The 136039-nt window shown below is 38.8% G+C and overlaps 10 protein-coding genes, 2 long non-coding RNA genes and 1 pseudogene across 12 annotated transcripts; 7 read left to right on the forward strand and 6 right to left on the reverse strand.

Annotated features, from left to right (window-relative positions):
- Window positions 1-323: 323 nt before the first annotated feature.
- On the reverse strand, window positions 324-1535 carry LOC121796968 (protein DOS2-like). The gene has a single exon (XM_042195720.1). It carries the CDS (start codon window positions 1533-1535, stop codon window positions 324-326), a length of 1212 nt encoding a protein of 403 aa, XP_042051654.1.
- A 20719-nt stretch (window positions 1536-22254) lies between these two features.
- Window positions 22255-27459, forward strand: LOC121795893 (squamosa promoter-binding-like protein 7). The gene is made up of 10 exons (XM_042194549.1): window positions 22255-22988; window positions 23540-23712; window positions 23990-24204; window positions 24296-24370; window positions 24478-24585; window positions 24988-25105; window positions 25571-25706; window positions 25890-26046; window positions 26204-26737; window positions 26956-27459. The coding sequence occupies exons 1-10, from the start codon at window positions 22468-22470 to the stop codon at window positions 27241-27243; spliced, it is 2325 nt and encodes a 774-aa protein (XP_042050483.1). The 5' UTR covers window positions 22255-22467; the 3' UTR covers window positions 27244-27459.
- Window positions 27460-33936: 6477 nt separating this feature from the next.
- LOC121796439 lies at window positions 33937-34341 on the reverse strand. The gene is made up of 3 exons (XR_006049762.1): window positions 34217-34341; window positions 34032-34100; window positions 33937-33955 (listed from the first exon to the last, which is right to left on the reverse strand). It is a non-coding gene; the product is annotated as an uncharacterized LOC121796439 (long non-coding RNA).
- An 831-nt stretch (window positions 34342-35172) lies between these two features.
- Window positions 35173-37473, forward strand: LOC121796969. The gene is made up of 2 exons (XM_042195721.1): window positions 35173-35222; window positions 36823-37473. The coding sequence occupies exon 2, from the start codon at window positions 36823-36825 to the stop codon at window positions 37471-37473; it is 651 nt and encodes a 216-aa protein (XP_042051655.1). The 5' UTR covers window positions 35173-35222.
- Window positions 37474-43290: 5817 nt separating this feature from the next.
- Window positions 43291-43695, reverse strand: LOC121796438. The gene is made up of 3 exons (XR_006049761.1): window positions 43571-43695; window positions 43386-43454; window positions 43291-43309 (listed from the first exon to the last, which is right to left on the reverse strand). It is a non-coding gene; the product is annotated as an uncharacterized LOC121796438 (long non-coding RNA).
- A 10499-nt stretch (window positions 43696-54194) lies between these two features.
- LOC121797430 (7-dehydrocholesterol reductase) lies at window positions 54195-57975 on the forward strand. Its single transcript, XM_042196186.1, has 13 exons — window positions 54195-54356; window positions 54608-54830; window positions 54925-54980; window positions 55246-55348; window positions 55441-55506; window positions 55676-55789; window positions 55911-56037; window positions 56138-56238; window positions 56548-56673; window positions 56763-56827; window positions 57074-57155; window positions 57233-57315; window positions 57810-57975. The coding sequence occupies exons 1-13, from the start codon at window positions 54262-54264 to the stop codon at window positions 57874-57876; spliced, it is 1308 nt and encodes a 435-aa protein (XP_042052120.1). The 5' UTR covers window positions 54195-54261; the 3' UTR covers window positions 57877-57975.
- Window positions 57976-71267: 13292 nt separating this feature from the next.
- On the forward strand, window positions 71268-74359 carry LOC121797431 (sugar transporter ERD6-like 16). Its single transcript, XM_042196187.1, has 17 exons — window positions 71268-71473; window positions 71595-71657; window positions 71747-71836; window positions 71924-71983; window positions 72088-72153; window positions 72235-72300; window positions 72383-72458; window positions 72556-72620; window positions 72700-72792; window positions 72882-72962; window positions 73046-73177; window positions 73257-73319; window positions 73394-73453; window positions 73552-73605; window positions 73690-73749; window positions 73825-73939; window positions 74016-74359. The coding sequence occupies exons 1-17, from the start codon at window positions 71315-71317 to the stop codon at window positions 74129-74131; spliced, it is 1419 nt and encodes a 472-aa protein (XP_042052121.1). The 5' UTR covers window positions 71268-71314; the 3' UTR covers window positions 74132-74359.
- Window positions 74360-80011: 5652 nt separating this feature from the next.
- Window positions 80012-89456, forward strand: LOC121796970 (annotated as a pseudogene).
- Window positions 89457-103490: 14034 nt separating this feature from the next.
- Window positions 103491-107820, forward strand: LOC121795894. Its single transcript, XM_042194551.1, has 12 exons — window positions 103491-103687; window positions 103827-104021; window positions 104565-104744; window positions 104828-104938; window positions 105012-105347; window positions 105423-105599; window positions 105682-105966; window positions 106055-106177; window positions 106255-106452; window positions 106534-106992; window positions 107078-107383; window positions 107467-107820. Exons 2-12 carry the CDS (start codon window positions 103836-103838, stop codon window positions 107755-107757), a joined length of 2652 nt encoding a protein of 883 aa, XP_042050485.1. The 5' UTR covers window positions 103491-103687; window positions 103827-103835; the 3' UTR covers window positions 107758-107820.
- A 1094-nt stretch (window positions 107821-108914) lies between these two features.
- Window positions 108915-110376, reverse strand: LOC121795895 (histidine-containing phosphotransfer protein 1-like). Its single transcript, XM_042194552.1, has 6 exons — window positions 110160-110376; window positions 109937-110067; window positions 109761-109829; window positions 109427-109498; window positions 109283-109355; window positions 108915-109194 (listed from the first exon to the last, which is right to left on the reverse strand). The coding sequence occupies exons 1-6, from the start codon at window positions 110214-110216 to the stop codon at window positions 109135-109137; spliced, it is 462 nt and encodes a 153-aa protein (XP_042050486.1). The 5' UTR covers window positions 110217-110376; the 3' UTR covers window positions 108915-109134.
- Window positions 110377-114432: 4056 nt separating this feature from the next.
- Window positions 114433-117754, reverse strand: LOC121795897 (probable prolyl 4-hydroxylase 4). The gene is made up of 7 exons (XM_042194554.1): window positions 117463-117754; window positions 117300-117357; window positions 117119-117223; window positions 116534-116591; window positions 115750-115925; window positions 115036-115105; window positions 114433-114940 (listed from the first exon to the last, which is right to left on the reverse strand). Exons 1-7 carry the CDS (start codon window positions 117582-117584, stop codon window positions 114651-114653), a joined length of 879 nt encoding a protein of 292 aa, XP_042050488.1. The 5' UTR covers window positions 117585-117754; the 3' UTR covers window positions 114433-114650.
- Window positions 117755-118162: 408 nt separating this feature from the next.
- On the reverse strand, window positions 118163-121208 carry LOC121795896 (receptor-like cytosolic serine/threonine-protein kinase RBK2). The gene is made up of 9 exons (XM_042194553.1): window positions 121027-121208; window positions 120624-120733; window positions 120164-120547; window positions 119808-120059; window positions 119572-119726; window positions 119334-119413; window positions 119097-119232; window positions 118872-119021; window positions 118163-118621 (listed from the first exon to the last, which is right to left on the reverse strand). Exons 1-9 carry the CDS (start codon window positions 121062-121064, stop codon window positions 118433-118435), a joined length of 1494 nt encoding a protein of 497 aa, XP_042050487.1. The 5' UTR covers window positions 121065-121208; the 3' UTR covers window positions 118163-118432.
- Window positions 121209-125497: 4289 nt separating this feature from the next.
- On the forward strand, window positions 125498-134437 carry LOC121796971 (glutamate receptor 2.8-like). The gene is made up of 7 exons (XM_042195723.1): window positions 125498-126191; window positions 126291-126334; window positions 126418-126730; window positions 126806-127183; window positions 132277-132514; window positions 133145-133949; window positions 134243-134437. The coding sequence occupies exons 1-7, from the start codon at window positions 125498-125500 to the stop codon at window positions 134435-134437; spliced, it is 2667 nt and encodes an 888-aa protein (XP_042051657.1).
- The last annotated feature ends 1602 nt before the right edge of the window (window positions 134438-136039 follow it).

A 136039-nucleotide genomic window follows, 5' to 3' on the forward strand; every position in this document is an offset into this window, starting at 1 on the left:
TAGATAAAGGAAACTCCCTTTTCACGCATGAAATTGCACATTAATATGTCAATAAACAGTAAAGAAGTCACATTCAGTGCATCATCATTCGTCTGTATACTAGCAACAAAAACATACTCCTACTAGGTTGAAAGATTTAACATGATATATAATCAAGAAATGAGTCACGGTTCGAATCCTGACACAATACAATTGTTCCAAAATGGGATATACACAATGTTAAGAATAATAGAATGGAAGTATTAAAAGGTGCATAAAGAGCTAGACTGCATAGTGTTATCAACATTTGGCAGAATACATTACTATATCATTCACATAACAGGTTAAACATGGTGGTCATCATCATCTTCAATATCCCAAGTGAGCTCTTCATCATCTTCCTCCGCAGCAACCAACTTCTTCCCAACATCAACATTGCTCTCATCACCACTCCTAATATCTTCAATCTCGTCCCATCCAAGATCGTCCGCGTGTGATGACCGTTGGCTTGAGATGATCGAGATATCACTCCCTAGCTTCCCATCAGATGAAGCCTCCTTCTCATTGCACACTGATCTCCCCCCCAAACTCTCATTTTCATCCTTTACACCCGACACACCACCACCTTCGCCATCCCTTCCTCCTTCCTTTTCTTCATCTCCATCCCCCAAACCTTCCACATCTTTTCCCTTCTCCTCCTCCTCCTCACCCTCCTTCATCTCATCTCTAAACCTACATTCACCATTATCATCCTCCTCCCCATCATCGTCATCGACATCCCAACTCAATTCCTCCTCTTCCTCCCCGGAAATGGCCCTCTTCACCATCCTCAATCTGGCCTCCTCCGCTCTCACAACCCTATCAACCCGATAAAAGTACCTGCACCAAAACGTCTCCTCATCAACCTTAACCGGCACAACCTCGCTGTAAATCTCAGCGACCGCGCCCTCCTCTCCGAGCAGCCCCTCAATCTCCCCCCTCCTCTCCTCCAACACAAATCCCAACCTCCAATCGGCAAAGCCACTCTCCTCCACTTCATCAATATAAGTACGGATATCACATTGCACGGCGCGAACCATGGCATCAATCCTACTATATGGCTTAACACTAGCACTAAAACCCAATTCCGCATCACGGCTAGCACTAATTCCTACGCTATTGTCATCATCGCTTTGATCCAAATGACTATCATTTGAGGAAAAGTTCAAATCCTTACCGATTATGTCGGAGACTGTGGAGCCCACGTTGTCAATCGCCTGACCCACGGCCTCGAGCGACTCCTGGGCGATGGCGGCGCCGGACTCGAGGCTGGTGGGAAGGTCTTGGACGGCGCGGGTGGCGGCTTGGCGGATGACGGAGGTCTCCTTCTTGATACCGGAGCTGAATTCCTGGAGATCTTTGTAGTAGTTGTCGATTAAGGATTCGGATTTTGAGGCTATGGTTTTGAGGAGGGAGGATCCGATTCCCCAAGATGGGGCGGGAGAAGTGGGAGTGGTTGGGGGGGAAGGGTTAGGGGAGGGGGTGGGCTCCGAGAACACTGATTTGAAGAAGTCCATCGGAGTAGAAAGGGGACAAATTGGTTTATTGGGAAGAAGGTGATAGGTACGGATTGTCGATGAGTATATATATACACACAATCGTGTGATGTGTATTTTACTCCTACAATTTTTGTTTTTTGCAATTGAATATATATTGGCGATCCACTAATGTAATTCAATAGCGAAACATATATTTTGCGTCAAATTTATTCAATGTGGAATAGTAGTATATTTTTATATAAATGTACTTCCTCCATTATTTCATAGTTAAGTCATTTTTCTATTTCGAGAAGTTCCTTCATAGTTGAGTCATTTTCATATACAGTAACTTTTTTCTCTTTCTTACTTTATTCCATCTTACGTTTATTCTCTCTACTTTATTCACTTTTTACTTTATTCTCTATACCTTTTCCTTTCTCTTACTTTTTTATCTATTTATTTAACATACCAAACATTCATTTCTAAAACTCTGTACTGAAATGTTTCGCATCAACTATGAAGAAACGGAGGGAGTAAGTTTTGAGTGAAACGTTTTTAAAAAAAGTGCAGTAGATGTCAGTTACACTAACACGGCAATGTTAATTAGATTTTGAGTTGTTCCAATGATATGCTACTGATCTTTTAATTTTAAAAATAAGCCTCCAATGCTAGAAATGTGAGTTCTCTAGTGAAATCGAAAGTTCAATGATTTGTTTCTTTTGTTAGTTGCTACTCATAGTGCTTAGAATGGAAAAAATAAGAGCAAAGATTAGACACTAAAAATGAAGGATACAAAGTAAATGGAGATTCCAGAAGAAATGCCGACAGGAGCCGAAGTTTGCTAAACATAAAATGCAAATGCAAAACAAGATATTGCAAAAAAGAAGGCAGGTCAACCTATGAAAGAACTGACCTTCAAATAATTCCTTCTGCTCACATAGTTAGCTGATGTCAATAACTTTTTATATAGCCAAAGAACAGAAAATATAAAATCATTTATTAAGAGAAATTAGCCGTTGGGGAATGGAAATCAGAGTACATATATACAATTTCCACGTTCTCAATGGAGGGGTAATTACAATGTTTCATACAAAATATTTTACATTTGTTTCAATTAAGTATAAAAAGTATTAAGTTCACATATTTCATACAAAAAGTTTACTTAGTTTTACAAAATAATACACTACATTAAGTCCTACTAACACTGTTACTTCCAATTACATCATACATACAAAAAGTTTCATCAATGTTTCAAATTTGTACAAAAAGTTTAAAATTTAAACTTTCCATTCATTATTTCGAATACAGTTATTTTTATTACTAACAAAAATGAAAACACATAGAAAAAAAATCACCACTCTTCACCATTAAATTAGCGAATTGCTTTTTATTGTCGAAGCTTTCTCATGTAACAATGGAGAATACAACTAAAAAGATATTGAATCTTTTTTGAAAATATTAAATATTGACTTATTGACTGTTTGAAGCTCAAATTAGCCATTTTATATTGATGAAATATGGACTTATTTTATATTGTGTTCTATAAAGAATACAATAAAAATAGAGTATATTGAGAGACAGATTTTTTTTAAACCTCGATCAATTGCTGGAAGAATTGATATTGGTTGTTATTTTTTTGAGTGATAAATTGTATTAAATCTCTAATTATTCTTTTATTATGATGATAAGTTGGACAAATTATAAACTAACTAACGGTGTTTAAACTATTTGATGGAATGTATTAATTTAAAACACTTATGTAACTTTTTGTAAGAAATATGTAAACATAATAATTTTTGTACTAAATTGAAACAAAGATAAAACATTTTGTATGAAATATGTAATTACCCCCAAGCGATGTTAGGTTTCACTTCAGTCTCAGCTTTTAGTTTGTACAATTTCTAATGTCAAAAAGTTTAGATAAATGATTTTAATTTGAAAATTACACATTTCCTTTTTATTATTATTTCTAAAAAATAATTTCAGGCTTTTAAAATTAGAATATGTTTGGTTGTGTAATCCAACGAAGAGGACATTTACATATGCTCATACCAAACAACAAGAAAGTCAAGCAACTCATGATGTTTCACCATGTATTGCTCACAGCATTTAATTACAGCTTTAGCAAAATAGACCAACAGTACACTAAATTTTATCCTAGCCTACATGGGCATTTATATACTCCTAGTACTAGCTGTGGAATGAACATAAATCACTTATTCCCTCCGGTCCCATTAAATGTCTCATATTTGACTGGTACGAATTTTAAGAAATTGTTTGATTTTATGAAGGAAAATGGGGAAAAAAGTTAGTAGAATGTAAACCCATACTATATTAGTTTTATAATAGTCGTGAGTAGAATGAGTTAGTGGAAAGTATGATCTATTTACTAAAAGTAGTAAAAGTGAAATGAAAAATTTATTAAAGAATATATAAGGAAATATGGAACATTTAATGGAGACCGAAGACAGTACTTCCAAAAAAAAAATAGCACCATCTTCATTACAGATTTGAAGAGCCAACTTAGTAATTTGATCAGCACTTGGTTCTACTCTCCATCCCCAGATAACATATATATATACTATAATCTTCTCAACTTCTTCCAACGTCTTTATAATCTTCTCAACTTCTTCCATACCTATGAGTGTGACGTACCAGATACTAATAATATGACGTAATTGTTGAATAGACTCAAGAAACACAAACGAATAACAAGACTTGGTTTGAGAAGTAAACATATTGTATTGCTATCTTGAATTGCAATCTCAATTACACTCTCTATGTTGAAGATGAAAACCGAAAACAGAAGCTATCAAAACTGAAAACTAACTCAGCTAACTAACACTATATACAAGATTTAAATCCAACGGCTAAGATTCACTCTCAGTTTAGGCGCCTCATCTAACGACTCCTGAAGCATTGGAGCTGTCGACTGATTTCTTCATCTTCCTTGAACAAATCCTTCAGCAACTTAAGCATACAAAACTCACAATTCTCCACCTTGGATGCTACTTGCTGAACAATCAATTTTTCTGCACATTCCAACCAACCTCAAGCATTACTCAAAACTTCTCTTTTGGCAAAACCTTAATTAGCATATCTGCCGGGTTGTCCAAGGTGCTTATCTTGAACACCTTCACCCTTCCCTTCTCTATTTCTTCTCTGATGAAATGCAGACGCATGTCTATGTGCTTGCTCCTTTCATGAAACACATTATTCTTGGCTAATGCTAATGCACTGCTATTGTCACAACCAATAGCCACTGCAGATTGAGTCACTCCAAAATCTGCTGCTATTCCTTTGATCCAAAACGACTCCTTCACTGCAGATGTTAAGGCTATATACTCTGCCTCAGTTGTGGACAAGGCAACCACACTTTGTAGGCTCGATTTCCAGCTTATGGCTCCTCCATACAAAGTGAAGATATAACCTGACTGTGACTTTCTGCTGTCAATATTCCCAGCATAATCACTATCACAGTACCCCACCAATGCATCTCCCTTCACTTCATCACCCCCTTTGAAAAGGATCCCAACATCCCCAGCTCCATTCAGGTATTTGATAATCCACTTCAGAGCCAACCAGTGATCCTTCCCATGATCTTTCATAAATCTGCTAGTAACACTGATTGCTTGAGCCACATCCGGTCTTGAACCTATCACTGCATACATGATGCTGCCCACAACATTAGCATAAGGGATTCTCTGCATCTCAAGTCTCTCTTGGTCAGTTTTCGGCCTTTGCTCCACAGATAGCCTAAAATGCTGAGCCAATGGTGTTGATGTTGCTTTTGACTCATTCATCTTGAACTTTCTTACTAGCCTCGATATGTAATCAGATTGGTTCAACCATATCTCTTTCTTGGCTCTGTTCCTGACTATATTCATGCCCAAGATTTTCTTTGCATTTCCCAAATCCTTCATGTCAAAAGCACTTCTCATATCATCTTTGATTTCTTGAATGACTTCTTTGCAATCTCCAGCCACTAGCATGTCATCAACATACAAGAGTAAGTAAGCCACAGCCTGACCTCCTTTCTTCTTGATGTACACACATTCATCATATTCTGATCTAATGAACCCATTCCTCAACACATGGTCATCAAATTTGAGGTGCCATTGCCTACTAGCCTGTTACAACCCATAGATGCTTTTCTTTAGCAAACACACATTGCTTTCCTCTCCAGCCTCCTCAAATTCCTCTGGTTGTTGCATGTAAATGGTCTCCACCAAATCCCCATGCAAAAAAGCTGTCTTCACATCGAGCTGCTCCAGCTCCCAATCCATTTTTGCAACCACAGCCAGCAGGGTTCTAATGGAAGTGTGCTTCACAACAGGTGAGAAAACCTCACTGTAATCAACCCCTTGTTCCTGTGTGAAGCCCCTAGCCACAAGTCTAGCCTTGAATCTGATCTTCTTGTTGTCAGCAGACTCTAGCTTCTTTTTAAAAATCCACTTGCAGCTTACAATTTTCCTCCCCTCAACTCTGTCAACCAGTGTCCATGTTCCATTCTTTAGCAAAGAGTCAATTTCTTCAATCATGGCTTTCATCCGCTAACTCCTTTCTTTGCTAACCATAACAGCCTTGTAATTGGCTGGCTCTGCAAACTCTACCTCCTCAGCCACACACAAGGCAAAATACAACATTTCTGAGTCTGCAAATCTGGCAGGCAGCTTGATGTTTCTTCTTCTGGTCCTATCTCGAGCTAGCTGGTAATGGCTGAGATCCTTAGTGTCTTCACCTGACTTATCTTGTGGAATCTCATCATTACTATCACCAGCTCCACTCTGAGATACTCCATCAGGCTCCACCTCAGACCAGGCAGTCTGCTCCCCAGACACAACAACCTTCTCCACATCATGCTTTTCTTTAAGTGGCATCAATGATTCAGTGAAAACAACATCTCTGCTCACTATAACTTTGTGGTTCCCCGGATCAATACACCAAAGCCTGAACCCCTTTAAACCACTTTGATATCCCAGAAACACACACCTCAATGCCCTAGCATCTAGTTTGCCTTGCTTGATATGAGCATAAGCTTGGCAGCTAAAGATCTTAAGATTTACATAATCACCATGCCTTCCATACCACTTGAAGTCTGGAGTATCACCATGTATTGCAGAAGAAGGACACTTGTTTATCAGTTTGACAGCAGTAGCAGCAGCCTAGGCCCAGAATCTCTTCTCCATTCCTGAGCTAAGGAGCATGCATCTGACTCTTTCCAATATGGTCCGGTTTACCCTCTCTGCAACCCCATTTTGTTGAGGGTTCAGAGGGGTTGTTCTGTGCCTCTTAATTCCTCTCTGATGGCAGAAGCTATCAAATTACTTAGATAAGAATTCCATCCCATTATCTGTCCTTAAATAACCTAGAGACTTGCCCTTCTCTTTCTCCACCAAGATACACCAATCTCTAAATCATGCAAAAGCCTCAGATTTTTCTTTCAAAATGTACAACCACATTTTTCTTGAATAGAATTCACAGGGGCAGGCCCCCATAGGTCACTGTGAGCATAATCTAAGGGGGCTTGTGAAGAATGTTTACCTTTTGGATATGGTAACTTCTTGGATTTGCCAAGAATGCACTCCTCACATGGATTACTGCCTTTTGCATTAACATCTTGGATTACTCCTTTCTTGATCAGCTCCCTTATACTGCCATCTGCAGGGTGTCCCAACCTCATGTGCCAGACCCTCAAAGACTGGTACAGCATGATTGATCTGATTCTTTTCAGTTCTCACGGCACTACCACACAGATAGTACAGACTCCCTTTCATTTCACCAAGCATAATCACCATAGAGTTCTTCTTGATCTTCATGACTCCACCTGAAGATTCAAAGGTGCATCCCTTTTTCTCCAGCATCCCTAAAGATATCAGGTTCCTCTTCACGGTTGGGATCAGCCTGACATCACTTAGGATTTTTTCAGATCCATCGTCCATTCTGAGTTTAACATTACCCATTCCTTCAACATGACAAACCTGATTATTTCCAAGCACCACTGTGCTAGTGGATTCTTTTAGATCAGTAAAGAACTCCCCACACGGGCATATATGGAAGCTACAACCCGAATCAAGGATCCAAGAACCACCATCCTCATATGCCATCACATTTAAGATCTCAGGGGAGTCTGCATTTTCTTCCACAAAATCTGTAGTGTTCTTGCCCTGTGCAGCCTCGTTTGCTTGCTTTTTCTTCCACACAAAGCAATCCTTTTTTAGGTGACCTGACTTTTTACACCAAAAGCAAGATCGTGACTCCTTTTGATCGCTTGTGGACGGCTTTGAGCCTTCAAGCTTCTTGAAATTCTTCTTAGTCTTGAACCTTTTAATGTTCAAGCTCTCAGGGACAGCCTCTGTCACTTTGCTCCCCTTTCGCTGCAATTCCTTGGCTCTAAGGGCATTTTGAACTTCAAGCAATGTCACTGTGCCTTCCCTTCCAAAGAGTATGGCATCACGCAATTGATCATAGGACTTTGGTAGAGCGTTGAGTAACATAATTGCTTTATCCTCGTCACCGATTGAAACATCAATGTTCTCTAAATCGTCGACTGCCTTATCAAAATCCCCCAATTGCTCAATTATGTTTCTCTCCTCTGAGAAACGGTACGAGTATAGCCTCTGCTTCATAAAGAGCCTATTTGCAAGAGATTTCGTCATGTACAAATCTTCTAATTTCTCAAGAATTCCAGCCGCGGTCGTCTCCTTTGCAACCTCTCGCAACACCTTGTCGCCTAAACACAACACCATTGTGCTGTGCGCCTTTGCAAAGACCTCTGCACGCTTTATCTTGGCCTTTTCATCGAGCACTTGGCCTTCACCTTCCTTGCTCGCCGGCGTCAGAGCCTCTGACAGACCTTGCTGGATTAACATAGCTTTCATCTTCATCCTCCACAGGCTGAAGTCATTCTTGCCAGTGAATTTCTCAGCTTCGAATCTTGAAGCCATTCTCTCCTTCGTCTCGATCTTCCTCCGTTTGATACTCTAGCCGTGCCTTCCCACAGACGGCGCCACTTGTTGAATAGACTCAAGAAACACAAACGAATAACAAGACTTGGTTTGAGAAGTAAACAGATTGTATTGCTATCTTGAATTGCAATCTCAATTACACTCTCTGTGTTGAAGATGAAAACCGAAAGCAGAAGCTATCAAAACTGAAAACTAACTCAGCTAACTAACACTATATACAAGATTTAAATCCAACGGCTAAGATTCACTCTCAGTTTAGGCGCCTCATCTAACGGCTCCTGAAGCATTGGAGCTGTCGACTGATTTCTTCATCTTCCTTTAACAAATCATTCAGCAACTTAAGCATACAAAACTCACAGTAATGTCATGAAAACCACTCCGGGTCTACACGCACCTAGGGCATCGACGGTTTGAAAACTCACGGCGAAACAACCTAATCCCACAACTGTCTCTGTTGAGAGAGATGAGTTTAGGGTTCAGATCGCTGGCGCCACAACCCATGCTTACACCATCCCATTTCACTCCTTTTACACCCTTTCAATTATTCTTTCAACCCGACACTACTACCATATTCAATTAAATATAAACTATTTATGCATGATCCATAGTCCATCTCCTAAAAATTCTGCCAATATTCTATAGGAATAAATGTAGTAATTAGTTGTTAGATTAAGTGCTAAACATTTATTCATGATCCATAGTCCATCTCCTAAAAATCCATCGAAAACCAAAGTTTAATTTCTCAATAAAGATATTACGATCCCAAACACATAAACTTTAAATTTGAATCATTAAAATCTAAGGAAAAATTTTAGTCACAACTAATTAGAAGAATGGTGTTTCTTATTTACACATCAAAAATTATGTTGAAGTCATTAAAATTTTATTAAAATTCAGCCTAAATTTATGGGTAAATCAATAAAATAAAAATAAATAATATTTTTACAAACGATTATGATAAAATCACTATCGGGGAGTAATCTAATTTCATTATTTCAGTATTTTCGATTATATTTTTTGTGAAAAAACCATATCTGTACATTGTAACTGAAAGCTACTCTCATCGTTTCCTCATAGTTGAGTCATTTCCATATATAGTAACTTTTTTTTATCTTTCTTACTTTACTCTGTCTTACTTTATTCTTTCTGTTACTTTTTTTATCTATTTATTTAACACATTTAATATCATTTTCGTAAACTTCGTGCCGAAAAGTTTCACCTCAACTATGAAGGAACGAATGGAGTACAAAATTAAAGCTAGATATGAGTTTACCAGGTTAGAAAAAACTTAAGAAAAAGCTAAAAAGTTAGAAGTCCATATGGTACGGAATTGGGGTCCCCGATGATCGGAACGGTGACCGGAATTCAACCAACACAGAATGAACTACTCGGTGAAGATGAGAGATGAGGGGAAAGAGGATTTTGCATTAATTCATAACAATGAGATTACAACTAAGGGAAAATAACAACTCTTATAGCGTAAAGCATGCGTGTGATCTAACAAACTTCCTCTCCTCTAACTACCTTTCATTCCTAGTGTGCGTTGCGTGTGTGATTTCATCCCATAAGATCCACGTCTACATGCACCCATGCACCGTTTATTTATCTATTCACCTCACGCGCTTATTTCATATACCAAATCTCCCCCCTCGAAATAAACCTTGCCCTCAAGGTTTGAAATGCGGAAACCGCTCCATCAACTCATGCAAATACTCCCACGTAGCATCCTCTGGAAAGGAGTTTGCCCAATGAACCAAAGCTTAGGTAGCCGGTCGATTTCCCCTCTTGACCAACCTACGCTCCAGAATTTTGACCGGCTCCAAGAATGTGGAGTTCCCAACCGAGGAAGAGTTCCATGCAGCTTGTCAAGTGAGCCCACCTTCTTTTTAAGTTGTGAGACATGAAAAACAGGGTGAATTTTGCACTCAACCGGCAGCTGTAGTTTATATGCCACGGGGCCAAACTTATTGATCACCTTAAATGGCCCGAAATAGGGAGGACTAAGCTTTTGGAACTGACGATCACAGAGAGTGTTTTGGCGATAAGGTTGAAGCTTCAAATAGACCCAATCACCCACCTTAAACTGTCTATCCGAGCGGTGGCGATCATGTTGTTGTTTCATGCATTTCTGGGCACGCCCCAGGTGATGGTTCAGCACCTCAATCATGGTCTCTCGAGCAACGAGGCTTTCATTCACATCATGAACCGAAGAATCCCCTCTGAAGTAAATAATATGGACCGGCGGCGGATAGCCATAGAGAGCTTCGAAGGGAGTAGTTTGAATGGCCGAGTGAAACGGCGTATTGAACCAAAATTCAACTAGGCTCAGCCACTTACTCCAAGCCGTCGGTTGATCCCCACACTGATAAGGCTCATTTCATGCATCGGTTTAGGGGTAAAATGTACGCTACTTGATCGGTTTATCGCGCAAAGCATGTGTTAATGTGCGGGAATGCCGCTTGATCAAAGCAACAAGGCCAAACTGATCAAGCAAATACAATAGGCGAAAAGAGGTCAGAAATCAGGGGAGTTGATCAAGGGGAGTAACCAAGCAGGCAAGGAGGGGACCACAGGCTTCCAGAAGAAGGACACGCGAGGCAATGAGCTGGATGGTGCGCATAATTCTGTTAGCAAGGACAACGTTCTAGAAGGGGACACATGCTGATATATGAGACGCAAGGACGGAGCTGAGTCATGAATCTGTTACTGAAAAGCGTCGTCATTCTAGAAGGAGAGCACGTAGCAATCGATGAATCGCTCAAACTCAGCGTGAGCGAATATTCCCTGCCAAGATCGTTCTCTAGCTGGAGGTCGTGCCTATAAATAGAGGACGTGCCACCACATTAAAGGAATCCGATCATTTACTTTCCGTCTTTAGTTTAGTTTAGCTTAGCTCTCTAGTTTAGTTCAGTTCTCTAGATAGCTTAGATAAAGTAATGCTTAGTTAGAAAGGGCGATCGAATGAGTGCTGCAGAATACTTGATATCTGTCGGCGTATTCTTAAGTTTCCCACTGAGGATCTCCTCGGTTTTACTTGCTTTCGTATTTTCCGAAGTGTTAGCTTAGTTTAAATTTCACGCTGTACTCTTCTGAGTTTAGTTTTAATCAAAGTTGCTTTCGTTTTCATCATCGTGTTTACTGTTCTAAGTAGTTAATTTTCATTCCTATCAGAAATGCACTTGACCCAGTAGTTAAAATTTTCTTGATCAAGTTAGTAAGTTAAATTCTGTCTAGAGTAAAATCAGTAGTTAAAAACTCCCAAGTTAAAGCGTGGCAGCAGCCAACCCTCTGTTCACTACTCACACACTTGATACACTAGCTTCTCTGTGGGCTCGACCCCGAACTTTCCGCTTTACTGTTAAAGTAGTGCAAAATTGGGAGTTTATAAATTACTTTGGTAGGAAACGAGTGAGAGCGAGATTGCATTGATCAAGTGGCAACGACATTTGCTAACTGATCCAACCGGTTCGGTTATCTTCCATATAACTTGATCCATACTCTATTCGTGCCCATTCTCGAGGCCCGCCACACACGTACACCTCAAATACGTCTCCAAACACCGATTAACGATCTCCGTTTTACCGTCGGTCTGAGGATGATAGGCCGTGGACATATTTAACTCCACGCCTTCCAATTTAAAAAAAAATGACCAAAAAGCACTCAGAAAGACCCTGTCTCGGTCACTTATAATAACTGAAGGCAAGCTATGTAGCTTGAAAACATAGTCCAAGAAGGACTGAGCCACCGTCAGAGCCGTGAAAGGATGGACGAGGCTCATAAAATGAGCGTACTTGGTGAGACGATCAGCCACCACCAAGATTGTTGATTTACCTGCAGAGACCGGAAGGCCCTCAATAAAGTCTATACTAATGTGGGACCAAGCATCTTCGGGTAAGGGAAGGGGCTGTAGAAGCCCATTTGAAGCGCTATGATCATATTTGAAGCGCTGACACACGTCACACTCCCTTATGTATTGACGGATTTGCTTCCCCATATTAGGCAAATAGAATAAGGAAGAAAGGTGTTTATAGGTAGCTAATATACCCGAGTGCCCTCCCGTACTGGAGTCGTGGAACAGACTCACTATTCTCAGCCTTAAGGCTGTGTCGTCACCAACCACCAACCTCCCTTTACGACGCAACTGATCACCAATCCAAAAAAACTTGGAGTTCTTCGTCGGATCCTGATTCAGCTCTAAAATCAGAGAGCGGAGAGCCAGATCAGAGGACCATGTGGCTGCGATCAATGGGTAAAGATCCGTAGAAACGGTGGTGATAGCCATGCAAAAGATCTCGGAAGAATGTACCCGAGACAAGGAGTCAGCCACCAAATTCTCGGTTCCCTTCTTGTAGGTAATTTCAAAGTCATAAGCCATCAACTTAGAAAGCCAATTTAACTGTCCAGGTGTGGTAAGCTTTCTGCTTCATTAAATGTGCTAAAGTTTTGTGATCCGTACGAACCTCAAAAGGCTGATGGCTCACATAGTGACTCCAATGAGTGACCGCAAACACAATAGTCAACAACTCCTTATCATACACCGAGAGGAGTTGTGTTTAGTAGATTGATGAACGCAAAGGGGTGTCCATTTTGCATCAATACCTCCCCAATACCATAACTAGAATCATCGGTCTCGATAATGAAAGGAAGAGAGAAATTCGGTAAGGCTAGCACCGGATGTATCAACATGGCCTTCTTAAGGCAACAGAAGGCTCTCTCGGCCTCATCATCCCAAAGGAAAGCGTCCTTCCGTAAGAGGTCAGTTAAGGGCTTACAAATAACACCATAGTTTCGAATAAACCTTCTATAATATCCTGTGAGGCCTAAGAACCCCCTTAACTTCGACACATCCGATGGAGAAGGCCATTCTTGCATAGCCTTCAGCTTTGCCGGATCCGTTACTACACCAGCCGCGGATATAATGTCACCCAAATACTCAATGCGACTCTTACCAAACTCACACTTAGAACGTTAAGCGAACAAAGAATGCTCCCTCAACAACCCAAACACCTGTTCTAAGTGCGAAAGATGAGATGTAAAGTCATGGCTATACACAAGTATGTCGTCAAAGAAGACCAAGACAAAGCGCCGTAGAAAGGGTCTGAAAACATCATTCAGAAGGCCTTGAAAGGTGGCCGGAGCATTGGTGAGGCCAAAGGGCATCACGGTGAACTCGTAGTGGCCATCGTGAGTTTTAATCAATCTTAGAAAAAACCGAGGCACCATGGAGCTCCTCAAGTAATTCCTCAATTAAGGGAATTGGGTACTTGTCCTTCACCGTGAGGTTATTAAGGCGCCTATAGGTGACGCACATTCGCCATGTGGCGTCCTTTTTCTTGACAAAAACAACCGGGGAAGAAAATGGGTTGGAACTCGGTCTGATGAAACCCTGTTGCAACAACTCCTTTACTTGTTTTTCAATAATATTTTTCTGAAAAGTTGTGTGACGGTAAGGCCGAGAGTTTACCGGGGCAGCACAGTGAGTAAGGACAATCTGATGATTATGAGAACGAAGTGAAGGAAGGAAAATAGGATCGGCAAACACCTCATTTTGATCCTCCAAAAAAAGAGTGGATGAAGGCAGGGACACTCTGCTCCTCCTGAACAGAGTTCTCCAAAGAAAGCAGCTCCGAACATCCTTTGTCATTGATTTGGATGCAACAAAGTTGAATGCCATCTCCATGAGTAAGTAACTTATTCATCTCCCTATCAGAAACAGTCGAAACCTGAGGAGTATTCTGGCCCCCCCTCAAAACATAACCCTTGCCATCCAATTTAAAATTCATAGTGAGTTGTTTGAAATCCCACTGAATCACTCCAAGAGTTTCCAACCATTGTACACCCAAAACTATATCACAATTGCCCAAAGGAAGGAGCAAAACCTCAGTAGTAAGAGTAGTTCCCCGCAGAGGCCAACGTAAATCCTTACACATCGAAGCACATTCAAGCTGATTCTCATCCGCCGCATTAACGAATACTGACTTAATAGAAGTAAGACGAAGACCCAGCTTCTTAGCCAAATTTAAATCTAGAAAATTATGAGTACTTTCAGAATCAACAAGGATATGAATAGGACGCTTACCTACTCGTCCAGTTATACGCATAGTTTGAAAGCCACGAGAAGTCGCTCCACTTATCGCATGGATGGAGATGAGAGGATTATCCCCCTCCCCTACTTCGACGCACTCCGCTGTCTCCTCTACGGGTTCCTCATCCCGAAACCCATCATCTATCTCCAGAATATACTATTTCCGAACACACCTGTGATTCCTATCGAACTTCTCATCGCAACCATAGCAAATGCCCCTAGCCCGACGATCAGCCATCTCTTCTGGAGTCAGCACCCGCTTATTTTTAAAAGCAGGCATAGTGGGAGTGGGCAACAAGGACGGTGAAGGCGAGTTGCGAGAATCACCAGATCCGGGAGAGTTGAATCTCTTAGGAACCGAGGAGAAAGCCTCCTTAGTTGGAGCAGAAAGATCCTGAAGTCGCGCTAACGCATAAGTGTGAACTAGCGTTTGCGGCATGAAGAGCCGAACAACTTTTTGGACGTAAGGACGGAGACCGTTGACAAAGTGACTGATAGCGTAAGCTTCCGAAATAGAAACACGACCTAGCAGCAATTCAAAACGATCGTGATACTCAGCAAACGTACCCGTTTGTTTCAGCGAGAGGAGCTCCGACATTGGATCACCAAGGAGGTGATCGCCAAATTGTCCCTCTAAGGCTTGAAGAAACAAAGTCCAAGGAGTAGCAGTAGGCACCTCCTGATACTTCGCCCAATTATGAAACCATTGCAGGGCACGGCCCTCAAAATTGATAATCGCTAGCCTGACCTTCGAATCCTCCGGTGTAAGATCCACCGCGAAGAAATGGTCACAATGTAAGATCCACCCAGTCAGATCATCGGCAGAAAAGATCGGAAAACCCACTTTCGACTGTCGTATCGCAAAGTATTGTTGAGGCCTCGCCAGAAAACCACCTCCTCCCGGCTGCACCGCACCACCGCCTCCCGTAGCCATAAAGCGGCTCATCATCTCGTTTTGTTGAACCTGAAGAGCCAGAAACTCTTCTCTCAGCTCGCGCAATGTCAGATCGCGTGCTGACTCAGATTGATCGCGGATTTTGTCAAGCTCCTCACGCCGACGATCGGCGTCGGACATCTTGGCAGTCAGCATCTCCTTGAGACGGCGGTTGTCGCCGGAGCGTGTTTCCACCATAGGATCGGTGAGGCTGATACCACTTGGTACGGAATTGGGGTCCCCGATGATCGGAACGGTGACCGGAATTCGACCAACACAGAATGAACTACTCGGTGAAGATGAGAGATGAGGGGAAAGAGGATTTTGCATTAATTCATAACAATGAGATTACAACTAAGGGAAAATAACAACTCTTATAGAGTAAAGCATGTGTGTGATCTAACAAACTTCCTCTCCTCTAACTACTTTTCATTCCTAGCGTGCGCTGCGTGTGTGATTTCATCCCATAAGATCCACGTCTACGTGCACCCATGCACCGTTTATTTATCTATTCACCTCTCGCGCTTATTTCATGTACCACCGTATTTTGAAACGTAGTGTGTCACAAATTTGATGGCAACCAGCAATGAAAATTCACTAAGTGCTACTCATTAATCACACATTCACACACCAATTGTGGATGGGTAAGTCAAAATTGTTAGTGGTGATGTCAAACCCAAAACATATTGTCGATTAGACTGATAATTATCGAGTGTAAATAAAGATTAAAATTTCCGCTAATCGTAGCTTTCAAATACTAACATTGAGCCCACTAATTCCTTAGGGCCAATATGTACAGTATATATAGTGACGCAGGGTGTTAGTTATAATTAGGCTCCACATTCCATATTTTTTTTGTAGTTTATAGTTTTTTTATTTATTACAAATGCTACTCATAGAAACATAAGATTACTTGAGTTGAAGCATTGTACATTCAAAGTGAAAAGTTAGCTAGATTTCAAGTGTTAAGATTCTTAACTGTTTCTAAAAATAATTATATTATAGTTACTAGATTTTAATGAAATTCTATCTGTAAACTAATTCAATTCTCTTTGGGGATCAAAATGAAACTTTAGATTTATCTACAAGCAATTTGATTATTACAGAGTCACGCTAGAAGAAAATGAAGGATGATGACTCAGCTTTCATTTGTTATAAAGATTATTCATGTTCTTGACTATGAACATAGAAACAACCAAATCATAAGATCCAAGCCAACAACTTTGGTTGGTAGGGCCATCATCAACACTGATATTAGTAGAAGTTAGGCCAAATCACAATGCAAGAATTGACTAGAAATTTCACATGAATAAAACAAATGGGATTGAAAGGCCTAAGCATCTAGAACCGATGGTGGACATGGGTATCAATTAAACCGTAATGGCTTTTGCATTTTGGCTATCCTCTTATTAACTTGCAATCAAAGCTATTTTCACATGTAAGGGAAATAACAGTTTGGGTAGATGAATGGGAAGGCATAGCTTTCAAATTTGACTCGTGAGCATGAACATGAGAAAAATATGAACAAAGAAACAAAGCATGATAATGGCAATACTGAGGTTTTAACTTCTGACTTCTAAGTATAGTTTAACACAACTGTTTTTCGAGCAAGTTTCTTCGTTGATCAGGCAACTTCTCCTAAAGCAACTAGGAACCAACTAGTGTGTTGAGTAGACTAAAATATTTACAGCCGATAGTAACAATGAGATTAGGAAGCAGCATTCAAACCCAGCAAAATCATTAAAACCACTACCAAAGCCAGCGGATGCCACATTAGATTCCAACCCTAATCAACGTATCACGTTATAATTTAAACTTCATACGGTATTATAGGAAACACGATTCCAAGACTTTCTCTCCGAACAAATAGCATTATCAATCCAACATTATTCTATTCAAAACTAACAGCATTATCGGTTCACAGCAAAAAGGCAAGCAGAAACGCACATGGTGCCTGCAAATAGCAGTTCATACTCACTTCATCTTCGCCTCCGTGAACAAAACATGGCGATTGACACGGGGATCATACTTTCGGAACTCCAGCTTGATATTGTTGCTATGGAGCCTCTTCGTCTTCTTCACGACATAGAAGAATCCAGTTCCAGCAGCCGACACAAGGCGAACCAACATAGCACCTGCCTTCTTCTTCTCTCCCATTTTTACGCCTCAAAATCAGACTGGTCAGATTTGACAGCAGCCAGAAATTAGGAAATTCACTTCAGCAGCCAAAATTTGCAGCATCTCAAAATGACATGAGCATAACACAGATACACTAAAGATTACACTTTTATCACGGAATTCTTGTATCCTTCCATACATATTTGCCTTTAGTTTCTCTATAGTCTCTAATACTTCGCAAATAGGAGCCTATATTGATCAGATATATACTTTATCGAATTTTTCGTTTGCATTTCATAAGAAAAAAATACTACCATAATAAAAAAACAATAAATATTCATACAATTAAGTAAAATGGCCGACCAAAATCATTGAAAGCATATGAATTATTCTTTGCAATCTCATTAGAAAATTTGAATGGGGTTAGCCTAAACCAAAAATAAATCTATAGTGAACACGCATTATGATCATTTAACTGATTTGAATGCAAAGCTCTACCTGATTTGGTGTAGCTCTAGCCGACACCGATCGGGTTATTCAGTTACTCAATTGACAGGCTCGGCTAATTGGATAGGTCAATCACATAATCGAAATTAAAATTAAAATAATTAAAAATATATACACTGTCGAACATGTTGTGTGCAGTGAACTTCATATATATGAATTCTCATATAACCAGAGCATAAAACAGCCAACAACCTCACCAATCAATTTCAGCATCACTCACACCGTCACAATCACGCAAACAAAAACAAAACAGAAAGAAATTCGAGCCCTACATTACACAAAAAAAAATTGAGCTCTAATCCCCAAATTTGAGTCAAACAACCAACCTCAAGCAGGGTCAGAGGCGGCGGCTGACGGGATGAGGCGGAGACCGGAGGTGGTGGTGGGTAGTGGAGGAGGCGCGTCAACTCGATTGCAGCAGAGCCGGAGGTGACGACTCAGTTGAAACAAGTATTTTCAGCCCAATGTTCACTTAATAACTAAACAAGCCCATTTTTTAATTAAATTTCATGGCCCATAAGTTTGAGCCCAATTTCAGAGATGAAAACAAAATTTTTAAGAATAATGAAAAGTTGAGTGGAATCTAATGATATTCTAGAATTTCAAAGCTTGTTTTGACTTTGAAGACAACATTTTAAAAATGGTCGACCAAAATTATTGAAGGCATAGAAATTAGTAGTAATATTTATAACAATTATTTAATTTTGATTAGGGAAAACGAAACCAAAAATAAATAATAGTAGTACTATATGATTGATCACTTAAGTTGTACGCAATATGATCATTTGAGTGCAACGACTCTCCTAATAATTTGGTACAACTGTCCAACGACCTTCAATATACACTTATAAATTTTAACATTAATTAATAAAATTAATGGTTAAATCTGCAATAAGATAATGGTTTTGGTGGGTTTTGACCCTTTTGGCCTTGCTTAAGTTTGACGTGAAGAGATGGATGTGGTTGATATGTCAATATATATTTCAAAAGTTTGATTTTTTATTTGTTTAATGATAAATTGTGACTTTGATAAGTACGAGTATAACTTAAAATGCAACAACTTGTAGACAACTAAAATTGAGCACTAAATAAGTATTTTTTATTTTGATTTATTCCAATCATAATTTATTTATCATAATTAAAATGTTACTATCATAGATGCTCCTTGAATATGGACGTAATTTTTATTCAGTTTGTTATAGAGAACTCCTTAAGATAAACAATATATTACCTTAATAAAGATTAACATAAAAGAATCATTAATATATATACGAACAATAAGTTAAATAACTTACCAGGTCGACCTTCACTTCACATAGCTTGATAAAACAGACACACTAGCCGTGAGACTTTTAACTTAAAAGCTCATCAACATTACAGAGAATATAACAAAAGTAAGGGAATCATTCAATTAAATTAATGTGTTTGATTTACTCCAAAAGTCGAACATGTGGAAATAATGATTATGAAAATATATATATATATATATATATATAGGGTTGCGTTAAAGATAGAACCATTCTTAAGTGTAGAACCTAGAACTCTACATATTTTATTCATTGGATGAGGAAAAAATGACGGTCAAGATTAAAAATCATACATATTAGACTATGTTTTCACGACATTCCGGACTCAACATGTGAAAAAACTCATATGTTGATGGAAGAATGAATGAAACGAAGAAGAGTCCATGCATGCTTTATTTTTTCACTTATCTGCATTCACCCATTAATAATAGTTTTGGTTGTAATGGGAAGTTGTTGTGCAAATCAACATCATTGGATTAAAAGATCTAACGACCTCCGTTTGACATTTGTTCTACGTTTAAGAATAATTCTACGTTTAAGAATGGTTCTATCTTGATCACAATCCTATATATATATATATATATATATATCCGCTCCTTTCCGTGAAGCAGAAAATTGAAATATCTTTATGAGTCATATGACTATAGGACTTAGGATCCCCTTTAATTAATGAAAGAGTGCACTCATGCGTCTCTCTAAGTTCACTTCTTTGGCAAATAGTGCTCCATATTTTTGGTTTAATTATCTAAAAGAGATTAATTGTTGACTATTAGTTCGTTATCTCATAATTTAATATATATATATATATATATATATATATATATATATATATATATATATATATATATATATATATATATGGTTTTGATCTATGCAAAATCATTCTTAATACAAAAATGCAGAACCAAGCATACAAAAGTCATTATTAGGTCATTGTAAGCTTATTTTTACGTCATTATAGTAAGGATGACATGAAATGATCTTAACATGACCTCAAACCTAAAGTTTATAATATGACTTAAAACTGCTTTACAATGACCCTCCGTGTTTTTGTTTAATTATTGACCATTGGATTGTCAAATCTCATGGTCAGGATTTGGTCTGGATTTGGTATTGAGATCAAGTTTTGTATTGATCATTTTCATATATATATATATATATATATATATATATATATATATATATATGTGTGTGTGTGTGTGTGTGTGTGTGTGTGTGGAGGCAACTTTCTTAGGCATAGCGTACGTGGCGGCGCGTGAGTGGCGCTTGGCGTGTATGGGCATGTCGGATCCCTGCTTGGGCAGCGACGGCATATATAAATATATAGTCATAGTCATGACATTGAATCTCAGGAGTTGATAATCATATAATAAAGAGTCTTAGTCACTTTCTCTATTTAAAATTATTATGTTTGGTTCATGAGATTGAATTTCAAGACTTGATAATCATATAATAATGAGTCATGGTCATCTCATCCATTTAAAATTATCTCACAGCTTAATTTTAAAATAAAATAATAATTATGTGATAATTAATTGTAGCAACCAAACAACACTTATTTATTTTATTCACGTTACGTTCGTCAATAGTAGTATAAATTTTACTCCCTCCACCCCTCATTAATTGACAATTTTACTTTTACTATTTTTGGTAATGGACCTCATATTTCACTAACTCATCATACTCATATTTTATTATAAAACTAATATATAAAAGTATAATTTACATTCTACTAACTTTTTTCACCAATTTTTACAATATTTTTTAAAATTTAGACTAAGTCAATGGGTTTCAATTAATAGGGGATGAAGGAGTATGAAACCTTCATCGCGATAAAGACACGTGATTCTTAAGTCCTCATGGGTCATAGCTATGATTGAAAAGTTTGAGGATAATAATTAATCTGTATTTAAAATACTAAGGGGATGTTCAGTTGTCAAGATTGTATTTGAGATTAAATTTGTATAGTGTTTGGTTCATGAGATTCAACCCTTATATCAATTCTAGATGGATAGTCATGAGATAATTAGTCATAGCTAACCTCTTATGACTAAAATAATCTCACAACTCAATCCTACATTGTATTTTGATATTATTTTATCTTTGATGAAATCAAACACAGTCAGAGAAAAATATCGTCCAAGAATAGCGGCAAATTGCTGGACATTATGCAAGCTTGTATATGCATTTGTTTATATATCACTGTCAACAGTCTAATCAAGATTCCACATTTACTAGCTGCCTTTGGAGTTAATCATTGTAGTAGGTAAAGTTGATAAAAGTAAAGTTTTTATATGAGGTCGATATTTGTGGTTTCATAATAGCAAAACCTAAAAAGCTTTGAATGTGAGAAGATTGTTCTCCAATCACTCACCATCCGAGTTATTTTAGCTCAAATTATTAAGTTGTAACTTGTAATATGCAAACATTCATATTGGGGATATCGTACACATATAAGGAAAGAAAAAGCCCTATAAAGTTAAAGTAACCCATATCTCTAATTAAATTTCATTAAAAGTTACTTTATAGTACTGTAAGTAGAATATTAGAATCATAAAAGAAAAATTATTGTATATAGAAAGAATTATTAAAACCATTATTTCGTGTGAACTCATCTACTCGTAGAGAAAAAGTTGCTGCATCCTATATTCAACACTATTTAACACAAAGATAGATTTATATCCCAATCATTAACAAAAGTGTAAGAGCCATTCATTGATGGAGCTAAAGACAAATATACATCGCCATTATTTGATTTATTTATATTTTACATAAATACAAATACAATAATACAACAGAAAATATGCTATAAAAATGTGAAGTAATTAGAGATGATAGAGAGATTGAATTTGCAATGGCATCATTAGTCATCACTATTTGAGATTTCTCTGACAATAAAGGTCTTCGGTTAACCAGCAACACACCTACCGCCATCACCTGCAACCAAGTCCACCTTTGCTTTAAATCATTGATAAATCATCAAGATCAAGTTTTTTTCGTAATCCCTCCTCTCCCACTCCGCCAAATTCCCGCATTCCGCCGCAGTCAAGAAATGGAGCACAACTCTCCGCCGCCAATCCCTAGCCCAGTCTATCTCCCATCCACGGCCGCCGACCCCACCGAATCAGCCCTCTTCGACTGGTCCGATTTCCTGGATTTCGACATCGACGAAGCCATCAACACCCCTTTCGCCATTTCCGAGCCCGGGTCAGGGCTAGAGCAGGAGCCCGGATCCGACCAAAGCCAGCAGTCGGAGAGCCTGGGCAGGGTCAGGAAACGGGACCCGAGATTGCTGTGCCCCAATTTCGTGGCGGGCGTGGTCCCGTGCGCGTGCCCCGAATTGGACAAGAAATTGGAGGAGGAAGAGGAATCCGCTCTCCCGGGGAAGAAGCGGACCCGTGCGGTCCGGCCCCCCGCCGCCGGCCCGCTCCTTTGCCAGGTGCCGGGCTGCGAGGCCGACATCAGTGAGCTCAAAGGCTATCACAAGCGCCACCGCGTCTGCCTCCAGTGCGCTCACGCTGCCGTCGTGGTGCTCGATGGGGAGAGCAAGAGATACTGCCAGCAATGTGGAAAGTAAGTTTTTTCCTATTGATTTTGATTCTGTGATGATTGATTTCATCAGTTGTGAAGTGAGAAAATGGATTGGGGTGGAAGTGGTTTTCTTCATCGAGTTTCATGATGGTTATTGGAAGTTGGTTACTTGGTTCCCTTTTTTATCCAGTGCATTTAATAACAGAACATTGGGTGTGTATTGCTTATGTTGATTGTCAATTGGATCTTTCTTCCATCTTACTTGGGATATTAGGTTTTCAAATTACAAGATATTGGTATTTCATTTTCTGCACTGAACTAAATGATTGTCATTCATGGTAATGCTCCTTCGGATGGGGATGCAGAGCAGTATAGTTTTATGTAAGTTCGATATGCGAGTTGAATCGTGGCTATATGCCTGAGTAAGAGTAGTGAGGGACTGATGAGGAAATGAATCACTTGTTTCATTGAAGCAAATCATAATCCAACTCAAGTGTAATAGAGTTAGCAGAAGTTCTTTTTATCTTTCTTGCTGAAGTAAACTCACCCTATGCAATTTTTTCTTATATGTCAATATGTCATGATGCTGGCAGGTTTCATCTCTTGTCCAATTTTGATGAGGGTAAACGAAGTTGCCGGAGAAAATTAGAAAAACACAATGACAGACGTCGAAGAAAATCTAATGAGACCAGAGGAGGCACAGATAAGGAACCTCAACAGGTTGTATTGGTTGATGATGTCAAGGAAGATGATGATGGAGGAAAAGGTATGACAGTAGTATATGGGTGTAGATGATAATTTTTCAATTTTACCAGCTTTGAACCACCTCATTTCCCACAGTCCTTACAATTTGGGGTATGCTTCTAAGTGTTTAGATACTTAAATCTTAGAAGGAACCTAAGATCACATGTTTCTAGAGATTGAACAATTATGAGGAAATATTGCTCCACCATATGATTTGGTTTTTTCTTAAACGATTGTTGGGGCATTAGCTAGCATTTTGTATGTTCTTGACCATCCTAAATGAATTGTTGATGCTCCAGATGGCGCGAGTCCGAGCAGTCAGATTGAAGAAAAGGAAATATTGTTGAAATCGGATGGACATGTCTCGGCAGTATCTTCTGATCCAGATTCCCAGGGTTTTCTGGGCGAGAGGGTTGCACCGTTTCCTGTACCCGGTGAAATTCATATTAATGGGCATAAGCACAGTCCAAACTCTAAACGCGCCGCATCTTACAGTGACAATTTTTCCTCCGTGGTAACCACTTATCTTAATTCTTATGCATCTGTCTTTTATTTATTTTTCACTCTATCTGAGTTTATCCCTTTTGCTTCTAAACTCCTCTCAGTGTCCAACTGGTCGAATATCCTTTAAGCTGTATGACTGGAACCCTGCTGAGTTTCCTCGACGGCTGAGACTGCAAGTATTCAACAGATTCTTATTGCAGTTTAGTATATAAGGGAGATAAATCAATATTATCTCTATCAGTGATGTGATGGGTTTAACATTTTTCTTACTATCTTTTGGTAGATATTTGAATGGTTGGCTAGCATGCCTGTTGAGTTGGAGGGGTATATCCGTCCAGGTTGTACAATTTTGACAGCTTTCATAGCAATGCCAAAGCCAATGTGGCTTAAGGTAATCCCGGATCTATATTCTTCATATCTTTGGTGCAAATATGGATACTCGTAAAGTTTTAGTCCTCATCCATACAGCACAAGTCGAGATTATGATAAACGATATAGTGATATATATAGGGAGGCAGCACTCTAAATGTACTGTCAGAGAAAAGAACAATGATAGTTAAATACTTTTTGTTGTTGCTTACAGTTATGTTGATTACATCGATTGGATATAACTCCTCTAAATAATCAGGATTCATACACGTCTTCTTGCATGATATGGTAGTTCAAAAATAGTTATGATCCATGCACGCCCTTCCTGAATAATGTATCTAGTCATGGTACGGACATTTTATTGTTAAGTACAAGCCTTACAGATATCTTATTCTTAGCTATTCTGTATTCTTGCCTCGAGCAGTTATTGGATAAACCTGCTTCATGCATAAAAGATCTCATTGGCTCGCCTGGGAGCATGCTATCTGGAAAAGGGACAATGCTTGTTTATGTCAATGATATGATATTCCGTGTCACAAAAGGTTGGTTTGAGTTCTACTGTATGATTAATGGTCTTGGTTTGTTGACATCTGTGATCACCCTTCAATTTATTTGTTCATTTTGTCAGTTGCAAAAGATTTAGTTGTATAAACTACCTCCAAAGTTTGTTGTAGCTTAGTTCTATCGATTCATGAACGTTACCTTCACAGATTTTGTAAACTGCTAAGGAATAGATTTTGTAAACTTTTGATATCCTTAAATTGTGTTTGCATTTTCAGTCAATAATGCATGCGACCATTTTCAATAAACAATGCATGCCAATGACTAAGAGTTAAGATTCTTTAAGAATATATGTCAACATTTTAGCACAAGATTATGATATTTTGAGTGGATGGGAATAAGTGGAACAATTTTTTCCCCGGAGTTATGGACTATTTGACTGATGCGCTGGGAAGAAAAATTTATCTCTAACCTTCCAATATCTTGCTGGATTCTTGTGAAAACAGATGCACATTCAGTAGTACCAGTCAGCATAAAGGATAAATCTCCTAAGCTTCATTATATCTACCCGACTTGCTTTGAGGCCGGCAGGCAGATGGAGTTTGTAGCTTGTGGAAGTGACCTGCTCCAAGCTAAGTTTCGGTATATATGGATTCTACTCCTGATAAGATATTGCTTGACTTTATTTCTTAAGGTTTCTTCTTTTTCGAGAATACCTGTGTTTCATATGGCTTTACTTTTTCTGATCTTCATATAATATTTCGATTTTGTATTAATATGGATTTGTTCAAGGTGACCCATAATTTCTTTGATTGCCTTTGACAGATTTCTAGTTTCTTGTGATGGACGGTACTTGGCGTACAAAATTTGTGTCTCGTCTCTGTGCTGTAAGAAAGGAGAGACCAACTATTTTAATCATCAACTGGTTAAAATATCTGTTCCTGAAACCGACATGAATCTCTCTGGGCCGGCATTCATTGAGGTGAGAACTGTGGTTGACTCACCTTTGCTCTTTTGTGTTCTCGTGTAAACTAATTATGTGGTCGTTTCCCATTACGCATAAAAAAGAATACGAATTGGAATGATAAAACACTGGCATGGTTGTATTTCCTTATTCCTTGATTGAGCTGCTTGTACAGGTCGAGAACCAGTCTGGTCTATCAAACTTCATTCCGATCTTTTTTGGCGATAAAGAAACTTGCGAAGAAATGGAGATCTTGCAACGAACCTTTGATACCTCAACATCCTCCCAAGAACAACCTGCGTCACTTTCAAGGCCTGAATGCGGAGTCCTAGTGTCAAGACAAACACGTTTCTCGGGGTTTCTTTTAGATTTAGGATGGTCGTTGAAGAAACCAGTGTCAGGGAAATCGTTGACATCTTCAGACGCACAAAGATTCAACTATTTATTAGACTTTCTGATAGAGAAAGGGCCCTCTATAATTTTGGAAAGAGTATTTCGCTCGTTGGAATCTTCACTAGATAAAACTGATGTTGCTGAAGTATCTGATTCTGATATGAGGTCATTACAGACAAAAATGGGGATTGTACGGCTTATGCTTGATCACAGAACACAGGATAGAAGTTCTGCAACGACATCTGCATCGGATGGAAATGTTCAACATCAAAGCAAAGATGGTCGTTTCGTTGTGCAAGCTAGTGCTACTAAAACGGTATGGTCACCAAATTTCCTAGGTTTGTTGCATATTCAGTTTATCAATAATAGATATTTACCTAAAGTAAAACATATTCATCAGAAGTTCATGTACATGAAATTCAAAAAATACCCAAATCTGAAGAAGAGTCAATTGAGCAATTCTTGGTATCACTTATAGCAGAAAAGCTAATGCAACTAGCATTTGATGTTGCGGTGCCATTTTAAACTTTGCAGGAAAAGCTAGACGACATTCCCTCGGCCAGAGAGGCTTCATCACTAGATGCCGTTGCTGCAACAGCTCCTCTCATCAACAAAGAGGTAGTCATGAATGTCAACATTCATTATCGGCCACAAAAATCACCCAGTCTCATGTCATCACGCACATTTCTAACTTTGCGGCCCCTCATGACGGCTGTTGCTGCCGTTTGCATCTGTTTGGGAGTCTGTGTTGCCCTCTTACACCCTCAAAAGGTCGACCAGATCGCCACTACTATCAGGAGGTGCTTGTTCGACAACCCCTAAATAGGTATGGCCGTCTGTCTTGGCTACTCTGTAGTCGAATGTACAGCACGTTGCACGTGGATCTTGACTGTGCATCTTGCCATAGCCTTGAAGATAGTTGTAATCTTAGGGTTATTTGTAACTCAGTTGGTCATGATAATGGTGTACCTTGTGAACTTTCTTCTTGTAAGGTTTTTGCCAAGCTAATTCAGTATTCCTTTGCTGTGCGATTTCTCATTTGATAGATCCTTAAGGATAAGGTTTTTACCAAAACAAATTTTTTTGGGCTACTATAAGTGCATAATGTCATAGCTGCCCTCATCTAAAATCTCGTAAATTCAGAAGAATCTGTTGGGAAATAAATACAGATAATCACATATGTAAAATAAATGAATAGGAGTACAAGAATAATTTACCTAGTTTGATAGGTAAATATTTACGCCCGTGAGTGATACCAAACTAGACGTTTCAGTAATAATAATTTTCAAATGCAATTTAATCAGGGAGCTCTAATTCTAGTCACACTACTACTAGAAAGTCTTACTTCTTCCCTCTTGCTGCAAGTGAGCAACTTCTTTTCCCTATGGGATTCACTTCCTCCGTCCATAAAAATATTCTCATTTATGGACTACACGAGTTTTAATGCGAAATTGGTAAAATAATAGAGAGAGGATAAAAAAATAGGTAAAGTAAGAAGATATGAAGAAAAAATAGGTAAAATATGGTAGAGTGGAGAAAAAATGAGTAGAGTATAAGAGAGAAACTTTCTATTTTTAGAAAAGAGACTATTTTTATGGATATCCTAAAATGACAAAATGAGACTATTTTTCGTGGATGGAGGGAGTATATATAGGAATATGATTAAATGCAAACTCTAAATATTGTACAAACTCCAAACTATGATCTGCACCGTTAGAAAATATCAACAGATGATAAAATAATAGCAATAAAAAATGTCAACACAATATCAATGGTTGATGTTGTATTGAAATTGTGTTGACATCAAAATCTTGAAAGTTTTAACTGTGTTGACATTGTGTTGAAAAGTTTAGAGTTTGTACAATATATGAGTTTGCATTTTATCACTACCATATATTACTTCTACCCAAAGTAGATGACACATTTATCCTTTTAGTTTGTCTTTTAAAAGATGTCATAGTATTTTTTTTAAAAAAAGTTTTCTCTCACGTCAATATATAAAAATACTCTCTCCGTCCCACTCAAGATGTCCACATTCTTGAGTGGCAAGAAATTTTAGGAGTTTTTAGGTGGAGGGTAGAGAGAAATAAAATGTTTAAATGTTTTAATGAGGAGAGAGTGATTTATTTTCAAATATAGAAAGTAGACATCTTGAGTGAGACAAACTACAAAGGAAAGTTGTACTTCTTGAGTGAGACGAAGGTAGCAGTATATTTTCTCTCTCTACCTAATAAAATAACATCTCCTAAAATCACGTATCATCCCAACTATGATATTTATTATAGAACGAAGGGAGTGCTTTTTATTTCTGCACTTTTAATTTTAGAGTAAACTGCACCAAATATCCATAATTTTTTACTTCTTACACTCATGACCCCTAACCAAAAAAAGTAGCACTAGAGGATCCTAGCAAAATATATAATCACGAACGAGGGTTTTTCGGACTAATACGCACGAATGAGGTTTTTTCGGACCAATACGCCCTCAGGCCCTAAAAGGGCGTTTTTGTCAAATCCCCCACGAGGATGATGCCGTTGGCCTGCATGCTACCTGCTGTAATATCTGTTTCTGATACAACTACTAGGGATTTGACATAAAGCTAGAGAATTTAGACTTTGTATGAATATGGTGTCCTATGAATTTCATCCAATGTTTTAAAAACCGGACCGGCCGGTTCGACCGGTTCAACCGCGAACCGGTAGGCAGTCCGGTCCGGTTCACCCCTAAAAACCACGAGCACATTGAACCGCCGCGAACCGGTGGAATCGGCCGGTCGGACCGGTCCACCTGTGAACCGGAAACCGGTTTTTTAATTTTTCAAAATATTTTTTTTTAAATTTGTTGTTGCTAGGACTTGAACACATGACCTCATTTCTAAATATCAACTTCTTTACCACTCCACCACATGATCATTTTGAAATATTATGACCATTAATTATCCTTATACATTAAATCTGAAATTCTTTTTCCACCAAAACTAATAATTCATATTAGTTTTGTATTCTTTTAAGATAATTCAATTTAATTTTATATTCTTTTAAGATAATTCATTTTAATTTTATATTCTTTTAAGAAATTATTAATTATAATATATTTCTTATATTTTAATTATATTTTTACAATCACTATATTTTACAATATATGAGTTTATAATTATACCTAGACTTTAATACTACTTTTTAATATTGTTTATTATAGTTTATTATTGTATTTAAACTTAACGTCATTAAACATTCTAATATACTAGTATAAGACTTGTTTTCTATAATAATACAATTAAATGTATAATATTATAATATTTATTAATAAAATATTTAATTAAATTTTATTATTTATAACTAAATAAATAAATATATATGTATAAATAGTATTACGGTTCAACCAATGGTTCGACCGGTGAACCGGTTGAACCAGTGAACCAGTAACGATGCCGGTTCGCTTGCCGGTCCGGTTTTTAAAACATTGATTTCATCTGTTATTTATTGTGCCAGTATTGTGTCCCTTAATTATCGTGTCGCTAATCGTGTGAAGGTGGTGTTAGTGTTTGAATGAAGTGGGTCGTGTTCGTATCGGAAATTTCCTTAACTAATCATGTTTGGATTGAAGCTTATCGTATTATATATGTTGTTATTGTATGGACATGATGACCAACACCCCATGATTTGCTAGGCCTATATATAGTTTAATATGAAAAATATTATGCTATTTTTATCTATGTGGCTATATCCTAAATAATATACCCTCTCTAATATAAACATACGTAGCTAGGTATCTAACATTTTTCACCATTAACTTGCAAGTATATATCCTTTTTGTTCTTTTTCCTTAATTTTTCTTTGGTTAAGTTCTAAAGCATTAAATATAATACTCCCTCCGTCCCGGGCTACTCGCTCCTTTCCTTTTCGGCACGGAGATTAAGGAATGAGTGTATAGGAAAGTCAAAAATGACGGCTGTAGGTGAAAATTTTTACTAAAAATGGAAAGAGTGCAAGTAACTTGGGACGCCCAAAAAGGAAATAAGTGCGAGTAGCTTGGGACGGAGGGAGTATAATTTTTTGAGATATTTACTTTATATTTGAATTTAGTATGGATAAATTACTTTTTGATGTTACATTTATTCAAAATAGGTTTGGAATTGCTTAGATATATCTATGAATATGCTCATTGGCATTTTAGCCTAAAAAGTTAGAAGACAAAAAAAAGGTTCCATTTGGGGGAATCTTTTTCCCAAACTTCCCCTAAAATTAAATTTTGTCAATACTTATATTAATTGCAAATTCTTTGCTTAATCAAATTTTAACAAAAGAATAAGGTGATAGAATAAAATAAGCAGTTTCTTCGTATACGATTTATTATAACTATAATTTCTTATCAAAGATGGAGCAAGGTGTACGAAGATCAATAATATACAAATTATAGATAATGACATAAAATAATAGAGAACTTCAAAGCATTATGAGATATCTAAGCTAAAATGGAAATTAAATGATCATATTCATGAACACACATAATGATCCTTTGTCAAAATTAAAAATCACAACCTTGATATGGAAATCATTGCAGATAGCAAACATCAAAATTAAAACACAACCATAAACTGGTGCCACAACCTCAATTACATCCTCATCCTTCAACCCAGCCTTTATATATAATACAAGTCAAACAAATTAATTATTAGTACTACTATTTTCTAAAAAAAAGTTAGAGCAAGACACAAAGATTTGAGTATCCATCCAGAATTTCTAATCGAAATTCAAAAATCCATCTTCAAAAATCCATCCCATAATGGTATATAGCAAATTCAAAATTCATCCATCCATATTCAAAATCAAATTCAGATTCAGATTCAAAATTCATCTAAAATTCAAAATTCATCATTCAAATTTAGGGTTTGCATTCAAATCCATCAAATTTCTTGAATACACAAACAATTGTTACAATAACAACAAACCATAGACAATATGACACAACATTCACCAATCTCTCAATTTTTTGCTTGGTTGGTGACAATCCGAAGCGATGCTTCCTTCTTGCAATTGTAAAAAACTTAGCTAAATCGAAAGTCTTGAGCGCCGCTGCCATCTTTAGAACCCTTGCTTCACCTCGAGTCGGCCATATCCGATGGGTCGGTCGGATGGTGTAAGGTGGTGTTGCAGAGAAATATGAAACTAGGGTTCTTGGAGAAGAAAGAGAGAGATAAATGAAAGTTTTAAAGTGAATCCCATATATTTTGCATTTTAATATCAGAAACTTGTTTTAAATTTTGTATTTTTCATTTTACATTTTTTATTTTGCATTTTCAAATTTTGCATTTTCAATTTTTTCAAAAAAAATGTATATATATGCTACAGTAATCAAAATTGCCTAATCGGGTCAACATTTCGCTAATCGACAGTTGACCGTCAAAAATTGACGGAACTGTCAAAAATGGACCTAATCGACACGGATTTCATTTGTTTTGGACTCGTTTTTTAAAAAGTGAATGTTTTGGACCAAATTCGTATTCCGGCCATAAGTTTAGGACCAAATTTGACATTTACTCTACATTTAATAAAGATAATAGTTATAATTGAAAAACAAATAAAAAAGAGAAACATCATCCGTCAAGTTTCAAGATTCAAGTCGCTTTAATTATTTGTTGTACTCCAAATTAAAATTCTCAAATATGAAATGATAAATGATATACGTGTTGAATGATCGAGGTAATGAAATGGATATATAAAGTTGTGAATACAAGTGGCATCTTAGCTAATTAGGGTTTCTTGGCCTACATTTTGGGTCTTTCTTGCTCCTATATAAGGATCATTTGATGTAAAACTTCACATAAATAAATAGTCCTTTTACCTCTAATATTCTATAAGTATCATTTCTCTCTTTTATTGTCTCCCTCTCTCTCTCTCTTTCTCAAACAAGTGAAGAAAGGACTCTAGGAAAGACTTCAATGGCTGATTCAAGAATTGTGATTTCCTTCAAGAATCAGGCATTCATTTATATAATTTCTTGTTCCATCTTATTTTTTATACCATTCTCTTTCGGCTCATTAACTTAAGATTTACTCCATGTTTTTTTGTTTCATCAAGATTTTGTTTCGTTTCCCATGTGAAGTTGGAATTTTTTATTTATAAATAAATTAGTAGTGATGGAAATTGCAGGCTGACAATGAAATGTATGTCAGAGTTAAGGTCAAGACAGAAATAAAGAAGTTGCTAAAAAGTTATTGTAACGAAAAACAAGTGGATTATATATGGAACTGTGGATTTCTACCTTGATGGTAATCGTGTTCCTCGTAGTGGAACTGTTGGTAAGGTTATTTAGGGGGGGGGGTTTCATTTTCCAGCATGTCTTATCTCCCTGCCTCCCTCAATTCCCCTCACCGTCAGCTCAAGACAGTTGAGTTTTAAGCCCAATCAAATAAAAAACTAGACCTAGACACTACGCAAACACTTAAACATAGATAACACATATGTACACATGTCATACTGGCCAGTGCATTCCCCCCCTCCCACTTCACAATGTCTGTCCTCAGATGGGGCTGTGAAGTGGAAAAAGGTCTACAATTAAAACTTCAAATCAAAAGATCGAACACTGAAACTGCAATTATGCTTACTGGTCAACATGCAGGGTGACAGAAATCACGTAAACTGAGTTTTCACACTTAACTAATTCAGATCTAAAATCTAACAACTATCTAGACTTGCAAACTCAGAGAGATTAACTACAGAAGTTAAAACATGCGATTCCACACTGGAAATTACCGTAACAGCTAGATTTAAGCTACATAGGCATAATGAAACAGATTCAACAGAAAACGATGCTCAAAGACAGCTTCATTGCATAAAAGGTGTTTGGATCTAAATGAAATTCTTCAAAAGCAAACGGGAATTGAAAGTGCAACAGGTCCAACGTAAGGAAACACGTAAAGATTAACTAAGAAAGCAATTAAAGATTGTTTGCCACTCCTGGCGATGAAACAGCTAAACTACGATCACGCTGGATGGAACGAGATAATTGGAACTCCGGTGAACTGATATCTTCAAGTGACCATGGCGGTGGCGAGGAACGAGAATTACGAAGGATAATGCTGAAGGAGTGATCTACCGAAGAGAGATTGTGTAACGCCCCACTTTTTGATCCCTAATTTTCGAACCCTAAAACGCTCTCTTTTATTTCATTTAATGCCACAAATTAAATGACGAGTGGATTTATTATGTGATTTCTTTGGTGACCTAATTTTGGTTCGGAGTTATGATTGTGGGTTGACCGAGTCAACTCCGTTGAATATGTGACGTGGTTATTTTTGAATAATTGATGTGGGATGAAATTATTTGTTTGTAAATAATTGATACAAGTCCAATCTAATAAAGAATAAATGGTGGGCTATACTATTTAAATAAAATTTTAAATGGGGTCTTGAGCCCAAATTAATACTCATTCAAATAATATCTCTGGCCCAATCTCATTTCCTTTTGAGCCCAATTCTCTAAAATCTTCCTTCCGACATCAGAACCCTTCTCCTCACGTTGAATCCTCCATTCTGCAAGGAAACATCCGTTTAAATTGTAAAATTCAGTCAAAGCAATTAATCCCAAATTGATTGAGCAATCAAATACCAAAATTTGCTCCCCTCCCACGTCGCAGCAATTACGTCTCCATCTCTTCACCCATTCTGGCATATCTTCCTAATTTTAGATGGCAATCAAGGTGAAATCAATCACCAAAATTTGCTCTCAGTACACGGATATATAAATCCTCCTACCCTAATCACTATCCCTCACACAAATTCGCAGCCACTCACCTCTTCACAAAAACGGCGGAGGGAGCAGTAGAAAGGGGGAAGCCAGAAACTGCAAGCTTTTGTTTCAAGCCAAGTTGTTCTTTTGAAGGTATAATCTTCTTCCCCAATTCAATTCATCAATCTATGAACTGCATAGCATGTTTCTCGCTCAATCAAATTGATAAATCCGAACAATCTAAACCAAAGATTCAAGCTGTAACTCACGAACTCAATTTAAGAACTTATCTGCGGGGTAAATCGGGATTCATCGGGGGATGAAAACGGATCTTCCGATCTGGACGGTGCGACCAACTTCAGCGGCGGCACCACGGAGAGCTGACGACAACCATCGCGAATCGGGTGTCATCCGGCTGAGCCCTGCGACGACGATGTCGCGGTGTTGGGTCTGCGGCGGCACCGATTCTGGTACCACGACGAATTGGAGAAAATGGTGTATCAAATTTAGTGAATTTTTTTCGGGTGAGTTCTGTTTTGGGGAGGAAAGAGATTTGAGGGAGAAAGAAAGAACGACGAGTTCTGGAAAGGGAGTTCTGCCCTTTTTATTTTAATATAGTTTTGATATATGTTTTAAAATGGAATTTGGGGAAGCATACGTGTATTTTGAAAAGAAAGGAGTATTTTGACTTTTATATGTTTTACCTCTTTAATTTTTGGTGATTAAGCTAAAAGTGGGAATGGGTGTGTGCGTATGGGCTGGAGTATTTAAAATTTCTTTCTTACTTCCTCTTCCTCTTCCTCTTGGCCACTTAATTTAGTTGGTTTAGACTTGTTTTAATATAATTTGTTGAGACGCGAGCGGGCGAAATTAATTGAAAAGATCAAGATTTAATTGGAAAGAATTCATAATCATACCGGTAGAATAATTGAAGCTTTAGGATGCATGCATCTTAGCTTTTGCTTGACCTCTCATGTTGATATATGTGCTATTTCCAATATTTAAAGGTGATATTGCGCGCGAAACTTGATTCCAAGGGAAAGGATATAGTTGAGACTTAAGCGCTTTGAGGTGGGCTTTCTTTTAAATAAGGACGATGTCCTAAATGTTTTTATCGATGAAAATGAAATCGTGTTTATCATGCCTTGTTTGATTTTAACGTGCCTATCTGATATGGCTTGAAGCCATTATTATATAAATCGAATTCGGGTCCTCGTAGGGCCGCAAACCCTACTTGGATTAGTGTACACCTATGGTAGATCGTGTGCTAGCGTACGGGCTGGCCGGTCTAGTGACCTGGTTTGCGGCCGCATTCCTTGTCATGTATTGGCAGATATGGCTAACGTCTATGGGAAAATGACTGCAGTCGACTTTTACAATGAGAAATGATTTTAGTGCCTCGGGCCTTTCTAAAAGCTAAAACCCGATGGTTACTCTCGTATGGCATGATAAATAAAACTCTTTATTGAAAATGTTTTCGGCATGAGCCCATTGAGTATTATTTTTAGTACTCAGCCCTGCATGTGTTTTCCTTATGTGCAGGTTGAGCGGCGACGAGCGGTTGGCGGTGTTGAGCAAATTAAATGAAGAATTAAATATTGATATATTTTGACTACGAGTGTCGTTGTGTCTTCATACATGACGTCACTTTTCTCTTGGATGCTTCCGCTGAAAACCGTTTTACTTATTGTTGAATTCTCTAAACTATTTTGATTTCGTTTAGAATCTAAAGACATGATATGTTTTGGAATACGTTGAACCCTCGTTATTTCGAAATAAATGGTGATAATTGTTTCCTCTATTTAGTCTATCTGTCAAGGCGTCGCTCTGCCCTTTGCTTTTGAATATTTGTCGTTAAATACCTTGGTCAAACCTCTTTTATAAAACCCTAGTTTTTTTTTCTTTGATTGTATTTAAGTCCGTTTAAGTCGCGATCGCCGCATTTATTATACCCTAGAAGGGCGGTCGTGACAGTTTGGTATCAGAGCCTCAGTTCTTTCCGCTCTGGACCCAAGAGTCTTGTTTGAGTCAAAATCTATGCATGTGTAATTTGATAAATTGATAAATATCGATAGCTCAATACCACAACTCGTCTCCGCCCAACCACAAAAAAAAAGGTAAAAATATTTTGTGAGTTTTGGATTTGATTAACCGAAGTTGAAATTTTCGATGGGAAACAAAGTTGATATGATTTTTTGAAATTTTTGCTTGGAATATGAATTGATGAAAATGCATGGATATGAAATTGATATTTGCGCTTATGCCCAAGATGATGAATGTTGTTATGCGATGAACTTGTATTTTACGGTTGTGATTATTCAATTGCTTTATGAGACAATATCTATGTGAAAGAACTTAAGCATGCTGCTATACATAGTTGTAAATCATGTATGAATGAAAATTTTGAGATAATGTCGAACGTGGAGGCACGAAAAGCCTAACGCAAGGCAAGCGACGCGTGGGAATATATCGTGATTTAACGAAATGCAAAAATGCACAAACCTTTTTGCCTCGGAAATGAAATTCCATTCATTCTTGATATGATACTACCCTCACACCTCCACCGTTGGAGATTTATATATACGCACCCATTCTCAGCATCATTTGAAACCTCATACACTGTTATTTCTTTCGATCCTTGTGCTGATGCTGAGTTTTTCTTTTTTTTTAGATGGCCCAACGGTATTATGCTCCGATGCGTAATCGCTACTCCAGCGAAAGGGACCACCCGGTTGAGCGCTACCGAGATTACGAGTGGGACGGGAAGCTCTTCCTCATGTCCTACGTCACCGAGTTTTACAGTAAATGGATGAACGCCTATGCATATGGGGGAGCTACCCATCACGAGGGGATCCAAAAGCTCATCCACACTTTACCGTCTCCTTGGGATGAGTGGACCGCTCAGGCATCTCGGTTTTTCATATGGTATAGCCCGCCCGATTACACCGCGCGAGGAGATTTGGTTGGCCTTATAAAGGTGCTGCTTCCGGCCATGACAGCGGCATTTGATGGACCGCCACGTGATCCACCTCCACATATCTATCCGCCGGGTACAGCCCGCATGCGGAAGTATCGATGCGACAAGGAGCCACACGTCTCCCGTGTTCCTAAGAGAAGGAGACTCGGGATGCGTGTCGCAGCCCCTCTAAGAATCGACAGAGAGGTCAATGGGAGGTTTGGGATGACCCCTCCACCCGCGGGTGTCGAGGAGGAAAGTGAGGAAGAGGATCCCGAGGAAGAGGACCCCGAAGAGGAGGAGGACCCAATTAGAGAGAGCGTTGGAGAGACCGAGGAGAAGGAGGATGAGGATGGAAATGATTAAACATAATAATTCTAGAATATTTTATTACGATTTCCCATGTTTTGATACTCTATTGTTTTGCTTGGCCTTGACATTTCTCTTTCCCGTTGTTTTACCTTCTGTTTTCGTTATGATGGAACTAAGACCTCTTCGAGGCAACATTTTGATATTTCTATGGGAAATTCTTGTCTTTTGCTATCCTATTGTGTAAATATTTGGTACCATCCTTTATTATCTTTTGTGCGATTATCTTTTGCTAGCCTATGACGCAATGACCTCTTGCTATACTATATTATAATTGTCATTTTCTATCATATTGCACAATTACCTTTGATGTACTATTGCGCAACTATCTTTTGCTACTCGATTGTACAATTGCTTTTTGCCATAATTTGAAATTATCCTTGCTATTCCATTATGCAATTGTATTTTGTTATACTATTGTGCAAATATCCTTTACTACCTTATTGTGCAATTATCTTTTGACTACTCCATTGTACAATTGCCTTTTGCCGTCTTATTATGCAATTATATTATTATGTTGTGCAACTGCCTTTTTCTATCCCATTTGTGCCCTTATGTTTTGCTATTCCATTGTACAATTGTCTTTTGTTACACTATTAAACAATTACCTTTTAATACCCTGTTGAGCAATCGCCTTTTGCTACAATCACCTTCTGCTATGCTATTTTGCAATTGCTCTCTTATTATCATTCTGTGCAATTGTATTTGATACCTTTGCAAAAGCTCTTTATGATGCAATTGTCCCTTGATCCCCACTTTTCAACTATGCCACATGACTATTCTTGGATTTTGAATAAATGCGATAATAACTCGTGTGATAATGAATCAGAATGCCGCCAAGACGCAACATAAGACGTAACAACCGTGAACCTACCCCTCAGACGATGGAAGAGAGTGTGACTCAACCCATCCCTCCGCCACCACCTCCTCCACCTCCGGTCGATCGTGAAACTGTGAAGCTTTTTCTAGAGCAAAAACCTCCCGTCTTTGATGGAATGGGAGAACCGGCCCAGGCTGAATCATGGATACGCGCATTGGAGCGCATTTTCGCAATCCTAGGGTGCAATGATATGGAACGGTTGAGTTGTGTGACCTACCAACTAACCGAGTCTGCTGACTTCTGGTGGGATACCAGGATGAAGACAATGCCCCGAGATCAAGCAGCGGGGATGACTTGGGAAGGCTTCAAGACAGAAATATATAATAAGTACGTGCCCAAGAGCTACCGGAAGGCAAAGGCATCTGAATTCTACAATTTGACCCAAGGGCGCATGACTGTGACCGAATATGACCGTGCGCTCAACAACATGACCCGGTACGCACCTGACCAAGTCGATACTGACGAGAAGCTGGCTGAAAAGTTCCGTGAGGGACTAAGGCATGAGATAAGGATGTCGTTGGCTAGTCGTGGAAGACTCCCCTACGCGGAAGCGTTAGCCCTTGCGCTAGATATTGAGGCAGCTATGCCCAAGGAGAGGATGAAGGAAAACACTACTTTGGCACTACCTCCACCACACCACTCTCGAGAGAAGAGGAAGTGGGAGGGGAATGGGACCCCGTATGACAACAAGAGGTACCAGCCCACCCAGAACCGACCACAGTATAGTGGAGGGCAAAACTCATCCAATCAGAGAGGGGACTTCCGACCCAAGCCACCCCAATGCAATGTGTGCTCCAAGTACCATTTTGGAGAGTGTAGAATTCAGAACACCACCAAGTGCTTTAACTGTGGGGGAAACGGCCACTTCTCTAGAGAGTGTCCGAGCAAGAATGTGGGAATGGGGTCGAGACAGAACACTCAAGGATCCCGCCAGCAGCCAAGGGCACTGCAAATTGAATCAAGGGGAAATCGCGATCAACCTCCGCGACAACAGCAACCTTATCGCCCAAGACTCCCTTCCCAGGCTAGAGCATATGCCTTGAGTCAGAAACAACCCAAGACTGAACATGGGAGTCACGAGAAGGGAAACCTGGCAGGTATGGGCAAAATCCTTGGCACTCCTATCGTTGTGTTGTTTGATACGGGCGCATCGCATTCATTCATATCTGACTTGTGTGTGGATACTTTGAGCTTGCCTGTTAACAAATCTGAACATAAGATGGTAGTGTCTTCACCAGTAGGTGGGGTAATAGAGGTTTCTCGAACATGCTCGAACGTAGAAATTTTTATGGGAGAACTTAAGTTAATCGCTCACAACCTACAAGTCATGGCAATGGGGGATATTGACATAATTTTGGGAATGGATTGGTTAGCTACGAATTTTGCTACTATTCGTTGCAAGGAGAGACAAATATCTCTGCAAGCCCCGGGGGAGGAACCCACCATATACTATGGAATCTCGATGAACCGGCGAACGTCTATCATCTCCGCTCTTCAAGCTAGTACGATGGTGAGAAAAGGGCGTCCTGCTTATCTTGTCTATCTACAAGGAGAGGAGAAAGGAGAAAGGAAAGTGGAAGATGTTGCCGTTGTACGAGAATTTCCAGACGTCTTCCCCGAAGCTTTGCCTGGACCACCGCCAGATCGACAATTGGAGTTCACAATCGACCTAGAGCCAGGGTCGGCGCCCGTGTCCAAGGCACCATACCGAATGGCGCCTAAAGAGTTAGAGGAACTCAAGATACAACTTCAAGAGCTTATGGACCTGGGTTTCATTAGACCCAGTGTCTCACCGTGGGGCGCTCCTGTGCTTTTTGTCAAGAAGAAGGATGGGTCGATGAGGATGTGTATCGACTATAGAGAGTTGAACAAAATGACCCTCAAAAACAAGTACCCACTTCCGAGGATAGATGACCTATTTGATCAACTCCGAGGAGCCGGTGTGTTCTCAAAGATGGACTTAAGGTCCGGATACCATCAGTTGAGAGTCCGAAGGGAAGACATACCAAAGACCGCTTTTCGCACAAGATATGGTCACTACGAGTTCGTTGTAATGCCGTTCGGATTGACAAATGCACCCGCAGTATTCATGGACTTGATGAACCGAGTATTCCACCCATACTTGGATAAATTCGTCTTGGTCTTCATAGATGACGTACTTGTCTATTCGAAGAATGAGAAAGAGCACGAGGAGCATCTGCGAATCACCTTGGAGACGTTGAGAACCGAGAAGCTATACGCCAAATTCAGCAAGTGTGAGTTTTGGCTGAAAGAAGTCAACTTTCTTGGTCACATCGTGTCGGCAGAAGGAATCCGAGTGGATCCCGCCAAGGTTGAGGCGGTACAACAATGGAAGGCACCTTCGACACCAAACGAGATTCGAAGTTTCCTGGGTTTGGCAGGATATTACCGAAGGTTCATAGAGGGATTCTCCAAGATAGCGAGACCAATGACCCAACAACTCAAGAAGGGGGTAAAAGTAAATTGGACCCCGGAGTGTGAGGCAAGTTTCCAACTTTTGAAGGAGAAACTGACCACTGCACCAATCTTAGCTGTGCCAGAGCCTGGAATGAGCTACGTGGTCTACACTGACGCCTCGAAAGTGGGACTTGGGTGTGTTTTGATGCAAAATAACAAAGTGATTGCCTACGCATCACGACAATTGAGGCCACACGAGTTGAACTATCCAACCCACGACTTGGAGCTAGCAGCGGTTGTACACGCCCTAAAGATTTGGAGGCATCATCTCTACGGGGTACGATGTGAAATTTTTACGGACCACAAAAGTCTGAAATACTTTTTCGAGCAAAAGGATTTAAACATGCGACAACGAAGATGGCTCGAATTGGTGAAGGACTATGATTGCGGCATCAGTTACCACCCCGGCAAGGCAAATGTAGTGGCAGATGCCTTGAGCCGGAAGGGCCATTCCCAACTGGCCACTTTCCTCACCAAAGAAGAAAGCTTGATACGCGAGTTTAGTAAGATGCGCTTGGAAGTGGTGAGAGCACCTGAAACCGTGGAAGCACGGATCGCCACTTTAGTTGTTGAACCTGATCTAAGGACGAGAATTATCAAAGCACAACGGATGGATGCGAAACTAGAGGAAATTCGTGTAGAAGTGCGAACCGGTGAATCCGGAAACTTTAGTGAAGAAGGTGACAACGCTCTCACCTTCGAAGGGAGACTCTGCATACCGAGTGACGAAGGACTCAAAAACGAAATCATGAGTGAAGCACATGAGACTCCTTACACCGCTCACCCGGGAAGTACGAAGATGTATCAAGACTTGAAGAAGTCCTTTTGGTGGAATGGTATGAAGAGGGATATAGCGGCATTTGTGGAGCGATGCTTAGCCTGCCAGCAGGTGAAGGCTCTACATCAACGACCGTATGGAAAGTTGCAACCACTAGAAATTCCCGAGTGGAAATGGGAGCACATCGCCATGGATTTTGTGACAGCATTGCCAAAGACGCAAAAGGGGAATACTGCTATCTGGGTAATTATAGACCGACTCACCAAGAGTGCACACTTCATACCGATTCCCATAACCTATGGATCAAATAAGCTAGCTCAAATTTATATAAGGGAAATAGTGCGACTGCATGGAGTCCCAGTGACGATCACGTCTGATCGTGACCCGAAGTTCACTTCAAGATTTTGGATCAGCCTACAACGGGAGCTAGGGACTCGTTTGAATTTTAGCACGGCGTTTCACCCGCAGACAGATGGGCAGTCCGAAAGAACGATCCAAACCCTCGAGGATATGTTGAGAGCTGTGGTGCTAGACCGAGGAGGAAGTTGGGAGTCTGCACTACCACTGATTGAGTTCGCCTACAACAACAGTTTCCAGGCAACCATAAACATGGCGCCATATGAAGCCTTGTATGGGAGAAAATGTAGATCCCCGCTTTACTGGGACGAAGTTGGTGAGAGAAGAATACTTGGACCCGATGCAGTTGAAGAGATGGTTGGAATTGTCCGACAAATTCGTGAAAGGATAAAAGAAGCTCAAGACAGACAGAAGTCATACGCGGATGCACGGCGAACCGACTTACAATTTCAAGCTGGCGACAAAGTTTTCCTCAAGGTATCCCCGTCGAAAGGAATAACGCGTTTTGGTGTCAAGGGAAAATTAAAACCGCGATTTATCGGGCCTTATGAAATCCTTGAAGGAGTGGGTCCTGTTGCATACCGTTTGGCGCTACCCCCAAGCCTTGGAAACGTGCACAACGTCTTTCATGTGTCGCAGTTACGGAAATACGTGTTCGACCCAAAGCACGTGATTCACTATAAAGAAGTCGCTTTGAACCCGGACTTGAGCTACGAAGAGAGACCCCAAATGATTTTGGACCGGAAGGTCCAGAAAGTGAGAAATAAACCGGTTGCTTACGTGAAAATACTCTGGAGAAATCATGGGCAAGAAGAAGCCACGTGGGAGAATGAGGAAAAGATGATAGAACGGTACCCTGAACTCTTTCCTTGAGGATGCCAAATTTCGGGACGAAATTTCTTTTAAGATTGGTAGGATGTAACGCCCCACTTTTTGATCCCTAATTTTCGAACCCTAAAACGCTCTCTTTTATTTCATTTAATGCCACAAATTAAATGACGAGTGGATTTATTATGTGATTTCTTTGGTGACCTAATTTTGGTTCGGAGTTATGATTGTGGGTTGACCGAGTCAACTCCGTTGAATATGTGACGTGGTTATTTTTGAATAATTGATGTGGGATGAAATTATTTGTTTGTAAATAATTGATACAAGTCCAATCTAATAAAGAATAAATGGTGGGCTATACTATTTAAATAAAATTTTAAATGGGGTCTTGAGCCCAAATTAATACTCATTCAAATAATATCTCTGGCCCAATCTCATTTCCTTTTGAGCCCAATTCTCTAAAATCTTCCTTCCGACATCAGAACCCTTCTCCTCACGTTGAATCCTCCATTCTGCAAGGAAACATCCGTTTAAATTGTAAAATTCAGTCAAAGCAATTAATCCCAAATTGATTGAGCAATCAAATACCAAAATTTGCTCCCCTCCCACGTCGCAGCAATTACGTCTCCATCTCTTCACCCATTCTGGCATATCTTCCTAATTTTAGATGGCAATCAAGGTGAAATCAATCACCAAAATTTGCTCTCAGTACACGGATATATAAATCCTCCTACCCTAATCACTATCCCTCACACAAATTCGCAGCCACTCACCTCTTCACAAAAACGGCGGAGGGAGCAGTAGAAAGGGGGAAGCCAGAAACTGCAAGCTTTTGTTTCAAGCCAAGTTGTTCTTTTGAAGGTATAATCTTCTTCCCCAATTCAATTCATCAATCTATGAACTGCATAGCATGTTTCTCGCTCAATCAAATTGATAAATCCGAACAATCTAAACCAAAGATTCAAGCTGTAACTCACGAACTCAATTTAAGAACTTATCTGCGGGGTAAATCGGGATTCATCGGGGGATGAAAACGGATCTTCCGATCTGGACGGTGCGACCAACTTCAGCGGCGGCACCACGGAGAGCTGACGACAACCATCGCGAATCGGGTGTCATCCGGCTGAGCCCTGCGACGACGATGTCGCGGTGTTGGGTCTGCGGCGGCACCGATTCTGGTACCACGACGAATTGGAGAAAATGGTGTATCAAATTTAGTGAATTTTTTTCGGGTGAGTTCTGTTTTGGGGAGGAAAGAGATTTGAGGGAGAAAGAAAGAACGACGAGTTCTGGAAAGGGAGTTCTGCCCTTTTTATTTTAATATAGTTTTGATATATGTTTTAAAATGGAATTTGGGGAAGCATACGTGTATTTTGAAAAGAAAGGAGTATTTTGACTTTTATATGTTTTACCTCTTTAATTTTTGGTGATTAAGCTAAAAGTGGGAATGGGTGTGTGCGTATGGGCTGGAGTATTTAAAATTTCTTTCTTACTTCCTCTTCCTCTTCCTCTTGGCCACTTAATTTAGTTGGTTTAGACTTGTTTTAATATAATTTGTTGAGACGCGAGCGGGCGAAATTAATTGAAAAGATCAAGATTTAATTGGAAAGAATTCATAATCATACCGGTAGAATAATTGAAGCTTTAGGATGCATGCATCTTAGCTTTTGCTTGACCTCTCATGTTGATATATGTGCTATTTCCAATATTTAAAGGTGATATTGCGCGCGAAACTTGATTCCAAGGGAAAGGATATAGTTGAGACTTAAGCGCTTTGAGGTGGGCTTTCTTTTAAATAAGGACGATGTCCTAAATGTTTTTATCGATGAAAATGAAATCGTGTTTATCATGCCTTGTTTGATTTTAACGTGCCTATCTGATATGGCTTGAAGCCATTATTATATAAATCGAATTCGGGTCCTCGTAGGGCCGCAAACCCTACTTGGATTAGTGTACACCTATGGTAGATCGTGTGCTAGCGTACGGGCTGGCCGGTCTAGTGACCTGGTTTGCGGCCGCATTCCTTGTCATGTATTGGCAGATATGGCTAACGTCTATGGGAAAATGACTGCAGTCGACTTTTACAATGAGAAATGATTTTAGTGCCTCGGGCCTTTCTAAAAGCTAAAACCCGATGGTTACTCTCGTATGGCATGATAAATAAAACTCTTTATTGAAAATGTTTTCGGCATGAGCCCATTGAGTATTATTTTTAGTACTCAGCCCTGCATGTGTTTTCCTTATGTGCAGGTTGAGCGGCGACGAGCGGTTGGCGGTGTTGAGCAAATTAAATGAAGAATTAAATATTGATATATTTTGACTACGAGTGTCGTTGTGTCTTCATACATGACGTCACTTTTCTCTTGGATGCTTCCGCTGAAAACCGTTTTACTTATTGTTGAATTCTCTAAACTATTTTGATTTCGTTTAGAATCTAAAGACATGATATGTTTTGGAATACGTTGAACCCTCGTTATTTCGAAATAAATGGTGATAATTGTTTCCTCTATTTAGTCTATCTGTCAAGGCGTCGCTCTGCCCTTTGCTTTTGAATATTTGTCGTTAAATACCTTGGTCAAACCTCTTTTATAAAACCCTAGTTTTTTTTTCTTTGATTGTATTTAAGTCCGTTTAAGTCGCGATCGCCGCATTTATTATACCCTAGAAGGGCGGTCGTGACAGATTGCTAACTAAGCGTAGGAGTTAACTAACTAATTGATGATCATTCTCTCTCCAAGTGGCTTCCTTTTATAGGGAGGCCTCCCTTGATTTTTAGGGTAGACTTCAAACATGAAATGACTCTTTTGCCCCCTTGCTTGCGGCTGATCTTCCTAGCTATTCTTCTTCTCCATCTCGAGCCTTTTTGGCATGCATACTGGTCAGTATTGCACCCTCCTGGCGCCCTTTTCGCCTGAAGTATCTGAAGCTTTGCCTACTGGCTAGAACACTCAACCTGCACACTTAAGCAACTGTTTTGCAGATATAATTCAATTATGCACATTATACTGACCAGTAACCAAGGCCTAGAATACGACTTATCACATGAGCTAGTGAATACAATAAGACAAGATTCCCTTAGTAAGAGCAATTGAAGATATGATGCATGTCAACTTTGAGGTCTTTTCCTGAATAAGTTGACATCGGTTTGAATGAAGTAAGAACGATAGAGGATGCCTTATATAACCTAGTTGTGAAGCCCCACTATAAAAGTGAGTTATAAGCCTATACACTTTGAGCTAACATGTATAATAAAAAGGGGGCCGCCACTGGATGTTTAGGGAGAAGAGTCTGAAGGAGAAAAAATTGGGAAAGGGTTCTGGAGGTATAAGTTGGACGAAGTCCAGGAAAATGAGGTATAAGCTGGACGAAGTCCAGGGGAGAAATAAAATAAATATTCGGAGGTATAAGCTGGACGAAGTCCAGGGGATATGAAAAAAAAATAATATATATATAAAAAGGGGAAGAGAAGGAAAAGAAATCCAAGGGCAGGAAGCAATAGTAACTTGACCCAGGAATAAAAAAATGGGACTTTATGTAGGAGGAACTCTCATAACCCGAACCATCAGTGGTGTGGCAGCAACTTAAGAGTGAATCGATCCTAACATCCCTGATGAGGAATGGGGGATCGAGTGAATCCAATAATTGGGAAGTCAATAGGTTATCTTGATGAACTGACAGACCGATTAGGTAGAAGAAGGAAATGGGAGGATTGGGAGACTGTAGATGATCGGATAGACCTTAAGCTTGTGGGGACGGCTGCCTAAAAGTTGAAACTAGTTCATGCCCTTGTGTTTTTCTTTATGTGTTTATTTTCTCTTTATAAGTCTGTTAGTGTGTCTAGGTCTAGGAGTTTGTGTCTTGTTTGTGTCTGTAGGGTCGGTCATAGGATATCGCTAAGCTGAAGGACATAACAGAGATTTCAAGTGAAGGCTTCTAGAAGATCACCTCCGCATCTATATAAGAGAGAGCATGCAATTTACGAAGGGACTTTTTTTTTTTTACTTTTGGGCTCTCAACTCACTCACACACACTTCTACACACTTGGGTTTTAGAAATTGAGGGGGATTCGGGTTTCACTTTAGGTTAAGCTGTTGCGTACCACCGTCCTTACGAAGGGCGAAGAAAAAATTTACTGCTTCCCTTTAGTTTTCTGCTAGAAATTCTACCGAGTCTTCGCGGATCGAAGCTCGGCTTTTGTTGACTGTTGAAGTATTGTTGAATCTTTTTATGCAATTTCTATTTTCCGTTATGATGATGTTGATTTTGAAGTATGGATGATGTTTGTTTCTGAGTTTATAGTTATTTACTTGAATGGCTGCTTTTCGCACTTGATCTGTTGATTTGGAGTAGAATCGTGGTTGGATTGTCGACTGATCGGAGTGGATTTGTTGAATCGAAGTTTATGGAGTTATTTTTTGTCGTAGTTTGGTTCGGATTGCTTGGATCCGGAGTGGATTAAGCGTTCGACGTGTAGATCTGAAGCTGAGTTGGTTGATCGGGTAGAATTTGATGTTTCATTTCTGTGTTCTGTTTACTTCGTCTAGTAGAAGTAGATCTGTTGGTTTCCGATTAATCGTCAGTTTCCGACGTCCGAATTTATATGTTTTGTTTGAATCTGGATTATTACTCAGTTTTCTCCATGTTCGCGTTTGAATCAGGTAACAGGATGGAGATTGTGGTTCGTTAAATGCAGATTTAGTTAGTTGCAACTTTTCGTTCGTACTTTACCGTTTCTGGAAAATGGTCCCCACTGCATGTTTACCTTCTGTCTAGCTAATTTAGGTAGTCGTTTACTAGGTCGAGGAAGTTTGTTTGAGGTATTGAAGTTAAGATGATGTTCTATGTTTACCTGCTGTTTTCTGTTTCCTAGGTCTAGTGTTAAAATTTATTCTTAAGTCAAGTAATAGCTTTTCTCAACCCAAAATTGTGTGGCAGCAGCCAACCTCTTTTGTTTTTTTCTCTTTTTTCCAGAATCTTTTAAATGCCTTCTTACGCATCCATCTTCGTGGGATCAATCCCTACTTCCCTGTACTAATTCATAGTATAGCGGGTTGAGGGTTTTGAACGCGGAATTTGTGTGTCCAACGACCGATACTTTCAGGATCCTCTGAGTTCCTAGACCTTGTGATCTAGCGAATTCTCTGAGTTTGCGAAGCTTGACCTAGCACAAAAGCACACAGTGATCCGACCGAACTTCATGCATAATGGTTGTTTAGATCTGTGTATGGAAGTTTTGGAATCTTAATTGTATGTACATTGTTGTAATAGTATTGCAGTGGAGTATATCATTTTAATTTTCAAGATAACAAACACGGTACTAGGAAGATGTAAGTGAATGTTTAAAAGTAGAAAGAAGTCATGGACAAAATTTTGTATGTTCTGATGGATGACAATTGATAAGAAAAAACAATTGAAGGGAGTGAAATTAACTTGCCACTGCCAGTAAAATTTGGAAGAAATTCGGAAGATCCGGTTTTTGGCACCAACCAACCCGGAAAGAGGTTTTAGGAGCTGGTCACCCAAAGCTATGTGCAGTGCAATGTAAGTATGCTAAGAAATCATTTCGCCCGAGCAAGCAGGAAATTCAAAATTTCAACAGGTGGTACATCAACGAGATGAGGACGAGCGGATGCGGAACGAGCGTAGCCGACGTTATGACTGCGACCATGTTGTTCTCCCAAGAGAACATGCACAGGCCCTTCAAGCATGTCAGTACGTGAGAGAAAGTTCGCCATCTAGATAAGTGGGCGGGTGGCACCCAATCCTCTTCGGACTTCACCTCCAATCGGTCGAGGTTGCAAGCCGACCAAGGCGAGGACGAGGTCGAATCCAGCTCGATGGAGCTCATTTGGATAGTTCCAATGCCGTTACGAGTAGGTCCGGAGCCGGTTCGCGTCGTCGTCCGCTTGAGTGAATCACATTTAACTTTTTATTATTGTGTTTTTAATCTGATTAATTCTCTCTACACTGTCTTTTTTCAAATGTAAATTCATTTTTTTAATTATAATACTAACCTAATCAAATTTTCATGTAGTTTCTAGAAAAATTTTTAATAAATCATTTTGTTCAACTGATAATTTTATATTCTTAATTTTTGAACATAGTCAAAACTCTGATTAAATAATAATCACATGTTCTTAACTCATCTATTTATATGTTAAAGTTATATAATACTTCCACTATTTTCTATTTTCTTTACAGAATATTAGAGCTTGTAGTTCAATTCACTAATACATAGTACAACATATTAAGTTTGATACAAGATATATGAATATTAATTGTCTTTACAGTTGTATTTGATGAATTTCATATATTGTGTTTAATTATTTATTTTCCAAAATTTTAACTCCCCTATTTAACATTTTAAAGATATGTTAGTAAGTAATATTTTTTCTTTTCTTTAAAAAATAGAGTTCTTAGCTCAATTCGTTATAATATGCAACAAACTAAACTTTGTTAATACTAATTGAATTTACAGTTTCGAATTTAAGAATTTCATAATTTAATATTTTATTCTATGCTTTCTAAAGTATTAATGTCTATAAATTCTTAATTTTTAGAATGTTAACTTACATGTAAACAAAAGATAATAATATTAACTTTAATTCGCAACATATAATACAAATCTTCCACGCGCTATCCGTCGCGTTGAAGATTGATTGTTAGTAGTAGTACAACTTTTTGTGCAGTCTTCATTTTGTTTTAATTTTGTTCCCACTGTTCTTTTGAACGTGGCTGTGCTCTCTCTCTCTCCTATCGGCATAGCATATGCGTAATGCGCATACCATCTCCAACAAGAAAAGTATATTGAAAAAGTATCTTTCTCATAAACCTTCTAAAAAAAAGTTATTATACTTTTTAAAAAAGTAAAGGACTATAAAAAAAAGAAGGTAACTCAAAATGTAAATAAAAATAATTAACTTTTTATCTTTTCTATAAAAAAGAGGTACAAATACCTTCGGAATATAATAAGTGTATGAAATTGAATAGAAAATAGCTCAAATACCATTTCCACTGGAGTATGAAATTTAATAGAAAATAGGTAAATATGGTGGTTATTCTTCTTTACCTTTTCATTTACCCGATCTAGCTCAACTCGCATCCCACTCACTCTCACTCTGTTATTCTCCGCATTCGCGCACCGATACCGGCCCGCCCTGGATCTAGATTAGAAGCCGAGTCAGTAGGACCTAGAATCAAATCTCAGATTCCTAATTCTTGCTCAGGTATGCTCGGCGGCTCCTATAATTCTTGCTTTGAAAAGCTGTGCAATAGATTTAATCTAAAATTAGGCTTCTTAGACCATCCACTACGCGTCTCGCCGGCGTCTCGCGTCCGGTCCCAGAGAGACGGGACCCCGGCGCGACGCGTTGCAGCTCGCCATCCCGTCCCGCGCCGTCCCGCGTCTCGTCCCGCGACGCGTCCCGTCGAGCCACGAGACGGGCTGTCTCGCCACGCGCCTAAGCGACGTGGCGCGACCCGGCGTCGTGCGTGACGCCCACTCGCCGGCCCGCGAGTGGGCGTCGTCACGTGCTGATGCAATAAATATTTTTTTTTAAAATTTGAATTTTAAAAAAAATAAAATAAAAAATAAAATAAAAAAAAATTGTAACAGTAATAATACCGTTTTTTTGTTTTTTTTGTTTTTTGTTTTAATTAATTTTTTTACTCTATAAATACTCCTAAACTCATCCTCATTTCACACACAACTACACATCTATTCTTCCTATCATCTAAATTTTCTCTCAAATTTTCTCTCAAATTTTCATATAACAACTCAAGATGTCCGGCGACGGCGACGACAACTACGGCGGTTCCGGCTCCGGCGGGTGGGATCTCAACGCGTTCGGCGATTGGGAGACCATGATCAACACATTGGGCGGTTTCGGTTCGTCAACACCGGGGACCCAGGGTTCGGCGACGCCAGGGGGGTACCAACCACCCAATTTTGACCTTGATGCATATGTCCGTCCCTCCGCCCCGCGGTATTAGCAGGGATTATCCCAGATCCGGGAGGATTTTCCCGTTGATCCCACGCCGGGAGTAGGCCGAGGCAGTGGAGGTGGCCGAGGCGGTGGAGGTGGCCGAGGCGGTGTACAACCCCAGGCGGGCGAGGGCGAGGAGGAAGAGGAAGAAGAGGAAGAGGATCTAGACTGGCATCCGTACAACAACCTCGAAACGCTGGCGGTGTACAACGCCTGGATCACCGTCTCGTACGATCCCATCGTCGGGAATCAACAATCTCGGAAGTGTTTCTGGGAAAAGGTCTGCGAGGTCTACCACCAGATAAAGCCGAAAGGCTCCCGCAAGCGCAAATTTAAAATGCTCCGCTCTCACTTTGACCGAGTCGACCGACAGGTCAAAATATTCTGCGGCATCTACTCGGTCGAAGAGGCGCGCTACCAAAGCGACGCAACGACAACCGACATTTTGACGTCCGCTTTGCGCGCCTACTACCAGGACGAACGTCATCAATTCAGATTTGTTGATGTTTGGCAGGCCGTCAAGGATGAGGAACGGTGGGCCGGCGGTTTTCGCTCCAGCTCGGGCTCAACCTCGAAGCGCACGAAGCATACGGCGAGTGGCCAATACTCGTCTGGTGGTGACACCGCTGAGGGCATCAGCCAACCTGAGGCTGAATCCCAGGAGTTTGCGGGTACGGTCGGCGATGCTGGAGGATCCGCGAGTGGGCGCCGTCGGCCTGGTCGAACGGAATTGTGTATATGGCAGCACAACTTGGCCTTCCGACTCCCCCTCAACCTCGACCGCCTCTGGAGGATGATTAGCCGGCGGAGTAGTTTTTTTATTTTTCTTTAAATTTGTATTTTAAATTATGTTGTATGTTTTTTATGTTGTGTGTTTTTTTATGTTGTGTGTTTTTTAATAAAGTGTGTTTGTTTTAATTGAATTGGGTTGAGAAAAAAAAATAAAAAATGAAATTGAATGAATAGTAATTAAGGGACGAAATAAGGGACGGTTAAGGGACGGAGCGTTGCAGGTTCCGTCCCGTAGTTAAGGGATGGAGGAAAAAAGGACAGTAGGGCCCTCAAATAGTGGTCAAATAGTATTTAAGGGACGGTATAGAGACAGCGTAGTGGATGGCCTTATCCTATTTCTTTTTCAAATAAATCGAAAACTAAGTGAATTCAGAGGTATATTATAATCCACAGACTTTCGACAAGCCGATTGATATCAACATACTTGTTTCCTTGTTCTGCCCCTTTAATTTCGATGAATTAGAGCATCCACAATGGCGGCGAGCGGACCGGCTAGTTGATTCCCGGCGCTGGCTGGTCCGTTCGTCGAACCATTGCAGCTGGACAGCGCCAAATCAGCGAAAAAATCGGCGAGCGCACGCCGATTCCCAAGCGCTGGCCGATGCGCTCGCCAATCGGCTGGCCGCCATTGCAGGCTCCCGATCGGCGAGCGATCGGCCAGCCGATTCTTTATTTTTTTTATTTAATTTTCGAAACACTATATATACGCGATTTGCACGTCATTTTCATTCGCACCACTTGTTTTAACGATTTTCTCTCTATCTTAATTTCTGTACAATAACAACAACGCGAAATGAGTAGCGCGGGTGGTAGTAGTGGTGGTAGTGATAGAGATGCTGAGGAGTACGAACGACAAATGAACGAAGAGTTGGAGGCCTATACGTCCCGTGAGATAAATCGGCTGATACAAAGGGCCTTACAGCCGGCGCTACCTCGACCTCGACCCGTTGTCCACCGCCGAGCAGTGATTGAGCGGGATCACGTAGCTGCACATTAGCGGCTATATGAAGACTATTTCACACTGGAGCCGCGGTTCAACGCCAACCTTTTCAGGCGGCGTTTTAGGATGAGCAGGGCCCTATTTAAGCGTATTGTTGACGCTTTGGAGCGTCGCTATATGTGTTTCCGCTTCAGGCACGATGCGACTGGCAGACCCGGCTACACACCCATTCAAAAGTGCACTGCTGCAATCAGGCAGTTGGCCTACGGAGGCGCGGCACACATGTGGGACGAGTACCTCCACATCGGTGAGACGACTGCCCTTGAATGTATGAAGTATTTCTGTCAGGGCGTGGTTGAAATATTCCGTGATCAGTACCTTCGAAGCCCTACCCCCGAAGACTGCCAGGAGCTGATGCAGATGCACGGTGAGAAGCATGGGTTCCCGGGTATGTCAGGCAGCATAGATTGTATGCATTGGGAGTGGAAGAACTGCCCCGCTGCCTGGAAAGGGTTCTACACGACCGGCTACAAGGGAAAGAATCCCACGATGATCCTCGAGGCCGTAGCTGATTACCGCCTGTGGATTTGGCATGTATATTTTGGGGTAGCCGGGTCAAACAACGACCTCAACGTCCTCAACTCGTCGCCCCTTTTCAACGAGCAGTGCCATGACGTCGGTTCGACCATCAGTTTTATCGCCAACGGGAACCAACATGATATGAGCTACTACTTGGCGGATGGGATATACCCTAGGTGGCCCGTCTTTGTGAAGACGATCAGGTGCACATCAAATGAGAGGAAGGGCTACTTTGCGGAACGACAGGATTCGGCGGGCAAGGACGTGGAGCGCGCATTTGGTGTGCTCCAGTCTCGATGGGCGCCAATTAGGGGTCCAATGCGTTTGTGGCATGTCGACTGCGTTGCTGATATAATGTACGTCTGTATTATCATGCACAACATGATTGTCGAAGATGAAGGTGTACAACTGACTAGTTGGGCCAACGACGATAATGAAGCCGGTCCAAGCCACAACGTGGCCGCCCCCAACGTATGAAGTGGGGTACCTCACGATGAAGTCGGCCGCCTCCAAGCACATGTCGACATGCGCCAAGTGGAAGCTCATATTCCACTCCAAAAGTAATTGAAGAGTTGTGGGCACGGAGGACTGTACGGCGTTAGTTTTTTTTTAATTATGTATTTTTTTTAATATACCTTTTTTTATTTAAATAAAATTATTGCATTTTCCCGTATCTGTATCGTAAGTTGAATTCCATATTTTGTGTGATTGTTATTTTTATAATTTTATTTATTGTAGCTAGCCTATGCCGAGGCTATTGTTTGTCCAGTTACTTGTCCTGATGATGTGACAGAAGGAGTTTTTAGTGCTAATGATATGACAGGAAGAGTTTGTGATTGAGCTATTGCCACCGTGGAACTATGGAGCCTTAGGGATGGTAGTAGATTTATGGATTTCGTGTTTGCTGCAATTATTGAAGTTATTTGTGTTTGCAGGGGAGAGAGAGATGGATGTGAGATCAGAAATGACTTTATATTTGAAAAATAGAGAATATGATAATGGGTAGGCACGTGTAAATGTCACGTGACCACCGAAATATCTGATTGGGAAAATTTCCTTTACCACAGTGTGTCTTACTTTTCCATATATAAATTCACAACAGTTTTTTGGCGTCTGGTTTAAATCTGCAGTCTAGAGCTTCTCACTTCACTCTCGAAGACGAAGAAAAATGGGGGCAGAAGCCGATTTGGTGCACGCGCCCTTGCTCACTTATGCCTCTATGCTCTCTCTCCTCTCTCTCTGTCCGCCTTTTGTGATTTTACTGTAAGTTCTCCCCTTTCCCTTCTCTGTTTTGTTTTCGCTCGATCCATCCGATTATCGAATCCCAATTGAAGGTTGTTGAGGGTGCCGTTTTTGTCGCTAGATCGGTTCTCAATCCGGTTGCTTTTATTGATTTTTAAGTGCTAGATTTATGTAATTGGATTTGCTGCGACTTGACCTAAACACATCATGGGCACTGACCGACTTTATTAGATGCGATTATTCACAGTATGCATTGAATGATGTTCATGCAGATGGTATACGATGGTGCATGCTGATGGATCCGTGTTGCAAACATGGGATTACTTAAGGCAACATGGCCAGCAGGGATTGATCGATATCTGGCCAAAGCCCACTGCCACTGCATGGAAGATCATTGCTTGTTATGCCGCATTTGAGGCTGCCCTCCAGCTTCTGCTCCCCGGGAAAAGGGTGGAGGGCCCAGTTTCGCCTGCTGGGAATAAGCCTGTGTATAAGGTAGTATGTCTGTCTCTGACGCTATGGTGAAAACAATATATAGCTTTCTGTATTTGGGTTTCTTTTGAGATATTTTCCCTTATTCTTATCGCAGGCTAATGGAGTTCTAGCATATGTGGTGACGCTGGTTACATATCTTGGCCTCTGGTGGTAAGGATCTTTGAAGAGTTTTCTCACAATTGGCATGCTTTATTTCTTAAATTTCTGAAGTAAGTACTATCATAATTGTTCATTTCTGCACTCTCATTGAAACTGAGCATTGTGCATTAGTTGCTTAGTGCTTGTTGACACGAAGGTGTAGTTCTTGCTCAAAATCTCTCAAGCACTGTATCTTGATATATATTCCACAAGTGGTTAGATGTGGTTAATGTTTTAAACCAAGGTGGTTTATGGATATCTTTGTAATTTTTTGCAGGTTTGGAATTTTCAACCCTACAATAGTTTATGACCATTTGGGAGAGATATTTTCTGCATTAATTTTCGGGAGCTTCGTCTTTTGTATATTCTTGTACATCAAAGTAAGTATTCATGGTTATGTAGATACCTCTAATATTCCATTTGTTCTCAGTTGTACATGTTTTTATCTGACACTTACTCTATTTTTCCCAAGGGTCATGTTGCGCCATCTTCAACAGATTCTGGTTCATCTGGAAACTTAATTATTGATTTCTATTGGGTGAGAAATTTGGTTATATCCTCATTGTATCTTTGTTTCCTTCCCTACAGCCGTGTAGCACAAAAAAACAGTAACTTAATGAAAGTCTGATGGAATCTTTGTACATAAATTGTGGAATACAATAACCACTTAACCGGAAGTCAAAGATTGATGCGTTATCTTTTTTCAGGGAATGGAGCTTTATCCTCGCATTGGCGAGAACTTCGATATCAAAGTGTTCACAAATTGCAGATTTGGGATGATGTCTTGGGCTGTTCTTGCTGTTACCTATTGCATAAAGCAGGTAATGCTTCCTGAAATTGTTGTTCATGGAAACTCTGACTTCACTCGTAGTCTTTAATTATCTCAAAATGCCACAATTTGCTTATGATGGTAATTGGCCACTCTATGCTGTCCCCCTGCAGTACGAAACATATGGCAAGCTATCCGATTCTATGTTGGTTAACACAATATTAATGTTGGTATATGTAACCAAATTCTTTTGGTGGGAAGCCGGATATTGGAACACAATGGATATAGCTCATGATAGAGGTCTGGTTTTTGCATTTGAACTATATTGATTGTATTTCAAGTTTCCTCATGATTGGTGATTGTTGTTTCCATAACTCCAAATTACTTAATTCATTTTCAGCTGGCTTTTACATTTGTTGGGGATGTTTGGTGTGGGTCCCATCTATATATACATCTCCTGGCATGTACCTTGTCAATCACCCAGTGAATCTTGGGGTTAAGGTATTTTTTTAGTTACTTAGTAGTAATTAGTAAAGTAGTGATCATGCAATATGCAAGATTTTGGCTTCTTTAGATGCCTCCCTACTACTTTTTGCATAGGTATGAAGATCTTTTTTCAGGTTCCTTATACGAAAGTAAAACAATAAAACCACAATTTACATATACAACAAATTAGCATAATCATCATGTGGCTGAAATTCTGAATGATAGTAGACTTATGGCATGGCCAGTACTCTTTAACTGAGATCTCGCTCAACTTTATATCAGTTTCTTATCTCTAACTTGCCCTTAATTAACTTTGTTTTGCAGCTTGCAATCTTCATTCTTGTAGCAGGCATACTCTGCATATACATAAACTATGATTGTGACAGGCAAAGACAAGAATTTAGGAGGACGAATGGGAAATGCCTGGTCTGGGGAAAAGCACCATCCAAGGTAGTGATAATGATCTGTGATCTCACTGTATTATCGTATTGATGAAAGAGTTATTAAATTGTTAGTTTGCCTTTTCATATTTGATGTAGATTGTTGCCTCATACACAACTACTACCGGTCAGACAAAGTCCAGCCTTTTACTGACATCAGGATGGTAAGTGTCATGCTCCAAATACATTACATGTAAAAGTAGGTTCCAAACACGACTACCGGTCATACAAAGACCTATCCTTGTACACTTAACGTTTGTTGCGGTGTATTGCTTCACATCACCTTTCCACATTAGCTTCAGGCTACACAATCATCAGCTCAAAATATTTCACTACATGATGATCTGGAACACGGATTGATCAATACTTAATACGTAAAGAAATAACAAAAGTAAATTATGCTTCGACAGGTGGGGCTTAGCTCGTCACTTCCATTATGTGCCGGAAATCCTGGGAGCCTTCTTCTGGACCGTACCAGCTCTGTTCGACCATGTAAGCTTCTCACCAACATTTTTAAGTTTAAGACTTAACACCTTGCTAACCCCGGCCTCCTCTCATCTAACTTGCAGTTCCTCCCATACTTTTATGTGGTGTTCCTTACAATTCTTCTTTTCGACCGAGCTAAGAGGGATGATGACAGATGCAAAACAAAGTAAGCACACATCATTATCTTCACGTATAGATGTCATATCAATCCACCATTGCAAATTGGTACTTATCGAGTATAGAATAAATTTGCTTCTCATTGTTCTTACGAATAGAATTCTTCCATTATTAGGAATTTAATATAGAATCCTAACCTTTGTTAGGAAGTAATCTACTGAACATGGGAAGTCTATAGGATAGTCATAGTATAACCCTTCCAATGCAATAAAGTTACCTAGTGTCTATTTTTCTTCACTAAAGGGGTATTTTCCATGGGTTTGCCTTGGTATCGTGTTATACCATTGTATTGAATGATCCCAGCCAATTGCTTTTAGCCATTAATAGAAGCATATCTCCGTGAATCTCATTTGCACAACTCCCGCATATCGTAGACTGGGTTGGTATTGCATTACATCTTTGATTTATGAATGTGGTAAGATTACAGATCACGTGTTCATTGATTGAAACATTTTGATTGGAATTTTTTTCTGTTTGTTGCAGGTATGGCAAGTACTGGAAGGTGTATTGCGACAAGGTCCCTAGCCGGATTATACCTGGAATTTACTAGTAATTTGTGGATCTTTTAATATTTTGACCTTGTTGAGGACTCACTTGCATTGATCATTTGATCTATTAATTAAATGCTGCTTCTGTTTTTGTTTGTAAATTTGACACGGTTTCTCAGTTACTGCATGAATTTTCATTTTAAATATCAATATTTTCTGGGCAGCAAAGCAAATCTATGATCAAGATCAAGACCAATTGCATTAAATCCTTGTGATGAAGATGATATTTTTTTAAAAAAAGAAAAAAATTGTGTAAAGCATCACAAAATGAAACCATCACCTCAAAAATCATTTTTGTATCAAAGAGAAGTTCCTGGAAAAGCATTATCTTTCAGAAGATCAAACATTGATATAATCAGATGGATGGGATTACTTAGTTCCGCAGCACATTATCCCAATAAATTGAAGCATCAAATAAATTAACTCAACCATAGCTTATGCACAAGTTTCAGTGTTTGCTACTAAACGAACACAATCTGCGGAAAACAGAGCCATTCATGCACACATCTTAAAATATTGAGATGGATTTATTAATGATTCTGCCTGATAAACAGCAAGAACTGAGGGCATGGAAAATGACAACTAGAATAACTCTAATTATAGCTTATGCATAAGATTCAGCCTTTTTACCCCAATGCAGCAGCAATGGCATTGGCAACACTGGCAATGGTAGTAGAGTATTACAAAGGAAATAAGTAAGAAAAACAAACTAGGGAGATTCAAATACCTAACAATTATACTTGTACAAATACATACCATACTTGTTCTACTCACATCCTCAATCACTGCTATCACTATTGTTGTTATTCTTGGCATTGTCATTATTGCCGATGATCCTCCCATCAACGTGGTGGTGGCTGTTATTAGTCCCGGACCGCCTATTCTTGGTCTGGGCTTTGCAAAACACCCAACAGAATCATCCCAACTTTCAGCAAGGAGACCTCAAAATCAACAATCAAACATTTTAATTATATTTTGGTGATATAGATGGATCTTTAACAATTCTGGTTCTTTGGATTTTGCTTGTAAATTTTTGTGCTTATAAACAAGGCCCACTACTTGAATTCAGAATATTTACGAAATGATTGGTGCCGATTGTTGCAAATCACACAATACAATAATCCAAAATAGAAAAATATAATCTTCATGTCATGCCAAAAATATCCACCATTTTAGGGGAGATATTATCACGCAACACGAATAAAGAAAACAAAGATACTTATGATTCTCTAATAAAATAAACAGCCCAAATCAGCCTCACTGCAAATTGATCAACTTTTTAAATTCATTTTGTTGTTTTGAGGGAACTACAAAAATAGTCTCTTGACTATGCGTTTATCTCGCTCTTAATCCCTGAACTTTTAAAATATCCCCAGACAACCCTGTACTAAGCGTTTATCTCGAAAATTATCATTTTTCACTGTTTTGGGTCGAAAATACCCTTTTAGGGGTTTGGGCAATTCCGTCATTTCCAAAATTTGACTTTTTCAGACGACTGTCAGCACATTAATTGATTTGTGCAGGTTGTCTGAATTTTTATATTTCTCTCTCTCTCTCACACACACTTCTCTCCTCTATTAAATACTCTCTCCTACTCTTTCACCTCCTCTCCTCCATCTCTCTTCCCTTCTTCTTCCCCCTTCATTATGCAAAAGTCGACGCAAAATCTCGACTTCAAATGGAATGTTGCGAGAAAGAGGGCAAGGTTTATTTTCGGTGGTATTATCCGAATTGTGTGGATTTTGACTTGGTTGGGCAGATTCGGCGTGAAGGTTTCATTTGGTGGGTTGGAGGAGAGGACAAAGTTGTTTGTTTCATTTGTAGCCATTATCGTGGGTTTGAGCAAGTAGGTTTGAATTTGATAGATAGATTGTAGTTTGTGAGTTTTAGGGAAATTTGTGATTCGCTTGAATTTTATTTGATTATTTCAAATAAACCCATTGTTTGTTTTTCTTGCTTTTCCATCCGTCACCCTTGTAAGATGTGAGTCGGTGGATTTGATTCCATTAATATCAAGACAGTGCTTTTTTTTTGAGTGAACTATATAAATGGTACCTGATCTTTCACTTTCGCACATAAATGGTATCTGGTCTTTATTTTATATCGTTTATGATACCCAATGACAAAAATAACCCTAGGTACTAAACATGTAATTTTTTTGTTATGAAGGATATTTTTAGAAATTTAAATTAAATAGAATCAAATATGTGATTTTATTTCTTCCTTTCTTATTTCTTTTTTTCTTCTTTAGTTTATTCTTCTTTCTTTTTTCTTCATTTTCTTCTTTCTTTTTAGTATTTCATCTTCCTTTCTTCTTTCTTTTTTCTCCTTAGTTTATGTTTCCTCTTTTTTCTTTTCTCTTCTTTTTCTTCTTTCTTTTTAGTGTTTTATACATACATCTAATTGCATTCATAATATAAATCAATAACAAAACACCTAATTAAATAAATTATTTAAAATAATTAAATCAATTGAATATTTTTAATTAAATTTTGTATACTCATTTTAGGGTTGAAACACCTAACTAAAAATATTCAACTCTTTATCATTATGAATACAATTCACAATTTTAAATTTTGATTAAGACTATATTGATTAGTTATTAATTTAATATAAAATAATTATTATTATTTATTAATTACTACTAGTTTTTACTACTATAACAATAATATTATTATAATAATTAAATATAATTAAAACTATAATTATGATTAAGTATATTTAAAGGATATTAAAAAATAAATTAATTATTAATTTATAACATCAAAATAATAATATTAATATTGATTAATAATAATAGTATAAAGAGTGAGGAGAATGAGAGAAGATATTATAATATCACTTTTGATACTAGTTTTGTCAATGCCCAAAATATCCTTTATGAAACAAATAGAAAATAGAATTTGTTTAGAGGGTATTTTGGGGTGAAAATTGCATCAGGTACTAAAAATGTGATTTATAGGTACAAAAAATGATATAAAATAAAGATCAGGTACCATTTATGTGCGAAAGTGAAAGATAAGTATCATTTTTGTAGTTTACTCTTTTTTTGGATGAATTCTCAAATTTCTAAGTTTGTACATGGTAATAATTTTTAGTAAAATTTTAATATTTTCATAAGTATTAGTAGTATATTTCAAAATGAAAACAACAATGGGTTAATGAAATTACCAAGACTACATAAAATTAAACTGGCCATTTTCAAAAGTCTAAAATGTACAAGTACTCTGCCTGAGACTACATCTGATATTTCTTTTAAATCAGATATGATATTATTTTTGGGACTACATCTGATATTACTATCAGGTATCCAATATGATATTATTTTATGTTTATTTCGCCATATACTAGATATGTTATTATTTCAGTAACTTTTCCTAGTACTCCTTATGATATTATTTTCTGTTGATTAAGCCGAATACTACATCCGATTATTTCAACAAGATTTATTCCAGTAACATTTCCAACCCATTCTTACTACCTAGTGAACTGTTTTTTCCTCGATTCGTATATTTCATACCCATTTCATACCCATCGAAGAAAACCCATTCAGCCATGGTTAATTTCATTGTCAAATTTAGAAATAAATTATTCAAATCACAATATCTGAAACAAACTTGAAACTTCAAAAAATTAATATTCCATACTTAGAACATATAAATCAAAATCAAATTACATTGATTTGAACACTACAATTCTTCGCCAAGTTCACACACTACTACAATTCTTCATCAAAATTTTTTCCCACAAACTGCAATCTACTTGTCAAAACCTACTCCATCAAACTCACCATAATGGCTACAAACGAAACTAACAACGAAAACCCAACAAATAACACCAAAATACAATCTTTCACTTTACTTCCACCTTCAAAACGATTTGGATATACTTCAGAATCAACTTCGTCTTCTCTTCCAACTTTGTCTTCACGCCCACCATGCCCAACCAAGTAATTGCAGAGGAAGGGGAGGAAGAAGAAGGCAAGAGAGATGAAGGAGAGAAGGTGAGAGAGACTGAGAGAGTATTTAATAGATGAGACAAGTGTGAGAGAGAGAGAAATATAAAAAATCAGACAACCTGCACAAATCAATTAATGTGCTGACAGTCTGAAAAAGTTAAATTTTGAAAATGACGGAATTGCCAAAACCCCTAAAAGGGTATTTTCGATCGAAAACAATGCAAAAGGACCATTTTCGAGATAAACGCTTAGTCTAGGGTTGTCCGAGGATATTTTGAAAGTTTAGAAACTAAGGACGAGATAACCGCATAGTCCAGAGACTGTTTTTAAAGTTTACTATTTTATTTTACAGTATTATTTTTTTTCTAGGCCTTTGGACAAGCTCAAGTAATTTCCCGGTTAAGCACGTAACACGTTCTACGGTGGAGATTAGTCTTTCAAAATTGAAAGACAAGACTTATGTGATCTAAATACATGTATATAAACTTTAGATCTTGTAAAAATCATTCATAACGTGATAATATAAATTTTTTTATACGATGTTATTCAGTTAATGTGGAATGTTATGATTTCAGTTTAAATAGAAACTGAGTTAATTGGTAGTACGAGTCAAAAACCTAACTTTTTTTTACTGATGTTACCATTTATTTGAATCAAATTATTCTCTCTCTCTATATATATATAATAAATAGAAATGGATAATAATATAAAGAGGTTTCACGACCACTAATTTAGTATTTTATTACTAAAAATTTACCGAAAACTCTTTCATTCTCCACATCGCTTTATTTTTTTATATGATATAATAATAACAATGCTATTTATGCCTTATAATAATGCTTTTTTGATAGAAATCTATGGGTTCCATCCTAAAACCAATTGGTGATAGGAGGAGAGACCCATGAGACTTATATAGTGGATTAAGCTCTTTGTGTACACCGATGTGGGATATTTTTTTATGTTCATTTTATGTTTCAATTGCTCTTTGTGTACACCGATGTGAGATATTTTTTTATGTTCATTTTATGTTTCAATTGCCAACACCCTCCCTCAAACCCTTCAAGGTGAATCTTGGAGGGGTTGGACTTTTTTATGATCGATTGGACAATTGGCCCAATTTTTTCCGATCGGTTGGACCACTGGCCCAAATTTTAAGCCCAGTTATACTGCTGGGTCAGTCATTTTTTCGGTTTCAGCCCAGTTATACTGCTGGGTCAGTCAATTTTAGCCCACAATCGGTGACCCGCTCTGATACCATGATAGAAATCCATGGGTTCCATCCTAAAACCAATTGGTGATAGGAGGAGAGGCCCATGAGACTTATATAGTGGATTAAGCTCTTTGTGTACACCGATGTGGGATATTTTTTTATGTTCATTTTATGTTTCAATTGCCAACATTTTTCATAGCAATAATAAATTCTACAAATATGAAATATTAATGGCCAAAATGAATCTCTAATTTATATGAACCACTGCTTTTTATATATTCGATTGAAGCTTACGCGAATAATTTTTCTACATCTGTATATTTAAGTTTAATATTATAGAGACGTATAGAAATCATAACCGCATCTTATATGCTAAATAATTGAGATCAAATTCGTATAATTTTAAAATTCAATACCTACGAAATAGATATGCTAGCCCGATTCTACGTAATTTTAATTATATAAAGAAACACAACCAAGGTGTCAAAGACAGGTGCGTAATTGGATGTTTAGCATATTTTACTCAAAATATTTGTAATATGACATTATAATTGGGACAAAAACAAATACTGGCACTTAAAAAACGGATGGAAATGATGGTTTTTGATATGGAGTACAATAATAAATAAATAATTAACTAAAGCGGTATGAAAATAAATGGCAATTTTATAAATCTTGGAAACCAGCAGCCAAGAAACAAGGTAAGGTGTAAACATTTTTACAATAATTTGTATTGATGGTGCAACTTGCAAGATTATGTTGAATTCATATAGTATTAGTTTTAATTAGGAATCCAACCAACTAAATGCAAGTGTCGACTCATTTTGGTGATTACAGCAATCATGGTCATCACCGATATTATATATATATATATATTTCCTTTTTTATCTTTTGTTCTTTGTTCTTTGTTCTTTTTAATCTCAGTCCCACGATTTTATCATCCGACGGTTAGATTGGTGCCACATGTCATTTAATAATGCAGATTTTCAGTTGAATAATGCACACCGACTAATAATGCACTATTATAGTGTAATAACGCAGATCATCTGGACCGTTGATGAATGGGATATAACGGCCCATATTAAGAAGAATAAATGATCTAAGGGATGAATAGGAGAATAACGCTCATATATATATATATATATATATATATATATATATATATATATATATATATATAGGGTTATATTATATACCAAACTAGTTTTAAACACTAAACGCCAAACACATCATTATATAATAATGCAGAGTTCATTTATATATATATATATATATATATATATATATATATATATATATATATATAGGAAAATGATCAACACAAAACTTGATCTCAATACAAAATCCAGACCAAATCCTGACCATGAGATTTGACAATCCAATGGTCAATAGTTAAACAAAAACACGGAGGGTCATTGTAAATCAGTTTTAGGTCATATTATAAACTTTGGGTTTGAGGTCATGTTAAGATCATTTCATGTCATCCTTACTATAATGACATAAAAATAAGCTTACAATGACCTAAAAATGACTTTTGTATGCTTGGTTCTGCATTTTTGTATTAAGAATGGTTTTGCATGGTTCAAAACCCTATATATATATATATTTAATACTAATAAATTCAAAATTGATAGTATGATATAATAATAGCTAGTTTCTCGTCCGTACTCGTCGATCTTATACATATTTGAATTGAGTATAACTGACAATTTTTACTCTCCTCTTAAATAAATCTGGGTGTATAAGTATATGAAAATAGGCGTGTTTTCGTTTTATTTCTTTAAATGAATTGAAGGAATACTATAAAAACAAAAAAAAATTATAAAGTGCAACTTCGTTGGTATTAATTAAGTTTTTTTCATCTTAATAAATTTTGTTTATTGGGTTAATAATATGGGATAAAACAAGTTTTTTAATTAAAGAAAACTTTTCTAGTATAATATTTTGCCCCTTTATTAATTATTTCTTGCATAATTATGAAAATTAATAATTGGATGTTGCGTTTTGAATATGAAATTGATAATATGTGCCGTGAATAGCATCATTATTAGTTTAGGTTGATAGCCTGTTCATTTCTGGTATATTAACTAAAAGTTGTTCAACCCGATCGCAAGTATATGGACACTTTTTTATTAATATTGTTGAAAATATTCAGTTGCAATATGATATTATGAACTCATGAATTATTGAAAAACTGAAAAAATTATAAGTTAATAAAATGTAATATTAATAATTTTTTTCATTGTTTCAATAAATAATGAAAGAAACGTTTAAGGGAATCAAAAGGAGGTAATTCTCATTGATTAATTCAATATGTGCTAGGGTTACATGTTTATAGAATATACAAATGCTACATATGGTAACTAGATCATTGGTGATTTTATTCTAGTTAAGGAAAGTAATCAAATTGGAATCAATCACATTGATTGTGTGATTTCTTTCCAACACTCCCCCTCAAGTTAAGTAACGGGGTTTCCGATACTCAACTTGCTTAATACTTCCTTGAATGATCTGGAACTTACTGCCTTGGTCAGAATGTCGGCCAACTGGTCTTCCGACTTCACATATGGAAATTCAACAATCTGGGCTTCAATCTTCTCTTTGATGAAGTGTCTATCTACTTCCACATGTTTAGTTCTATCGTGCTGAACTGGATTTTCGGAGATGCTAATCGCAGCCTTGTTGTCGCAGAACAGTCTACACGGTCTTGGTACATATAGGTCAAGTTCTATCATGAGTTTCCTTAGCCACAGTATCTCAGTGAGGCCACTTTTGATTCCACGGAATTCAGCTTCTGCACTTGAGAGTGCGACCACTTTTTGCTTCTTGCTCCTCCAAGTGACCAGATTTCCTCCTACCAACGTAAAGTACCCTGCCGTGGATTTTCTGTCATTTGGGTTTCCTGCCCAATCTGCATCAGTGAAGCCGTTGATTTCCAAGTGCCCATGTTTCTCGAATAACACTCCATGCTCCGTAGTACCCTTCAAGTATCGCACAATTCGGATGGCTGTCTCCCAATGATCTTCTTGTGGTGAGTGCATGAACTGGCTTACTACTCCCACAGCATATGCTATGTCAGGTCTAGTGTGAGACAGGTAAATAAGCTTCCCTACCAGCCTCTGATATCTCCCCCTGTCTGTGAGCTTTGCTCCTTCCACTATCTGTAGTCCGTGATTCTGTACCATTGGAGTGTCTGCCGGTCTACAGTCTACCATTCCTATTTCTGCTAAAAGATCGAGGATATACTTTCTCTGATTAATGAAGATCCCCCTTTTTGACCTCAGAACTTCAATCCCCAAAAAATACTTAAGAGGACCTAAATCCTTCATCTCAAATTCTTTGAACAAGTTTTTCCTCAATTCACCGATCTCCTCTTCATCGTCTCCTGTGATGATCATGTCGTCAACATATACGATGAGACACGTGATTTTCCCGTTCTTCTTCTTGATGAATAATGTGTGATCTGAGTTGCTCTGCTTGTAGTCATATTTCTTCATCACCTCGGTGAATCGACTAAACCAAGCCCTTGGAGATTGCTTGAGTCCATACAACGTCTTCTGGAGCTTGCACACTTCTCCAGGCTGGAATTCATTTCCGAATCCTGGGGGAGGAATCATGAAGATTGGTTTAGGTAGTTCACCATGTAGAAAAGCGTTCGTCACGTCGAACTGGTGGAGTGGCCAGTCTCTGTTTGCCGCGATTGAGAATAGTACCCTGACTGTGTTGATCTTTGCTACTGGGGAGAAAGTCTCGGCGTAATCAACTCCGTATGTTTGAGTGTATCCCTTTGCTACCAGTCGTGCCTTATACCTCTCGACTGAACCATCTGGTCTTCGCTTGATAGTGAACACCCATCTGCACCCTACGGCCTTGACTCCTTCTGGCAGTTTTCCTTTCACCCATGTGTTGTTTTTCATCAATGCCTTCATCTCTGTAAACATGGCCTCTCTCCAGTGCCTGTGTCTCATTGCCTCTTCGGCAGTTTGGGGAATTTCCTCTTCCTCATATAGCGCCGCTTCAAATGCACGTGCCATCTTGCTCAAATTTCCTTGAACAAAATTTGCAACTCCATATCTGCTTTTTGTACCGATCTTCTCGGGAGAGTATCGTTTTGGAGGTATGCCACGAGTACTCCGATTGGGAAGGACATACTTCCCAGTGTCACTATCAATAGTATTATCTTCTTCCTCCTCCTCTTCTTCTTCTGCGGTGTTAGTATCAACTACAGTTCTTCCTTCAGACATTGGTATAGGAGATACCTGGGATATCGGTTGAGGTTGATCTTGAGGTGGTTGAGGAGACCCTGGTGGAGAGGCGTGCTCGGCGGCAGCGACCGCTATAGTCTCTGGTGGTTCCGCAATTGAAGGACTTGGAGGTGACACAAACCAACTTAGGCAGTCCCCATGATTAGTTTCAGGATTTTGCTCCCCCTGGCTGCCAAGGTGGTGAGGGTAGAAGAACTCATTTTCCGAGAAGGTACAGTTTATAGTGGTGATAATCTTTTTGGTGCTTGGGTCAAAGCATCGGTAACCTTTCTGGTTTATCCCATATCCCACAAAAACACATTTAGTAGCACACGGAGAAAATTTTATTCTTTCATGCTTGGGAATATGGACATAGACTGTACATCCGAACACTTTAGGTAACATGCTATGAGATTCGGGTATTTTGGCTTGTTGGGAGAGGATATCAAGGGGTGTTCTTTTGTTGAGGATTTTTGTGGGCAATCGGTTTATGAGATAGATGGAGGTTGCCACGGCTTCTGGCCAAAGAAAGGTTGGGATCTTGGAGTCAATCATAATGGCCCGGGTTACTTCTAGGATTGTTCTATTCTTTCTCTCAGTGACCTCATTTTGTTCGGGTGTATAGGCACACGAGGTTTGGTGAATTAGACCATTTTTCTTAAAAAATTCTGACATATCACTATTGACAAATTCCCTCCCATTATCTGACCGAAGGACTTTTATGGTGGTGTGGAACTGGGTTTGAATCATTTGGAAGAAAAGGGAAAATTTATCGGCAACTTCAGATTTGTGTTTCAAAAAATAAACCCAAGTCATCCTAGTGCAGTCATCAATGAAAGTAACAAAATATCTAAATCCCTTTCCCCCAATAACGGGCGCAGGACCCCACACATCAGCATGCACAAGTTCAAACATAAATTTCATACGGGTATTGGAAGGTTTAAAAGATTGTCTGTGGCTCTTGGCCAAAACGCATGTCTCACAAGAAAAATCTTTAGGAATTTTAAAGTTTGGAAACAAAAGTTGAAAATAACCATAGGAAGGATGCCCTAATCTTCTGTGCCACAGCCAAGCCTCTTCTCTCGCAGATCCATGAGCTAGCATTGCACTGCCATGTTGAGCTACCCCATCCACGTAGTAGAGTCCTTGGTTCTCAGTGCCACGCCCAATGATCTTCCTCGTCCGAATATCCTGTAGAACACAACAATTTGGGTGCATCAGGAGAGTACAATTTAGTTCTCGTGTGACATGGCTAACTGACATCAATCTTTGAGACAGGCTTGGTACAAATAAACAGTTTGATAATCGAAGGGTTGGAGAAATTTCTATGGTTCCCGCCCCTGCTACTTTAATTAATTCCCCATTTGCAGTTCTAATATAGGTTTTGGTGACTTCACTAAAATCACTAAAATCTGTCCGTTCGGGAGTCATGGTATCTGTGGCTCCACAATCAAAAATCCACCCCCTTTTATCAATTCTATCACTATTTTGCACGTTTAATGCAGCAGAAATATTTACCAGAGGTGCAAAACGGTTTTTAGTATCGATTGGGTCAACTTTTGGGGTCAAACTGCAATTTCTACCAGGTATGGGCGGCATTTTAAAATATGAGGAGTCTGGGGTTCCTTTTTTAATAGCATGGGGTATTTTATGATATTTCGGGAAAGTTGGAGGGTTAAAATGCAAGGTGAAGGGTTTGTTAGGGTTTGATCGAAATCGACCAAACCCTTTACCTCCTGTAATGGCGCCGCTGTTCCATGGTTGACCCTCCGTCGTCGCTCCAGTCCGCTCCACGAAATTCCCGATTCGGATGCCCCCTCCGCCGCCGCCACCACTACCACCGTTGATTTCTGGCTGGGGAGGGTTGTTGGTGTGATTCCCTCCTCCAATTGCCCCGTCTCTGTTCTGGTGCGATGGGTTCTGTCGCGGATTGTTCTCCGCAATTCCGACCGCGGCGAGCTTTCCCTGCGCTCGTGCCTTCTGTTTCTCGTCCCACCATTCCGGGAACCCTACTCGGAGGAAACACGTCTCCCTTGTATGCTTGTTCTTCCCACAGTGGGAGCACCACAACTTGCTTTTGTCCGTTCTCCCTCCGGTTCCGGCGGTCTGGTATGTGTTTCTGGCTGGTGGCGGAGGTTGTTGGCTTCCCCGATGGTTTGGTCGGTCCCTCTGTGCTCCAAATCCGTAGCCTATCTCCCCCGATGATGCATCGGCGCTTCCTACGCCAGAGGAGTCTCCGGTGGGTGGAGAGGATGCCGGTGGCATGATCTTCTGTCGAGCCGCCTCCTTCTTCACCCATCCGTAGGCTTCTTCGACTGAGGGGTATGGCTGTTCTTTAAGGATTTCCCGTCGGATGTGGTCGTACTCCTGGTTCAGACCCGTGAGAAACTTGATAAGCCGCTTGTCACTCGCGTGCTGTCGGTACTGCCCGACTCCCTTGTCACAACACGTGACCGGTTGCTTCTGAGTTCGATCGATATTCACCCACAATCCGTGGAGACGACGGTAATATGTTTCAAGGTCGAGACTTCCCTGTTTCATGTACATTATTTTGTCTTCCAGGTCATAAATCAGGTATGGATCGGCTTTTCCTTCGAAAGTGATCGCAAGGTTGTCCCACAATGCCTTGGACGTTTGATGGTGAGCGAAGTCGGAGAGAATATCGTGCTCGATATTGTCTATTATCCACGAAAAGACTACGAGATCAGTCTCCTCCCATTCTCGGTATCCTTTACTGCCTGGTTCGGGGGGTGCGTCTTGGATATGCGAATATCCCCTCCTGCTTCCTATCGCGACCTTCATCAATCGCGACCACAACGGGTAGTTCTTCCCGTTTAATTTGAACGCCACTGTGACGCTCTTGCTTGTCCTCAATTTTGAGGATTCGATTGTTGGTTTTTCCTCGTCTGTGTCTGACATTTTCGATGAGATTTGGGTTTTGGTTTTAGGTAAAGGCCGAGAAGGGTATTACACGGCTATGATGAATTTTTTCCTGAGCCAAAGGATCATCCTGCTCTTGATGCCATGAAGAAACGTTTAAGGGAATCAAAAGGAGGTAATTCTCATTGATTAATTCAATATGTGCTAGGGTTACATGTTTATAGAATATACAAATGCTACATATGGTAACTAGATCATTGGTGATTCTATTCTAGTTAAGGAAAGTAATCAAATTGGAATCAATCACATTGATTGTGTGATTTCTTTCCAACAAGTTCCATATTGCAACTAAATTAATAACAAAATAAATAAGAAAAAAAAGCAATTAACCCCCGAGAATAAGCAAAAATTAAACAGATTATGCTCGTAATTAAAGATTCTTGATTTCCCACTAACCAATTTAAGATATCAATTAAATTTACCGAAGTCAATAGAACTATAGAAGTTAAAGACATTCTCTATAGCACTGAGCTGTGTTGCCATTATTTAAGTAATAGTTTGAATTTTAGTTATATAGGTCAACACGATTTGCCGAATACTATCTATTTTTGACTATTTTCCTTGTTTACATTTCCCCTTTTAAGTAATTTCCATTTTGCATTCTCCCATTCAATAAATTTTTTTTAGAAGTTGAAAACCATGGGTTCAATATCTGAAAATCATGACATATATAGAGAGAGCCATTTGCGACAAGGCTTTAGTTTGATTTCGCTTCATCACAGTGCACATATCAATATATACATGCATACTCACATGCCTATTGCAGAGTATATTTATTTTGTTACAATTTGCAGAGTAAAATCTGACCCCCCCCCCCATATGAAATATAGACAAGGATTCCACGTCAGTGACAGCTTCGAATTCACATGAATTCTTCTAAAAACACCCATCTTAATATTATTTAATTTTAGTACCTAATCATTATGATTGCACAACTCAACTCAATTCATTTTTTATCGAATCCTACTAATCCGCAGCTGCATGTACACACACACACGCCTAACTCATCAAGTACTATAAATTTTCGACTCCATATCCCATTATTGCATGCACCTTTTTAATTTTTCTTAATCACACGTAAGATAGATATGGCTATTGATCAACACAAAGATGTTGAACATGGCCTGGAGAAGCCCTTTTTACACAAGGCCAACTGCCTCGATTCGGACCAACAAAACGGATCGATTTCGATGGTTTTGTTGAGTACTTGTGTTGCTGTTTGTGGATCATTTCAGTTTGGATCATGTGTAAGTCCTATGGTTTTTGTTTTTTTTTTAAAAAAAATTCTTGCTTTCTTGTTTTGTGTAACACAAAAGGGATCAAACCCCCCCAAAAAAGAATGTTTAGCTCAAGTTAATTTCTTTGCAGGTGGGATATTCTTCACCTACTCAATCAGCTATAAGACAGGACTTGAATCTATCTATATCTGAGGTACTAATTGAGTTCCTTTTTTTTTCTTCAAATATTCTTGATAATGAAAAAGATGGAAAGTTGAGATCTTTAACCAATTATTCATGCAGTTCTCTATGTTTGGATCCATTATCACCATTGGTGCTATGATTGGAGCGGTTACAAGCGGTAGACTCGCAGATTACATTGGTCGAAAAGGGGTACTAATAACATGAGTTTTTTTAGATGTTACAAACTTCAGATTTTGATCTGTTTACAAAAAATTCTTGATTCTTTTCATGGGAAAGGCAATGAGAATGTCAGCTGTGTTCTGCATCACAGGGTGGGTTGCTGTCTATTTCGCCATGGTTAGCGTGTTTTTCAACCATAATTTCTAGTGATTTCTTAAATTTTTAATACTAAATTTTCACTTCTTCTCTAATTCTTTGGTAAAATGTTTATTTCAATGCAGGAAGCTCTGTTTCTTGATGTTGGAAGGTTCTGCACTGGCTACGGCATTGGAATATTCTCCTATGTGGTTAGCATTTTTCTTGTCTTAATCCCACAAACATGTCTTACTTCAAAAGAACCCGTCTTAAAAACATGTTAATGCAAACAGGTTCCTGTCTTCATTGCTGAAATTGCACCAAAGAATCTTCGCGGGGGACTTGCAACATTGAATCAGGTCAGGCAAATGCCTCAATTTGTTTATGATGAGAGATAGAGTCACATGTTAAAGAAGTGGTTTTTCTGACAATATTTTTCAGCTTATGATTGTCTGTGGAGCATCAACTGCATACATTGTTGGATCAGTTGTAACATGGAGAACATTAGCTTTAATTGGTTAGTTCAAAAAATAAAATTTAGATTCATGAAATCATCATAAATCTCTGCTATAGCTGATTTCTGTTTCTAACTTGCCATGTTTTGATATATGCAGGATTGATCCCTTGTCTTTTAATTCTCGTTGGCCTATTCTTCATCCCAGAATCCCCTAGATGGCTGGTGAGATTCACCCCAATAATTTGATCAAGGAATAAAATTCAAACTAAACATTCGGATCCATAAACTGTGCTTCTTGCAGGCGAAAGTTGGGCGGAAAAAAGAGTTTGAATCAGCATTGCACAGACTTCGCGGCAAGAATGCTGATATAATGCAAGAAGCCAATGAAATTCAAGTACTACATCTCCTTGGTGCTCATTTTGTTTTGTTCAGTTAAGACTGGTTTAATGTAACACATTTATCTTGACATTATTTTCTATTTAGGCCAGCATTGATGTTCTACTAGATCAACCTAAAGTTAGAATAGTGGACTTGTTCGACCCCAAATACATTCGTCCAGTCACTGTAAGGATCAACACCATTCATTTGTATGAGTTAAATGCAGATTTTGTTTGTTTGATGTAACTGAGGTTTGTGTGTATGTTTAGGTTGGTGTGGGATTGATGGTTTTTCAGCAGTTTGGGGGAATAAATGGGATTGGTTTCTACTCTAGTGAAACATTTGTAGCTGCAGGTTTTTCTTCAGGAAAAGCTGGGACTATTGCATATGCCATAATTCAGGTATTTGCTACAAATTAAATAATTAATTTTGTACTAGTATAATTATGATGATTGTTAAAGTGAGAAATATTTGTGACAGGTTCCTATAACTATGGTTGGAGCAGTACTAATGGATAAATCAGGAAGAAGGCCTCTTCTCATGGTGAGTGCTCTTCATTCAAATCCTTTGCAGAAACAAGAATCACAAAATTTATTCGATTTTTTTTCGTTTTTCAGATATCATCAGCAGGAACATGCCTTGGATGCATCCTCACAGGGGCTTCATTTTTCCTTAAGGTTTGAAGCAAACTGAAATGGACAAATATAGTATTAGTACATGATCCAGTTTCTGTAAAATTGAAGAAATGTTTATTTTGTTTGGATTTGTAAATCAGGAGCAAGATCTCTTGGCTGAATGTGTCCCATTTCTTGCTGTCTCTGGAGTACTGGTAAAAATGAGCTTAATGAATTTGTATAGGAAGCAAATATTAGAGTAATGGGCTGATTTATGTTTATATTTAATTATGTAAAAGGTATACATATCAGCCTTCTCTATAGGGACAGGACCAGTTCCTTGGGTGGTCATGTCAGAGGTACTCACATTTTTCATTACAACCAAACACAAAATACACATACATGTTGGTGATGTTGACATTATTTTTTTTCAGATTTTCCCAATTCATATAAAAGGTGTAGCAGGGAGTCTTGTAGTTTTAGTGAATTGGTTAGGTGCATGGTTAGTATCCTTCACCTTCAACTACATGATGGCCTGGAGTTCTGCTGGTAAGAAACATCATTCTTCACTTCACCCTCAAAAAATTTTCATCAACCTCTAATGTCTTTGAAATTTTAACTTTAGGTACGTTTTCGATCTATGCTGCATTTTGCGCGCTGACAATAGTGTTTGTGGCGAAGATCATGCCTGAGACAAAAGGAAAAACTTTGGAAGAAATTCAGGCCTCTCTCAGCTCATGAATATCAATTCTACCAATATTTATTCTTCACACAAAACAAAGCCAACAACATTTCATTAATTTGATCTGTATATTGTCTTCAAAGTTCGAACTCTGAACAAATTCCTGCTCTCCATGGTAGATTTAGTTATTAGTCTTATGTAATGATCATTGATTTTTCTTTCTATCCCCATTATTTATTTTTGCAACCATGAAATGAGGTCAAGCAATAAATGGTAGTATTGGTTTATATAGTGTATGCTTAGCTTTAATACTAGTATTAAAATATTTAATTTTAAAATTGATTTGTTGACTATTTATGTGTAACACTAAAATTTAAAAGAAATAGTTTTAATAGGAAACTGAATCACGATTACTTATAGATCACGCAGCTGCGCGTTAGATGCGAAAACATTTACCTTTTACTAAAGAATAGTAAAAGAACGTCGTGTGCTTGTCGCTATTAAGGAGCTTACGTCTTTTTCACAAGAAACTCCCAAAAAAAAAATTTAATAGATCTGCACTTGTTACTAGTGTCGTGCTTTACTGTTTAAGATAACAGAAAGATATATATTTCTTCACCCTTTCGTTCTAAAAAGAGAATAAGATGGAAAATTATTGAATTCTACCTAAATCTATTCCATATTTTCCTAAAAAAACCTTTCATATACTCTATCCCTTCCATTTAAAATGAGTGCATTTTTTAATGATATAAAGATTTAGATAAAGTAGTTAAGTGTGATAAAATAATATAGAAAAATTAATAAATATTCTAATAAAGAGAGAAGAGGCAATTTATTTTCCGAAAGTGGATACAAACCAAAAAAAAAAGAGAAATGGAGGAATTAGTAGTCTTCTCCATCTAGATTCTTTCATCAACTGACATAAATTGAATATCTAATCAACTCAAATTGTTTTACATGTTTTAGCCACAATTACAACTGTGTAAATACAAAAGAAGATTTTGAAAAGTCAGACTTTAAAATCGGATGAAAGACATTAAATGGATAAAAGACATTAAATGGATAACTCAGTCAATCCCACAATAAAAGTCTTATTTCACTTTTATCTTAAATTGTAAATAGGCTACACTTTCCACCAACTTATTTCACTAACATTTTATTATAAAACTGTAAAGAAACCTTCTCAAGCTCGACGTTGAAACCGATCAAGATCTGCAAAAACCCCAAGCTACACAGAAGCTTTGTTGCATGAAATGTAAAGCACACAATGCGTTTACGTGGCTTGGCTCAATCGAACCTACGTCCATGGGAGAATCACGAAACTCTTTTATTCACTCTCACTGATTTACAAGTACAATCGAAGGAATCAACACAACTCACAACAAGAACTAATACACTCAAGAATCAATGGAAATACGCTATAGGCTTAACAACAAAACCCTATTTCTCACTAACTCCTCCAAAGATAGTGTATCTCACTATTGAGTTGATGCAGTTATTTCTCTTGATCAACCGTTCCAGCTGTTATAGCTGATCAAAACCGAGCTCAACCGCTTCTTCAAACCGCATAGCCGTTGCGTAACCACTTTTCAAATATCCTCTTCATATTGCAAATCAGTCCCCATTCTTCTTTTAGTTATTCATTTGAGCATCCATACTCAACAAATCTCCACCTTGGATCTTGAATGAATAACATTCGATCATATTCTCCAATCCCTCAGACTTCAATACTTGACAAGATTCACTAGCTCCAAACAATGCATCAACTTGGAACTAGGAATGGTCTTAGTCAACATGTCCGCAACATTCTCTTCGGTGGAGACCTTCTCTATCTTCACATTTCCCTTACTCACTTCATCTCTGATGAAATGTAGCTTCACATCCACATGTTTAGATCTCTCATGGAATGTTTGATGCTTGGACAAGCATATTGCACTATTACTGTCACACATAATCTTCACTACATCTTGCTCTATTCCAAAATCTGATAATATCCCTCTCAACCAGAAACTTTCCTTTACTGCCTCAGCCATGGCTATATACTCAGCCTCAGTCGTGGAGAGTGAGACTACTGACTGCAAATTAGATTTCCAACTCACAGCCGATCCATAAAGGCAGAACACATATCCAGATTGAGATTTCCTTGTGTCTTGACTTACTGCAAAGTCTGAATCACAATATCCCACCACAGCTTCACTACCAGATCCTCCTCCACCATCAAATAGAATAGCATAATCAGATGTTCCCTTGAGATACTTCAAAATCCATTTCAGACCATGCCAATGCTCCATACCTGGATCTGCCATGAACCTGCTTGTAACACTGATAGCATGACTCACATCCGGCCTTGAGCACACCATTGTATACATAATGCTTCCAACTATACTGGCATAGGGTATCTTGAGCATCTCCCTTCTCTGCTCATCGGTTTTTGGACACTGCAAAGCTGATAGTTTGAATTGCTGTGAATGTGGAATTGTCACTGATCTGGAATCCTTCATCTGAAATCTTTCAAGAAGTCTACTGATGTAATCCCTCTGAGTGAGCCATAATCTCCTTTTTTTCCTATTCCTTATGATGTCCATGCCTAGGATTCTCTTAGCATCTCCCAAATCCTTCATGTCAAATTCTGACTCCAACTGATTCTTTATCTCTTGAATCTCTTCCATTGTTGCTGCTGCAATCAACATATCATCTACGTACAACAACAAATAAGTTGATGGAGTCCCTTTGCCTTTCTTAATGAAAACACAATTGTCATACAAGGATTTCTCAAAGCCTGCTGTCTGAATAAAATCATCAAATCTGATGTACCACTTCCTTGAGCTTTGTCTGAGGCCATACAAGCTTCTTTTCAGTTGACAAACCTTATCTTCCTCTCCTTTCTTCACAAAACCCTCTGGCTGCTCCATATATATCTTTTCCTCCAAGTCTCCATTCAAAAAGGCTGTTTTCACATCCATTTGTTGAAGTTCCCAATCTCTGTGAGCAACAATGGATAACAAAATCCTTATGGAGCTATGCTTAACCACCGGAGAGAAAATTTCATTGTAGTCAATCCCTTCTCTTTGAGTGAAGCCCTTGGCCACCAATCTTGCTTTAAATCTCACATCATTGTTCTTAAAAGCCTCTATCTTCTTCTTATACACCCACTTGCAACCAATGCATTTATGATGTTTTGGCCTTAGAAATAATATCCAGGTGTGATTCTTGTAGAGGGAGTCAATCTCTTCTTGCATTGCCTTAAGCCATCTATCATTCTCTGGGCTTCTCATTGCTTCTTTATAAGTGGAGGGCTCATGGTACTCAACCTCTTCTACCACTGTTAGTGCATAGTAAAGCATATCATAATCACTGAACCTAGAGGGAAGCTTGATCTGCCTTCTTTGTCTATCTCTTGCTATAATGTGGCTTCTCTGATCTTCACTAGACTCTCCAGACTGAGTAGACTCTCCAGCCTGTGCCACCTCTGGAGTCTCCTCATCAGATTCCTCATTATGAGCATTTCTTGATTCATTTCCAGTCAGCTCCACCTCAAACTGAGCACTCTCTGACTTCTTCTGCAGATATAGCATTCATCCTCTTTAAACACAACGTCACTGCTAATCACCACTTGCCCCATCCCCTTTTCTGTACACCATAACCTATAGCCCTTCACTCCCTTTTGATATCCCAACATAACACATTTAAGGGCTCTAGGATCTAACTTTGTCTTCTTAGTAACTTTGTCTTCTTAGCATGTGCAAATGCTCTACACCCAAATTTTCTCAATTTTGTGTAGTCTCCTGGTGATCCATACCACCTCATATCTGGTGTATCATTATCAATTGAAGTCGATGGGCATTTGTTGATAAGCACTACAGCTGTTGAGGCAACCTCGACCCAGAAATACTTAGGCATTCCTGATAAAAAAGCATACATCTTAGCCTTTCCAGAATTGTTCTGTTGGCTCTCTCAGCAACTCCGTTTTGTTGGGGGTTGTGAGGAGCTGTTCTGTGTCTCTTAATACCTTTACTCTTGCAGAAACCATCAAACTTGGATGAACGAAACTCCAACCCGTTATCTGTCCTTAAGCATTTAAGAACACCACTCTTTTCAGTCTCCACTTCCACACACCACTCTTGAAATTTACTGAAAGCATCAGACTTCTCCTTCATCACATAGAGCCATATTTTTCTTGAGTAATCATCTATTATAGAAAAGGAAGTACTTGCCTCCACCCATACTCTGAATTGGTGATGGCCCCCAGATATCAGCATGAGCATACTCCAGTGGCATTGATGAAGTATGCTTGCCTGCTGCATATGGCAGTTTCTTGCTCTTTGCAAGAATACACTGCTCACAGGACTTGAGATCCCTATCATCTGACTCTCTTTCAACACTTATCAGACCCTTCTTGGCAAGTTCCTTCAATCCATTGAATCCCAGATGTCCAAGTCTATGATGCCAATTGACCATCTTCAATTTCTGTACTGCATTCACCTAGTCTGCTTCAAGAGCTTTTCCTCTGAGATAGTAAAGGTTGTTCACTCTCTCTGCAACCATGAGAGTACCATTTCCTCTCAAGACTCTCATAACACCAGCAGCTAGAATAGAAGTGAAACCCTTCTTCTCAAGCATTCCAAGAGAACCAGCGGCGGTGGCGAGGGAAGCAGCGTCGGCAGTGGCCGTGGCTCGGGGAACAAACGGGGCAAGCTCTACACGAAAGCGGAGTCCATTGCCGTGGCGAGGGCTTGGGATGCCATCACATCGGACCCCATAGTGGGCACCGATCAAACCGATGGGAGCTTCTGGAGGCGCGTCCTGATGGCGTACGACGAGTTCAAGCCGCGGGGCGCCTGAGAGCGCGACCCAGAACAAATCCGCAAAAAGTGGTCTCGAATTCTCCCGCCTACCAAGCGGTTCGCGTGCATATACCAGAACAACCTTATGCACGCTGAGAGTGGCCGAAGCGAAGCAGACGTGAGGGCCCTGTCAATGTGCCAATACAACACGGAGGGCTGGCCGAAGTTCACAATGTGGGAGGAGTATCAAGTTCTCGCGGATTGTCCGAAATTCAAGGCCATCTGCGCACAAGAGGTCAATGGAGCTCCTACGCCGAAGCGTACAAGACACAACCTTCCCGGGGACTACAGCAGCGGAAGCGGCTCACACTCGTGCGAGCAGAGCGACGAGCAAGTTGAAGAGCCATCCCCTACACACACTAGGCGAGGACGGCCCCCAGGACAACAGGCCTCTATCCGCAGCGCCAGAGGGGCTAGAAGTGCCTCCCGCCTATCGTCGGCGCCGTCTGGATCGCGTTTCACACATCCCGCCCCAATCCCGCCGCCGATGGTTCCTGGTCCTGCCGAGGTCTTGAGGGAGAACCTCGATGCGCAGTTGATGCAACAACTGCAGGACGTCTGCGGCAAATATGGAGCGGAGACTGACCCGTTCATCAAGAATATATACTTGAAGCTCATAACTCGGCTTCAGCGGCGTCTAGGGTTGGCTGATGAGGCAACTGGGGCAACGACAGCCGGCAGCAGCGAAGGAGGCGGAGAAGAAGAGGGGGAAGCCGACTCCGACACCGAGTAGACGGTGGCAGAGTTTTTATTTGTATTTTATTTTTATTTGTATTGTATTTTAAATATTCGTTGTACAATTTTACCCTTTTCAATACAACGAGTATTCGGTTCCAATTATCTCAGTTTCTAATTATTTACACTGCGGTGATTTTAATTATACTTGATTGAAATAAAAAAACAATGTTAAAATGAAAATTGATTATAAAATTTGGGGCTATTGGAATTGTCCACCATAGTGACGGAAATAAAATTTTAGAGCCGTGGATAAAAATTTGGGGCTATGGATAAATTTTGGGACGGGGCTATTGGAGTGTCCACCTTATGGTGGAAACTCTAATATTTACAAAGAATGCCAACCGCTAAGAGCAGAAATTTTGCCATTCTCGGCTCCAAAAATCAGTCTTACAAATTTGAGTCGGCTTTGCTTTTTTAGGAAGTGAAATTTTTGTAGCATACAAATTTTCATTTCACCAATAATATATTCTTGATGCTCCGTCGAAATACTTTCACATTACTCATTACGTTTGCTCTTGCTTTTTTAGTTGAATTTTAGTGACTGGAATCTTTGGTGAGACCTCCTTGTTTTCATTTATTATTTATGCTATCCCACTTGTTTGATTCTTTCTTCCTTATTACTGTAAAGTTGTGATGACTCTCTTTCATGTGCTACTCATTTCGATATAGAATTTGTGTGATTAAAATCTCAGCTAACTCGTTTGATTGAAGCCTTTTTCGTGTTTTCTCTCTGTAATCAGGTGCATTTTAATTTGTACTTTGTTCATGAATAAATGAGTTTATTATTGTTTTGAAGTTTGAGTTTGGTTCATGAATCAATGAGTATATTAATCTCTCAGCTTGTGTTTTGTACTTTTTTTTTCCCCATTATTATGGTTATTTCAAGAAATGATGAGTGATTATAGCTTTGATGTTTGAAGGGTTTTGATTCTACGGGACTGGGAATCGAGTTTGTTTCGTGGAAAAAGAGTAATTCAAGTTGAGCTTTGGACAAAAACAAAAGAATTTTGGAGAATGGGAAGGGGAAGATATATGAATCCTGAATACTTGGCCGATGATATAGAATTCATAGATGAGAATATAATATCGGGTGGCTATGTGCCACCAGGTTGTAAGGATGATGAATTTGCACAGCTGACGAAGTTAAGGTCCGTGCCACACAAGCATGTGAGGCGGGTATTGCCTGAAGAGACAACATCACTCGTCTCGCCAGTGCATATGATGTTGGGATGAGAGTGCAACTATAGTGGGAGAGGGAGATTTTCTCTATCGGATTCTTGTCATGTTTTGAGCCGCTATCTGCCTGTCCGTTGTACTCCCTCTGTAGTCAATAAGATGAAGAGCCGCGCATATGTGTCCCAATTTTCTGACGATGGTTCTCTTTTCGTTGCTGGATTTCAGGTATCTGATTTGACTATTTATATGAAGTTGTGGGTAATAAATTTGATTAGTGATGAGCATTTCCATGTTTCTTCGACAGAAAAGCCATATCACAATATATGATGTTGATCGTGGATGGAAAATTCATAAAGACATTCGTGCTTGGAGCTTGAAGAATATTACTGATACATGTCTGTCACCAAATCATCGTTTTCTCGTAAGATACTATATTCATTCATGTACAACATTTCACGTGTCCCCTACTGCGAAACTGGACTAATGAACTAGTTTTGCAGTATTTTGAGCCTGCGTTGCACCACATCTACAGTGCCGGTTGGCCTCGTGTTATGGACTGTGTTCATCATATGAGAAATAATGCCTTTCCTTTTTCGACACAGCTGATGAATGATGATATTCCTTATTTATCTTGCTTTTATGTTATTATCGCAGATATATTCCAGCATCTCTCCAATTGTCCATAGCGTAGATGTTGGATCTGCTACAAAAGATTCTCATGCAAACGTAGCGGTTTTTGCCTCTGACTTCCTTTAACATTTTTCTTCTAAATACATTACAAAAGACTTTGTTACTGTCTGATTGTTACAATAAGTGACAGACTATGACTTGTGACAAGTTACAAAATTTTAATGGCAAGTACATATCGTGTGCCATAATAGACCAATTGTTGATTAAATGTTTTGTTGATGACATTTATTATGGAACAATTTGTTTCTTCAATCAGGAGATTCATGAAGGTCTAGAACTGTCATCCAGCGATGATGATTATCACCACTACTCTCTTGGTATCTTCTCGGTTAAGTGTTCTACTGATGGGCGAGAAATTGTCGCTGCTAGCAGTGACGATGCAATATATGTTTATGATCTCGAAGCCAAAAAGCTAAGCCTCCGAATTGAAGCTCATCGGGTATTATGCCTAGTTTTCAAGTCACAACTCTTAAGCATTGTTTCCACAAAGTAATTGGTGCAACCTTTTAAATTTACGTGAAGTTTCAAGAGTTTGTGGATATTTTTCTGTTTACGTCCCTCATACTTGATATGCAAAATAACTTATTATACAAACAACTTTTTGTGCAGTCCGATGTCAATTCTGTTTGCTTTGTGCAAAATAATGTTTATTCTTTATTTGAAGTTATATAATATGTTGTCCTTTTCCACCACAAGATGATTTTTTGTTTTGTTTTGTTTTTTACAGGCAACATAAATGATATGTTCAACATGCAATTTCTTTTCAAAAATTATATCTTGTCCTCAAATCATGTTTGTAGTTGTCTCCTTCATGTGAAATTTATCTTGTAGGGGCCTCCATGCACAGATAGTGCACCGTCTTCATATATGTATCAACACCTTTTCGACCGGTTCTAGCTCTAGACCTTGAATAGAGAAACCTAATGTTTTCTTCATTTACTTATCCTATGCTATTTATCATAATTCATACACAATGCAATATCTTCTGATTGTTTGCGGAGTATACCCCAAATTTTTAATATTTCAACCTATGTTTGGCTCCTTTCAGGTTTGGGACAGGCGTTGCCTTTCAACCGATGGGAAAGCTGCTGGCGTCCTGATGGGACATTTAGAAGGCATCACATTCATCGATACTCCGTGGAGATGGTCGCTACTTCATCTCAAATGGAAAAGATCAATCTATCAAACTTTGGGATACAAGGAAGATGACATCTAATTAATATGTCTATATTTGATATTCCAACTGCTACATGCTTCATGAGGATATGCTAATGCTATATCTCAATTACCTTTTTTGAGTTTAAATGCAGTTATCAAAATGGTTTTTAGGCTCTAGTTTTTTTTAATATTGACGAGCATTTGCGTATTCTTGCTTCAGCGTGCCAAGAAGTCGATATTTGGAATGGAGTTATAGATGGATGGAATTTCCAGAAAAGGCGAGAAATATGAGGCTTTGCGATGATCTGTCAATAGCTACATATAAAGGACATACTGTCTTGCGCACTCTGATACGCTGTTATTTCTCACCAGCATACAGGTAATAAGATATGCTTGCGTATCATAGTTATGTGGTTCAGTTCTGTCTTAATGTTCAGTTGGCTCCTCTTGGACTTAAAACTGCTTCAGTTGGTAATATATAGGGTCTACAGAGCATATACACTTTTACTCTTGACATAACGATAGCTAATGTTTATTACCATATGATTGATATTGGAAATATGATTGAAATTAATTATAACTTCTTGAAAATAAGGTCTTTCTCCTGCCTTGGCCTTGTCAAAGTCGTTCATACAATAATTCAACTATGATCCTATTCTAACCTCAAAGGACAATTATATAAAGTTCTCCTACATGGAATTGCAAAATATATGTTAATATATCATCATAAAAACTCATTCTCCAATCCTTGAAGAGGTAAAGTATCATAGTTGAATCTTATCTCCAATTGGAAAGATATCTTATGGCCCGTTTGGTATACGAAATTGTAATTGAATTGGAAATAGAATTTTATGAAATTTAATTATAATGCAATTTCAAATCCTTAGCTCGGTAAAAATGATAAAATTGATATGAAGTGTGTGCACGCGCATTGTGTGTGCGGTGTGTGCGCGCACATTATGTATATAGTGTGTATGCATGCACAGTAAAAGATAGGGAACAATACAGTGTGAAAGAAAGCAAGAAACTCTATAGCTGAAAGAGGGCGGCTGCGCATTTGATTAAGGTCCGATCATACAATGCTTTGGAATATATATATATATATATATATATATATAGGGTTTTGATCTATGCAAAACTAGATTTAAATACAGAAACGCAGAACAATATCATAATTAGGTCACTTTTAGGTCATAATTAGGTAATTTTTAGGTCATGCTAACAAAGCATGACCTAAAACGATCTTAGCATGACATTAAACTCAAATATTATAATATGACTTAAAATTGCTTAATTATGACCTTCCGTATTTTTGGTTAATTATTGACCATTAGATCATCTAATCCTAGGGCCAAGATTTGGTCTGCATTTCTGGATTTAAACACATACTTATTTTGATCATCTCCCTATATATATATATATATATATATATATATATATATATACAAAAGAGGAAATATCATTTCTTAACCCTAAAAGCATCTACTAACTAACTTTGGCAATGCATCCTTTTTCACCAATCACAACCTCTTTCCAGCTGCGTTTATTTTCACCCAATTGATCTAGATGTGCTGGCACTTTCTTTCCATCATGTACACGTGCCATCTCTTCATTTGCTAAGCTGAATGACTCGATGGTCCCGAGCTCACCTTCATTCTTCGTAGTTGCTTTTCCAACTTCATTGGATGGAGCAAAGTGCTTTTCACTAATACCTTCAACACGCCCCCTCAATCTAAGTGCAGATTGTGAGATTACTCCAAGTTTACCTCGCAATCGGACGTAGGATTGGTGACTAAGAGGCTTAGTTAAGATATCAGTGATTTGATCGATTGATGGCACATGTCGTAGCTTCAATTCCTTATTTAAAACTTTATCACGAACAAAATGGATGTCAAGCTCTATGTGTTTTGTTCTTGCATGTAAAACAGGGTTTGATGCAAGAGCAATGGCACTGAGATTGTCAACCCACACCACTGAGCTTCTTTCTCTCTTGATCTTTAGCTCACTAAGTATAGAATGCATCCAAGTAATTTCTGATGTTGCATGGGCTAAGCTTCTATACTCGGCTTCAGTAGTAAATCTTGCAACCACGTTTTGTTTCTTGGCACTCCAGGATATGAGATTGCTTCCATAATAAGTGCAATAACCACTTGTAGATCTTCTATCATCCAGAGGCCCAATCTGAATCACAGAAAGCAGTAATACTTCCATTTGACTTCTTGATGTGGATACCATAATTTAATGTTTCAGACAAGTACCTCAAAATCCTCTTAACAACTCTCTAATGTGTGTCCAAAGGCTCGGACACAAACTGACTCACTTTATTTATAGCAAAACTAATGCCCGGTCTGGTGATTGCTGCATATTGCAGAGCCCCTACAATACTCCTATACAGCTTAGCACCCAATAGAGGGTCTCCAATATTCTTGCTAAGTTCACAGGTAGAGATCATAGGTGTTGGGCAGCCCTTGGCATCTGTCATGTTAGCCTTCTTCAAAAGATCTTTAATGTATGTAGATTGGCAGAGATGAAGGCCACTATCTGTCATGAGAATTTTAACTCCAAGAAACAAATTGACCTCTCCAAGATGGAAAAGTGTGAATTTAGTTGAGAGATCACAACTTTAATGGATGAAGAAACAGTCCCTGTGATGAGCATATCGTCAACATAAATGAGGAGATATATGATATTAGATCCTTGATGCCTGATGAATAAGGAGGCATCAGCCTTGGATTGAGAAAAACCAAGCTAAATCAGAACCGAGTGGATGGTGAGGAACCAAGCTCTTGAGGCCTGTTTTAGTCCATAGATGGCCTTGTTTAGTTTGCAAACCAAGTGAGGGTCACCTTGTTCAAACCCAAGAGGTTGTTTCATGTAGATTTCCTCATCCAAGTTGCCATTAAGAAAGGCATTATTGACATCAAGGTGAGTCACACTCCAACCAAAGGAAGCAGCAATAGAGAGAATGAGCCGAATGGTAGGGGGTTTAACAACTGGACTGAATGTTTCGTTAAAGTCAAAACCAGGTTGTTGTGTAAAGCCTTGAGCAACTAATCGGGCCTTGTATCTAGCAATACAACCATCAAGAAGCCTTTTAATCTTAAAAACCCAAGTACAACCAATTAGGCTCTTCCCGGGAGGTAAGATGGTCAGAATCCATGTTTTATTTCTAATGAGAGCCAAATATTCATTAAGCATAGCTGCCTTCCATATAGGAATCAAGAGAGCAATTAGAGCAGATTTAGGTAAAAGATCAGAGGAAAGAGTGAGATTGAAAATTTTAGGCTTGAAGACCCCTGCTTTGGCTCTGGTGGTCATATGATGTGTAGGAAGAGGAGCATGATGAGTCTGGGTGCTGGAAGAATCACTAAGGATAGGAGAGGACTCAGGACATGGGAAGAAATTGTATCAGGTGAAATGACTGAATAAGGAGAGGCCGAAGAAAGCTCATTTGCAGGAGTAGTAGGAGATTGGGGAATTTGGGCATTTGGGGAAGGAGAAGTAGAAGAAGAGACAGGAGAATGGGAGCCTAAGAGGTGGGATGGAGAGAACTAGAAAATTCGGAAGGAGTAGTAGAGATGATAGATGAAGAGGGTAATAAATTTGGAGTTGAAGAAGGAGCAGTAGTGTGACATTTGTAAGGGTAAGTGAGTTCATCAAATATAATATCTCTGGTGATTATGGTTTTTCCTTCAGGGAGGAGGGCTTTGTAGCCTTTGTAAGGTGGACTATATCCAATGAAAGTAGCAACAATAGACCTATATTGGAGTTTATTTTTGTTATATGGTCTAATGTAAGGATAGCAGAGGCACCCAAAGGTTTTTAGGGCTGTGTAGTTAGGCTTAGAATGATGAAGCTTCTCAAAAGGAGACACATGAGCAATGGTTTTAGAGGGAAGAAAATTGATAAGATGTGCAGCAGTGAGAAAAACATCATCCCAGAAACATTGAGGCAAGCTAGCTTGAGCAAGAAGAGATAGCCCTATTTCAACCACATGCCTGTGTTTTCTCTCCGCCAAACCATTTTGTTGTGGAGTATATGGATAAGAAACTCCATAGCTGAAAGAGGTGAAAGAAAGCAAGAAACTCCATAGCTGAAAAAGGGCGGCTGCATATTCGATTAAGGTTCGATCATACAATGCTTTGGAATATATATATACAAAAGAGGAAAGATCATTTGTCAACCCTAAAAGCATCTACTAACTTTGGCAATGCATCCTTTTTCACCAATCACAACCTCTTTCTAGCTGCGTTTATTTTCACCCAATTGATGTAGATGTGCTGGCACTTTCTTTCCATCATGTACACGTGCCATCTCTTCATTTGCTAAGCTGAATGATTCGATGGTCCCGAGCTCACCTTCATTCTTCGTAGCTGCTTTTCCAACTTCATTGGATGGAGCAGAGTGCTTTTCACTAATACCTTTAACATGCAGTGGGTGCATTGCGTGTGTAGTTTGTGTAGTATGTGAAAGTGCCCAATTTTATACTATTTGAAATTTTAATTATCTACTTTTGATACAGAATTCAAATCATGGATTTAAGAGTAATTGGAATTGTAATTCAATTTCAAATCTAAATATTTTGCGGTACCAAACATTGGATTTGGAATCGAATGCTCCATTTCTAATTCCTCATGGTCAATTCCATGATACTGGTTTTTCAACTATGATACTCTTCAAGAAGATATATTTGCATTTTTGAAAAGGTAAATTAGAGATATAACTCATCAATTTACCTATTTCCTTTGGAGATGCTCTGACGACATTAACAAACTCCTCGTCCACCCAAAGAACCGCCGCCCAATTTTCCCATTATCTTGTAACTGATGCCCAGTACTTCCTAGATTAAACACCATATAGTCACCACTTTCAAGTGTATCAATAAATGCATTGATACATTTAGATTAAACACCATTTAATAAAGCCTGTGGCCAAATGGTTCGAGTCCTCCGTGGCGCGGCCTTTAACTTTATGTTCATTAACCATAAAAAAATGCATTGAATTTATTCGCATCAAGTTTTTAAGTTAACGATGCCAGTCAAGAAACTAATGTCGGACAAATTAAAATCCTCCATGGGGCTATGTCTGACGATTTTAACTTCTTTTTGCGGCCACCATATCCGACATGGCGGTCGTTTTTGTGATTTCAGCGCATTTTCCCTTAACCTTACCCGTTTAACCACATAATCCAACCCACATTTTAACTAAAAAGAGATTTTTAGGTGAAAAATCAGAACACCTCCAAATCCAAATTGGGACTAAACTCTAAATCTCTCTCTCCATCTCTCACCCATATCCGCCGCCTACCTTCGTCTATTGTTGCCACCGATTCCAGCATCGCCCCGCGCCCCCTGCCTTCATTCAGCCCCGCCAACAGCCTCATGTACCGCTGATAACGTTGAGGATGAAGATGACCATGTTGGGTTTGGTGACTATTGTTGATAACACTCCCTCTGGCCCACTCTTAGTGGAACATTTTTTATTCGACACTGGATTTTATGTAGTGTTGTTTTATGAGTAATAAAGTTAAAAGAATAAAGTAAGACGGAGTGGTATTTTTAATTTTAGAAATATATCATTTAGAGTGTGACATCCCAAAAGGGAAAATGTGTCACTTAGAATAGTACGGAAGGAGTATTTATTTAGACATTATGTATCATCAATCATGATGACTTTATCTTATAATTGTTGAACTAAGACTTTCATTATTAGACATTGTATAATTTTATTTGTGACTTTTTGCTTTAATTTATATTTATATATTTATATATATTTATATTAATAATATTTTATTTATTTATTTATTTATTTATTTATCAACCATCTTATCCTGTCATACTGATCCACCGTATCCGTGTGGCGGTTTTTGGGCTGACCACTATAAGCCGCTATATATCATTGACAACAGTGATTATTATCAATCTAGCTAGTGAATAGTGCATGACATTTATTTTTTTCTTGTCGTGGAACTAATAATATCGAATGCTACTTTGTTGCTCGTCTGTATCTTGTTAATTTTTAGACTTGTGATGGGCCATATTCTCAGTTTCTACTTATTTTGTCATTTTATTGTTAAAATCTGCAGCACCGGGCAAAAGTATATATATACGGGATCAACTGATGGCTGCGTTTATATTTATGATGTGGTAAGTATTATATCCCTTCTAGACGATGTTTTCGCGCATGCTGCGTTTTTAATTTCTAGTTATTTTTCAAAAGAAGGCATTGAACAGTAGTGGTTGATAACAATAGAATAGCCTATGAAAAATGCATCTGAAGTTTGATATGATAACAAGCTGCATATGTTGAGATACTAATGACATCTTGATATGATAACAAGGTCATACTAGTCAATAGGGGCTTAAAAACAGATGTTTGAACCGACTGTGTAATGCATTTGTGTCGATCTTTATATTTGATTTGTGTTCCACAGTTGAGTAGCGATCAAGTTGCAAAACTTGATTTCCATGAGGATCCTGTACGTGATTGCAACTGCCACCCGTTCTACCCTATGCTGGTGATGGCACGATTGCTCGTTGGGACTTCCCTGATAGATAACAGGGAAAGCACAGCACCGGCTAGACCAGTCAGAAGAAGACGGTTTTAATAGTAATAGTGGCACTCAAGAATGTGCATATATTCAGCTATCATAGTGTTGTTGTATCAGTGTTGTTGTTGTTGTATCAGTGTTGTATCATTCCTGTTTTCAACATCTTTATAATTAGTTGCAGACTACAGTCACTACATCTTACATAACATGCACATCCTTTTCCCTCAATATTTTTTGTGCATATAAATTTTTGGATTCTGTAGCTTTGCTTATAAAAAATGTCACCTTCTTACTGATTTTTTAATGCTTTGTATGAATCCATTCATTTGTATGTGCAAGTCCAAGCAAAATAATTGAAATGGAGTAGTGCTATTTGGTCGTTTAAATTATACTATAGTATATATTCTTTTTAAACCCATGAGCATGTGTGCTATATATCTGTTGTGTGGAAATGATACTGGAATTACAAGAGATAAACAATACCGGGCGTAATACAACCCAAGAAGGAAGAACTAAAACTGAAAATTACAATGAAATCAAAACTGTAAATTGGAAATAAAACTTAGCCGAGTCGAGGAGGTCTCTTTCCGCAAGATGAGATATGCCCTGGTAGTGTTCTCGGTTTGGCGTGTTGTCCCCAAAGATAAAACGGCTACGTCTCTGGTGAAGCAGCACCACAATCAACAGAGCTCAGACGAATGGAAGAGTAGAGGGCAGAGCTTCCGGAAAAAAGACAATGCAGAGAGAGTATGATACTTGTGAGTATGTCCGTATGTTGTTTTGTTGTCCTAATGCAAGGAATGACTAGCTTATTTATAGGCTTGGTCCACTGTGGGGGTCAACTCAGCCTTGATGGCTGACATCATGGCTCATCGTGGCAGGGCATTAACCACCGGCCGTACGAGTTTGAAAGCTGGAGCGGTCGACGTTGAATCTAGACGCTGTACATGCCCTAGTTCAACCGTCACATGTGGACTTCATGACTTGATCAAGACACTGATCAAGCCATCGCTCAAGGCGCAGTAGGCCGAGTTGATCAGGCTGTGATCAAGGCGCAGCTTGTCGAGTTGATCAGGCTGCTGCCCAAAACTGAGGTGGTCCAAAACATTAAGTTTGGGTCCATAGACAAGCCCAAGAACCAAGCCCAAAGACCACCCAAAGACCAATTGCCAAGATCCAAGTTCAAGACCAAGGGCACGGGCACGGCTCGGCTCGGCTCGGCGCGTGTGGGCTCTTTCACCCATCTTAGTACACGATAATTACTAAGTGTAGTAAGTCACTTAATAAATACACATTTAAAGATGTGTCTCATCTCCTATGTGAGATAATTAACACTAGTTAATTACGCCCTACACTTTCAACTCATAGCTTTATCAAAAGCTACAATGTGACCAACTTTTATCCACTATTTCTCACTCACCAGGAATCGGATTTGAGAAAGTGAATATACTACGGTCATCTGCGTGGAACGTAGATCGACACTATATCATTTAATTTCAAAAAATTAATTGTCTCGTCACATTTATTATTGGTCAAACTTCGTTGACCGGACATCTTAAATTCAAGATTCCAACAATCCCCCACATGAGTGGAAATAGTCAAATGCATATGCATGCAGACACAAGCTCAACCCTCACGAGGTATATAAGCATAAGGATAGGTAGTTTTTGGCTTTGAACCCTGCATAGTCGACACCATCGGATACACATGCGGCTTAGTAGCGCGATGCTTTGAACTAATCCCCCACGGAGTGCACCGAGACAAGGGTGTTAACGCTTAAACACCTCAACCTCATCCGTTCTCACGTTTTGTGTCCTTTGCGGCCTTGGACACCACTTTGGATTCATAAGTGTGTTATTTCAAGCGGCCTCACTTCACACTTATATAGGTGATTCCTAATCGAGTATCTTGCCCTACTAGGTCTCCTTGAGAACTCAATCTCCTCGAGATCCTTAGGAGTCATTAAAAGTCGTAGACTTAGCCTCACCACTAGGCAAGTTTACCAACACTCTATTGCTCTCTAAGGAATAGATATAGTTGAGTGTTTCTCATGAACTCTAATAGCTTAGTTGTCCATTTGAACCAAGTTCTTGGGATCTCCAGTCATCATGGTTGGGTTACCACTATGACAATTCTTTATTTTGTGGATTTCAAACTCATTCCCTCTAGCACTTTATTCATTTGATCACGGTTTAACCCTTTGGTCAGCGGATCCGCTAGATTATCTATTGACTTCACATAGTCAATTGTAATCACCCATGTTGTGATCAAATGTCTCACGGTGTTATGTCGTCAACGTATATGTCGAGACTTACCGTTATAGAAGCCATTGTTTGCCCTTCCAATAGCCGCTTGGCTATCGCAGTGGATCAACACTGGTGACACTGGCTTAGACCAACATGGAATATCTTCAAGGAAGTTCTTAAGCCACTCGGCTTCCTCACCGGCCTTATCTAAGGCAATGAACTCTGATTCCATTGTTGATCGGGCTATACATGTCTGTTTTGTGGATTTCCACGATACAGCACCACCCCCAATAGTAAAGACGTATCCACTTGTTGAAAGTGAGTCTCTATTGTCGGATATCCAATTTGCATCACAGTACCCTTCAAGTATCGGAGATATCTCGAGAAGTGTAGCCCATGATTTTGAGTATGTTTTAAATATCTCAAAACCCTCACAAGAGCTCTCCAATGCTCTTTGCTTAGATTGCTCGTGTAACGACTCAACTTATTCACGGCACAAGCAATGTCAGGTCGAGTGCAATTAGTCAAGTACATAATGCACCCGATGACCCGTGCATACTCTTCTTGTGCAATGGGCTCGCCTTTGTTCATGCTCAAGTGAACGTCGAGTTCAATTAGAGTCTTAACCGGCACGCCATCATAGGCTTTGAATTTATTCAATATCTTCTCAACATAATGTGATTGTGTTAAGATGATTCCATCAGACATTCTTAGAATCTTCATTCCAAGAATTACATCGGCTAGACCCATGTCTTTCATGACAAGGTTTCTCTTTAACATGACCTTTGTATCGTTAATTACTTGAGTGTTGCTACCCAAGATTAACATATCGTCAACGTATAGACACACTATAACGTGGCCGTTATTAGTGCTCTTGATGTAGACACATTTGTCGCACTCGTTGATTTTAAACTCATTTGATAACATCACATTATCAAACTTCAAGTGCCATTGCAATGACGCTTGTTTCAATCCATATAGAGACTTTACGAGCTTGCATACCTTTTTCTCTTGTCCAGGTACTATAAACCCTTCGGGTTGCTCCATATAGATTTCTTCTTCTAGTTCACCATTTAGAAACGTGGTCTTTACATCCATTTGATGAATCTCAAGATTGTGCAATGCAAAAATAGCGAGAAGCAGTCGGATAGATGTAATCCTTGTTACAGGTGAATAGGTATCGAAGAAGTCATGTCCTTCATTTTGTTTAAAACCATTTACTACTAGTCGGGCTTTATACTTATCCATTATTCCATTAGCCTTAAATTTCCTTTTAAGTACCCATTTGCAACCTAGAGGTTTCGCACCTTCAGGTAAATCTACCAACACCCAAGTGTGGTTTAGCAAAATTGAATCAATTTTGCTTTGAACAGCTTCTCTCCAATGTAGCCCGTCTGGGCCATCGAAGACTACTTTTATAGATGTCGGTTCTTCATCTAACATAAAAGCAATGTAGTCAGGACCAAATGTTTTTGGTGTTCTGACCCTACTACCACGTCTTAGTACTATATCCTTTGGATCGGGCCCTGCACGCTTACGCGATTCAGGTTCCGCATCCGCTGATTTAGAACTAGTGGTTTCATCCTCATTCTTGTCTCAGAATTGGATGCTACGTTTTCCTCTCTTTTACAAGGAAATGTATTTTCAAGAAATACCGCGTTTCTTGACTCAATTGTTGTTCCCATATTTCAGACTTGTGGACAACAAATCGATATGCACTATCCAATGAAGATACAATCAATTGTTTTACGTCCAATTGTAACTTCTTTGGGTGGAGGAACCATCACCTTTGCCAAACACCCCCACACTTTGAGGTATTTGTAGGATGACTTCCTTCCCTTCCACAACTCATAAGGAGTAACATCCTTGCCTTTGAGAGGGATTTTATTCAAGATATAGTTGACTGTCAAAACAGCTTCCCCCATATGTTATGTGATAATCCTGAAGTCAGAAGCAGTGTATTCATCATCTCTTTTAGAGTTCGATTCTTGCGTTCTGCAACACCATTAGATTGTGGTGAATATGGTGCAGTCGTTTGATGGATTATACCACTTGCGTTGCATAATTCCTCAAACGGGGCTACATATTCGCCTCCTCTATCGCTTCGAATCGTTTTGATTTTACAACCAAGTTGATTCTCAACTTCGTTCTTATAATTTTTGAACGCTTCTATTGCTTCATCTTTACTTCTTAAAAGATAAATGTAGGAATACCTTGTGCAATCATCTATGAAAGTGATAAAGTACTTTTTACCACCTCTAGTTTGCACCATATTTAAATCATATACGTCCGTATGAATTAATTCAAGGGGTTTTGTGCTTCGTTCAACCGAGTGAAACGACAACTTAGTCATTTTTGCTTCAAGAAAAATTTCACATGTATCTTGGGTATCCACTTCATTAGCCTTTAGTAAATCTAAATTCATTAATCTTTTAATGGCTTTTGAATTTATATGTCACAATCTACAATGCCACAAGTTTGAATACTCAATCAAGTAAGATGAAGTAGACGCATTGTTATTGATAGCTAAAGGCTTGGAACCATGGCGTGTAGCCACACTAAGCTTGAAAAGCCCATTGGTTACATAACCTTTTCCGAGGGATTTTCCAAACTTATACAAAACAAACCTATCGGATTCAAATACAAGTTTAAAACCCTTATTAACTTGTATAGATCCAGACACTAGGTTCTTGCGGATGTCCGGCACATGCAGCACATCCTTCAAGGTGATCGAGATGCCAAATGTCATCTTGAGGATCACATCTCCGGTTCCTTTCACTTCGGATGATGCTTGATTCCCCATGTTGATCTTCCTCCCATCAACAGGACTGTAAGTTGAAAACTTACTCCTATCGGCATAAACATGAGCAGTTGCTCCAGTGTCGATGTACCAGCCTCCCTTGTTTTCAATGAAGTTAGCCTCTTCAGTGACCACAGCAGTGAGGTCGTTTTCATCCCAGTCTTTGAACTCCTTTTCAATGACGTGGGCTGCCGGCTTCTTCTTCTTGCTGCGGCAGTCTTTGGCAAAGTAGCCAGTTTTGCCATACTTGAAGCATTCGCCTTCAAATTTCTTTGCAGGCTGCTTTCCTTTCCCTTTATCCCTTTGACTTGGACGAGGGCGTTTGTTGGAGGGACCGCCCCGCTCCAACAGATTGGCTTTGGCTTCAAGTGGGCTAAAGCCCTTAGCCTTTTGGTCGCTTTTGCGCACATCAGCCTCAATACGCAATTTCACGATCAAGTCTTCAAGGGTCATCTGCTTTCTCTTGTGTTTGAGATAGCTCTTGAAGTCCTTCCAACTAGGAGGAAGCTTGTCAATGATCGTGCACCTTAAGAATTTGTCGGGCAAGGGCATCCCTTCAGCCACTAGTGCGTGGATGATCATTTGGAGCTCTTGAACTTGCTCCATGATGGGTCGAGAGTCGACCATCTTGTAGTCCATAAATTTGGATGCTACAACTTGTTCAGTACCTGCAGCATTATCTATGTTGTACTTCATTTCTTGGCTTTCCCACATCTCTTTTGATGTGGTTACAACGGAGTATACATTGTACAAACTATCATCTAAAGAACTTAGAATGAAATTTTTACAAAGATAATCTCCTTTTCTCCAAGCTTCATAGTCAGCCATGACTTCGAGCCTAGTCTCTTGATCGCTTGGCACGGGCGGCTCGTTTTCCGTGAGAAAGTTGGGGACGCCCAATGTTGTCAAGTAGAACAACATCTTTTGGTACCACCTTTTGAAGTCAGATCCTCCAAACTTTGGTGGCTTCTCGGCAAGTGGCATCATTCTTGGTGCCAAAGGTGTCGTACTTGGTCCATGGAAGGAACCAATTCCGTTACCCCTGAAGGAGCCAACAACGTGGTTGGGCATAGAGCCCGCCATGGTCGTACCAGCCCCGAAGGAACTAGCACCAGCGTGAGACCCGATGGCCCCAGCACTCGATCCATTAAAGGATCCGAAGGAACCACTAAAAGTGGAACCAACCGATCCACTCAAGGTGGATCCACCAGTGGGCCCAAGGGGGTTAACAAACTCCCAAGGGGTTGTTGATGAAGATGGATAGCGCCTAGGAGTGGGCATCATCGTCTGAATCGACGATGTGTTGACCGGTGCAGTGGTCGACATGGTGGATGGAGATGCGGCGGCGGTGGTGGCAGAGACGGTGTTGGATTCAGTCGACATCTCCAGCAAGGTATTAAGTTTTGAAAGTGATTAATTTCAGTTAAGGTTCGAATCCTTCAACGGCAAGTATATCTCGTCTTGCGATTGTTGTGTGGAAATGATACTGGAATTACAAGAGATAAACAATACCGGGTGTAATATAACCCAAGAAGGAAGAACTGAAACTGAAAATTACAATGAAATCAAAACTGTAAACTGGAAATAAAACTTAGCCGAGTCGAGGAGGCCTCTTTCCGCAAGACGAGATACGCCCCGGTAGTGCTCTCAGTTTGGCATGTCGTCCCCAAAGATAAAACGGCTACGTCTCTGGTGAAGCAGCACCGCAATCAACAGAGCTCTGGCGAACTGGAAGAGGAGATGGCAGAGCTTTGGGAAGAAAGACAATGTAGAGAGAGTATGATGCTTGTGAGTTTTTTCATATGTTGTTCTAATGCAAGGAATGACTAGCCTATTTATAGGCTTGCTCCACTGCGGGGGTCAACTCAGCTTTGATGGATGTCATCATGGCTCATCATGGCGGGGCAGTAACCGCCAGCCGTTACGAGTTTGAAAGTTGGAGTGGTCGACGTTGAATCTAGACGATGTACATGCCCTAGTTCAAGTCACATGTGGACTTCGTGACTTGATCAAGACACTGATCAAGCCATCGCTCAAGGCGCAGCAGGCCGAGTTGATCAGGCTGCTGCCCAAAACTGAGGTGGTCCAAAACATTAAGTCTGGGTCCAGGGACAAGCCCAAAGACCAAGACCAAGACCAAGACCAAGTCCAAGGGCACGGGCTCGGCTCGGCGCGCGTGTGGGCTCTTTCACCCATCTTAGTCCACGATAATTACTAAGTGTAGTAAGTCACTTAATTAATACACATGTAAAGATGTGTCTCATCTCCTATGTGGGATAATTAACACTAGTTAATTACTCCCTACATTTTCAACTCATAGTTTTATCAAAAGCTACAATATGACCAACTTTTATCCACTATTTCTCACTCACCGGGAATCGGATTTGAGAAAGTGAATATACTACGGTCATCTACGCGGAACGTAGATCAACACTATATCATTGAATTCACAAAAATTAAATGTCTCGTCACATTTACTATTGGTCAAACTTCGTTGACCAGACATCTTAAATTCAAGATTCCAACAATATCAATGGAACATTTAATCCTATATGAATTTATGTAAATATTCATTATTTTCGACTAAAATCCCATAATTAAATCTCTCTAGATAAGGGATAATTACATTATTAGCAAGAGTGAGGTTTGTAGAGTGTAAAATTTATAATGCTCTCATTCCCAAGTGAAAAAATTTAAAAGATGTAGCTATAAACTTCGTTAAGCAATCATTACCCTCAACTACATACAAGATGGCAAAAATTTAATTGAACGGTTGGAATTTGAGGTGTTAGTGCGCTTTTAGTTAACTAAGTAATACTAATTTCTAATTAACTTTTGAAACACCAATTAGATATCATCCACTTATAGCAATATGAAATAATGGGTCACCGTGCTATTTACTTAATCATGATTAGAGATTATACACGATGGGGCATTTGTATTTCACATTACTATTGCCCAATATTCACACACATAAAAATTTGACTTAGATTAAATTGCTTCTCAAAATAATTATCATGGCACGATTTATACAACTAAAGATTTGATTTGAGTAAAGACGTGATTGATAACATAAAGGAAAATAATTTTTAAATGTTCCAAAGCAATAGGAAGTAAATACAAATTGTTTATCTAGAAAGGAATATACCTAAACACAAATTGTTTTATAGAAAGGAATTTTACATTTACAAAAATATCAATAATGTACATTATCAATCAATAGATATCGCACTTCCATCGTGAAACAGTCGATTTAAATATGCATAAACGAGTTTTGTACGTGCCTAAACACTAATTAATAGATTTAAATATGGAGGAAAAGTTAGTATTTGACTAAACTAAAATATTTGTACTTGTGGTAGAAAAGGGGACCTTCTTTCCTAGCATCTACTTCCATCCAAAGTATGTTAATGGAGTAGGATTATTTATTAGGATTCCCTTATCTTAACCTCATCAATTTCAATTTCCAATTTTTCTGAATCCATATGCTTGAACCACTCATTGCATTTTAGGGGAATATGGAATTTCTCGTTTTGTTTTGATATAATTAAAATAGGGTGGGCCTTAATCCTTTCATAAAGCTAGTGCACATACATTGGTTACAATTAAGATTCTGAGAATGGGAATAATCTAGTTTTCAACTATAAGTATAATTAATTATGCAGAATATTTAAAATTGTTAAGTAAAAAGTCACATCTAAGAGAGGACATAACTTATCCTTTTATAAAATTTAAAATTCAAGAGTTAGTGAGGAACTCTTTTTTTCTATCACATGCCTCCATCCGTCCAAAATTTATCTCCCACATTCATAATAATTACTCTAACATTTTAATCATTTTCATCTCTTTATTTAATAATTTTCATCTCTTTATTTAACAATATTTCTCACCTCTTTATTTAATATTTTTTCATCTTTTTATTTACAAAGACCAACCACAAAATCAATCAAAGTACATTATGCCAATTAAGTGCTACCCTTATTTCGTCATAACACGATTCTACAAACTAAGTCAGCAAAATTATTAAAACGCTGTCGATCAACTTCTGTCAAGAAATATATGGACATAAAGAGTGTACAAATTATATTAAGTTGTTTTCTAGAGTATTATATTCAAAATCAAACTGGACCCATTTGTTTAATTTGATCACACACTAAAATCAGTGAAAAATCGAGTTGCTTTGGACGGTTGAAACGATTTTATAAATTCTTGAACATTTCTAAGCACTTGATTTTACATAGTACTACGTATTATATAACGAACTTTAGTTACTCTTTTATATAAGCACTTGATTTTTCAATTTATACGATCAATGTTTAATTAGTAATTCATTAATTTTAATATTTTATGTATAGCTGTAATTGAAAATTTAAACAATATGCAATTTTTTGGTTAGGAATTTTTCGCATAAAAGATCATGATGAGTTCTTCAGAAGTTCAACATTTCTAGTTCATATGCAAGTACGTTGTAGATATATAGCTATTAAGAAATACTTGATATATTTTTGTGGTCAATATTAATTTATATCCTGAGAATGTACATAGTATATTATTTGAGAATGTACATAGTATATTATTTTACATATTATTACTGAGTATATACCACGTACATACTGCAGTACTTCACTCACTACATACGTATATACTTATACTTTTATCATTCATCAAATTATATTTTTTATACAATATATAGATTCAATTACATATAAGTTTCAATATTTTTTGTATTAGCGCTTGGCCAGTAGTTAAATCAGTATAATTAATTGAACAATGAATCGATAGCTTTGTCGATTCACACCAATTTCAAAAATGTTGATCTAGAGTATGCTTTTACTTGTACGTGTAATAATAACCAATAACTATTGTGCAATCGAAATACTGAAAATTCGATCAAAAAGCAGATTGTTCAAAGAGAAAGTTTCAAACTATCATTAATTCAACGAAAATGTTCTGAAATCATTTTTCTACTCTGAAAAATATTTGACGTGACTCATCTGATGTTATCGTGGACTTGTCTTTTTTTAATCAAGTTTGAGAAAATGAATGTCTAAGTATTTTCAATAAGTAATTGACAGTTCGTAATTTTAATTACTACTCACTTTAGTAGTCCTTATTATTTTACATATGATTAATTTAGATTGAGATTTAAAATGATGAAGTACTACATTTTATTAGTGTTTTCTTGTTTTATGAAAGTAATAATGCAATCAAATTCAAAGAAAAGAAGATAGTAAAAGTATAAATAGGAAAAGGTAACGACAATCCGACTAAGGAAAGGATTTATTTGAGCTCATTTGGTTTTCAAATAAGAGGACAAGAATCACATGAATGTTCCATCACTGGATTGTACCATATTATTTATTTCATACTACTATATTAAAAATTTTATTTTTCTGAAAAGAGAACACAATAAAGGATTCTTTCGTAGTCAAACAAGATTTGTATTAACTCGTGAATTTTGTTAATTTAGCTAGGCCCCAATGTCGGCAACCTATAGTGATGGTCCCTTTCCTTTACATTAAACGTAGATAATGAATGTCTAGATCCACAAATGTCAAACTATTTAAATTATACATTACAAATTTAACTCTAAATAATTTTAATCTATCTTTTTACTTTTAGATTTAGGGGTGCCTAAATTGTTAAATAGTCCCTGTACTTGAATTATGATCACTTTGTAACATAGAGATGAACATCCACATTTTTTTGTCGAATTGTGTAAAAGGCGCACACATCCAAGAAGTAAAGCAACCCTCCAGTCTTTTAGGTATACACATGAATACATGATCCCTTTGTCGACCAAAAATAGACATAGTTATGTGTGTCCTGAATTTTAATGTGAAATTGATAAAGTAAAATATAAAGAGATAAGGGAGAAAAGTAAGAGGTGAGTAGTGTTAGTGGATTGTAGGCTCCATATTATTAATAGTATTTAAATGTTTAAAACTTTTAATATTTAGAAAATAGTCTAATTTTGGTAGACAATCTAAAATGGTAAAACCGTGTCTATTTTTTATGGAAGGAGGAAGTACATCTCACTAACCGGAAAAATTTTGAAATTGAAATGAGATGCTCAACGGATTCCTCCTCCTCGTTGCAGAAAATGCACGTACCACCTAACCTCACTAATCTAATAAAAATGAAATACAGCTAATAATCTGATTTATGGAAAACTTCAATATACATCCTCATAAGTCTAAAAATGCTGCAAAATGTTATGACAAAGTTTAACAAATTTGATTATTTAATGTTTAGTTGTAACCATATCTGATGAAATAAGTCTCATCACCTTCAGACCGTGTAGTGTTACGGACGTCCTCCGTAACGTGACCGGATGGTGATCTTCGCGCGAGTTGCTGTGACCAAACCTTCGACGTGCTCGAAGGAAAGCTCACGATTTGCCGGTTCTCGGACGTTCTCCGATGAGCAGCAATAGGGAACGATAATATGCTCGTTGCACAAGTAAAATTTAGGGAAAATATTTCATTGATTCATTGATTCATTGATACAATGATATAATCTCTCCTATTTATAATACTAGAATACTAATACTATAACTTATTGAATAAGAAACAAATATCTAAATATAAATTGTAAAGATATGGTGAATCAAATAGGCAACTAAATAATTGAAATATCCTATGATATAGGATCGTATCAACTCCCCCATGGTTAAAATTCACCTTGTCCTCAAGGTGGGAGCCACGAACCATTGACGAGAGTTGAAAGCAAAAGCTTTAGCAAGGCGTCTCCTCCTGGATCAAACACACACCGAACAGCTGAACGTCTCCCTTCTTCACCTCCATAAAAAATCAACAAAGGTAGACTAATGTGGTAGTCCAAATTCAACGCTAAAATGGAAAGTTCTGCCACACAGTCATGAATGCTCAAACACGGCGTATTATTTCACGGAGGAATCAACCTTGCATCGGCGTCGAGCGATGGTAATCGAGGATTCATGCTTGTAATATCACTGACATTCACATCCACACAGACACAAGCAAGTTCTTGCAAACTAGCCCCTCCTTTTGTAACCAATTCTTCCGTTTTTAATGGCAGCTCATCCTCAAACAACCTTCGCTTCTCTTCCGTTTCTACTTGATTGTCCTGCTGTTTTATCTCAAACCCAACCTTGTGCTCATCAACAAGGCTCTGAATCTCCATGCTCTCTCTTTTGCCTGCAGTCAACACACTGAAATCAGTTTCTTTCGCCTCTAAACTAGATCGGTGAGGTTCATCCTTTTCCTCTTTCTCGAGCAACCCCGAAATTTTTTTGTTGATCTCTTCTTCTCTGTTCTTTAGGTTGAAAGTAAGCAACTATGTTCTCTTATGTTCAAGAGCAAAATCACCATCTTGCTGCCTCAATAACCCATTAAGATCGAACAACTTCTCATCTCGCTCATTACTAGTCTCCTATAATGGCAAGGTCGCTTTTCACCTTCATATTCATCAGAGTCCCAATAATCATCACGAGAAAATATTGGACCTGATGTGGGGTGTTGTTGATCATATGCTTGGCATCCTTGTTGCACGCGATAGTCCCAACAGGTAGGTGGTCCGTAAGTCAGCGCCCAATAGGGTGTGGCTGATTCCCCCTGCTACTGCCACCTTCTCGGCGGATCCCAGCAACTAGGCAGGGGCTTTTCATATGCCGAGTACCCACTGAAAGTGCGTTGTCCCTGTGTCTCCCGGCAGGTAGGCTGATTGGACGCACATGTGTTGTGTTGTCGTCGGCAGGGTTCCGGCTGTTCATAGGGGGGAAATCTCATTGGATTTCGGCGACCAGGGTGGTGCGACATCCGGCGGCCAGGTAGCGGCTCATATGCGGCCCGACCGAACTGTTGCCGATGGCCCGGAGGGTCCCAGGGAGGCAGCGCATAGTACGACAGGTCTTGAGCCGGCTGTGGCGGTGGCTCCGGCAGCGGACGACTGCGAATCTCTCTGAGGGAATCGTAGCACGCCTGTTGTGCATACGTTGCTTTAGACGCAAGCAAGTTTGTCCTACGCCGTTCGATTTTATCACAAGGTATTTCCAACCTGGAGATAGCGGCATCCAATTGATCGAATAGTTGTTCATAACGCCCCACTTCGGTGTAGTTGCGTAACATGATGACGGTGAAGCTCGATAGTGGGAGGTGATCGGGTAGGTGTTGTGACTGAATTTTTTTTATTTTTATTTTTTGATATTGGTGATTTATTTGGGGAATATGGATGACGAAGACGGAGGATGAGCACGAGATGAAAGCACCAGTTGTTACGGACGTCCTCCGCAACGTGACCGGATGGCGATCTTCGCGCGAGTTGCTGTGACCAAACCTTCGACGTGCTCGAAGAAAAGCTCACGATTTGCCAGTTCTCGGACGTTCTCCGATGAGCAGCAATAGGGAACGATAATATGCTCGTTGCACAAGTAAAATTTAGGGAAAATATTTCATTGATTCATTGATTGATACAATGATATAATCTCTTCCATTTATAATACTAGATACTAATACCCTAACTTATTGAATAAAAAACAAATATCTAAATATAAATTGGAAAGATATGGTGAATCAAATAGGCAACTAAATAATTGTAATATCCTATAATATCGGATCGTATCATGTGGTCACACATGTGTAGGCATGGTATTGAAGTTAACCACAATACCAGTAAAATAATTGTTATAGTATTTGTTTTATCGAGTATCAAACCCCATAATCTCTACATCGTGCACTGAACTATATTTTTGTTTTATATATAAATTAATTAAAAAATTACTCAAATACGAATCATATATCAGACATCAACTGCACAAACAAATAAAATAGCCATACATCTTATATAAACCTCTCTGACTGGATTTAATCAACTATTGCATACATCAAACTTAAGTGTTTATTTAGGATACGTAAGTATATGCCAAAAAGTCTAATTGTTTACCAATTAACAAATTTAGACTTTAAAGTTTAAGGTATGAGCCATTTAAAAACCGATTTTATTCAATGAAAATGATTTTTTGAAAAAAAAAAACAATTCTATTCTGAAATCAACCCCTACTTCCCATCCAATAAATATAAAAATAAAATCTATCAATCCATATATAATTTTAAGAGACGAATTAAAATAAAATAATTTTTTATTTGTATGAGACAAAGTATTTAAAAAAGGATTCTTTTTTTATGATGATTCATCAATCACAAAGTTCCGTTTTGAGCTAACCAAAAATGAAAAAATATAAATTTCAGTTGACAATCTTTCTATTTAAATACTCCATTTTTGTCGGTGTTAAATTTAGAATCAGTCTGCTACTGCCTGTTGCAGCATATTGGCAGTTCTTACTTCTCTTAGTCCCAAACACAAAAAACACATACTATCACACACATACAAACACAAGAATCATCATTTCAGTTTACTATCTGGTCAAAAAATAGGTACAGTCTGTGTGTGTGAATCCACATTTATGTAGTCAAGTTTTAGTTTAAGGATCTTCAAGTCCTTTCATGAAATGGGATTGATGCAACAGTTCTGAATCTGATAAATTTGGTATCTTTTCTTTTTTATTCTTATCAGGAGGTGAAGATGAAGATAAAGAGATGTGTAAGTATATATTTATGCATTGTTTTCATGGTTGGATTGATTTGTAGTAGCAAAGACTGTGTGGAGGGGCTGCCTCGCCGGATTATCTTGGATACAGATGTCGATACCGATGATTTATTTGCTCTGTTATACATTTTGAAGCTTAATACATCAGAGTTTCATTTGGAGGTAAGCTCCCTACCTTGCATAAGTACATACATGTATACTATATATGTGTTTATCTTTGTATGTGTGTATTTGCTGCCATGTTTAAGCATTTATGCTAATGACAACGAAAGTTGTTAGGGGACAAATTTTTCTTGACAATTTCTGATCATGTGTGACTGTGTGAGGCTGATTTTTTTTATTTTTTTTTTCTGTTTACTGTTAATTCTGTTGATGAATAAAGTTGCATTGGAATTTGTGAAGTTTTAATTAGATTTGTTCTTGCTGTAAATTTGTGATGACATTGGTTAAGTCAAAATTCACTGCATCTTTATGCTAAAGTGATGGCATCATTATATCTTTATCATACTATTTAGTTCTCTGGAATCAGTTTTACTGTTGTTGATCTTGTGATTTATTACCATAGTTGGACTATGATTCATCCTTTTGTAGCTTTATTGCTATTAAAGTTAACATAATTTCTAACTTCTACAAAGAAATCATAGTAACTATTGCATTACAAGGCTTTGTAGGCAATATTGATATGGTGTTGTTACCTTGGTGCAGGCAGTTACTATAAACACCAATGCTTGGACCAGTGCGGGACATGCTGTAAATCAGATCTACGACATACTTTACATGATGGGAAGAGATGATGTCGCAGTCGGTGTTGGGGGCGAAGGTGGAATACTAGAAGATGGTACAATATTGCCTAATGTTGGTGGATATCACCCCATCATTGAACAGGTTAGACGACGTCTAAGCCTCGTATAGCCTTAGACCGTTATTTCCATTCCATATTCATGATCAGCGATAGATCGTGCTAGCAGGGAAATACCACCGCTGCATATTGCAGATATAGACAAGCTATTCCGGTAGGCCTTGGTGGAAGATTAGACATTGACACAAATTTAGGCTTTCGAAAGAGCTTCCTTCCACAGGTATATTGTTGGTGTTTCGCAATCCGTGTGAAGATTTGTGCGTCTGTTAAATAACTGCGTTCGTATATTATAGGGAAGAAGGAGATATACACCTCTGCATCAGCCCACATCTCAGCAAGTGCTCATTGATAAGATTTCTGCATGGCCAATCACTGTGTTTATAATAGGGGCATCCACTAATTTTGGTATTTTCCTAATGTCTAATCCACATTTGAAGAAAAACATTAAGCACATATACATGATGGGTGGAGGTGTGAGGTCTAGTAACCCTACCGGTTGCTGCCCCAAGAACTCGAGCTCAACGTGCCAGCCTCGCCAGTGCGGTGATAGGGGGAATCTGTTCACTGACTACACCTCCAATCCTTATGCAGAGTTCAACTTGTTTGGGGATCCTTTTGCTGCATATCAGGTGAAGTGATATTACATTTCCGGAAGCTTCTAGATTTGTTAACCCGGGCCGGGGGCCATTTGTTTGTGTGAGCAGGTGATACATTCTGGGATCCCAGTCACTCTTGTGCCACTAGATGCCACAAACACCATCCCCATAACTGTGAACTTCTTTGAGGAGTTTGAGAAGAATCAGCACACCTACGAGGCGCAGTACTGCTTCAAGTCCTTGAAAATGGCCCGTGACACATGGTTTGATGATGAGTTCTTCACGGTACGTAGTTGCAGAAACATCAGTTGGTTTTAAGAGATTGAAGTAGAATAACAACTGTGTGAAAAAAAATCACTTAGTGCAGAGTTATTTCATGTGGGATTCATTCCTATCCGGTGTGGCAGCTTCCATTATGCTCACAGAAAACAACGTTAATGGGGAGAATGAGTTTGCTGAAATGGAGTACATGAATATCACAGTGATCACCTCAAACGAGCCATATGGTGCATCGGATGGCTCGAACCCATTATTCAATGGAGTCCGAAAACCGAAGTTTGGTTTAAGAAGAGATGGTGTTCACAGCGGCCATGTTCAGACTGGACTGCGCGATCCATTTTGCATTGTGAAGAATGGGAAGGGCAGGTGCAAGGTTATTCATCTTACCACCTGTCTCACCTAATTCATTTGTAGCTAGATGTGCCTAGAGCATAGTTCTGATGTGTTGCTATATTATTTAGGATGGTTATACTGCAGAAGTGATTGGTGAAGGAGGCGTACGCGTTCTTGTAGCCGTGAGAGCTAAGCCTAATCGCGACAGAAACAGCAAATTGAACAGAGAATTTTTTGGGAACTTTCTAAATGTGAGTTTTTTCCATAATCTCACATCTCTTGCTTCATGAGATCATGAGAAGTTAAGAATGATGTGATAATGTTTCAGGTTTTGAACAAAAAAGAACAATCTGGAAAGTTCAATTTCACAAAGCAATTTCCTCACTACAAAGAAGTCCTGTACATGCCAGATCTCAAAGGAAGGCAGCTTGGAAAGAAGGTCGTTTTCGACATGGATATGAGTGCTGGAGATTTTCTAGCACTCTTTTATCTCCTAAAACTACCTGTTGAAGTTGTAGATCTCAAGGTGAATCCTCCTTTGCATCCTTCACTTTTTTTCTTTCTCTCTCCATTAGTAGTTTCTAATAAGCACATAATTTGCATGTAGGCAATCATAGTGAGTCCTACAGGATGGGCGAATGCAGCAACGATTGATGTTGTTTATGACCTTTTACACATGATGGGACGCGATGACATCCCCGTTGGTCTAGGAGATGTGTTTGCAGTCAACCAGACTGATACCATTTTCTCAGCTGTTGGAGACTGCAAGTACATCAAGGCCATTCCACATGGTAGTGGCGGCTTTCTTGACTCGGACACCCTTTATGGACTAGCTCGTGATTTGCCACGTAGCCCTCGGAGGTATACAGCTGAAAATTCAGTGAAATTTGGAGCTCCTAGAGATACTGAACACCCGGAACTAAGACAGCCCCTAGCTCTTGAGATATGGCAGTCATTAATAGAGTCTCTCAAGCCCGGATCAAAAGTTACTATTTTGACAAATGGGCCATTGACAAATGTTGCAAAGATTATTCTTTCGGGCAAGAAGTCGAGTTCTGCCATTGAGGTATGTGGACCAAAAGCAAGAAAAAGATAAGATTAGTGTTATGTTTGTGTAGTAATTTCTGCTGATTCTTTCACTAAATCTGCAGGAGATATTGTTGGTTGGAGGGCACATTGGCAAAAGTGAAACAGATAAAGGAAATGTCATCAACACTCCAACAAACAAATTTGCAGAGCTCAACATGTTTCTTGATCCTTTAGCTGCAAAGAGAGTTTTTGACTCAGGACACAGTATCACACTAGTCCCACTCAATGTACAACGAAGAGTTAGTCGATTCAATGGGGTTTTAGCCAGCCTCCGCCTCACAAACAAGACACCTGAATCAATATTCACAAGGCGCCTGCTTTCAAGATTGCACATGTTAAAAAGGACTGATTCCAGATATATGCATGTGGTATATATAGTAGAAACATCTTAAAATTGCCACCTATGTTTTAATTGTAAATTTTACTTCATGTCTCCGTTTACCTTTTGCAGGATACCTTTTTGGGGGAAATTCTTGGTGCAGTGATCTTAGGAGGCAATGAGATGTTCCTTAAGACAACGTATACAGTGAAGAATCTTGGCGTGCTAGCAACGGGCATGCTGTCCAAAGACGGGCAGATAACTATAGATGAGAACAGAGGAGGTTTGGTAAAAGTGTTGGAAAGTGTTGATCCGCTTGCTTGTTATCTCACTTTTGCTACTCAACTTGGTGATGAGAAGCAATCTTCTGTGGTTGGAAGCTTTGAAATGCAGAGAAGAATGTGGACTTCTCCTCATAAATGAGAGTATGAAAATGCATCCAATTAAGACATGCCTTTTTTTAAGGTCGTGTTTTCAGTTGATCAACAGCTTTCTTGATTTTCTTTTCCCACTATTTTCTCCTATAATCAGCACATCAAATGTGAAAATCATAAATATGCATAAATGTACACTTGTGATAAAATTCAGAAAAAAGATAAAATTAAATTTGACACACAACATGGACATAATAATAACATAAGGAAGATTAACCTTTATTTTTGTTTGGTAAAAGCAATATTATTTACTTCTCAAAGAATTGAGAAGAATGGTCCATTATCATCACCATTCAAAACATTCACAATAAGAATTTGTAACCTTTATAGATTCATTTTCACATGCATGTGGTAAATTACTAATTTTATTTTCCTAACTTTATACACTACAATGATTTCTTAATTTTGTATTTTAGAATCCACATTGCTATAACGTTGAAAAGAATTTAAAAAATTCAAGAACAGTCTGTGGGATTCACTTGTAGCTAGTGTAGCTACTTCAATATAAACAATACTTTGCTGAAATGGAATACATGAAAAGATCCGTGATCACTTCAAACGCGCCTTATAGTTATGGGAAACGAGATGGATCAGATCCACTCTTCTGTGGCCAAGCTTTGATTTGGACATAAATGGGGTTCATAGACTGGACTGCGCAAGAAAGCCAAGGGCGGGTGCAAGGTGATGTTCCCATGCTTGCGTCTTATATATTACTAATATATTTGAAATATTCAAGATGGATACACCGGCAAGGAAGGAGTTGGAGTTGTTGTTCCTGTGAAAGCAAAGCCTAGCAACAGCAGATTGGAGAAAGAATGCTTGAGAAGCTTTTTAGATGTGAGTTTGTGTTGTCTGAAGATGGGTTCAGTTAGAGTAGTAGATGCATTCGCGGCTTGCCTAACTGGAAATGAGCAATCTTCTGTGATTGAGAGCTTTGGAGAGCAGATAAGCATATGGAGTTCTCCACAGAAATGAAATGAAATATGGCCTCAAAAGATGCCATATTTAACTTTGTAAGAAAATGTTCTCCTAAAACCAGCTTGAAAAAGGTAAATATGGAGCCCTGCTAAGAGGGTTTCTAGAGTTATGTAAACAAACATAGACAGAAAATTCATTGGGAGTGGCATCAACAAAGTGGTCATCTTCTTACAAAAATATCAAGACTTATAACTGAGTATGATAAACTGATTCATGGTTTCAAGTTATTGGATAGTAAGAGATTCAGCAACATTTTTTGATGACCAGATAATGCATTATTAACAGAGGAGTTTCCAAACTACAACCAATTTTCACAAGTAGGTAACCTTAACCTCAGCAAACTGGTACAACCAAAAAACTCACTACCGACACAGCTGCCTCATTCGCCTCAGGAGAAGTCGTTCAACACGGGAACCACTCCACCGGCTGCCACAATCTGCTGCTCCAACTAAAATCAAGCGCACGAATTATCTCACAACTACTAAAATCAACCAAATGAGTGAGATTCAATGCTTGAAAATAGGTTCTTTACGCACCCTTAGTAGAGCTTCCAGCTTGTTCTTCACTAGCAAGTACTCTTGCTTAATTTGCTGCAAGCATGTAAGGCACCTGCAGAAAAAAAAAAGATACATTTAGACATCAATCACGTTTCAAGACGAAGATACAGAAGCAATGCATACGCTTCAACGTTTTGGGCGTCACAGAAGCTGCGGAAGGCAATGCAAGCATTTCTCACTCTCAGAGCCCCAATACTGTAAAAGAAAAGAGTAAACAGATATTAAGTTATTAAGACTTGCTCAATGTTATCTACAAGTTATCCTTTGATTTTTATCTTGATAGTTTAATTACATCATTCAAACAAACCAGGTTTGGAATTGAGATCAAGAAATCCAATCTTGTACTAGTACATTAAACATAAAAATCAGTTAGATTAGGATTCCAAAATCACACAATTTGCTTTTGTCTTTGATTACAAAAAACACACACAAACAAACACAGATAGCATGTTATTACCTTGAGCTGCTACCTTTCAGATGGTGCACATTAGCGTCAACCTTCTTAAAGTCCACACTCTGATCATTCCTGCACACATGCAGCAACAACTATTATAACAGTAAAACACACAGACACAAACATATATATATATATATATATATAGAAAGATAGAATCATAGAGAGGGAATAATGACAAGGTATTGGAGAGTTGATTGAGAATTCGTTGAGAATCCTCAAAGAAAAGGGTGACCACTTCCATCACAAAATCAGGATTGCTCTCATCTCGAAGCATCTGCAGCTCAACAAACTGAGCATCCAAGAGTCCCTTCAACCAAACAAACACAAAAACATCAAAACCAACAAACAGCAAAACAAATTATGACAGCAGTTTTTCCTCACGTTGTGTTGTGGTGTTACCTCACGAAACAAGGATTTACTATATTCAAGATAGCTCCTTTGCAACTGAACCTCCATTTGATCAAAGGTATGAGTGCAAGATAACTGTTTAGAGGGGTTGGGACTGGCAGATCTTGAGGAATAAGTTTTTAGTACAATAATACAAGTGATATAAATGCTTTCAAAGAGGATTTGGTGAATTTAGTGTTGTACTAGTAAAGATCCAAAATTTTGCCTGCTTTATGGTGATTGCTAGCTAGTACAGTTTTGGACTATCTCTGTGTGTGTGTGTGTATTTCACAATTCACACACACCACGCAAAATTTACATCCCCAACATCAAAATTGAGCCTCAAATACGGCCCTCCTGTTCTATCCAACTCTTTTTTTTTTATCATTATTATATTTTATTATTGCAAAATTCTACATGTCACCTCCAATTTTACTCACACAGTATATTATTGTGAATATTAAATTTGGAGGGGGCAAAATCTGTACTTGTCTGCTGATGTACAGCTCTTCATTATCATACAATACTAATCTATTCATCACAAATCATAAAATATTGAATTTTTTACATGAATGGATTTTTTGGAAACACAAGGATTCTTGCTAATTTACCTTGTGCAAGAATCAATCAAGTTGATGAGTCTAAGTTCCAATTGGATCAAAATTTACTGAGACAATGAAATTCACATCTCTTTAGAATAAAAAAGTTCTAAAGCTTACTTATTTAAAACATACACACACGCACATCCAATTGCAAGGTTAATGGAACTTAACTTGAAGAGTGAACTATATAAATGGTACCTGATCTTTCACTTTCGCACATAAATGGTACCTGATTTTTATTTTATATCGTTTTTGGTACCTATAAATCACATTTTTGGTACTTGGTGCAATTTTCACCCCAAAATGCCCTCTAAACAAATACATTTTTCCATTTGTGTCATTGAGGTTATTTTGGGCATACACAAAACTAAGTACCATAAGTGTGATATTATAATATCTTCTCTCATTCTTCTCACTCTTTATACTAATATTATTCTTAATCAATATTAATATTATTATTTGATGTTATAAATTAATAATGAATTTATTTTTTAATATCATTCAAATATACTTAATTATAATTATAATTATAATTATATTTAATTATTGTAATAATATTATTGTTATAATACTAAAAACTAGTTGTAATTAATAAATAATTATAGTACAATTATTTAAATTATGAATCACACAATATATAATAATAATAAATAATAATAATAATAATAATTATTATTATTATTATTATTTTATATTAAATTAGTAACTAATTAATATGGTCTTAATAAAAATTTAACAATGTGAATTGTATTCATAATGATATTAAGAGTTGAATATTTTTAGTTAGGTGTTTCAACCCTAAAATGAGTATAAAAAAATTCATAAAAATATTTAATTGATTTAATTATTTTAAATAATTAATTTAATTAGGTGTTTTGTTCTTGATTTATATTATGAATGCAATTAGATGTATGTATAAAACACTAAAAAGAAAGAAGAAAAAGAAGAGAAAAGAAAAAAGAGGAAACATAAACTAAGGAGAAAAAGAAAGAAGGAAGGAAGATAAAAATACTAAAAAGAAAGAAGAAAAGGAAGAAAAAAGAAAGAAGAAGAAACTAAAGAAGAAAAAAAGAAATAAGAAAGGAAGAAAAAAATAATCGCATGTATGGTATTATTTAATTGAAATTTCCAAAAATATCTTCCATAAAAAAAAATCATATGTTTCATACATAGGCTTATTTTTATTATGGGTACCAAGAACATATAAAATAAGATTCTTGATGTTTGTTGAAAAATAGATGCCCTGCCACATTTGTAGTGCCTGTATAGATGTGCAATAGGTTTGTTGGAGGCCCCAGTTTAAATACAAATTGGATATTAAGTTTATAAAACGTGTAAATATAATGAATTGTTTACATAGGAGAAACTACAAAGATTGTGCAGTTGATCTTGATAAATTAACCGCACATATAATAGAAGACAAGTGACTACACAGTATGTTAGGATTTATTAAAAAAAATACAAACTCACCATTTATCGACACCTAACTCGACATGGACCAGAGAATCAGATCCTACAGAAGCTGCTGTCGCTTTTTTTCGTCAGAGCATCCACATCGGCGAGCTCCAGCTCGTCCGTCGGTCCGTGCCAGCGGCGCGGCACCGCTGTCCGCCGCTGCTCGATGCATCGAGCACGTCCGTGCCAGCGAGCAGCTTACGTGGCAGGCGGTGATTGGCCAACGGCATAGCCATTGTCAATTTGATTTTTTTTTTAAATCGGATTTTTATTAAAAATAAAAAAAAATATTTTCCCACTTCCCAAAAAATTATATTCGTTTTCTACCCACTTTTAATATTTTTCAATTCCCCCCCCAAAAAAAATACACATTTTCATCTATAAATATCATCACTTTCACACCCAAAAATTCACACCACACTACACAATTTTCATCTACATTCTCTCATTTTCATTCTCAATTCTCAATCTTTCTTCCACTACTACAACATAACAATGTCCGGCCACGACGATCACCCTCCGGCTCCCACGGTTGGAACCCCGAGTGGTTCGGTTCACAACCGTTTCCTAGTCCGAAAACGGAATATTAGGCCCCTCCTCAAACCCAAGGTTCGGAAGTTCCGGGTGGCTACCTGCCTTACCCGATCAACGACCAAGATGCCCCCGAAGGGCAATACGGGTGGACACCCGAGCCTAGAGCGAGGTCGAGTGGCCCCTTCCAAACTCCGACTCCTCCTACTCACGGTGTCCGCACACTACTACGGCGGAGATGGAGCAATTGTTCAAAGCGTTCTTATCAATCTCCGAAGATCTGGAGGTTGGCACGAACCAATCCGACGATCATTATTAATGGCGCATCTGTCTCCGGTACAATGAAAACCGGCCGGCTGAAACAATCGAGCGCAACGAGAGTATGGTGAGCAACGCCATATACAGAGCCAACGAAGAAATCCAAAAGCTCCAGGGGTATTACCTCCAGGAAGAGCGGTCGGCGGGAGAGGCCGGAGCGAGGTCGACATCATCAGTTCCGCCTTGTCGACCTATCAATCCTTGAACTACAAGCCGTTCAAGTACCTCAACATTTGGCAAGAGACGCGGTCGCATCCGAAGTTAGGGGAGGCGTAACATCCTCCTCTAGCGGCTCCTCCAAACGGTCAAGGTCGGTATCCCTATCCGACGCCGGCTCCGAAGACATGGCTAGCCAACTTGCCGGAGCTAACTTGAGTAGCCCCGACGCCGGCCCGAGCGGTTCCCAACGCCGACCGCAAGGAAGGAAGAAGGCGGCGGCCAACCGCCGTCGCGCCGCGACTCCATCTGTCCCCGATCCCAAACCCGCTCCCGCTCCCTATGTGGCACCTCAACCCCCCACCAACTCGTTGTGGGGGGGGTTTTGGCCCAACTCAATTTGGCCGATAGGTCAAATATGACCCCCGAGCAACTTCGATCGCATGTGGCGATGATATGGGGTATCCAAAGAACGTTGAGGGTATTGCCGGATGATGACTGGTCTTCCCCAGATGTAATTTTTAAGCTTAAATTCTGCAATTTTTATTTTTAGTAGTTTAATTATGTAATTTTCATTTTTTTGGATTTTAATTTTGTAATTTTTATTTTTTAGGATTTTAATTATGTAATTTTTATTTTTTAGGAATTTAATTATGTAATTTTTAGTTTTATTGTAATTTGTAATATTATTCCGGGTATTTTTAATGAATTTTAATTTTATGGAAATGTTTTTATTTAAATTGAATAATAGAATGGTGGGACCCTTGTGCTCTTGCATAAGAGCAGACAGAAAAAATGGGGCCGGGCACACATCCGTGCTCGCTGGCAAGAGCACAGATGTGGATGCTCTTATGTCCGTTGTTGGTCTATAGCTTTCTCTCTCTCCCTTTATTGTACTTCAGATTAATTCTATGTAAGAATTCACGCGACGCCATGTGATATTGGTGGTTGCATCTCCGCCATTAATTGTCTCATTTAACTCGCTCGAATTTTACAAAATGTGATAAAAAGTTGGTGAAAAATAGCCGTGAAAGATGAATTCTACTATACTACTCCTTTTTACAATGAAATGCAGCTGAGATCAGATTAGTAAAATGTGTGATTAACCAAAGTGACAATAACAAATAAATGACAATTATTCTCAGATAAATGGAAATGAAAAATTGAGACAATTAGTGACAAACAGAGGAAATACGAGTACATATTATAATTATAAAGATGAATTTATCGACTAAAACTTCGCCATTTCGGCTTTAATTATTCCAGACTAATAACATGATAAAAGAGACCTTCTTTAACCAAGACTACAAAACTCTGTGAATAACCGCAAGCCAGAATAATATACAAGGGAATGACATTTTCAACATACAGAAATGTGTAATGAACCAAGAATTCATCCATGTATATATTTTTAGTGAGACAGAGCACAGAGGTCAAACAATTAACATGCTTTGCAACTCTTCCTACAGTAACCTGGGAGATCCGAGGAGCCGATCATGTATTCTGGATTCTTGTTGCATTCTCCAAGGGAAGCCCATCTTTCGCAGTTACCATCTGAGTCGGAGCAGTTCCCGCCCACGACTTTATCAAAGGAATCGACATGAATCCACTTTGTTGCAGACCACTTCTCGCCTTCATCCACAGGGCAGCCAGCATGCAGACTCGCGGTATCTGGAGTTGCATCTGGATAGAGACTATAGAACAGAAGTGCGCCCCCTTTGCGTGGCTTCACTGGAAAATGGAGGAAAATGAACAAAGAGGTCAAATTGGTGCTCACGTAGTTAGAACATTAACTAAATCAATTAGGACTTCACTTATTGTCTCACCTGCAGGACCTTGTCTTCCACACTCGGAGAACTCTCTCTCTGTTGAAACAGACCTAAGACGAGGTGATTCCTGCGTGAGTGCATCAAGGAGTGAATAGGGCAGTGGATAGTTATGAAAGACAAAATTTCGTGAGAAAAGAAGGACCTTCAGTATAGGATGTCACACATTGATCCCTCCATGGAAAAAAAAGAATGGTGCAGGGCATTCATATGATCAATAGAGTGTTTTGCTGAGTTTCACTCTTTGAAACAGCTTTTTAAGATTTTTAAGATCCTAAACTGAGTTTGGCATTTACTCCTAAAATATCTTACTGTTAAGTCCCTTTAGTTCCCCATTATTTTGACTTACATATAAAGAGCTTCATCATCAAAACATAAACAATTGGCTCTTGATGAGTATTACAACCCATCATTTCAACAACCTAGTTTGAACATCTTGTAACCTCTCCAAACACCTTATCATGTAAAACTTATAAGCTCTTCTAAAAAAGGGACCCCTCAGTCTTTTTAGCAACAATCCTTCACAGTTCACTGCTCCATAACCATCCTATCGTATTATTATGAGCATTTCCAGCCCAATGACAGTCAAAGAAAACTAGCAAAGAGTTCTATTGTACATGGTTACAGCATGTGATACAGCAATTAAAGATCTAGCAGCCAAGAGTTTGTGAAAACCAATTATCTTGAACTGCAGAAAGTGGAGATATGACTAACCTTGGCAGAGGGGAAGACAGTTTCACCTCCTTTTTCAACATCAGAGAGATACATAAGCACAGTTGCTATCCGGTGTCCACCACGAGCTATATTTTCCTTATCCGCAAAATAGTCATAGTGAGGATCATATTTCTGTCCAGGTTCATACCGCAATACTTGTATGTCTTCTCCATTTTCTATGGAAAGAATGAAAGATCAGGTCTTGCAAGCAGTAGCAGCAGCAGCAGCAGTAGTAGTAGTACAAATCATAGTTCTCAATGCCCACCACATAGTTCATAGTTTTAAGAATACCATACCAATGTACAAGACCTCGAATAAAACCTACAGGCATCCATTTAAAAATAAATATTACAGAGATCACTGAAACTCAAGGATTTACTCTGTAGACATGATAAGATATGAACAAAGTGAAAGCAGACAATGGATAAATATAGAGCCACACGAGAAAGGCAAACAGGTTCAGATTTAAGTAACATAAAGATTTATAGCTATGAAGTTTATATGGTATTAATAATGTGTTCTATCAATTCAAGTTCCTGATTTCCTATTAAGGTATAATTCAATTAATTTGAATATGACTACAATTGCAAGATTTAACAAAAACACCTTTCAAAATTGCAATGGAACAAAGGTATAAAAGAACTGCAATATCATAAATACTAGTAAAACTTAAAAACAAAACAGATTCAAACAGATAGACTAAACATCATCAACAAAGTAGGAATTATGCTCAACTGGTGACACTGGTGATGACTCTATTGCATATCCTCGGAGAAAATGTTACCTTTTGGTAAAAATGTCCATGTTGCAATCTTGTCTTCTATGCCAGCAACAATAGGATCCTAGTAGCAACGTATGCCAGGGAAAAGAATTAAGATCGGGGAACTCAGAAATTTCTCAAAGATGGCAAGCAATCTGATCATAATTTGGTTGAGTCAGCACAATAAGTTTTAGAAAACCTACTTTTCTTAGCACCTTTATTTCTAATACGGTGCCTATTGTTAATACATTGTCAAACATCCAACTCATATATTCAGGAATTCATTAACAATAACTATATGAATCCTTTCAAATGCATATACACTTGAAACACAGCAAAATGAGATTTAAATAAGGCTCCCAAAATGAGACAAGATCGTCGTCTAAACCAGTATAACAGTTAAAGTTAGATGTTATGTGGAATCACTAAATCATTGACAAAAAGGTCAGATGTATCGAACATGATCTAATTATCATAAGCATCCATAAACGTTTTCATCACTATCTTTAGCAGAGGTTCCATCTAAATCGAAATAATTAAACAGTTGCAACCATTGAAACTCGGATTCTGTCAACATGAGCTACCGCTAAACAAACATAAAATCCGTACCTTGGCTTTATCAATAAACATTCCAGAGCTAGTCCGAACCTCGCTCAGCTTACTTTTCCCAGACTCATTGTCTGCCACCTGTGACCTTTTGAGCTCCGATTTCGCCTAATTTAATCGCACAAATCAATGCAATCGCCTTAAAAGAGTTTGAGAGAGTACAATAATGAATATAAAAACTCACCAGAGAAATTAAATGATTGCATTCATCATCTGTAAGAAAGCCTTCGTACACAAAAGCTCTGAATCGAAACGCAAATCAATCACACAAATAGTCAACTTAGAAGAGGAGCTGGTGGCGGAATGTTACAAACATTTCTATCTTCTACTAAGAAAAAGATCAGTACCTAGGTTTCCACGAGATAGTTCTGACTCTGGATGGATTGACTATCGAATTGCACAAAGATTTCCGCGCTATTGATGCGATTAACAGCACCAGAAACACGGAGTTATAACAAAATCTATACATGATAATAAAAATTACCGATATTCCCCGGAAATTTTTGAACAAGAGCTATTCGGATGTTTGATTCTGAGCGTTTAGTGAGATTTCGGATTTGGTAGATCATTCAGTTTCCGTTGGAGTTGACGAGAAATATATATGCGCCAAAAAAACATTAGTTTAAAATAATAATCTAAAACTACATTCAATTGATCAACTTTATTAGTCAATAATACTTATAATTTTCTCAACAAATAAATTACTACTCTCAGGAGTGGGTCAGTACTAATACTATGTCGGTAAGATATATCTTATTATCGTAAACCTTATCGTATTTTCGATATACCAGAATTTTACGTCATATTAGACTTTAGTGTGGTACACCGCAATTCCATTATATCGTTACATAAATATATCTATTCACGGTATATATCATTTTCAATAGATATTGATATTGGTATATACATGGGGTCCTCTTATATCATTTTCAGATTGTGAGTAATGCTTTCTCGACACTACTGGTTCTTGTTCTTTCAACACAACGTTACGTCTACCAACAATCATTGCATGTATCTATAGTTTTTATACTGATTCTCTAATTTGTTCTCTTGCTACCCCCATCACCAATGCCATAGTTGCAGCATGTGGAAACAGTAAACTCATATGTCAATTTAAACACAAGATTTAAAACATAAAAGTAAAAAAAATTACTTAGCTAGGTCTGTTTTCATCTATACATGCAAATGCTGATAATTCAATGGAACACTATATATGCACAAGCTGTTTCACTGCCACGAGTCTCAGTTTGAACTATCAGCCACCACCTACTTCCCCATAACCAACAATATGTCCAGCTCTTGTCACTACACAGTTGTTTACAAGTTTTCCTCAACTCCTTCCAAACATGGGTCGCTTTGGTGGACTTTATGGCTCGAAGGTTTACCTGAGTTGCTTTCTTCTTCCGTAATCATCTCCAACGGGCATTCCCTCTTCAGTGCAGGCCTTTTTTGGAACCTTTTCTTGTTCGGCAATATGCCTTCATCGCCTTTCAACATCCTCACAACCTGGTGAATAGAAGATTTATCATGTTTTTACTCCTCTATATGCAGTGTGAAAGAGTACTTCATTTACATGCTAATACAAAACCTTCAAAGAAAGATTGAGATCAGTAAAATGGAAGAAGATTTGTACATGAATGGTGTTCATAGTTTTTGGAATATAAGGGATTCTCGTAAAAATGGAATCTAACTCTTTTGCAAGTGCTCCAACAATTGATTATTAAATGTAATAATCACTGGGGGTGTTGGTAAATACCTGGCTCATTCGAGGTCTATCTGTCGAATTTTGATGAATGCATATTGAGGCAACCATAACCATTCGATTCAACTGCTCCCAATAGTAATCACTATCTAGAGATGGATCAGCTAGTTCTTCGATGCCGTTGTTAACTAGCAAAGGTTTGGCCTGCAAAGTTATTTGCTTTCAAGGATTAGTCAGAGTTGCTACATCAGACGAGTGTAGCTGTATCGACCAACTTACCCACATCACAACACTTTTATTGTTGTCGTCTATGGCTGGGCGACCACTAATGAGCTCCAGCAATAGCACGCCATATGCATAAACATCAGTTTTCTCATCAACCGTACCGTGCAGGAAAAACTCAGGTGGAAGATAGCTGCCATTGAATGATTCAATCATGTTAAGAATGAAAGTTGAGTGTAACTTGGGGACTTCACCATTTTTTATTCTAATAGTAGTAAGTTTCCATTGTCATACCCAAATGTACCCTCGACATTTGATACATCGAGGTGAGTCCACTGATCAGGAAGCCATTTTGCTAACCCAAAATCTGAAATCTGCACAGACGAACGTTACTTCATGTAAGTTCAAATGTGTGATCTGATGTAGGTTGCGACTTACAGGTCCTGTGGCATAAATCAGAATAAACTGCTCTACTTATTCATATGACAAAACTAGGAGACTCAGCAAAAACTTAGCACTTTCTGAACTATACCTGAGGTTGAAGATCTTCAGTTAGCAAAATGTTGGCAGACTTGATATCTCTGTGGATAATTCTCCGTTGGCACCCCTCATGAAGGTAACAAAGACCAGAAGCAATGCCCAAGGAAATATTATATCTGACATTCCACGGCAAATTCTCCTTTGCACCTGAGCAGCATATGGACGAACAACAAAAACAGGAAGGTTTAGAGTCTTGAAGTGTTTGAAAGCGACAAAAGAAAGACAAACCTTTTAGCATAGACGACAAGCTCCCATTAACGGATAATGGAAGAACAAGGTGCATCCCTCCTTCAACTCCATAACCGATAACTCTTGAAATGTTTGGATGGTTGACATGAACCAAAATGCCGAGCTCTGCTAAGTAATCCGCTGTCATCTCCTCTTGTGATCCCCTAATCAACCTCTTAACTGCTATTAGTTGTCCATCATTCAAGTATCCCTTGTAAACTTCAGAATAGCCACCTTCTCCAATTAAGTTTCCTTAAGACAGAACAAGAACAAGAACATGAAAATTTTTGTTAGTCTTGATCTTAACCTCAATATCCTGAAGATTCTGATTCGCAACAGACAAGAATATGAATCACCTGGGCTAAAATTGTTCGTTGCTTCTTTGAGGTCTGTGAGAGTGAAGCATTTCCAAGAGGTTTCGAAGCAATAATACAAGTCTCCATCTAGCTGAGTAGTGAGTTCTGGCAAACTCTGAGTGCTCCGGGATGCTCTTTTTCTCAAAGAAAGCTTCTTTATTGAAAGAATGTGGGGTATGGAAGGATGAAAGGTCTGAAAATGCACACTGGGGCCCTTTTTGAGCTTGCGGATGAACCCTTTCCATTGGGAGTCGGATTTGGCAGCTGCCTTAGCTGCTTCTTCCTCGGACACGAGTGTTTTGATGACACTCACTTCTTCTTGATCATCTCCACTGGATGAGCACCCTTCCAACGCATCCACATCCATGTCTAAACCTCTCAACTCTAAGGCATAATTCAAATCTCAGAGAGTCGGGATCGTGATCATCTGAAAACAGTTGAAACATGTAGAGACATCTACCTTCACCAGAGAGAGTGATGGAGGAAGTGGAATAGAGCAACTTATGTCCAACTACAATGAACTGCCCATCGGTACTTTCATCAGCAACCTCGCATGCATTCTCATTTTCCCTGTAATTCAACAATTCCCAACAAAATTACACAACAATCCAAAATCCTACTCCAAAATTATGCAAACTGAACAATCGATACTATTCATAAATCCATGCCATTTTTACTGTTTAGCATATTATTGACGATTCTATTAAATTCCCCAAATCCTTTATTCAGATTTGATAGTTGTACCAAAATTGGCATTGCATGGAACAACATTTAACACTTGAAACCCAAAACGGGGAAAAATGCAGCTAATAATTCATGTTTAGAAATAATTTAATGATGTGAAATTATATGAATGGGATAACCTTGGAGGGGAAGACGGATGTTGAGCATCAATTTCCATGGTTCCTTAGCGACAGCAAAAGGAGGTGCCTCAGGAACCAAGATTATTCACGTATGCAAATTTCAATTCAGATACAGAAACACACACACAGAGGATACAAGATGCTAAGAATGAGAAGAAAAAAATGAGAAATGTAAAATTGTGGTTTACATGAATTCTCCTCAATCCATGCTAAAAATTCGGTTTTCCGATGTTAATGATGCTAATTTGTTACATTTTTTATCAATGCCTTAATTTATTTTAATATGATAGCGTATAGAGTTCAACATTTTTTATTTATTTTATTTCCATATTATGTAAAACTGGCGCGTCATGAGATACAAAACATTACAGTCAAAGAAGATAAAAAATTGAAAACGATTAAAGTGCAACATCATACTCATAATTCATAAATATACAATTCAACATCAAAAGTAAAAGCGCCAAATATTTATTTAATACGAGGAATCGGTTTAATCTCTCACAAAATGAAATTTTTTTGAGGAATTTCAATGTGATTCAAAAACCAAACACACGTCAAATTAAGGGTTTGTTTATTTTCAAAGAGTATATAATGTGCTCAAAGGCAATAATAAGAGAAATTGCAGCCATAAATTGTAGTAGCATGGATTTAAGTATGCCCACCACCGGTGTTTGACTGGGTCCGCAAAGTATCGGAACGGATCATCTATACCATCTCCTTCATCTAGCTGGAAATGGTGCGGGCCAGTGTTTTAAAAACCGTTTGAATCAGCCGGTTCGACCGGTCCGACCGTGAACCGGTAGGTAGTCCGGTCCGGTTTACCTATTTAGACCAGTGTGAGTTTGAGCCACTGAGAACCGTTTTAACCGGCCGGTTGGACCGGTCTGGCCGGAAACCGGAAACCAGTTTTTGCCTTTTGTGTTCAAAATTTGAAAAATAAAAGGTTCGACCGGTCCGACCGTGAACCGGTAGGTAGTCCGGTCCGGTTTACCTATTTAGACCAGTGTGAGTTTGAGCCACCGAGAACCGTTTGAACCAGCCGGTTGGACCGGTCTGGCCGGAAACCGGAAACCAGTTTTTGCCTTTTGTGTTCAAAATTTGAAAAATAAAAATTTGTTGTTGGAAGGGCTTGAACTCATGACCTCCACTCAAATTAACAAAAGCTTAACCATTCCACCACAAGCTCCACACGGAAAAATAAGAACATTGAACAATGTTATACATAGAATATTAATATTTTTATTTAAACCAACTAATAATTCATTTATTTTATATTTATTATGTAATTATTTATTATGATATATATAATTATCATCCTCTAAATTTTATCTATACTTTCCTAGTTACTATATTATTACTATAACGCTTATTACTATCGTTATATTATAGTAAGATTCGATTTTTTTAATATATTTATTTATTATAGTTTATTATTTACTAAATATATATTTTTATAGCATATATTTAATTTATGTAGCCTAACTATTGATAATAAAGTATTCTTTTGTTCACACTAACTAATAATTTGTATATTTTATTATATTCACTAAATTTTAATGTTTTATATTTGTATATATACTAATTATTTGTAAGATTGAAAGTTTTTGTGATACATTATTGATCATATTTTATTATTTATTATATTGGACACTATATTTTACATTATAAATTGAATTATACATATTTGTAACAGTTAAACGGTTCGACCAATGATTAAACCGGTCCGACCGATTGAACCATGAACCAGTAGCTTCACCGGTTCGCTTACCGGTTCAGTTTTTAAAACATTGGTGCGGGGGATTACATATGTAATCCGCTGCACCAAACTTCGATAAAAGTTGTTGTAGTCTTGTAGAAAACAAGTCAACATTTTATGTATAATAAATGTCTTACAGCAAAGGGCAATAAATATTTTTTGACTTTGTAAACGAAAATGAGCTAGAAAAAGTTCGTGAAATGTAATTTTTGTTTTTATATATAATGTAAAGTGAGGTTCCTTTACCAAAAAATAATAAGGTGAATGATAAATTTATTAGCATTAAAAAAAGAAAAAAATAAGATATTTAATAGTGGACGAATGAAGTATATCTTTTTATATTTTTATCTTAATACGCGTCGTTTGTGTATATATAAGCTTTTGCTGCAGCACTTTCACGGTACCCTTTCCATAATCAGCTTTGTTTGCATATATACTTAACTTCCATGAATTGTCTCACTGTTGTTTTTGCAATGAAGAATCCATACTTGTTTTGCTTTCATATGTTTTTGGTTATGTGCTTTTGTGTTGATCCTTTGACCGGTTTTAATGCAAGTGCTGCAAAGGCTAATGTAGGAGTGATTCTTGATCTTGGCACTGCTCTTGGAAAGATATGCAGAACTTGCATTGCTATGGCAATCGAAGATTTCTACTCCAACTGTGATTACAACACCATGATCGAGCCTCATTTTAGAGACTCGGAGAATGATGTTATTACTGCAGCTTCTGCAGGTATAATTACACTTCATTAGATTCAAGTCTTTAAAGCATCCACTATAGGCGGATGCTTTCAATCGCCCCGCCCCCTTTTTTGTTCACAGCCCCACTTTTTTGTCCATAGCCCCAATGTTTTCCTCCACTGCCTCACTATAGGCGGACACTTCCAGTAGCCCCAAAATTTTATAACTAATTTTTATTTTAATTTTTTCGTTTCGCTTTTAAATCTGCTGAATTGAAATATTTACAAAACGAGGTAATTGAGACCGAATATTCGTTGTATTGGCAAAGGTAAAATTATACAACGAATGTAAAAAAAATACAAATAAAAACGCCGTCACCGTCTAATCGGTGGCGTCGTCCGATTCCTCTTCCTCATCTTCGTCGCCTTCTCCATCGCCTTCAACGTCGCCCTTGTTGCCGCCGGCATCCGCTGCCCCAGGTCCCTCATCAGCCAAGCGCAGACGGCGCTGGATCCGACGTATGAGGTCGGAGTATATATTCTTGATGTACGGGTCGGTTGCCGTCTCGTATTTGCTGCAGGCATCATTCAATTCGTGCGCCAGCTGCACATATACGGTATCCTTCAAGACCGCGCTGGCAAAAGGGGCCCTTGAAGGCGGTATAGACGCGGGCTGCAGGGCGCGCGATCCAGAAGCCGCCGACGATCGACGGGAGGAACCGGCGGCTTCTCTAGCGCGTCTGATAGAGGCACGTTGTCTCGGAGGGCGGGTGCGCCTAGAGTGTGTAGCGGAGGGCTCTATGGCTTGCTCTTCGTTCAGGTCGAACGATTGCGAGCCGCTGCCGCTGCTGTAGTCCCCGGCAATGTTGTGTCTTGTCCGCTTCGTCGCCGGACTCTGCTCTTGGGCACAGATGGCCTTGAATTTTGGGCAGTCCTGGAGAACTAGAAACTCCTCCCACATTGTGAACTTCGGATTGCCGAGAGTGCGGTATTGCTCCATCGAAAGTTCTTTCACGTCAGCCTCGCTGCGGCCACTCTCCGCATGGAGCAGGTTGTTCTGGTATATGCCCGCGAACCGCCGGGTCGCCGGCAGAATCCTAGACCACTTCTTGCGGGCTGTTCCCCGTTACGCGGGGGGGAGTCGTGAGGTTTGAACTAGTTGTACGCCTGCACGACGCTCTTCCAAAAGCTAAACTCGGTCTGATCGGTGCCCAATATGGGGTCTGATGTGGCGGCATTTTTTTAGAGTGAAAGTGTAGATAGTGATGTGTGAAAATGAAGTGTGTGAAAGTGTGTAAAAATGGATGGTGGAGGAGGAGTATTTATATATGTAATTTTCAAAAAAATTAAAAAATAAAAATAAATCAAAGGGGGCGGACGTGCATAGCCCGTCGCCCCACTATAGACCGCCCCACCCATCGCCCCATTTCGCCCCGCCGCCCCCACCGTCGCCCCGCGATCGCCCCGTAGGAGGTGATGCCTCTACCGCCCCACCCTCGCCCCATTTTTCTTGTCCGCCCCGGGGCGGACGTCCGCTACACTATAGACCGCCCCACCCTCGCCCCAAATTTTCATCCGCCCCATTCTCTCCTATAGTGGATGCTCTTACTAATGTAGCTATAGATCTGTTAAAGAACGCTGAAGTGATGGCGATAATCGGGCCACAAAAATCCGTTCAAGCAGACTTTGTGATAGATATTGGTGACAAGGTGAAAGTTCCAATTATATCTCCAGCATCGAGTCCATCCTTATCGACTAAAGACTCATCATACTTGACACGATCAGCATGGTGTGCCTCTTCTCAAGTTAAAGCAATCGCAACAATTGTAAAAAAAATTGGTTGGAGGAAGGTCGTTTTTGTGTACGAGGATACCAACTATGGAAGCGGATTAGTACCTTATATGACCGTGGATATGCTAGAGAGCAATGCTTGGGTCTCACACCAAGTTGTTATTTCCGCTGATGCAACATAGGATCTAATCCGAGAGGAACTCTTTAAGTTGGCGAAGATAAGGCCAAGGGTGTTCGTGGTTCACATGCTGCCAGACCTTGCATCCCGTTTCTTCAAGGTGGCGAAAGAAGCTGGGATGATGGACAAAGGGTATGTTTGGTTAATAGCGGACGTGCTAACAAGTCTCTTGGATTCTATGCCAGAGACGATGGAGGCGATGCAAGGTGTACTAGGTGTGAAGGCTTACGTTCCAAAATCCGTTAATGGAACAGAACTCGATGTTGTTGGGTTGTTTTATTATGACAGCATCACACTTTTGGCAGAGGCAATGGAACGAATTGGTGTGACATCCCTGCGGTTCAATAGATCGGTTGATCATAGAGAAAATTTGACAGATTTGGGAGAAATAAGAACGTCATTGGCTTGGCCATCACTTATTGGTTGGATGAGACAACACGCATCCAAAGGGGTGAGTGGCGATTTTAACATAAGTAACGACCAACTGCAGGCGTATGTATTCGAGATAGTTAATGTGAATCGCAGGAAAGAAATCCAAGTTGGATTCTGGAGTGAACAATGTGGAATCGTACGGGAGATTAATGCACACAATAATTGCTCGATCGATAAGGAACTTGACCCCATTGTATGGCCAAGAAAAGAAAGTGAAGTGCCAAAAGGATGGGAAGTTTCTGGGAGTGGAAAAAAGTTGAGGGTTGGAGGAGTTCCATCAATAAGGGGTTTCAATGAATATGTTAAAGTTGAAAAGAATGAAGAAACAGGTGTTTTTAAACCAACTGGTTTTTTCATTGATATTTTTTAGAAGGTATGGCAAAACATTCCATATCATGTCTCGGTCGAATATATCTTGATCGATGCAGGAGGTGGAGGTTATGATGATAGCATATCGAAATTAGACGAAGAGGTAAATGCATATAAGCCACTTTGTTATACTAGTACTAAATAGTAGTAGTACTTTTCAACTAAAACTCATGTGTTTGTCAACAGGAACTTGATGCATTGGTGGGAGATGTAACGGTGACAGCTAACAGATCGAAGCACGTAGATTTCACATTCCCTTACTCAGAATCGGGAGTTGTCATTGTTGTCCCGATCAATCCTAAAGGGAGGAGGAGTGCTTGGATATTTATGAAGCCTCTAACATATGGCCTCTGGCTAACCATTGGCGCCTTCTTTGTCTACATTGGTTTTGTCATTTGGGTTCTTGAGCATCGCGTAAATAAAGCATTCCGTGGCCCACCTAAGCAGCAAGTTGGGATGATATTCTGGTTCTCATTCTCAACGCTTGTTTTTACACACAGTAAGTCTTGATACATCTCATTCTCTTCTTTATGAAGCTGAGCTCAACTAGCTAATTGTTCATATATCATGACAGGGGAGAAAATGAGGAGCAACTTGACAAGATTTGTGGTGATCGTGTGGGTGTTCATGGTGCTGGTTTTGACGTCAAATTACACTGCAAACTTGACATCCATGCTTACTGTAGATCGACTGCAGCCCAAGACCAAGGATCTGAATGATCTGATAAAGAATGGAGAGTTTGTTGGATACCAAATGGGCTCCTTTGTTAGAGAATTCTTGACAAACAATGACATTCTTGAATCCGCGAGCCTGAAAAGCTACAGCACCGTGGATCAGTTCCACGAAGCTCTCTCCAAAGGCAGCAGGAATGGAGGAGTACGCGCGATTATTGATGAACTCCCTTACATCAGGCTTCTCATTTCCAAGCACTGCGACAAGTATACCATGATCGGTCCAATATATCCAACTTCCGGCTTTGGTTTCCTAAGTCTCATTTCTTCCATGCACCATTCATTCAAGATTGATTCATCATCTCATTGAAAATCTGCAGGCATTTGTTGGAAAAAACGTGTAAAACATGGAGGATTTTGGAGGCTTTTCACATGGCCTAGACCTATGGCCTTTCAACTTGTGTAACCTCTAATTTCTTCATGTTGTATCTTGAATGCCAAGCTTTTCAAGTACCATCATCTATCCTATAAATAGATGGATTTGAGGGATATGAAATACACCAACAACAAACATTCTCTCTTTTCCCTCAAGGTCTCTACATCATAGTGTGCATCTTAGGAGCATTGTCTAGCTCGATTCTCGGAACTCCATCAAGTTCGCCGGTGCCTAGCGGGTTTGAGGTGCTTCTACACGCTAGGAGGAAGTCGTTTTATCTTTGGGGGCAATACGCCATTCCGTGAGCACTAGCCGGGGCGTAATTTGTCTTACAGAAATAGGGCTTTCCTCGACTCGACTTATAAATTTGGTTTGCTTTATTTCCGTTGTAATTTTCATTCATCTTTTTGTTGCAAGTTTTCTTTCGATTGTATTAGTTAGAGTACCGCCTGTACACGGCTTGGGAATTTCTTCCCACTATTTCTAACAATCGCAAGACAAATTACTGTACTCTTCTAAGACAGGGTTATATCAATCGAAGTTGAAGGAAACATGAGCTCCAAAGCTGGAATGAAGAAACGAACAGTCGCAATGTTCATGGGCTACGAAGTGATTAATTCCCTGAGATCAATCCTTTTGAGAATTGTGTTTATCGTTTGTCAGTTGACCAGCAAGACCAATTTAGACTTGGTAGTAGTAATTGGGATACATGGGTTTTTTAATATACCAATGCACATATGTTTCAATATAATTGTGTACTTATTGTTAGAGATAATATTGTGTAAATTATTTGAACGTGTTGTTATAAACAACAAAGGTCACGAGGTGGTCGCAATAGTCTCCGACGTGGACCATGGTAATAATCCAAATGAATGGTTTGTTGATACTGGTGCCACATGTCATGTGTGCTCCGAGAGAATCGTTTTTTCTACTTACAAATCTGTTGGAGGTAGAAAAGTACGCATGGGAAACCAAGCCTCTTCTGAGGTGGTTGGTGTGGGTAATGTGTTCCTAAAATTAGGATCTGGAAAAGTTCTTACCCTTAAGGATGTACTGCATGTCCCAGACATCCGAAATAATTTGGTGTCAGGCTCACTTCTAGTAAATCATGGATTTTCACTAGAATTTGAGTGTGAAAAGGTTTTATTGACCAAGTATGGAAAGTTCATAGGTGAAGGCCGCCTAGTGAATGGACTTTTTGAGCTGAATGTTACAGTCATTCACCGTGGAAAAAGAATAAGCAATAAGGAAGATGACATGTCCTCTTATTTGCTTGAGAGCTCTGATTTATGGCATAATAGATTGGGACATGTAAATCTAAATGCTATAAAAAGATTAGTGAATCTTGATTTACTAAAAATTCACGAGTTTAACTCACAAAAAAATGTGAAGTCTGTGTTGAAGCAAAAATGACCAAGCTACCGTTTAGCTCGGTAGAACGGAGCACAAAACCTCTAGAGTTAATCCATACAGACGTATGTGATTTAAAATTTGTGCGAACTAGAGGTGGTAAAAAGTACTTCATCACATTTATAGATGATTGCACAAGGTATTGTTACCTTTACTTATTAAGAAGTAAAGATGAGGCAATTGAAGCGTTTAAAGAAAAATGAAGCCGAAAATCAACTTAATTGTCGAATTAAGTGTGTTTGAAGTGATAGAGGTGGTGAGTATGTAGCCATGTTTGCAGAATTATGTCATGCAAGTGGTATAATTCATCAAACAACGACTCCATATTCTCCCCAGTCAAATGGAGTTGCTGAACGAAAAAATCGAACACTTAAAGAGATGATGAACGCTCTGTTGATTAATTCTGGTTTATCCCAGAACATGTGGGGGGGAGGCTGTGTTAACAGCGAATCATATCTTGAACAAAATTCCACTAAAAAAATAGGGATGTGACTCCTTATGAGTTGTGGAAAGGCAAGAAACCTTCGTATTCATACCTCAAAGTGTGGGGGTGCTTAGCAAAGGTAGAAGTGCCTCCTCCGAAACAAGTTGCAATTGGTCCTAAAACAGTCGATTGCATCTTTATTGGCCATGAACTTAATAGTAGTGCATATCGTTTCCTAGTCCATAGGTCAGCTGTGCCTGGCGTGGCTGAAGGAACAACAATTGAGTCAAGAAATGCTATATTCTTTGAGAATATGTACCCTTGCAAGAAGCAAGAGGATCGTTCTAGTGAAAGAATGATGGATGAATCCACTAGTTCTAATCCTCCAAAAAGGACGAGTTCAAGTCCTGAGGATATAGAACCAAGACGTGGTAAAAGAGTTAAAATTGCTAAGACTTTTGGTCCAGAGTTCATAACTTTCATGTTGGATGGTGAACCAAAGTCAGTGGCGGAAGCTTTGTCTGGCCCAGATGCAACGTGGTGGCAAGAAGCTATCAACAGTGAAATTGAATCCATCATGAGAAATAACATTTGGGTGTTAGTAGACTTGCCTGAAGGCTGTAAGGCTTTAGGGTGCAAGTGGATTCTGAAAAGGAAATATAAGCCCGATGGTACTATAGATAAGTACAAAGCTCGCCTAGTTGTCTAAGGCTTTAAGTAGAAAGAAGGGCATGACTTTTTTTCACATGTTACGAGAATCACTTCCATTCGGGTGCTTCTTGCGATTGCTGCTTTGCACAATCTTGAGATTCACCAAATGGATGTGAAAACTGCGTTTCTGAATGGTGATCTGGAAGAAGAAATATATATGGAACAACCCGAAGGGTTTGTTGTGCCTGGGCAAAAGCGTAAAGTATGCAAACTGGTAAAATCATTATATGAGTTGAAGCAAGCGCCGTTACAATGGCACTTGAAGTTTGACAATGTGATGTTGTCAAACGGGTTCACTATCAATGAGTGTGATAAGTGTGTTTACATTAAGAACACAGATAACGGTTTTGATATTGTGTGTCTTTATGTAGATGATATGTTGATTATGGGCAGCAATAGTGCCATTATCAACGAAATCAAAAATATGTTGAAGAGAAATTTCGACATGAAAGATATGGGTTTAGCTGATGTGATTCTCGGAATCAAAATTAAAAGGAATCATAAGGGAATTGCTCTGAGACAATCTCATTATATTGAGAAAGTGCTAAAGAAATTTCACTCGTTCGATTGTGAGCCAGCTAAGACTCCATTGGAACCCAACGTGCATTTGAGTAAGCACGCGGGTGAGCCTGTAGCTCAAGAAGAATATGCAAGGATCATAGGGAGTTTGATGTTTATCACAAACTGCACCCGACCAGATCTTGCGTGTACTGTGAATAAGCTGAGCCAATTTACGAGCAGCCCATGCAAGGAACATTGGAAAGCTCTGCGTAGGGTTTTGAGATACTTGAAGTATACTCTTAACTTTGAGCTACAGTACAAAAGATATCCCCAAGTACTTGAAGGGTACTGTGATGCAAATTGGATCTCTGATTCAAAAGACTCATTTTCGACAAGTGGGTATGTGTTCACTGTGGGGGGTGGTGCTGTCTCGTGGAAATCAACGAAACAGACGTGTATTGCTTGTTCCACTATGGAATCTGAGTTTATCGCATTGGATAAAGCAAGGGAAGAAGCCGAGTGGCTCAGAAATTTCCTAGAATGTATTCCATGTTGGAAGAAGCCAGTGCCGACAGTAGTGATATACTGTGATAGCCAAGCAGCTATAGGGAGAGCACATAGTGGCTTATACAACGGTAAGTCTCGACATATTCGTCGACGACATAATGCCGTCAGACAATTGATCACAAGTGGTGTTATCACAGTTGACTATGTAAGGTCAGTTGATAACTTAGCGGATCCGTTAACAAAAGGTTTAAACCGTGATCAAATGCATAAATTGCTAAAAGGAATGGGACTGAAAACCACATCTTAAAAAGATGATTATAGTGATAACCCAACCATACGATTGGAGATCCCATGGGCTTGGTTCAATGGGAAAACGAAGCTATATGAATCTAGTTGTAACACTCGAAAGATTTTTAATCTTCGCCCATTCTTTAGAAAGCATTGAGTGTTGTAACATGCATGTGGTGGGAGGCTAAGTTTTGACTTTTAATGATTCTTGGAAATCTCGAGGGGGTGGGTATTGCAGGATACCTGGAAAAGAATCACCTATGTAAGTGAAGTGTGGGACGCTTCAACATGTGAATCACTTATGAGTCCAAAGTGGTGTTCCATGGCCAGTAAAGGACACAAACGTGAGAACTGATGAGTTTGTAAATAATATTGTGTCAATATTATTGTCTCGGTATACACCAAGGAGGAATGGTTCAAGGCATCACGTCCACCAGGCCGCCGGTATGCCCGATAGTGTTGACTATGGAAAGTTCAAAGCCCCAAGCTACTATTTCAAATGCAATATTATTTCTCGAGAATTGAGCAAAGAGTCTGTATGCATACAAGTCTTATGTTGGTTTGAGCTGGCAGCGCTCTAACCAATGTGGGGGATTGTTAGAAAAAACGTGTAAAACATGGAGGATTTTGGAGGCTTTTCACATGGCCTAGACCTATGGCCTTTCAACTTGTGTAACCTCTAATTTCTTCATGTTGTATATTGAATGCCAAGCTTTTCAAGTACCATCCTCTATCCTACAAACATTCTCTATTTTCCCTCAAGGTCTCTACATCATAGTGTGCATCTTAGGAGCATTGTCTAGCTCGATTCTCGGAACTCCATCAAGTTCGCCGGTGCCTAGCGGGTTTGAGGTGCTTCTACACGCTAGGAGGAAGTCGTTTTATCTTTGGGGGCAATACTCCATTCCGTGAGCACTAGCTGGGGCGTAATTTGTCTTGCGGAAAGAGGCATTTCCTCGACTCGACTTATAAATTTGGTTTGCTTTATTTCCGTTGTAATTTTCATTCATCTTTTTGTTGCAAGTTATCTTTCGATTGTATTAGTTAGAGTACCGTCTGTACACGGCTTGGAAATTTCTTCCCACTATTTCTAACAGCATTTCCAAAGGGTTCACCGCTGGTTTTTGACGTTTCACAAGAGATCTTGAGGCTAAAAGAGGATAAGGATTTGGTGAGGATCACAAAGAAATGGCTAGGAGATGAAAAGGAATGCCCCATTGGCAATGGAGCTCTGAGCACATCGCAGAGGCTCAGTCCAGACAGTTTCAGGGGGCTCTTCGTCATTGCTGGGATGTCGTCAACGCTAGCTCTGGCTATATTCTTGTCCAATTTCTTGTATGAGAATCGATGTTTATTAGAATCTACTGCTTCAATGTTACGATCCCCATATCTTAGGTTTACCCAAATATTTAGTTATCTTTTTATTTCTCATATATTTCCATATATTATTTTCATGTTCGGTAAGTTAGGGTTTTGTATTATAAATAGGGAAGAATGTAATTATTTTGTCATTCAATGAATATATTATTTGGCCAAGTTCCTTGCATAATACGTTGAATCCTTAATCCCCTACGCCACCGGCTGCCCGACAGAAGCTCACCGCGCACAGCCGGGACGTATATCTGATCTGCAGTCGCTGCCTGATGGGTTAGAAACCGCGCACAGCCACCCAGATTCTTCCTCCGCCGACCCTCACGGGCGTCGGATTTATCTCTTCATAGTTGTTCTTCTTTCTACCGGTACGTTAGGGATTTAGGTAAACAACTGGTGCTTTCATCCGTGCTCATCCTCCATCTTCTTCATCCATGACCCAAATCTCATCAATCAAAAAAAAAAAGATATCTTCTTCACCAAAAAAAAAGTACCACCGATCACCTCCCACTGCCGAGCTTCACTGCTGCCATTCAACGTCATCATGTCATGTTATGAACAACTATTCGATCAATTGGATGCCGCTATGTCCAGGTTAGAATCACGTTGGGAAGCAATCGATAGACGTGTGACAAAATTGCAGGCATCAAAATCAGCATATCGACGTTACTCTTCCAACTACGATACTGATCCCTATCAGCAACCTACTCGTTTTCGCCCCTGCCACGAACAGCCTCCTGGCTGGCCGCCACCGCAATGCTTACCCCCAAGTTACTGGCCTGCACAACGGCGTCAGCACACCTACGAGAAGCAGCAGCAGGCACACGCCTATAGGCAGCAACACGAACCTGTTGCTGCACATATGGAGCCCCTCAATCGGTTTGGCTATTCCCGACCTCGACATCAATCAAATCCAACACTGGTCTCTGAGCATTCGTCGTACACCTGCACGCTTTCAGATGTGGAGCTGCAAAATCCCGACGCCGAATACCGTGTGAGGCAATCTAACTACCTGCCCCCGCATCCGACATATACAGACTCATATGGGCAGCCACGAAATTCATCTGCCAGGTATAATTTGTGGCAGCCAGAGTTCCCTCTCCCTGACCGAATGCTGCATCCACCGACACCGCGTTCGCCTTCCTACCGGAGTTCAGCCCCACCATGTACAGCCTTGGCGGATTCCCCGGCAGCCACAACCCAAAGCCGATCCTGCCACGAGCATCCTACTGTTGTGCTGCAACCGCTGCTCGGTCCTACAAGTCTCCAACGCTCAGCAATACCACCGATGGCCTCTGCTGCTGTCCCACCGTCCTCCTCGCATCTACCAAGCACCCGCCCGACTACGCATCTTGTTTCTTGTGAAGAGATGCACTTGGGAGTTGAAGGTGATTCACAAGTGTTAAATCAAGGGGTCTTGCGGCTCAGATGAAATTAGCAGATGAAGAATTTTGTTATGAAATTAAATGGAGTCCCAGTAGCCATTCTTTAAGTCTTGATCACAAATCAGATGCTCATCAAAAAACAAATAAAAATGATTCCTTGAATTGGAGGGGTAGTTTTCTTGATGATTTTGATGAATCAAAACCAACCCTATTAGATGATAATCATGATAAGGCCACTTTTGATGATGATGAGTTCACATAAATGGAATGTCATTCGGTGAAGATGAGTGATGATTCGGATTTGCAGGGGGATAGTTCACAGCAGAAGTGTTTGGACTCTGATGATGATTATGAAGATGATAGAGTAGATAGTGAAGATAGACGTTCCTACAACCTCACTACTGCGGGGATCCAGCCGTTAAAAGTTCTTGTGCAGCGGTTCATGGAGGACAAGCAGTTTGGGGGTGTAGGAATGATGCCGACGTCAGGAGCCGGTGCATGATCCGGAGTCTCCTCCAAGTCCCAGCCATCAAGGATGATTTTGTGAAGACGAAGGCGAGAGAGGAGAGGGACGGCGTAGAAATGTTGGTAGGAGTCATAAGTGAAATGATGGTGATCTTGTTCCTAATCGCATTCGATCCAAGAGGTGACGTTTCAATGCTTTTGTTATCGTCGACTTTGCACGTGGTTCCGTGGTTCCCACCTTGAGGACAAGATGGATTTTAACCGTAGGGGAGTTGTTACGATCCCTATAACTTAGGTTTACCCAAATATTTAGTTATCTTTTTATTTCTCATATCTTTCCATATATTATTTTCTTGTTCGGTAAGTTAGGGTTTAGTATTATAAATAGGGAAGAATGTAATTATTATGTCATTCAATGAATATATTATTTGGCCAAGTTCCTTGCATAATATGTTGAATCCTTAATCCCCTACGCCACCGGCTGCCCGACGGAACCTCACCGCGCACAGGCGGGACGTATATCTGATCTGCAGTCGCTGCCCGACGGGTTAGAAACTGCGCACAGCCACCCAGATTCTTCCTCCGCCGACCCTCACGGGCGCCGGATTTATCTCTTCACAGTTGTTCTCCTTTCTACCGGTACGTTGGGGATTTAGGTCCTTAACATTCAATCAAAGAAAAGCTACTCAAACTTGCTACAATTTTTACGTGGGAGAAAGATGAATCGTTGTCACTAAAGGAAAACCGGATTCCTGATCATGGAGTTGGAGTTGGAGATGTTTCAGCAACATCGAGTCCAACCAGGAGCATTCCATGTGAAAAAGATCAAGAAGGAATGGTTTCACAAGATAAAGGATTCTCAACAGTAGAAATTTATGTTATCCAACCTCCATGGGTGGGCTTGCTTGTTTGATGTGAAAATAAAGTTGGCCCAGAAAATAAATCATGCAAATATAATTTCTAATAATTTTACTTTTTCATATTTGGAAAATTATCAAAATTTGAATTTTACATTTAATTTAATAACTAAACTAAAGAGTTGTGATCAATGTCGAACCATTTTTAAAGACCGAACTAGAGACCAAATTTGGGTCATCTATTTTTCTTAATCTTGTGGTTAGGATTAATTTACAATTGATTTAATATTTTATTCAATAAATACTTGTTTTAATTTTAATTTTTTTAAAAAAAAAAATTATTTATTTTTTTAAAAAACTAATTTTTTTTATTCAATAAAAACTTGCCAGAGTAATAATGAACTAAATGAAGTATGTTATGAAGTAATTTTGACATGTTGTTGAAATATATTAATGATACAACAAATTTTAGTGTTAAACGTTAAGCGGTAGTAATGAACTATATTCAATAAATAATGAACCAAATGAACGTTAGTACTGAAGTAAATATGACATTTTATTGAAATACAATGTTAATTGTGTTAAACGTCAAGCAGTAATAATGAACTTATTACTTCATTCCGTTAGTTTATTACTTCATTCAGTCATGCTATTACTTCATAATGTGTTATGACATAATTATCTTTCAGCTGAAGTAAATTCGGTATGTAATGAATGCAAAAAATTACTTCATAACATTCGTTCATTTAGTTAATTATGTAGTGAATATAGTTCATTATTTG

This window comes from Salvia splendens, chromosome 3 (genome assembly GCF_004379255.2).
Source record: "Salvia splendens isolate huo1 chromosome 3, SspV2, whole genome shotgun sequence".
NCBI classification, from domain to species: domain Eukaryota; kingdom Viridiplantae; phylum Streptophyta; class Magnoliopsida; order Lamiales; family Lamiaceae; genus Salvia; species Salvia splendens.

Bases quoted from the DNA above. Each gene is read 5' to 3' on its own strand.
- LOC121796968 (XM_042195720.1), bottom strand. From the start codon at position 1,535: ATGGACTTCTTCAAATCAGTGTTCTCGGAGCCCACCCCCTCCCCTAAC.
- LOC121795893 (XM_042194549.1), top strand. From the start codon at position 22,468: ATGGAGCACAACTCTCCGCCGCCAATCCCTAGCCCAGTCTATCTCCCA. The intron at 24,371-24,477 runs GTATTCAACAGA...ATCTTTTGGTAG, and splicing joins CTCGACGGCTGAGACTGCAA to ATATTTGAATGGTTGGCTAG. The intron at 24,586-24,987 runs GTAATCCCGGAT...TGCCTCGAGCAG, and splicing joins CAAAGCCAATGTGGCTTAAG to TTATTGGATAAACCTGCTTC.
- LOC121796969 (XM_042195721.1), top strand. From the start codon at position 36,823: ATGGCCCAACGGTATTATGCTCCGATGCGTAATCGCTACTCCAGCGAA.
- LOC121797430 (XM_042196186.1), top strand. From the start codon at position 54,262: ATGGGGGCAGAAGCCGATTTGGTGCACGCGCCCTTGCTCACTTATGCC. The intron at 56,674-56,762 runs GTAGTGATAATG...TATTTGATGTAG, and splicing joins GGGGAAAAGCACCATCCAAG to ATTGTTGCCTCATACACAAC. The intron at 57,156-57,232 runs GTAAGCTTCTCA...TCTAACTTGCAG, and splicing joins TACCAGCTCTGTTCGACCAT to TTCCTCCCATACTTTTATGT.
- LOC121797431 (XM_042196187.1), top strand. From the start codon at position 71,315: ATGGCTATTGATCAACACAAAGATGTTGAACATGGCCTGGAGAAGCCC. The intron at 72,301-72,382 runs GTCAGGCAAATG...AATATTTTTCAG, and splicing joins GACTTGCAACATTGAATCAG to CTTATGATTGTCTGTGGAGC. The intron at 72,963-73,045 runs GTAAGGATCAAC...GTGTATGTTTAG, and splicing joins AATACATTCGTCCAGTCACT to GTTGGTGTGGGATTGATGGT.
- LOC121795894 (XM_042194551.1), top strand. From the start codon at position 103,836: ATGAAGATAAAGAGATGTGTAAGTATATATTTATGCATTGTTTTCATG. The intron at 104,022-104,564 runs GTAAGCTCCCTA...ACCTTGGTGCAG, and splicing joins CATCAGAGTTTCATTTGGAG to GCAGTTACTATAAACACCAA. The intron at 106,178-106,254 runs GTGAGTTTTTTC...ATAATGTTTCAG, and splicing joins TTTTTGGGAACTTTCTAAAT to GTTTTGAACAAAAAAGAACA.
- LOC121795895 (XM_042194552.1), bottom strand. From the start codon at position 110,216: ATGGAGGTTCAGTTGCAAAGGAGCTATCTTGAATATAGTAAATCCTTG. The intron at 109,499-109,760 runs GTAATAACATGC...TTTCTTTTACAG, and splicing joins CTGAAAGGTAGCAGCTCAAG to TATTGGGGCTCTGAGAGTGA. The intron at 109,195-109,282 runs GTGCGTAAAGAA...GCTTGATTTTAG, and splicing joins AGCTGGAAGCTCTACTAAGG to TTGGAGCAGCAGATTGTGGC.
- LOC121795897 (XM_042194554.1), bottom strand. From the start codon at position 117,584: ATGTATAGATTTTGTTATAACTCCGTGTTTCTGGTGCTGTTAATCGCA. The intron at 117,358-117,462 runs GTACTGATCTTT...GTTTCGATTCAG, and splicing joins ACTATCTCGTGGAAACCTAG to AGCTTTTGTGTACGAAGGCT. The intron at 115,926-116,533 runs GTAACATTTTCT...TTCTTTCCATAG, and splicing joins ATGGACATTTTTACCAAAAG to AAAATGGAGAAGACATACAA.
- LOC121795896 (XM_042194553.1), bottom strand. From the start codon at position 121,064: ATGGAAATTGATGCTCAACATCCGTCTTCCCCTCCAAG. The intron at 120,734-121,026 runs GTTATCCCATTC...GTTGAATTACAG, and splicing joins CATCCGTCTTCCCCTCCAAG to GGAAAATGAGAATGCATGCG. The intron at 119,414-119,571 runs GTATAGTTCAGA...TCGTCTGTGCAG, and splicing joins CTGAAGATCTTCAACCTCAG to ATTTCAGATTTTGGGTTAGC.
- LOC121796971 (XM_042195723.1), top strand. From the start codon at position 125,498: ATGCTGCCAGACCTTGCATCCCGTTTCTTCAAGGTGGCGAAAGAAGCT. The intron at 126,192-126,290 runs GTGTTTTTAAAC...TGATCGATGCAG, and splicing joins TGAAAAGAATGAAGAAACAG to GAGGTGGAGGTTATGATGAT. The intron at 126,731-126,805 runs GTAAGTCTTGAT...ATATCATGACAG, and splicing joins AACGCTTGTTTTTACACACA to GGGAGAAAATGAGGAGCAAC.